A 144,179-nucleotide genomic window follows, 5' to 3' on the forward strand; every position below is an offset into this window, starting at 1 on the left:
TGAGAGTCTTCTTCTACTGAATGTTCAGGTGATGGATATGATTCTTGAACAATTGTTTTCCCTTTATCCTTTTTCTGTTTCTTGGTTTTATCTCCCTCTTCCTCTTCTTCTTGAGCAATTTCTTGAGTTTTTACTGTAGGAGGATCTTGGGCTGCAACATTTCTTTCTCTTCTCCTACTTCTTTTTGGGATTCTAGGGGAACTGCTAGAGGTTTCAGTCACCTCTTGGAAATGATTTCTGATTAGAAACTTTTCCCATGTATCCTTGTTATTCTTCAAGTGCTCTTCTATGAGTATTCTAATGAACCCGTGATGATATAAGTGGGGTTCAATATGGCCTACATTTTTCTGGACAGTGGAGCTCATTTTCTTTAGGCTTGCTAACAGAAAGTAGGGTAAATTGAGGGCATGGCCTTCCATGAAATTCATCATAATCTTTGCATGGTACATATACATAATGCCAAAGCGGCCCTCACATTTGATAAACTTTTGAACAAGTAATAACAATGCAGTCCATTCTTACTTAATTACATGCACAGGAATCCCTTTAGTGAATATTGAAGTGTCCATACCTGGTTTCTTAAGCATGTCTTTCCATCCCTGATCTTCCAGCCCTCTGTTCATAAACCATCTGTCTCCCTCTTGTGGTAAACTGGTTGCTGCTGCTATGGTGGCCTCTGTTATTGTGAATTTCAGGTCCCCTACTTCCACGGTGTGTCCATTGAAGGATCGAGCAAATGCTTTCGTTACCTCCTTATTATACCCTCTGAATTTTTGAATAAACTTCAACCACTTTGCTTTCTTTAATGCTTCCTTCGTCTGTGGATACCCTTCTAAATACTTCGGACCCTCAGGTTCAGCTCTAAGCAACTTCCCCATCTTCGGCTCTCAACTTCGGCTAAAGCTTTGACTGTGTGTGGATGCTCAAGGAGGATGCTCACGGGAAAAAAAAATAGGTGGATTACGGCTGTAAGTGGAGTAGCCGTAACGTAATGCAAGGCGTATTGCAGAACTGTAATCGGGGTTTGAATCAAAGCTGTGGAGTTTGCAGCGAAAATGAGAGTGGAAATAGTGTGAGTACAAGGGAGTAGAAGACAAACACAAGAAATGAGTTCAACGCATGCGGAAATGGAGTGATAAGTGGATGGAATAACGGCCGAATCCTTTAGAGTCGGGTGGCTTACGCACACGTCTCAGCGTTGGCTGCGGAAATGATGGTAAGGAGAGCCGTGGTACATTGGGTTACGTCACAGAGGTACAGCCAATAAATGAAAGCGCAGCCCCATTTCGAGTTTGAATTAAGAGTGATTATGGAACCGTTAGAAAGGTATGAGGTGGATGAAGCATTATCGTGGAGGAGGAGTGGGATGATCTTGCCGAATCATTGCATTTAGTGGCTCTTTCCACGATTTAATAACTATGCATAAAATGACATTAAATTATTGTTTGGAAAAGATTTTGATCATACCTTCATAAGTTTTCCATTTGTTGATTAAGGTTGCTGACCCATTATTGCTTTTTGATCTTGCAGATGCCTCATATCCTTGCTACCTTTGGTGATGATGATGCTAACCTTTGACTGTGATTTTCTTTTGAAAACAGAGTGTTGCTGTAGAGACAGAGTGTGCTGGCTGCGGAATCATTTCGAGCTGCGGAAACTGGTGCGAGCTGCGGAAACGGTTCCCAGCTGCGGAAACTGAGACAACACCCCTTTAACTGCACAAATTTAGTTAGAAAAAGGACTAACTGAATGAAATAGTCCTAAGAAGGATTTTTATTAATGGAATGGAATGAAATGGAAATGGAATGGAGTGAAGTGGAATGGAGATGAAGATGAGATGGAGGTGAAGATGGAAATGACAAGTGAAGTGGAGTGAAGATGGAGAGAAAGAGAGATTTTTTTTTTTGGAAAATATAGAGTGTCAGGTGTCCCTGATTTTCACTCCATATTTTCTGCATAAGACCGCCAACCTGGGATTGGTTTTCAGGCTTATACACATTTTTTTTCTTTTTTTCTTTTTTTTTTTCTTTTTTTTTTAATTCAGAAAGAAACAGAGACTAGGCTGATGGAGGAGAAGAATTCTTCTCCACCAGCCTCATTGCAGAATTCTCTTGAAAATTTTTGACAAAGTCCTCTTTTGAGAGTGGCTTATGATAAATTTTCAATCGGTGGCCATTCACAATGAGAGGAGTTTGAAACTCATCAATAGTCTTGACTTGAACTGCTCCATTGCTAAAGACTTCATCAATCTCATATGGTCCAAGCCAATGAGTTTGAAATTTTCCTTTGAAGTCTTTAAATTTTGAATCAAACAGTAACGCCCAATCTCCCTTTTGAAACTTCTTCTCTTTGATATATCTGTCATGCCACTTAGTTCTTTGGTGCTGAACTAGATCGGTCCTTAAAATTGCATCTTGTCTTATTTCATCTAGCTCATTCAGCTGCTCCATTCTGTGCTTTTGGGCTTTTGATAGATTCATCCCTAACTGAACTGCCATCTTGAAGGTCTTGACTTGGAACTCAATGGGGAGCAAGACTTCTTTCCCATAAACAAGTTCATAGGGAGAATGTCCTGTTGTGTTCCTCCATGTAGTTCTATAGGCCCATAAGGCTTCAGGAAGCCTTTCTGCCCAATCACTTCTATGAAGATGAACAGTCTTGGTGATGATGCTCTCAAGAACTTTGTTTGTGGATTCCACTTGACCATTTGCTTGCGGATGGTATGGAGTAGATTTTCTGTGCTTGATTTTGTATTCTTCCATCAACTTTTCCATCAAGTTAGATGTAAATTGACTTCCCTGATCTGTCACAATTTCTCTTGGGACACCAAAACGAGTAAAAATATCCTCAAAAGGAAATTGAACAACTGAATTTTCAGTGGTAGAAGGCAATGCCTTGGCTTCTACCCATTTAGTAACATAATCAGTGCAAACCAATATATACTTCTTTTGTTTAGATGGTGGATTAATAGGTCCAACAAAATCTAAAGCCCATTTCTCAAAGGGTTCGATGAGTACCTGTGGCTGTAATGGCATTTCATTTGAAAGAGTTGGTCTCCCAACTCTTTGGCAGTTGTCACACCTTCTAACATATTTTTTTGCATCTTTGAAGAGAGAAGGCCAATAATATCCTAAAGAAAGGATTTTATAGGCCGTCCTCTTGTCAGCAAAGTGTACGCCACACGGCTCATCATGACATGCCTTAAGGATGTCAGGCATTTCATCTTCCCGAACACATCTTTTGATCACACAATCTAGCCCTGTTTTGAACAATTCATTAGAAATCCATGAATACTTTGAACTCTCTTGAATGATTTTCCTTTTCTCATTAGGAAATAAGTGTGGAGGTAGCTTCCCTGTAACCAAATAGTTAGCAATATCTGCATACCAAGGAGTTTTAGTAGTTACTGCAAACAAATATTCATCTGGAAACTTATCCCCTACAGGAGAATCTTCGTTAGTATTTTGGATTCTAGACAAGAAATCAGCTACTGTATTTTGTTTTCTTGGTCTATCTAACACAGTAATATTGAATTCTTGTAAAAGTAAAATCCATCTTGTGACTCTGCCATTAGTAACAGGTTTTTTCATGAGATATCTAATTGCAGAATGATCAGTATGGACAAAAGTTTCATAGCCTGTTATATAATGTCTAAACTTGTTGATTGCATGAACAACAGCTAAGAACTCTTTTTCAGTCACAGTATAATTTAACTCAGTGGGAGTCAAACTTTTACTGGTGTAGTAAATGGCATAAGGAACTAAATCCTTTTGACCCAACACAGCTCCTAGAGCTGTATCTGAAGCATCTGTAGAAATATGGAAAGGAAGTTTCCAATTTGGCCCTCTCAAAATGGGTGCTTCAGATATTCTTGTTTTTAGAGTTTCAAATGCAGATTGACAGTCAGGATCCCAATTGAATTCACAGTCTTTTGTAAGTAATTTGAAGAGCGGAGATGCTATCTTGGTGAAGTTTTCAATAAATCTTCTATAATATCCAGTAAACCCAAGAAAACTTCTAACATCTTTTTGACAATTTGAAATAGGTAACTTGGAGATGACTTCAACTTTTGATTTATCAACTTTAATTCCATCTCCTGAAATATGATGTCCTAAAACAATCCCTTTAGTAAACATCATAAAACATTTTTCATGACTTAATGAAAGATTTGTTTCTTTACATCTTATAAGGACTTTTTCCAAATTTTCTAATGCCTCTTCAAATGAATTACCATAAACTGTAAAATCATCCATATAGACCTCTACACAATCATGAATTAGATCAGAAAAGATTCCTAGTACTGCCCTTTGAAATGTTGCAGGTGCATTACATAATCCAAAAGGAAGTACTCAGTAAGCAAAAGTTCCCCATGGACAGGTAAATGTGGTCTTGTCCTGATCTTCAGGTGCTACCTGAATTTGATTGTAACCACTAAAACCATCCAAAAATGAGAAATACTTTTTTCCTGCTAAAGTATCTAATACTTGATCAATAAAGGGTAAAGGAAAGTGATCCTTCAAATTTGCTTTGTTCAATTCCCTGTAATCAATGCAAACCCTCCATTTACCATTCTTTTTAGGTACTATAACCAAAGGGGAAACCCACCGGCTATCTGAAATGGGGTAAATGAAGTTTACATTAAGTAACTTTTGGAGCTCTTCTTTCACTATCTCCCTAAGGTTTGGATTCATCCTTCTTTGAGGTTGTCTGATTGGTCTACTGTTTTCCTCAATGTAGATGTGATGAATGCAAGTCTTAGGATCAATACCTTTCATATCGGTATACTCCCATGCAAATGCAGTAGAATGTTTTTGCAAGATTTTGGTTAGCTCCCCTTGTTGTGATTTTTCCAAGTTTCTATTGATATTCAATGTTTTTCCTGGAAAAACCTCAATGGCAGAACTACCAAACTCTTCCATAGAGAAAAGAGACATTTGTCTAGATGATAGACACTCAATATCAGAATCCAAATGAAATTGTGTGTGGTCATATTCTGAAGATGGTTCAAAGTTTTCTAATGTGTTCAGAATTTGACTATCTTCACTAATCTCAGAAATGGTAAAGACAGGTTGTATAGTATCTTCATCATCAACCCACTCATTATCCCCTATTTCTGTAATTGCTTTCTCTGGAGGATACAAATTGAACTTCTTTGTTGAATTACCATCAGAAATATACATATCCCCAGACCTACAACTTATGAAAGCATCAGTTGTGGCTAGCCAAGGTCTTCCTAAAATAAGAGGATGTCCTCCTAGATTACTCTTGGGAGTTAAAATCATAAAATCCACTGGATATTCCCAAGAGTCTAGGGAGACTGGAATGTCTTCTAATACACCATCTGGTTTAATAATTGATCGATCTGCCAATTGCAATAAAGTAGGTGTAAAAAGAAGATTAGGAAGTTTTAGATGTTCCATAGTCTGTCTACTCATGATGTTAATAGCAGCCCCTAAATCAATCAAAGTATTTGGTATTTCTACCCCATTGATATGTGTTTTGAAAATTGGACTACCGGGATCTACATATTTCTGCATAGTAATTTTTCCCATCATGATATCTGCAATTTTTCCTACCAGGTGGATCCTTCTGGTATCTCTTGGTTTCCTTCCTGGTCTTTTAAGGCTCAACTCCTTTATTGTTTTTGCTAGAATAGGAATTTCCTTAATGGCTTGTAACAAGGGAATCTTGATACAGCCATTCTTCAATTCATCTAGAAAATTATAGTCAGGCAACCAAATTTGTTTTTCCACTCCTTTGTCAATTTGTAATCTTTCAGGAAAAGGAGGTGTGGATAAAGATGCAGGTTGCTCAACTATGGGAGTTGTGGGGGTTAATTCTTTTTCTTTTTCTTTTTGAGTGTTTTGGTTTTGAAGAGATGCTTCAGAACCCTTATTGGCTTCAAGAGATTCTTCCTCAAAAATGCTTTGCTTTTGAGCATTTATAGAAGGCTTATCTAAGACTCTACCTGATCTGAGTTGTACTTCATTGAGAGGAACAATCATATAGGTAGGAAATGGTTGACCTTCCAACATGTAAGCATTTTGAGGATTTTTATTATTGGGGTTTGGCAATGGCTGAGAAGGAAGTTGATTTGACTTCTGTTGGAATGGAAGCAAGAGTTGAGAATTTGGATTCTGTTGAGAAGGTTGTTGTTGTTGTGGAAATGGCAATGATAGTTGTGGATTTTGGTTTGGAAGTTGTGGAGCTTGTTGATTTTCAAAAGATGGAGGATACTGGTAAAATTGAGCAAATCTCCCATAAGGATTTTGCATACCTTGTACCCATGATTGAAAAGGATTTTGAGGTTGGGACCAAGGTTGTTGCCAAGGATTCCAATTTGGTGGGGGTTGAAAATTCATAGAGTTGTTAAACCCTTGATTTTGTTGCCCCTGCCAAGGTCTCCTTGCAACAAAACAGAGAGATTCGAGTGTATTTGGATCTTCTTGAAAGACAGCTTTGAGCCCAGGGATTGAAGGACAATCCTTGGTCTCATGATTCTCTGAACAAATTACACATGTCTCTACAACTTTTGCATCCAAGGGACATTCCCTTAGAGCATGTTTCTTCCTACACTTTGGGCAAAAGATGGCCAAAGCCTCAGCTTCTGCTTTCTGCTTATTGTGAATCTTAAGAGTGTCTAGTTGCTCGCTAAGACTCCCTAAGATGTCAGTTTTAAATTCATCAAGCATATTGCCAATCTCAGCCCTACTTACTGATCCAGTTGCAGATTTGTTTGCTCTGATGAGGGAAGGATCTCTAGGCCCTTTTTGAGTTTTAGATTTCCCCCTTGAGAGATGGACACATAGTTCTGCTATATCATTGAGTGAAAGTTGAGATATATCTCCTTTCCCCATCATGTTCAAAATATCTATCCATTCATCTCTAATGGCTTTCAATAGAAGGGCTTTTAAGGTCTCCTCATCTAAGTTGTTCATTTTTTCTCTTTTCAAGTTGTATTGAAATATTTCAAGCAAATCCTCCAAATTTTCATCTTCTTTTTGCATCATTTTGAATACCTCATCCTTGTGATTGGTGGACATACAATAGTCCAGGTACCTATCCAAAAATGTTTGTTTCATATCATTCCAAGACCTAATGGATTGAGTGAGTAATCCCATGAACCACTTCAAGGCTGCTCCTTTCAATGTTGAAGGGAACAGTTTGAGTTTTTGAGAGTCTTCTAGATAATCATAAGTTCGACAAATGACTTCAAACTCAAATAGAAATGTTTCAGGGTCCTCATTCCTCATCCCATGGAAGTTTGGGAGGACAGATGGTGAGATGTTTTTCATTGTGGCTCGGGAGTCCTCATCGACTATAGGAAATCCGAATGAGTTATCTCCATCCCTATTTCCCCCAATGTTACCTCGACCTCCTCCATTGTTTCCTCCCCCTCCTCCTCCTCTACCTCTACCTCTAACAAATCCAAGTGCTCCTTCCTCTGTCATGGTAGTCTCCCCGGAGACTTCAGAGTTTTCCGGTTCCTCTACTAAGGGTGAACGAGAAGGAATTTCTCCCTCTTCTTCAGATGATTCTACTCCTTCAATTACAATTTGTCCTCCTATGGAAGGAAGAAAAGGGTCCCTTTCTGATTCAGATTCGATAGATGGTGTGGGAGAGTCAACTATTGCCTCTTGAATTCCAGGAATCCTAGGGCTAGGAGTGTAAGTTGGAGATGATGGAGGTGTCTCTTGTCTATTCCTTGAAGTAGATGGACTTGTAAAAATCGAACTCTTGGCTCTAGCTAAAAACCTTCCCCTAGAATCTCTTGCTCTATGCATGTCATTTTTTATTTTCCTTCAAGTCGGGGTAATAATTCTCTTTCTGATCTTCCAGATCACTCTAGGTGCAAGAAGAGAGCATACTCAAGAAACTATTAAACCAATAACTTTCTCTTTTCTGATCCTCCAGATCACATTAAGTGCAAGAGGAGAGCATACTTTGAGAGGTTATCAATTTTCCTTCCTTGAAATTTTCTTGCTGTTTTTTTTTTTTTTTTTTAAGAATTGGCTACCTAATTTCACTTCCCCGGCAATGGTGCCAAAATGTTTGGTCAATTTAGTGATGTCTAAATTGAAACTTTTAAATGTCAACCCGTGGCTCGTAAGCTGATGAAGTGAGGTGTACTATATGTACTTAGGTAACTGTTTTCTTAATCTTTTGTCGTTTTTATCTTTTTAGTTTGTTTTTGATTGTATCTTTCCTAATGTGTTGTGATGGAGATGTAATAAAGTGAGTGAATGTGGGTGATTGTGATGATTTCTAAGTGATTTCTTGAAACTTAAAGAGTATTCTGAAAGAAAACTTGAACAATAACTGAAATAAAATCAAAGCTTAAAATCAAATAAAGGACTAATGGCATCGGCCCAGTATCTCTGCGACTGATGAAAATGAAAATGAAATCTATATTAACTTCAATTAAAAGCAAGAACAACTACTTTACACTACTTTACACTATTTTAACTCTTCATTTAAATCTAATCAATGTGAAATTTAAGTGAGACAAATCACACTATTTTAACCTTTTCTTAATCATGTGAGAACAATTATGAACAGGTCAGTAATGTGAGTCTTAAAGAAAAATAAACCAAGCTGCACTAAGTGATATTTTGGCTCCAATAAAGTTAGTTGATTATAGAAAAAGAACCATCAATAAATGAACAACTTGATAACTACTGAGCAGAAAGTAAAATGCAAGTTAAAGAAATGATACTAATGAAAATCAAACTGCAGAAAAATAAAGGTCAGCAGCCTAGACAAGATGATCACACATGCCACTAGTTGTACAAAGAAAAGAAAGAAAACTGTCCGGGCTTGCCTAAGAAACTTGCATAACACACTGATCAGTCATGAACAAAAGTGAAGAAATGTAAATCAGCAGAATTCAAAGTTTATGTACAGCTATTATACATGTTGAAAACGCAGCAATTTAAAAGACATCTGTACAGCTATTATACATGAAATCAGAAAAAGAAATGCAAGAAATTAAAGATTACTATACAGGACTTCAGCAAACAGGAGCCCTCTGCCTACTTCAGCCAATCCAAAGAGCAGTTACACGCTTAGAAACAGAACAGTCTTCTCATGTATTAAACATCAAAATGTCAAGTACAGTGGGGAGTTTCAAACAAAATGATTACAACAGCGACTAACTATCCAACGTTCAAAGACGCTTTATTTATAACAGAGGAAAGCAAACTAACTTAACGAAAACTAAGCTATTCAAGCAGCTGTGTAAAAACACGTAATCTTGCTGCGTCCTCGGATTTAGGCAACGGTCGTTGTGGGCATTCAATCTGCTGTTGGATTCGTGTTTCCCACTGTCTTCGTGGCTGAGGAAGATGCCACCTGTTCTTCACGTGCTCCAAAACAGAACACGCAGAGCCGTGCCACCGCCAATGACTTCTATTGACCGTATTTGCCTCCTCGTTGACCACGGGTTTTTATGACCGGTTTGGGTGAGCTGGAAGGACACACACCATGTCCTTGGTTCCACGAACTTGACCATGTGGCTCTTCTTCCCGGAGGACACCTAGAACATATCATTTAATAAAACAACTGCGAAATCTGGGGTTGGCTGCGGAAACCGGGATCAACTGCAGAAACCCTGTGTGAGCTGTGGAAACGCAACACTTTGAACCAAAATTCTAAACCAACAACATTCATTAGCATAATTAGCAAACCATGTAAAAAGTCCTAAAATATAATGATTTGAGCAATTTGATGGAGGGAATGAGTGGCAAAAGAAGGAAATGAATAGGAAAAAGGAGCTGAGAGGATGTGTAAAGAAGTGCAGGTTTGAGGCTCAACAGGATCTCAACATGTTTTTACTTGTATATGAATGGATAATGTGTCTATGACCTAATAGAGGATAATGTAGTGAATGACATGGGGGGAAATGGTTTATAGCGATTCTCAAATAAGTATGAGATCCCTACACTTAATTTTGTTATTTACACTAGTAGGTTACATGTCGATGATATGTTTGACTAAATGCCTATCATGGCTAGTAGGGATCTGGTTAAGGTATTAATCAACTTATTTCTTTTGCATCATTGTTTCCTTGTAATTTTATGGATTTCAAGTTATCATTTCATTATGGGAAGTGGCCTGGACTTTGTGCTTGAAAAAGTGGCTTAAATCTTGCGGACAGGGGCACAAAACTGGCAACTTTAGTCCACAATCCCTTGTAGGATTTCCTGTGAGAGAGAATTTGGGTTTTTGGTCGCTCCCTTGCCCATAGCATGAGAGCGACTATGGTCTCGGAGATCCAAAATAGTAGTTGGACCCATGGGTAGGCTGTCTGAGTGGCTGACTTGTCTCCTGAGAGTTTTGTTGTTGATGTTGGATGACTATGTGTGTTTTTCCGTCAATTCCACTTCCTTAAGGTCACATAGGAGGTCGAATCTGATCATAGTAGTCACTCGTCTCATGTTTTACCCTGGTTGGCATGGTTAATTGGGTGAATGTGGGAGGAGGGTGTTACAGAGTTGTAACAGAGCATGGTTCAACTCTCGGACTGGATGGGTTGAATGTGTTGGTCATGCATGCATGTCAGTTGCATGTGTGTCTCTGACACTTATATACTTGTTGTAATTGTTTGATGTTGGATTAGGGTTGTAGTGCACTTATCATGGAGAATTTGATGTTGATTTCATGAAGAGTATTTGACATGAGTATGTGACTAACTGTATATGGTTATTTGTTGCTTACATGTTGATTTTATGGTTCCTACTTACATCCTTGTATGTTAGGTTACATTCTTGAATATTTGGATTACATGTATCAATCTTGTAGGTTGATTGCAAGAATTGATTATGCTTAACTACATGGGTTTATGCTTGTGTATTTGGTTATGAATTGCTCATGCATATTGTTGTTTGCACATAGCAATGTGTATAATGGAGTAATGGTTGTTTTCATGCATGAGCTCATAGCATGCATTTTTGATATGGACTTAAATTGATGACTAGATCCTAGTTAGGGTGATGTTTATGTGTTGATACATTTACTTGTGTATGTTGATATACTGTTATGATTATGTTATACATGTATCACGCTGATTTGGTGATGTTGTAGACAAGGTATCATCCTCGAGCATTGTGATTTGGTTTATCTGACACATCATGCATTGTAGGAAGAGAAATATCAAATGGCTAGCAAGATGGTTAACTACATAGACTCTCCCTATGAATCCAAAGAACAATATGGTGTTGGGAACTCTTCAGATTTGGTAGTTACATTGAGAAGTTTGAAGAAAGAGATAAGGAGTTGTAAGGTAAATAATGACCGAATAATACAAGAACAAGAGAAGCAGGTTAAGTTGAATGCTATACTTGTTCAAAGTTTGTCGGAATTACAGTGACAAGGGCTCCTTCAGATTAGCCATGGACATGAGGATAAAACTAATGGGGCATATGGTAGTATATCTCTTGGTAGACACAGGTCGAATAGGTCTGATACAGTGAGACATGGTAGGTTGTTAGACACTCCGGAAAGGAGGGACAATGAGTACAAGTATTGTTCAAGTTCTAGTTCTGATAGACATCATGATCGACATCACTATCATCCTTATAGGAGGAATGATAGGGGATACTTATCATATGAGTTCAAGAAATAAAACCACCTACTTTTGATGGAGATGTGAATAAGTCAAAAGATTTAGAGGCTTGGTTACTTGGGATGAACAAATTATTTGAGTTGCATGAATACACGAATAACACAAAGGCTACAATAGTTATCTTCAACTTGAAAGGTAAAGAAGACATCTAGTGGGAAGATGTTAAGTGGGTTAGAGACATCAGGATAGATGATTGAGCTAGCGGGAGTTCAAGAGACTTTTCAGGAAGAAGTACTTGTTAGAAAGGTACTATGAAAGTAAGGCAAAATAATTCTATGAGCTAAAGATGGGATCAATGATAGATGAAGAGTACATGACCTAGTTTCTTGAACTATTGAGGTATGTACTGTATCTTACTAATGAGAAGACTAAAGTTCAGATATTTGTCAGTGGTTTTCCATTAGCATTTAGAGATTAGATTGAGTATGATGATCCTTGACCACTTCAAGAATTTATTGGGAAAATCAAGCATTGCTATGAACAATCAAAGCATAAGAATGAATCTTAGCATGCATGGAAAGGAAAGGACAAAGCTAAAGCTAAATGGTAGCCTAAGAGGTTAAAGCCTTCGCATGAAAATGAGAAAGAGAATGTGTCACTACAAAAGAGATTTAATGTAGCTAGACAGGGACATGAGTCACAACAACAACATAGAGGTGTTGGTACTGGTCTATTAGAGTGTTGGACATGTAGCAAGGAACACCTTAAGATAGATTGTCCACAAAATTAGGGAGTTATGGCTCCAATATACAGTGCATAGGTGGCATAGACTTTTGTGGATGTTAGTCATAGTATTCCATGCATCTATGTAGCAGTGGACAACAGGTAGGCATAACACCATGCATCTATCATTGAGATGGATGGTAAGCTTCGTGATCAAGTTATTTCTATTTTGATTGAACCTGGATCTAATTATAGCTATGTTAGTCCTGACTTGGTTGATAAGTGTGGTTTGAATAAGGAATTTCATGAAGATTCTTGGTTAGTGTAGTTTGCTACAGGTACAAAGAAGTGAGTTCATCACTGGGTAAGAGCTTGCACATTTGGTTTGAATGGTATGCCTACAGTAGCACATTTGAATGTATTACTGTTGGGGTCATACAATATGTTATTAGGCATGGATTGATTGTATCTACATAGAACCAAGGTTGACTTCTATGACAAACTTATTGAGTGTGTTGATGACAATGGAGAACTAAGAGTCTTGCAAGGTAAGAAGTAAGCCACATTAGTTAGGGTGGTGACAATTATGCAAGCAAAGTGTAGCCACAAGAAAGGGTGCAAGCTATTTGTAGTACACATTTATAGTGATAAGGGTAAGGAGGTTGAGGATGTAGATGTGTTGAACATATATCCAATGTTGCAACAGTTTCATGATGTATTCCATGAGGACATTACAGAGTTTCCACCTCATAGGGAGGGAGACTTTTCTATTGAGTTAGTTCCAGGGGCAACTCCATCGTCGAAAGCACCTTACAGGATGAGCACACCTAAGTTGGTTGAATTAAAGTTGCAGTTGAAGGAAATGTTGGACAAGGGACACATTAGAGCAAGTGTATCACCATGGGGTGCATCGGTCTTCTTTGTGAGGAAGAAAGATGGTACTCTCAAATTATGCATTGACTACATGTAGTTGAACAAAGTGACTATCAAGAACATATATCCTTTGCCGAGGAGTGATGACTTGTTTGATCAGCTGAAGGGAGTAGCCGTGTTCTCGAAGATTGACTTGAGATCCGGATAACATCCCATACGCATCAAAGAGGAGAAAATTTACTGTTGAAAATAGCAACAACAAATGATAAAAATAGAATCTAGAAATTCCAGTTTAATTTTTCATTGAATTAAACTAAGAATTAAAATCAAATTCTATTCTCATAGCAATTTCTAATAGTTAACTAGAGTGAGTTGACTTAGTTAACTTAGGAATTTCAAGTTGGAAGTCTTTCTGAAGTCATGTATATGTTCTCCCTATATTATAAGGGTCTATGATGAGTTAAGTATGAGTTGTAATTAGTTAACTCAGTTTACTGAGTTAAGTCTAGTTAAATTAGTTCCAAGCTGTTTGAGGAACTAATAGTGAGTTAACAGTTAGTTGGTGCACTAATGCATTAACTAATGCTACTCTTGTTACCTGAATATTCCCTGATCAGAAACTCATGCATATCGATTCTAAGAAAGACCCAGTTGAGACTAGAGTGCAAGGACACTTTACTATCAGTTGTATAATTTTCTGAGTTGTACAGATGGTGCATGCAATCACAAACTGAACCTAGAAGGGATTGTGTAGTTTAGGATGCACTGAACTCCCATAAATATGGGCTAATTAGCCATAGGAATTGCGCAAGGAAATAGGGACTTGGAGAGCATGAGAATTGGATAAGTGTTCACCAAGAGTTTTCTTGTGAGTTGGAGATTGATTATACTGAATGTTGGGATTGTTCTTGTGAGAACCGACATTGTATTATCATCCTAGATTTCTAATTTAATGTGTTATCACTCAGAACATTTCCCTTGAAGTTTTTAGAAGAAGGAAAGGACCGAGGTAACCACAAACCAATATTTTAAGTATAGGCTCTATCCAACCTATGACTCAGAGAGGGTTCTCTCTATATGATTTAACTTTGTTTGCTGGGATTTTAGGCTAGTTCTTAAAGTTCGGGGGGTTTTGATTTGTATTGGATGTTGGATGGTGGAATCCTCAAAACATATGGGTTAACTGATGTCTTTGGACCATTGGTCTATGGAGTCAAAGGAGGGAACTAGAACTAGAATTAACTCATTAAACAGAGTGTTCAAAGGGGAAGCTAGTAGAGTAAAGTGCAAGTCCTTGGGCCGAATGGATCAAATGATCATAACCAAGGTGAGAGAGCACCTAAGAATTCTTAGACCAGGATTAAGATGAGGAATAGAGGTTAATCATGAGCAAAGGGAAATTAAGAATCCTTTACTATAGATCAGAGGGAAACTAGCTAGACTAAGGAGCAATCAAGAATTCCTTAACTTAGATAATTAGCAGAAATCATTAAAACACATAATAGTTAAAACAGAGTGCAGTGAAGAAAATTATGAGATATCATTCCATATTTTAGCATTCAGATTTTAGATACATTAAAGATCGTGGAAAAATTTTAAATAAAAATAAAAACACAAGAGAAAATACTTGTCTACACTTTCACTCTACACATGAATCTAGTGAAATGTCTTGTCTTTATTCATTAATCCAGCTTGCTAGTCCAAACAATGATACAATAGCTTATAGTATTTTGATCAAGAAAGTCTATGGAAATGTCTAAGAATCCACCCTACATACTTCGAATGGTGAAGTATTTATACAAAAAATATTACAAAATATCTCAAAACAAACTTGAGATTTATTCTAGGAAATACAAGTATCTTCTTGCAAGAAGATAGAGATAGTTTTTGTATTGTTTCATGATGTCCCTTTTATTGTGGTACTGCTGGCTTTTATGGTTGGATTTGTAGCCCTTTATGCTGGCTTGCAGTTGTGGTATTTTTACGTTGGAATATTCTTCAATTTTGATCTTTCACCTGATACTCTTTGACTATGCTTCCCTGTTTTCATCTGTTTACCTGGCTGCTCTCATTTTTACTGTGCAGTAACTTTTTGCTATAAATTTATCACAATAAATCAGTCATTGTCTCCCACCATTTTGCATCAGGTAATTTTACATTCAGCATCCTCCTATAGATCTCATCAGCTTTAGTATACTTGGAAAAATTGGGCTTGGTGAGGAATAAGTGTTTTATCTCCTGCTCCATAGGAAACAAGTCCAAAAATGTGTTGTACAAAACTTTTCCTGTTGGCAGTGCTTTTATGGATGAAGTAATAGCTTGTTCCTTAGCCAACTGTCTAAGTCTATTACCATAGTCCAACTGTGCCATGAGTTTATCATTAATAACTAATGGACTAGGCAATCCTTTCTCCCTCAAAATCTGGAATTTAGCCATGAACCTATCAATTGCTACCTACATGTTATGGCATTTTTCTTCTAAGTTTAGCATTATGTTTCTCTTGGAAAGGACCTTCCTTATTTCCAAGATGGTTTCAGTCATATCTTCTATATTGAGTTCATGGAGCTCATACCTATTCTTGTTGTTCAGGAAGTGGATGAGTCTATTGCCATTCTCAGGCTTATCTCCCAACTCTTCCTTTACTTTTTGGATAGCTTCTGTAGCCATCTTTATTAATTATGTTTGTTCAAAAATAACTTGAATTAATGGCCAAATATCATTGACAGAGTCAATGATATTGGCCCACAAGATTTCCTTGGTTTGCCCAAGGGATTTATCCAGTGTTAAATCTTTCCCTAAGACTTTCATTCTTCACTCATTCTTTGGGCCTTTTGTGCCTCTTCCTTTTGCTTAAGTTGGGCAAGTTTGTAGTCAGTTTCCAAACATGCCACCTTTTCTCTTAGCTTGTTCATTTCTATAGCCTGGATATAAATCTCTTCCATGGCTTTAACTAATTCTACTGCTTTCTCACCTGATGCACCTATTGTTGTAGATTCTGTTGTGAATGGCAATGTTGTGGCAGGTGGAACTGTAGATGCCAATGAAGTTGCAAGTGTAGAAGGGATTGTTTTGGATACTGTAGGGATGACATATTTAGAAGTTGTGGCCAAGTCTCTTTGATTCAATTGAATTAAAGCGTCCAACTCCTTTTCTGTCCCCTTTAATTGATCATTAAGCTTTAGGACAAAGTCTATCAACTTCTCATTTCTGGTTTGGCTCTCTAAGACTTCTAGAGTTTGAGGAAGTTGTAGTTGGCGTGTTTTTAATTGCCTCTTAAGTGCAGCAATATCATTGTTTTTCTTCTCAATAAGCTTCTCTGTAGCTTTAATATCCTTGGGATCATGTCCCAATTCAATCACTAAGTCCTCTAAGGACTTGATCCTGGTACCCTTGGCCTGTGAGGAGGCCTTCTCTAACTGAAATTATACTAAAATTTTGTTCAAAGAGTTTTGTAGTTGATGAGAAGCTATGGATTTACCTGTTAGGGTGGAGTATATCATCTCTCCAACATGTTTATGCAGTTAAATCTAGTCTATGAGATGAATATCCCTTGCCAACAATTCAAAGTCAACCCTTTTGAAATCAGATGTTGTCTTGGGCAGTTGTGTTGTAGGTTTGATAAAAGACATCTGTAACATTCCCTCTTTAATGTCAAAGGCTAACATTAGTCTTATTTGATTTGTGGGAGTAATATTTAGGTACTGGGCATATGTTTGGGCCTTAAGCCTCTCATTTCTCACTTTGATTTCCTTGTACCTATCTTTTATGTCCTAGTCTTTATCAACAAGTCTACTGAAGGATGACACTTCCACACTAAGCTGTCTTTCCAACATCTGAGTCTGTGATGTGGAAGGCTCCTATATGTCTTCAGATGGAGTAGTACGCCTACTTATTTCTACCTCTATGTTGGTAACCTGTGTTGATCCTTTTGTGTATTCCTGTTCAGAGGCTGGATTGAGTCTTTGCTTTCTTCTGTGACTTGTTTCCTGCTGTAGATCAGAGGTGCCCATTCCTGAAGTGGAAGCTCCCTCTTTGATTCTTTTTGGAACCTTCTCCTCATTCTGAGGAGTTTTCATTACTGGAAGGGTGCTCATGGCTCTTTCTTGTTCTTCTGGTTCCTGCAGGAAAGTGCTCTCATCAAGTTGCTTTTCCAAATCAATCAGAGCATTTTCTACATCTACCCTCATGTTGTCTCTATCTACTAAAATATTTTCCACCCATTCTGTTTGACTTGCATATGCCTCTATTTCTCGTATGGCGTGGTGGATGAAAGGTCTTAGCTTGACCTTTTGCCTTTTCATGGTAATTAATTCCAAAGGGTCATATCTCCATACAAAACTCCTTTGGAACTTCATTCTTTGTAGGATTAGGTATACCTCTTTCCCTGCCTCTCTGGAATTGCATATGAAGGGACCTAATTGGTTTCTGATTTTGAAATTGACCTTTTCCTTAGCATTGCCAAAGTTGACTTCATCTACATTGATGATCTGTCTATAATATTCTAAGGAAAACAACCTCATGGGGAGGTATCTTGGCAACTTATATGGTGCAAGTAGGCAACCATATATTCTGATTTCTGTGTGCTTTTGGTAAAGGTACTAATCACCGACTTTGTTTTTTTGGAAAGTTGGAGGACTCTCTTTATCTCTGAGCTTATACTAGGTGGAGGATTCGTAGTGAGCATAGTCATGATTGGATGCACAAAAGAGTCTATGAAGTCAGAGTATGTATAAGGTGATCTAAACTCATGGAAAAGTGGGGTCCAAAAGATGGTAGATCTAGGCTTGCCCCTGGTGTCAAGCTTCTAGAGAGTAAAGGGAAACTTCTCTTATTGATAATACGAAAATAGATGGTATGGAACAGAGGAGTATTTGAATGCTCTCTCATTTCCCATTCTTCTGAACTGCTCATGCATCCTATTAGCTATAAAATTGGCAAAGTCATATATGATTGCAGGAGGCTACCCTAGGGTATAGATGGACATGGAAGCAAGGATAATTTCATCAATTTACTCACTTGTGGTGTAACCTAACACACATGATATCATAGCTACAATGTTCTGGCCCCATGTAGAGAAAATAGTTGATACATATGGAGGGGGGTCCTTAGGGATGTGTTTTTCCTCCCTAATGAAGGTTTGGAACAACTGGGCCAATTTTGCAAGGCTAAGCTTCGGATACTGGTCCAATAGGTCTCCAATTGAGAGTGGAGTTAGGTTTGGCCCTGGTTGGAACTACAACATTTCATTAATGGACTCAGTTGTGATAGTGAAAAGAACCTTCTGGTCATGAGACATTATGGTTCTATGGCTGGGAACGTAGCATGTATAGCACATATGAACAATCTCTGGAAAGATGTGAACTTGGGAGAACTGGTATTTGGGAAAATTTGACTCCCAAAGGCCAATCACATCGGTATGGTTGAGGTATATGTCCCTACTTTGACAATGCGCTTTGAGTAGGGGCTCTAGGGCAGTGGTATATTTTATTTGGAAGTCCCTATCAGCCAGGGGAAGGTGGGCGAGGTCCAGATGGGGAGTGGTAATGGATCTTACAACCATGGCAATAGGGGTAGCCATAATTCAATTCTTGTGGTTTTGAATTATGCTCTGGGATTTTTAGCAAAGATTTTTGGGATTTTTCATAGGGTTTAGGTAAGAAATTTCTTTAGTTAACCATATTTCACTCAATTTCTTAATTTAAAATACTGCATAGGCCATAGGTTTTAAGATTTTGTAGGGCTAAGAGGTATTTCGTGTTGAAATACCTGGAATTGGGCAATTTGGCTCTGAAATTGCTGGTTCACGGTAGCTGCAGTGGTTGGCATTGTCCTGGTACAGTCTGAAAAGGTTTGTTGGCTGTTTGTAGTGTCTTCTGGAGCGGAATTGGAAGTCTATGGGTAAATTCTATGTTTACAGTGATCGCAATGTTTTACATAGTTTACAAAGAGAATGCATGAAATAAAAAGCAAAAGAGGGCTTCACAACTTTTATAGAAGAAAAGGTTAATTTTTGGCAGGTTCACCTTTGGATGAATAGTGATGGTTTTTCGGTCAAATGGGGGAAGTGGTTTTGGAGGGCCATCGCACCGCTTTTGTGGTGCGGGTGGTATCCCATGGCGGATGAAAATAAAGACGAGGGGGTAAGAGATCCTATCAAAAATTTTCTCGAAGAAGACCTCGAGCAACAAAGAAATGCGATGATGGACAACTTTTCCCAGATCCTTCAACAACTACGCAGGGGCAACGCATCGGCTTCCAACAGCTACTCTAGAAATGCCACACCATTTAAGGTACAATTTAATTTTGAAATCCCCATATTCAAGGGTTAGATAGACGCAGATTCCATCGATAAATGGTTAAATTTGCTAGAGGGTTATTTTTCTATTCATGAATTTTCTAGTCAGGAAAAGATTATTTTCGCTCTTCTCAAAGCAGCCCCCCACATCAAGGATTGGTGGGAAACCTACTATGAGTAGAAGGATGAAAGTACAGGCTCACTATTTTCATCCGTACCCACTTGGAATTCATTCTGGGATGCCATCAAGGAGCAGTACTATCCTGTCGGAAGCTATGAGGATCAATACATAAAGTGGACCATGCTACGGTAGGGAAGGGACCAAGACGTGCCAAAGTTTACCACTATTTTCCATACCCTTTGCATAAAGTTGGGTATTAAGGATACAGAGTAGCATTTGGTACTCAAATACCATGGCTACCTGCACAAGTACATCTAGGAAGAAATAGAATTCCTTAACTTCTCCTCGCTCAGCACAGCATATCGATACGCCGTTAAGGTCAAGCAAAAGTTTAAATAGAAGAAGCGGGAATTTGGATCTGTGAATCCAAAACAAGGGAAAGGTTCCCCCAAACCACAAAACAAAGGAGAAGGCCAAGGCAAGGTGACCCGAGACAACCCGCCAAAGTTGCAATCAAAGAACATCGTCACGAAGTCGAAAAAGGACATGGGAAAGTGGTGTGAGTTCCATACGAGCTCCACTCACAAAACAAGTGAGTGTTGGGCCAAGCAGTCACTGGTGGCCGAGCTAAAGGTTCAGAATTAGATGCATGTTTTGAATTTGAGTTAGAACCTGACAAGGGGAATGACAAAGGGAAGCAAATTATCGATGTGGAGCCCAACGCCATCGTTTCCACCACAAAGAGCCAGAAGGAAGAACCTGAAGATCCAAAGGAGGAGGAGCATCTCTTCCACTCCTAGATGTGGGTAAAGGGCTCCCTGCTACAGTTCATTGTTGACAGCGGGAGCCAAAAGAACCTCATTTTGGTAGAGGTTGTGAAGTGGCTAGGCTTACCGACCATAGCACATCCATAATCTACACCATTGGGTGGCTTCACCAAGGACAAGATCTCCGCGTGAGCCAGCAGTGTCACCTTCCATACAACATCAAGCCCTTCACGGATGAGGTATTGTGTGACATTTCTCCCCTTGAAGTTTGTGATGTGTTATTAGGGTAACCATACTTGTGGAAGCAACATGTTGTGTATGAATCAAGGCCCCGTGTTGTTATTGTTACTTTCGGAAATTAGTTGTACAATATACCAGAGGTAGCACCACCTATCGCCATCTCTTTGGTTACTACAAAACAATGCAGTAAGCTCATTTCCAAAACCAGGAAATTTTTTTTCTTGATGATATGCCCTCAAGGAAAGAAGAATATTGTGGCCACAACCTCTAGACAGGGCCCCTCTGCACAACAACTAAATATGGACAAGGTCGTGGAGGATTACGAGGACATCTTCACCTCCTTCGCGGGGGTTCCTCTTCACTGTCAGGTCAAGCACTCCATCAATTTGACCCTAAGTGCGCTGGTGCCCAATGGACCAATCTATCAGTGCTCCATTCTAGAGAATGATGAAATCAAGAGGCAAATTCAGGAGCTGCTGCGAAAAGGTCACATCCGTCCGAGTTCATCGCCCTGTGGGAGCCCGATCATGTTGGTACAAAAGAAGGATGGGACTTGGAGACTCTATCTTGACTATCGAGCGTTAAACAAGATCACTATCTGTAATAGGTACCCGATCCCATGGATTGATTACCTCTTGAACCAACTAAAGGGAGAAATATATTTCAACAAGATCAATTTGAAGTCAGGATATCACCAGGTACCAATCGAACCCTCTGATGTGTGGAAGACTACCTTCAAAGCCAAGGAGGGCCTTTTCGAATGGTTGGTTATGCCTTTTGGATTGACGAATGCTCCTACAACCTTCATGAGGCTAATGGATGACATCTTTCGGCCATTCACCAACTCATTTGCAGTGGTATACTTGGATGACATCCTGATCTTCAGCCAAAGTTGGGAAGAGAACCTCCACTACATCCAATAGGTTCTCCAAACATTGCGACAACACAATTTATGTGCCAATTTGGAGAAATGAACTTTTCGCATGGCCCAAGTTTAGTATCTGGGATACATTATTGATGAAAAGGGGGTGCATGTGGATCCAGCCAAGATCCAAGTCATTCAGTATTGGCCATCTCCAACCACTCTGACAGAGCTTCGCATCTTTCTAGGTATTGCCAATTTCTACCGCAAGTTCGTGTCGGGATTTTCTCATATCACTTGGCCCTTGAGTCAAGTCACAAGGGGAGGAGAGAAAGGAAAATTCATTTGGCCTGAATCTCAAGAGAAGGCATTCACAGAGTTGAAATATCGCCTCTGCATGACACCAGTGCTCGCATTACTAGACTTGCAACAACCATTTGAGGTCGAGACAAATGCCTCTGACTATGCTATTGGGGCAGTCCTTACTGAACATGGGCATCCAGTGGTATATCATAGTGAGACAGTTTCAGACATAGTCTGGAAGTATCCCACTTATGACAAAGAGATGTATTACATTGTGCAGGCCTGTCGACAATGGAAGCATTACATTTTGGGGAAGGAAACGGTCATCCACACAGACCACCGACCCCTGCAGTTCATACAAACCAAAGGGAAATTGCAAAATGGTTGCCATCAGAAGTGGTCCACATACCTACAACAATTCCATTCGAATATCAAGTATAAGAAGGGCAGCACGAATAATGTAGCAAATCGCCTCAGTTGACCACCGATCATGGCGTTAACCACCGTGCTCAACTCTTGTGGGCACGAGACTTCTGATTGGCCACTTCTCTACAAAAGCCACCCAGAATTCAGCCACACATACCAAACACTCTTGGAGGGTCAGCATGTTCCAGATTTTCACCTCCAGGATGCCCTGTTATGCCACCTAGGTCACCTTTGTGTTCCTTCAAGCGATCATGCCAAGATGATTTGGGAATCACACTACAGTCGAGTTGCTGGGCATTTTGGGGTCGAGAAAATGGTGGCAGTACTGTAGAAGTATTTCTATTAGCCGAATCTTCAACAAAATGTCAGGAAGTACATCAGATCATGCACTGCCTATGCCATTTCCAAACCGACCATCAAGAAGAAAGGCCTCTATACCCCGCTGCCTACCCCTAGTCAACCTTGAGAATCCATATCCATGGATTACATGTCAGGCCTTCCTTCCACTAAGCATGGAAATGACTGTGTTTTTGTCGTCGTCGACAGGTTCTTGAAAATGGCCATTATGGCAGCCTGCAAGAATAATATCATAGAAGAAGCCACTGCTAAGCTCTTCTTTGAACGAGTGCGGGTACACTTTGGGATCCCATACTCTATCATCTCAGGTCGAGATAGCAGGTTCCTCAGTACATTTTGGTCTAGCCTTTGGTCGATGCTGGACACCAAACTCACTAAGTCCACAACGTTCCATCCTCAAATTGATGGCCAGATAGAGGTTGTGAACGGGATGATCGTACACATTCTGCACATGTACAACTCAATGCATCCACGCACATGGGATGACAGCCTCCCTTATGTTCAGCACAGCTACAACCAAGCTCTCCACAACTCAACTGGCCACAACCCTTTTTAGGTGGGCTTGTGATTCCAACCACTATGTCCCATTGATGTGGCCATGCCATTTGCAGCTACTCACACAGATTTGGCTCATGTCCAGTCCGAAATAGATAAGGCAAATAGCTTCATTGAGCACATCCAACATATTCACCAGCAGGTCCATGACATTCTGGAGAAATAAAATTCTAAGTACAACCAGCGACATGATCAACATCGGGTGCCACACAAGTTTCAGGTGGGTGACAAATTCTGGTTGCATTTGCAAAAGGAATGCCTTATCGGAGCCTATCAGAAAATAAAACCACTCTGATATGGTCCTTACACCATTACCAAGGCTATGGGAGATAATGCATTTGAGTTTAGCATTCCCCCATTCCTTGGCCTGCACCCAGTGTTCAATGTGGACCGCCTTTAGCCATACTTTCCACCATTACTAGACACATCCGACATTGCAAAACAACTTACACCCACAAAGTTAAATAGAAATTGCATGAAACAAGCTACAACTAATTGGATCATGGACACACAGATCAAGCACACTTGCTAGCTAAAGAAATCCAACTGTATCGAGTTGTCAAAGCAGGGCAACTCCTTCACCAGGGCGCTCACCAAGGACCAAGTTCAGCAGAAGTTCTCTCATCTCATGGAGGAACTCAATGCAATGGGGACCATTGCTTCGTAAGGGGGGAGGAATGATCCAGGTGGATATTGGTGGCCACTTTCCAATTCCACTTGGACCCCCACCATTGCTTATTTCAGTTTTTGATTTTTCTTAATTGTAACACTGTTTACTATTTTTAGCAATTTTTCGAGTCCTAAACTTCTGAAGCCGTTTTGAGGCCCTAAATGACATTTTTTTGGAAATCTACGCCAGTGTTTTTCTATCTAAAATCATATTTTTCGTCGTAGTCCTCGAAGAGATCTTTCCAACGGGTTATCATGTGCATCAAACGAAGATAATATGACCAAGTCGCAACCCCGAGAAGTTGGCTTTCCAACTCACCCCAATGGGGCCCATAAACTCTTGGTGTTACATCTCCTTGGGTTAGGGTTTTGGTTGTTTAGGGTTTTCTCCTATTGTTCAATAATAAAAAGGCCCTTGAGCCTCATTGTAAGGCAGTTCAGAGGCATGTAGTTGCCACATATCTTCTCAGAGATAAGCTACCATCGCCCTAGCTAGTTTATTTCCATCCATGTTTGTAATCATATTTCAGTATTTTTCCATTTATGAAATGAAGTATTATTTCTGTTGCATCTTTTTGTTTATGGTTATCTCTATAATTTGTTGTGTTCCTATTTAAATCTAGATCAGGAAATGAGGGGAAATGAAGGGGGTTGAATTTTGATGAAGGGGATTCTGGCACTTAGCCCATAATTCATCAAGCCAAGGGTCTGGTCCCTCCAAAAGTCAAAGAAATGCTCTGAGCCCCTTTGATTTAAAGGATTTAAGCATTAGAACTTATTTATGGGAAATTAGTGAAGTAAAGGGGTGAAATGAATGAGGGGATGTTAAATAAACCATTGTGCTTGCTTTGTTTACTACTTATGCATATTTGAAGGATGCATTTGAAACAATGATATCAGTACTTTTGTTTAATCACATGATATTTTTGCAACCTTTCCACTACTTACACATTTACTCATCCTACCATTTTTTCTTCACTTTATTTAGGTGCATTTAGGCTAGAAAACCCTTATCAATCTTTTTATTTTCTTTACAAAGTAAACTATCTAATTCTAACCTTATATCATCCAAGGGCTTAAATTAAATTGATCAGCTCCTTTTATTTACTCTACCTATTTAATGATCTGCCAAGATTACACTGTTTGGTCAAATTTTATTCACTAACTATAAACATAAAATTCAAAGCATGGTATAATCAAGATTAAACAGTTTGATTACCATGGATTGTGGCATGAGTAACAAGCTGCACACAACCATTATTATGCATAAAAGTAAATAGCAGTGGCATTTTGACTTGCACACTTTCACGGTCTCTTTTTGTCTTTTGGGGTTCATATATCTTTCTTTTTTGACGTTTTCTTATTCTTTTGTCCTTTCATTATTCTTTTAGGACATACCCTCTTTACATTTCATTATTTTTTTTAAAATGGAAAACATTTGCAGAAAGCAAAGGTATGTACAATATTACAAGGTTTCACCTTAGTCATTCAAAATTATGACTCCTATTGGTATAGGAACCTAACGATCATTCCACTTGGGGATGGAATTTTCTAGTCAAATGTCAAGAACTTTCTAGATCAATAGCCTCTAAATTGTTATTGATATTTCCTTGCAAAATTTTCCTCTATGCCTTTGAATTATTGATACTTATGACAACAAATCCTTAAAGCTTAGGGCCTTCTCTTCGGGCTTCAACTTCAAAAATCACCATCCAATCCAATCTAAACTTTTGAAAATAGAATATGTACAAATGCGAAATGAAAAATTAGTAACTAGGCTCAAAGTAATGTTTTAACATTCGACCATTCACTGGCCCACCTTCTACTTCTGTAGCATCAAGTTCTCTGAGGAAGAAAGAATTATTACCTCTAAAAGCATAAATGACATATGGGCCTTTCCGTAGGAAATTAAATTTCCCATGTTTACCTTTGTCTCCCCTCCTTGAATCCCACTTGAGCACCTTGTCACCAAGGTAGAAATATTCAGCCTTGGTTCTTTTATCAAAAATCTTTTTTACCCTTTCCTGCACAACTAGAGACCTGATATAGACTTCCTCCCTAGTTTTTTGAAGATGAATAGTTTGGTTGGTTCTTCTTTGGATACTATTTGGTTCAACCTGCAATTATTGAAGCATCTTCATTACTGGTACTCCCAAAGAAGATGGAAAGATAGCTTCCATCCCATAAACTAGTTGATAGGGAGAAGTACCAATTGATTTCTTAGTGGTCAATATGTCTGCCCACAAGGCATTGACTAGCTTTTATTCCAAGTTTTCTTATTGTCCTCTAGTAACTTCTTGATGATGTTTCCAGGATTTTGCTTGAGGATTCTGCCAGTCCATTTCCTTGAGGGTAATAAGTTGTAGAATGGCCTAGGGTAATATGATACTTTTTATAGAAATATATCATTCTTTTGGATTTAAAGGCTACTGCATTATCAGTAATGAGCTTAGTTTGACATCCAAATCTTGACAGAATATTGGTTTCCAGGAAGGTTATGATAACAGTATCTATGGCTTGACTTGAAGGTATGGCCTCTATCCATTTTGTGAAATTGTTTGTGGCTGTGAGGATCAATTTGTGTTGGGCAGAGGGTGGCTGAATTTCACCAATGAAGTCTAAAACCCATTGTTGAAAAGGTATTTCAGTAGAGATTGGCTTGAGGGGTAAAGGTAAAATATTTTTCTTTCCCTAAAAAATTTAACATTTGTGATAGGAGGTCACATATTTCTTGACATCAGAAAATAAGGTAGGCTAGTAGAAACCAGCTCTAAGGGTTTTATCTACAGTGTTCTTTTGGTAAATGTGTCATCCACAATCACCTGCATGAAAATCTTGTAACACTCTGTCAGATTCATCTTTTAACAAGAAATTTAGAAGAATACCTTCATGATCTCTCCAAAACAAAGCATTGTTTAATATACAAAATTTCAAGGATTTCATCTTTAAAAACCTGCTTTTAGTCCTAGATAATTTGGGTGGAGCTTGTAAGTTCTGTAAAACATAAATAATATCAACATACCAAGGTGATTTAATAAAGGCTTGGCTGATTAGTGAATTCACCATCTCCTCTCCATCATCTATTACTACAATAAAGTTTATATCCAAGGCTTGACAGTTCGATTCAGCCTTGAGTTTGACTAAACCTTGGCCCTTGATTAACTTATTTGGTTTGATTTCTATATCGTACTCTAAAATAGTAGCAATCCACTTTCCCCTCTTTCCATCTGGACCTTTCTGAGATAGAATGTCTTTGAATACTGAATTTGGAATGTAGGCCACTATATGAGAATATAAAATGTATACCCTGAAATCCTTAATGGCTTTGACTAAAGCCAATGCTTGTTTTTCCATCATATTGTATTTTAAGGGGGCATCTCTCAGGGCTTTGCTAAAGAAAGCAATATGTTGTTCATAGCCCTGGTCATTTTTCTGCAATAGAATTGTAGCTATTGTGTTCTCAGAAGAAAAGAAAAATAAGATGAAATCTCTGTCAAATTTTGGACTGATTAACACATGTTTTAGTTAAGGCTAGCTTAATGTCTTCAAAAGATTTTTTAGCCTCAACATTCCATTTTATGGTCAAATCCTTTCTCAACATATTGTTAAGTGATTTAATTAATTCTTCTAGATTAGAAATAAATCTTCTAAGAAAGTTAATTTTTCCTAAAAAAAGCTTGTAATTCTCTAATTTTCCTTGGGTGTTGTATTTGCAAGATGACTTGTATTCTTGCAGGGTCTATTTTTTTGCCATCTTTTGAGATAATGTGACCTAACAACTTTCCTTCTTCTAACCCAAACAAAGATTTCTTGTAGTTTAAGGAGATGCCATATTTCCTGCATCTAATAAAAACTTACCTTAGATGATCCAAATGTTGATTGTCACATTTTGAAAAAACAGTAATGCCATCTAGGTATATCACAAGGAAATCATGAATTTCCTTTGAAAAGGCTATATCCATAGCCCTCTAGAAAGTTTCTCCTACATTCATTAGCGTAAAAGGCATTTTAACATACATAAATGTGCCCCAAGGAGTAGTGAGGGCGGTCTTGGGTTGGTCATCTGGATGAACCAAAATTTGATTGTAACCAGAAAACCCATCCAATAATGAGATTCTGGTTACTCCAACTACTCTCTGCAAAATGTGGTCCATTTTGGGGAGAGGATAATTGTCTTTTAGTGACACTTTGTTGAGGTTTCTGAGATCCACACAAAGTTGGATCTCACCAGTTTTCTTCCTAGTTGGCACCAAGTTTGAGACCCAGTCAGAAAATCTAATTGGTGCAATTATTTTGGCACCATACATCCTCTAAATTTGTTTTTCAATTGAAGGTAATAAGATAGGATAGATCCTTCTAAGATTTTGCTTGAAAGGCTTTTGATTTTCTTTAATAGGGATTGTGTGCTCGATGATGTTGGTGTCATAGGATTTGAGGTCCTCATAACTCCAAGAAAAAACATCCTGAAATTATTTCAACAACTCAATGTATTTTACTTTTTCAGTGGGAGGTAATGATTTTGAATGTTTGATTAGTTTAGGATTTTCACTGGTGCCTATATTACGCTCCTCTATATCAGACCTTACTGGTTCCATTTTAGGTTTCCTAGGAACATTATTTGACTCAAATAAATCTTCCATAGGGGTTAATCCCTTTGGTAAGAAGTTATCCTTCATATTAATTACTTCATTTTCTTCACTTATTATTTCATCAATCTAAATTCGCTCTAAGTTATCTACATCCGATTTAGTAAATTTAGTTGGGTTAAATCTATTTAGTTCTTCACCATCTATCTCATTTATTTCTAACTTATCCTTAGAGTTAGGATCTATGGATGTATCAGTGTCTATGTTGTGATTTGCAAACACTTCTTCTAAATTTAAAAAGTTATTTATCTATTTATCATTAGGAAATACTTTCCAATTCTTCAAATTATTTGGAATTGCAGGTTTATGTCTAACTTCAGCAGTATATTGATGGTTAGGTTGGAAGGGTAACTTGCAAGTGCTGGCAAACATTGCTAAACTATGGGCTTGCATATTGTGTTTTATGGGGATTACTGCAAGCTTGGTTTCTAAGGTAATATTAAGTATTTCTACAATAGTTCCTCTATAACAACCTAATCTAGGGTACTTTGTCATATATACAACATAAAACTATTTTATAACTAGTTCAGAGTCTCCCATGATAAAAACTATTTTAGCTCCAAGATTCCTAACTAATTTAAGACCTAAAATTAATGCTTCATACTCAGCCATATTGTTAGTACATTTAAAATTCAGTTTGTATGCATGGCCTTCTGAGTGATTATTCTCCAAATTATATATCCACACTCCTGCTCCTGCTCCAAGCTTACTGACTGACCCATCAAATTCAAGATTCCATAATATCTCATGCTCATAATTTTCCTCATCTGGTGCAACAAACTTTTCCTCATTTAAAGAAATTTGGCCACCTTGTTTATTGGAAAGTTCTAAAGTTTGGTTAGTTTCATTTTGAATAGAAACTACAATTTCTATTGGTTCTATATCAAGACTATCTAAAAGAGTTTCTTGTGTTTGATCAACGTTATACAGGATAAAGGAATCAATGTATGAAAGTACGAAGTAGATAGGAAAATTTTGACGGTGATCCTGGCTACTTACCATGTATTTCATTAAAGTTTCTTGATATAGCTTCTTAGGTTGTCCAAAAATAGAAATTGTTGCATATGACATATCTAGTTGTAAAGATCCTTGAAGTTTGGCTACCCATGATCTGGATAACAGCATTCCATACTTTGGTGGGTTGTCAGCATCTACAATATCCATAAGGATGATCTTGGCAGGATATTGGACTAGAGTAACACACAAATCTTTAATCAATCCTAGACACTTTACTTCACTTGAGTCAAATGAGAATAAGTCCTTGTAAGTTCTTGTAATGTCTAGGTTTAATTTCTCCATTCCTGATTTGGGAATTAAGTTGTGAGAGGCCCTAGAACCCAACATTGCATTGTGTAGAATTTTCTCATGGATGCTAAGGCTAATGTAGAAAGGTGCTACTCCTCCTTCTAGTGGTTTCCCATTAACATTGGACCAAATATAATTTCTGGTTGGTCATCAAACAGGTTGACTGAATCGTCATTTTCAACAATGTTTAAAGTCTGGTTTATCTACGACTTGTAGGTTTTGTTCTTGATTCGTTCTGTTAAAGGGACTGAAATTTTTAGCTTAGCTACCTCTGCTCGCAGATTAAATGGCAAAGAGGCTTTCTATATTTGACAGTTTTGAATTTTCACAGTAGGGTTTTGAGTAGGATGGTCTTCTTTTCCTTTATTGGGGACCTCTTTATGTGGGTTTTCAAATCTGGTGTTTTGAGGTTTATCCACTAGTTCTTTAGGGGAATTGAAGTGGATGGATGATCATCAGAAGGTTGATTAGGGGTTATATCTACAATGGTCGGGCCAGAAGGATTCTGGTTCTGTCTGGGGAGCATCTGGAGGATTTTAGAAACCAGGGCTTCTTTGATTTTCTTGGTTTGATTTGGCACTATTTTCTTGGTTTGTTCAGGGACATCAGTATTCTTTCTGCTTCTTAGATTATACTATTTATGCACTTCAAAGATGGTAGAATCATAACCTTGTTTATAATCAAATGACTCTCCAGACTGGATTTGCAATTTCTACAGCACATGCAAATCCTGCTCATCTTGAGTTAGAAAAATAGTATCCTCATCATCTAATCCCATTAAATTGATCTGTGTGTCTTGTTTTGGGTCTTCAGGATGGGATGTTTCTGCATAATTTTCATGAAAAGGAGGCCTAATATTCTGATCCGATCCATTTTTCCCAATGTTTTGGTTTTGGTTTTTTCTAAAATTTGGGTTTTTAACTGGAGGTACCTATTGGTTATCCCATTGGGGTTTCCTTTCTATGTTATCTATTCTATCCATTAGTCTCTCCATACTTTTGGCTAAACTATCTATTTTAATGTCCGATGGTGGAGCTTCATCTTTAGTAGTTCCCCTCTTTTCATTTCTAACTCTAGCTCTTTTAGCTAACAAATTAGCTTCATCACTAATAGCTAATAGCTACACTTTGCATTTCTTCTAATGTTGGGGGGTTTCTTTCCCTAAGTTGGAATGCCATATCTGTGTCAAAACCATCAAGGAACTTTATTAAGGCTAAGTCAGGTGGGGGTCTAAGATTAACTGGGATTGCATTATATATACTGTTAAATCTAGTGCAGTAATCTTGAACAGTTTCATTAGGTCCCCTTCTAATATTTTCATATTCTGAAAGGATTTGTAGGGGATTTTTCTTCTTTTCCCATCTGTTCAAAAATTGCTAATGAAATGCTTCTAAACTATCAATACTATTATCAGGCAATGCTCTAAACCATTTCCTAACATCACCAGCTAAAGTCTGAGAAAATAGTCTCATTTGAACATCCACAATATCAATTTCATGTAGTTCAAAGTAATCTGTCATCTTATTGACATGGTGTTGTGCAGTGTAGTGTCATGTGCCATCAAATTGAACAATTTTTCTCTGGTAGTCTGCTAGCATAGCACCAAGTGGGGCAGGTAAAACAAGAGGAGCATATCTGTTTGCCATGGTTGTAGGCTGGGAGGGGTTAAGATGTGGATGAAGAGTGGATGAAGAACCAGGACTAGTAGGTGGTGAATGGGATATGATAGGTTGGTGAGGAAGAGTAGGTACAAATGGTGGTGAAGAATGGACTTCAGAAGGTATTATTGATGAAGTTGATGGAAACAATGGTGAACTTAAAGTGATGGAAGATTGTTCAAAAAGCTCATGGGTTGTGGAAGTATTAAAAGATGACTATGCAGATTTCAGAATGTACTCATCAATGGATTTGTTGGCCTGTTGAACTTCAAGGTCTGCAATGAATTCAGGATCTAGAACAATTTCACTGAGTGCACTTTTAGATTTTGTTCTAAATAACAAAAGATCAAATGACTCATCAAATTCAAGTTCTTCTAGAAATAACCATTCATCAGGGCATGAATTAGCTTTAACTAAAGGTGTCTAATTAACTGAACTTTCTTCTTTTTTTGGATTTTCTTGAAATTAGGTTGGGATTATCAAATACTGGGGCAAGATTTGAGTTTGGATTAGACCTAGTAAAATGAGCCTTCCTGGAAGCTAGAATTTCAAACTTTTTAATTTTTTTTGTGAGATTTTTTTGAAAGGACTTCTAACAAATGACTTTAAGAGGCTTAAAATAAAAATTTAGGATTTTATTAAAGCTTTATTAAGACTGAGGATTCAAAGTCCCTAGTATAGTCACCACTGTGTTATTAGTCAGAACGTTTCACTAGAAGATTTTAAAAGTAGGAAAGGACCGAGGTAACCACAAACCAATCTTTTAAGTATAGGCTCTAGCCAACCTATGACTCAGATAGGGATCTCTCTATATGATTTAGCTTTGTTTTCTCAGATTTTAGGCTAATTATTAAAGTTTAGGGGATTTTGATTTGTATTGGATGTTAGATGGTGGAATCCTTAAAACATATGGATAAATTGATGTCTTTGGACCATAGGGCTATGGAGTCAAAGGAGGGCAACAAAACTAGAATTAACTCATTAAAGGGAGTGTTCAAAGGGCAAGCTAGTAGAGTAAAGTGCATGTCTTTTGGCCAAATGGATGAAATGATCTTAACCAGGGTGAGAGAGCACCTAAGAATTCTCAGACCGGGATTAAGATGAGGAATAGAGGTTAATCATGAGAAAAGGGAAATTAAGAATCCTTTACTATAGATCAGAGGGAAACTACCTAGACTAAGGAGCAATCAAGAATTCCTCAACTTAGATAATTAGAAGAAAACATTAAAATGCATAATAGTTAAAACAAAGTGCAGTGAAGCAAATTTTGAGATATCATTCCATATTATAGAATTCAGATTTTAGATACATTAAAGATCGTGGAAAACTTTTAAAGAAAAATAACAACACAATAGAAAATACTTTGTTTAGATGTCTGCAATTTCACTCTACACATGAATCCAGTGAAATGTCTTGTCTTTATTCATAAATCCAACTTGCTGATCCAAACAGTGATACAATAGCTTACAGTCTTTTGATCAATAAAGTCTATAGAAATGTCTAGGAATCCAACCTACATACTTCGAATGGTGAAGTATTTATACAAAACTATTACAAAATATCTCAAAACAAACTTGAGATTTATTATAGGAAATACAAGTATCTTCTTGCAAGAATATAGAGATAGCTATTGAATTGTTACATGCTATCCCTTTTATTATGGTACTGCTGGATTTTATGGTTGGATTTGTAGCCCTTTATGCTGGCTTGCAATTATGGTCTTTTTACACTGGAATCTTCTTCAATTTTGATCTTTCACCTGATACTCTTTGACTATGTTGCCCTGTTTTCATCTGTTTACGTGGCTGCTCTCATTTTTACTATGCAGTAACCTTTTGCTATAAATTTATCACAGTAAATCAGTCATTGTCTCCCACCATTCTGCATCAGGTAATTTTACATTCGTCGTCCTCCTATAGATCTTATCAGCTTCAGTATACTTGGAAAAATTGGGCTTGGTGAGGAATAAGTGTTTTATCTCATGCTCTAAAAAAACAAGTTCTCAAATGTGTTGTACAAAACTTTGCCTGTTGGCAGTGCATTTATGGATGAAGTACTAGCTTGTTCGTTAGCCAATTTTCTAAGTCTGTTACCATAATCCAACTATTTAATGGACTAGGAAACCATTTATCCCTCAAAATCTATAATTTAGCCATGAACCTATCAATGGCTACTTCCATGTTATCACATTTTTCTTCTAAGTTCAGCATTAGGTTTCTCTTGGAAAGGACCTTCCTTATTTCCAAGATGGTTTTAGTCATCTCTTTTATATTGAGTTCATGGATCTCATACCTATTTTTGTTGTTGAGGAAGTGGATGAGTCTATTGGCATCCTCAGGCTTATCCCCAACTCCTCCTTTACTTTCTGGATAGCTTCTATGGCTATCTTTATTAATTCTATTTGTTCAAAAATAACTTGAATTGATGACTAAATATCATTGAAAGAGTCAATGATATTGGCCCACAACATTTCCTTGGTTTTCCCAAGGGATTTATCCAGTGTTAAATATTTCTCTAAGACTTTGATTCTTTCACTCATTCTTTGAGCCTTTTGTGCCTCTTCCTTTTGCTTTTGTTTGGCAAGTTTGTAGTTAGTTTCCAAACTTGACACCTCTTCTCTTAGCCTGGTCATTTTTGTAGCCTAGATAGTCATCTCTTCCATAGCTTTCACTAATTCTGCTGCTTTCTCACCTGATGCACATGTTGTTGTAGATTTTTCTGTGACTGGAAATGCTATGGCAAGTGTAACTATAGGTGCCAATGAAGCTGCCAGTGTAGAAGGGATTGTTGTGGATATTGTAGGGATGACATCTTTAGAAGTTATGGCCAAGTCGCTTTGCTTCAATTGAATTAAAGCATCCAACTCCTTTTCTGTCTCCTTTAATTGATAATTAAGCTTTGGGACCAATTCCATCAACTCCTCATGTCTGGTTTCTCTCTCTAAGACTTCTAGAATTTGAGGAAGTTGCAGCTGGGGTATTTCTAATTGCCTCTTGAGTGCATCAATATCATCGTTTTGTTTCTTTATAAGCTGCTTTGTAGCTTTAATATCCTTGGGATCGTGTCCCAATTCAATCACTAAGTCCTCTAAGGACTTGATCCTGGTATCCTTGGCCTGTGAGGAGGCCTTATCTAACTGAAATTGTGTGGAAATGTTGTTTAAAGAGTTTTATAGTTGGTTAGTAGCTATGAATTTACCTGTTAGGGTGGAGTATATCATCTCTGCAGCCTGTTTATGCAGTTCAATCTGGATTATGGGATGAATATCCCTTGCAAACACTTCAAAGTCAACCCTTTTGAAATTAGATGATGTCCTTGGCTGCTGTGTTGTAGGTTTCATAAAAGACATCTGCAGCTTTCCCTCTTTAATGTCAAAAGTTGACATTAGTCTTGTTTGATTTGTGGGAGTGATAATTAGGTACTAGGCATATGTTTGGGCCTTAAGCCTCTCATTTCTCACTTTCATTTCTTTGTACCTGTCTTTTATGTCCTAGTCTTTATTAGTAGGCCTACTGAAGGATGACACTTCCACACTAAGATGCCTTTCCAACATCTGTGTCTGTGATGTGGAAGGCTCCTGTATGTCTTCAAATGGAGCAGTAGGCCCACTTCTTTCTAACTTTGTGTTGGTAACCTATGCTGATCCTTGTGTGTATTCTTGTTCAAAGGCTAGATTGAGCCTTTGCTTTTTGTTGTGACTTGTTTCCTGCTATAGATCAGATGTGCCCATTCCTGAAGTGGAAGCTCCCTCTCTTTTTCTTTTTGGAACCTTCTCTTCATTCTATTGAGTTTGCATGACTTGAGGGGTGCTCATGACTCTTTCTTGTTCTTCTGGTACCTATAGGAAAGTGCTCTCATCCAGCTACTTTTCCTAATCAATTAGAGCATTTTCTACATCTACCCTTGTGCTGTCTCTGTCTGCTAATGTATTTTCCACCCATTCTGTTTGATTTGCATATGCCTGTATTTTTGGTATGGGGTGGAGGATGAAAGGTCCTACCTTGACCTTTTTTCTTTCCTTGGTAATGAATTCCAAAGGGTCATATCTCCATACAAAACTCCTTTGGAATTTCATTCTCTATAGGATTAGGTATGCCTCTTTCCCTGCCTCTCTGGAATTGCATATGAAGGGACCTAATTGGTCTTTGATTTGAAATTGGCCTTCTTCTTGGCATTGACAAGGTTGACCTCATCTGCATTGATGATCTGTCTGTAATATTCTAAAGCAAACAACCTCATGGGGAGGTACCTTGGCAACTTATATGGTGCATGTAGGCAACCATATATCTGATTTCTATGTGGTTTTGGTAAAGGTACCAATCACCCACTTTGGTTTGCTTGGAAAGCTGGAGGACTCTCTTTATCTTTGGGCTTATCTTAGATGGTGGATTCCCAGTGAGCATAGTCATGATTGGATGCAAAAAAGAGTATGAAGTTAGAGTATGTATAAGGTGATCAAAACTCACAGAAAAGTGGGGTCCAAAAGATGACAAATATGGGATGGCCCCTGGTGTCAAGCTTCTAGAGAGTAAAGGGAAACTTCTCTTATTGATAATACAAAAATAGATGGTATAGAATAGAGGAGTATTTGAATACTCTCTCATTTCCCATTCTTGTGAACTACTCATGCATCTTATCAGCTATGAAACTGGCAAATTCATATATGATTGCAGGAGGCTACCCTAGGGTATAGTTGGACATGAAAGCAAGGATAATTTCATCAATGTACTCACTTGTGTTGTAACCTAACAAACATGATATCATAGCTACAATGTTCTGGCCCCATCGAGAGAAAATCGTTGATACATATGGAGGGGGTTTCTTAGGGATGTGTTTTTCCTCCCTAATGAAGGTTTGGAACAACTGGGCCAATTTTGTAGGGCTAAGCTTTGGATACTGGTCCAACAGGTCTCTAACTGAGAGTGGAGTTAGGTTTGGCCCTGGTTGGAAATGCAGTATTTCATTAATGGACTCAGCTGTGATAGTGAAAAGAACCTTCTGGTCATAAGACATTATGGTTCTATGGCCGGGAACGTAGCATGTATAACACATATGGAAAACCTCTGGAAATATGTGAACTTGGGGGAACTGGTATTTGGGAAAATTTGACTCCCAAAGGCTAATCTCATCAGCATGGTTGAGGTATCTGTCCCTACTTTGACAATGCACTTTGAGCAGGGGTTCTAGGGTAATGGTATCTTTTATTTGGAAGTCCCTGTTAGCCAGGGGAAGGTGGTCGAGGTCCAAATTGGGACTGGTAATAAGTCTTACGTCCATGGTGATAGGGGCAGCCATCATTCAGTTCTTGTGGTTTTGAATTATGCTCTGGGAGTTTCAACAAAGGTTTTTGGGATTTTTCAAAGGTTTAGGCAAGCAATTTTTTTAATTGATAGTATTTTTACTCAGTTTCTTAATTTAAAATACTGCACAGGCCATAGGTTTTAAGATTTTGTAGGGGTAAGAGGTATTTCGTGGTGAAATAACTGGAATTAGGAAATTTGGCTCTGAAATTGTTGGTTCACTGTAGCTGTAGTGGTTGGCATAATCCTCGTATGGTCTAAAAGGGTTGGTTGGCTGTCTGTAGTGTCTTCTGGAGTGGAATTGGAAGTCTGTTGGTAAATTCTATGTTTACAATGGTCGCAATGGTTTACATAGCTTACAAAGAGAATGCGTGAAAAAAAACAAACAAATGAGGGCTTCCTGGCGTTTATAGAAAAAAAAAATTAATTTTTGGTGGGTTCACCTTCGGATGAATAGTGACGGTTTTTTGGTTAAATGGGGGGAAGCGGTTTTGGAGGGCCATCACACCACTTTTTTGGTGTGGGCGGTATTCGAGAGGGGTCGCCCAATTCCATACATCTTTCGACACATAGCATCGGGGTTCAAGAGTAAAACCACTTTATCGGGCGGCTATTGTTCAGTCATCGGATGTGGTCGATATGCTTATGCACCGTTGGATGTGGGGGAGGAATGATCAACGGTAGTCGAGAGATGAAGCTACATGGGGTAAAATGATGGGGGTTGATGGGGGGTCCAGGGATTTAGTTATGGTGGTTTCGAGATTAGTTTACAGACTAATCCAGGGTTAAGTGATCAAGTCAAGCTTTAATGAGGGATTAGGGAGTCAAGTAAGGCTGATGAGGGATTAACTTAAGTTTTAGCGAGGTTAGGTAAATTAAGTGAATTTATATCAGGATAAGGGGTAGTTTATATTAGTTTTTATTAAAACTAAGGGGTTGGGATATTTTACATAGGGTTTTAATTTAATACGGGCTTAATGGTTTTCGAGGAATTTATATAATAAAGTTAGTTTAATTAATATGAAAGTGATGGTGGAGTGGGTTTGCTTGAGGAAAATGGGTTAAGTGTATGCGATTGCACATTTTGATTTATGCTTAGGATAAAAACTTTTGGTGGGTTTTTGTGTGAAAGGGTTTTTACAAGGGGGTTCCCACTTTTCCTAGGTAAATGATGTCAACCATAGGAAAGTGTGATTTTATTAGGGAAATGAGGGGAAATGAAGGGGGGTGAATTTTGATGAAGGGGATTCTAGCACTTATGCCCATAAGTCATTAAGTCGAGGGTTCGGTCCCTCCAAAGGTCAGATAAATGCTCTGAACCCCTTTGACTTAAAGGATTTTAAGCATTAGAACTTATTTATGGAAAATTAGTGAAGTAAAGGGGTGAAATGAATGAGGGGATGTTAAATAAACCATTGTGCTTGCTTTGTTTACTGCTTATGCATATTTGAAAGATGCATTTGAAACAATGACATAAGTAATTTTGTGTAATCACATGGTATTTCTAAAACCTTTCTACTACTTACCCATTTACTCATCCTACCATTTTTTCTTCACTTTATTTGGGTGCATTTAGGCTAGCAAACCCTTATCAATCTTTTTCTTCTCTTTACAAAGTAAACTATCTAATGCTAAACTTATATCATCCAAGGGCTTAGACTAAATTGATGAGCTCCTTTTATTTACTCTACCTATTTAATGATCTACCAAGATTACACTGTTTGGTCATATTTTATTCACTAACTATAAACATAAAATTCAAAGCATGGTATAATCAAGATTAAACATTTTGATTACCATGGATTGTGGCACGAGTAACAAGATGCACACAATCATTGTTATGCATAAAAGTAAGTAGCAGTGGCATTTTGACTTGCACACTTTCATGGTCTCTTTTTGTCTTTTGGGGTTTATCTATCTTTCTTTTTTGACATTTTCTTATTCTTTTGTCCTTTTATGATTCTTCTAGGACATACCCTCTTTACATTTCTTTGTTTTTTTTTTAATATGGAAAACATTTGCAGAAAGCAAAGGTATGTATAATATTACAAGGTTTCACCTTAGTCATTCAAAATTATGACTCCTATTGGTATAGGAACCTAAAATAATGCAATACATATAGTGGGGTTTTTATTTGTGGCTTTCACTAGATACTTATTATGTTATGTGATATTGATTTGTCTTCCTCTTTTTTATTATTGTTTTCTTTGATCTATTGGCTTCCGTTGGTTGATAGTAGAGTAGATTCTTATCTCTTGTTTTAGTAGATTACATGAGCTTGTGAATCTACAGGAAAATTGTACATGGTATGAGATAGATTTGTAGAAATTTTCTACACCATATCAGAGCTGAGAATAGTATACTAGAGGATATTTCAAATTTTGCAGTTTTGGGTTACAGGTGAAATTCAAATTTGCAATACATACTTCAGGATAGATAGAGGACATTCTACAATTTGTGGCTCAAGTATGCCTTGGATGGTAGCTCGAATTATATATCCTAGAAGGACAGGATGGAGGTCGTGTTGGAAGGAAATGGCTTGAAGGAATTCATTCATTGGGACATTCCTAAGACACCAGCATCAGATGCTTAGAATCTGGCCGAATGGAAGAAGTGTGTTGAAAGGGTGAGGTGGATAATCCTTGAGGGAGTTCGAGACCACATTGTCTTGAGTCTCCAAGGGAAGGAAACTCTACATGCTATGTGGAAAGAATTGAAGGACCTTTTCTAGAACAATAATGACCAAAAGAAGTTGGCACTGAAAGATAAACTTCGAAAAATCAAGATGGAGGCAGGTGACTCAATTCAAAATTACTTGACCAAGTTCACTCAATGTCGTGATAAACTTGTAAGTGTTTGAATCATTGTTGTTGAGGATGATATGGTGAGTCTTTCTCTTCTCGGACTCCCAAAGAGTTGGCATAGTTATCAGGAATTTGTTAATGGTCGGGAGAAGATACCAGATTGGGAATGATTGTGGCCAGATTTGATGCAGGAGGAGATCAGGAGGAACATTAGAGATGGCTCTTCCAAGGAAGTGGAAGAGGATTTTTCCTTAGCGAGTAAGGAAAATATGGCAAAGGGAAAGATTTACCAAGGAAAGGAGGGAAAAATTAAGATGGACTTAACAAAATTCAAGTGTTTTCACTATCATGATCATGGGCACTATGCCAAGAACTGCCCACAGAGGAAACCAAGCAAGAAGGAGCCAATAGTAGCAATAGCAGGTGAAGCTCTAGCTTCACAATTTGAACTTGATTTCACTCTCATTACATGCATGGAGGGCAGTTCCATGGGAGGCATGTGGTACCTTGACAATGGTGCCTCATTCCATATGATGGGGAATAAAGATCTCTCTAGTGATTTTGAGGAGAAAGACCTCAAGCAGAGCATAGATTTTGGAGATGACGAGAGGTATAGAGCTACCAGGATCGGTACAGTTACCTTTCAGAGGGAGTCTAGTTTCCCTCTCAAGATCACAAATGTGATGTATGTTACAAGACTAAAGAAGAATCTTGTTTCAATCGTAGTATTGGAATACTGTGGCTATGATGTGGTTTCTAGCAAGGGAAAGTTTTTCCTTATACACATAACCATGGGATAGGTGAAACAGATAGGTTCACGGGTCAAGAACCTGTATGCTCTTGAGGTTCAAGATACATGCAAATCCTTGAGGAGAAAGGAAAAGGTTATAGATTTGGTTGTTGAAAGAGAGAGTAAATTACCTCTTAACATGTAACCCCAAAAGAAGCCTTTGAAGCAACCTCAATAATTTGTGGAGCAGCCACAACTAGAGAAGTTGAGAGGAGACTAAGTGGAGAGATCCACTCAAGCAAAGAAGAAGCATTCTCAGGTAATTGTGGAGTAGCAACAATTGGAGAAACTGATAGGAGACCGAGTGGAAAAATCCACTCATGCAGAGACCTCTAGTAGGGGGAATTTTGAGCCAAGTGGGTAGAGGGACCACATGAAACCATACCTCCAAGTGTGAGGTGGGGGGATGTGAAGTGATAGCCCCAAGGGGGCTAAAATTAGGAAGGGTCCATTGAGAGATTTTATCTCATGGTTCATACCTTGCTATGGCATCCCAAAGTACATAGTAGCAAGGGAAATCAATGGGATTGACGTAGTCAAAGATCAAAGTGACAAAGGCTAGAGAAATCAGATAAAGAAGAAGCGTAGAGAAGGGTCAAAACTACAGAAAGGCAGAGTCAATAGAAGCATGTAATTGTCGGTCGACAGAGGCAATAACAGTCAGAGAGTTTGATGATAGAGGTAGCATTCTGATTTAGGTTGGATGGTTTTCTGTTTCTAGAGTTGTGGTGCAGGTAAATTTTTAGTGTGGACACAAACAATTCCTCTAGCCCGAGAGAGCGGGTCTAGCCCCAAACAAACAATCTATGGAATATCTCCTTAAGCTAGAATCAAATAAGAGGGACTACCTCTTAGAATTCTATTCCTCTTGGTGATGATCCTGCTTCCTTAGCCCATCTACTTTCTATTTCCTTCCTTCGAATACCTGAAACAAGCAAACAAACAACAATAACAAATGTAATAGCATAAAAATTACATTCAACCTACTTAACAGGTCAAGAAACATTAAGCCATGAAATGTAAGATAACACTTTAATGTAGGAAATCAATCAATAGTTGTATTCATATAAGTTCAGAAAGAGATTACAACCAATGCCTTGACGTTTTTGGTCTCCTCCGACATATATGGGTTCCCACACTTCTACTAGAATCTCATGGATAGCCCCAACAATGGAATTTTTAAGGCTTCTTCCCTTTAGTTTCAAACCAAACCAAACACATTATTCTCCCTCAAACATAAACTAGAGAGCTACAAGCTATAATATCTTTTTGGTTATTCAAGCTCCAAAAATATTAAGACTGAAACTACATCCAAAAAACTAGTTCAGCTTGGGAAAGGAGGGGCTTATATAGCTTTGATGGATGGGAGATGGTTCCTCTTATCATAGGATAGGCCTTATCTCTTGGGTTTTTTTCCATCCTACTAGGGGAAAGGAACTCAAACTGACTTCCTTAGCTCCATCCAGCTCAACCATTTACCGGATTTCCATTACGAAGCTCCTAGACCTGGAAGCTTCGACTCCATATTTAAAAAACTTGGCAAAAGAGGATCGGCGTGACTGAGACAAGGCTCAATAGAGTTGATCAGCACTAGTCCCAGTGTTAAAATCTACATATTGGTGCGGGGGATGAACTGGTCATTAGCATTAGTCTTGTAAACTAGGGTAAAAGTAAGATTCTTGGGAAATGATGCAAAAGTGAAATGTTTTGCTCATGAAGAGGGACATAATAGGAGTTTCTTCATGATGGGAAAACACATGAGGGTCACTATAGAGGTCCTATGGGATTTTTGAATGGGGAGTACAGGGAAAATGACAAAATGTTGTGTAACAAATGCCCCCTAAAGCGTGAAGGCCGAACTAGAGTGAGGGGTGAAATGCTTTACAAGTAGATGCGGAGAACAGGAGTCTGTCGTCGGAAAACCTGTAAGCAAGCATACATGTACATATATGAAATCTAATAGTCATGCTTGATAAACATGAGAGGCATATAACAATACATGAATCCATGTTATAGGCATAGCTGTCCATCAAGAAAAAGGTCATGTACATGGATCCTCGACATGGACGTAGCCATCTGACTAGAGGGATCATATGAAATAAATCCATGGCATGGGTGTAGCCATACATTCTAAACAATCATGAATGACTCATTACTCCTCAAAACCTATACTTTTGTAATCTAAGCCTAGGGTCTTGCACTCCAACATGACCCTCTCAAAGTACAAATTCTAATATGTGAATAAATGTGTTGAAGTCGAACATGTTAGAAAGTCGCTTGATTACCGATCAATGATGTGCACCATTAAAAAGCACGAGAGAAACCACCAATAATGATAATGGTTCTCAAGGTACCAATAACACAATTCATGAGGTGTGAATACGGAACTAAAGTTGAACACCCATGAAATCATTCGACCGAAGTCCAATGATGAGCACCTATCATTGAGTGCGAAGGACTTGCCATGAGGCATGCAAGCTCTAAGGTACTACAAAGGATTTTCTAGATCAACTTCCTGGATAATAAGCTGAAGCCAATAGGAAGCGATCTACCAAAGGAAGTTCATAATGAATCCTTCATCATCGACATGAAATAGGAAAACAATGAATGAGAGTAATCTAAGGTGATTAGAAAATGTACAGATAGGAAGACTTCTCTTGAACATATGGATGACACGACTCAGGAGTTTGGCAGCATTTGAAATCATAGGATCAAAGGGCATGGTGAAGTGGTAGAGATCATATGAGAGGTTTAAAATGGATAACCCAAAACCCAGGGAGGAAAGTGATAGACTGAGAATGTTCCAAAATCTGACACAAATAGTAGATGAGTGTCAATGTTCAAGAGCGATAGACTGCCTCAAGTGAATACAACTGATGAAATACTTCCAATTTTCCCTCACCATTTCTGGTGAGTACCCCAATTATTTTTACACAAGCTTGATGGGGATAGCATATTATAGTAATATAAGTCCATCCTTCAGATGAATCTGACCTAGTAAGATTAATGAGCCCTAGGAAGGAGAATCTCATGTCCATCATGGTGATGAATCTGATGTCGCTTAATGTTTTAATGATTCTGAAAAAGGTGTAACTCAGTATCTTTTTCATGTTTAGAGAGTTTGAAAAAGATGGAAAAGAAAACTCTACATGGTCCCTTTTCATACATTTGTGTTTCTTGAGCCCGAAAAGGTAGAAAACGATACTTGAGAGAACCGCTTGACCGTTTTAGTCAAGGAGTACCTTTCTCGTAAATAGTTCATCCCATCCTGAAAAAAGGGGTAAATGTATAATGGTTAAATGACGTTTCACATCCTTTAACGAGTTCAAAAATGACAAGACCTCGACAATATTTTTGTGTTTTAAGAATCATAAAAGAGCTGAAAGAAGAACCCCCGTTTTTATTCTCTTTAACGAGTCAAGAAAGGGAAAATATACTCGACAATCTTTTCATATTTTACGAGTCAGAAAAGAGCTTAAAGGTGACTCCTCTTGGAGGAACAAGTGCTATAAAGGGTAGCAACTGGTTTCGGTAATGGAGGAACTACTCAAAACATGTAATGGTAAAGAGGCTAGCTAATAAAACCACTCATTACTGTGGCTCCCTAGGAAAGGAAAAAACAACCAAGTGAAAGCATATGATTGGCCAAAGAGATGGTGGCGATGGAATAAAACAACCAAGGCTCATCTCGTAGAAATCAGTTGATTAAAACGACAATCACGAGATGTAAATCGAGCATGGGTTCATTTTTACACAATCTTGAACCATGGAGAACTCTGCTTGGATTTAGTTTCATGTTTACACAAGCTTGAAACGAAAAAATATGCTTGAGATAAGTTTGGATGCCCTTAGCATAATGACTCAATTCGAGGTACATGCCCCCTAAACTTCATTTCATCCAACTAGGTGAATGGAATGAAGGTTCACTTTCGAGATCCAAGAAAGACTCGATTGGATTTTATGAGATCTTAATCAAGGACTCGATTTGGAAAAGTGAGGTGCTTCATTTTTTAATGAGGTTTACATAGTAAAAGAACTATCCTCAAGACCCTTGTTTCATTTTTTAAGGAGCTTGACACAAGACAAGGAACAATGTTCGCACTCCTTGATTCATTTTTTAATGATGTTGTCACAAGACAAGGAACCATCCTCATGACTCCTTGCTTTATTTTTTAATGAGGTTGACACATGACCAGGAACTATCCTCACAATGTTTGTTCATTACCCATAAGAGAACATGGCTCCCAAGAGGTCTTCACTAGATGGAAGAACCACACTCTGGGAGGAATACATGTCACTTGGTACTAAAGATAGATTGGGTTCCAATGCCCCCAAAACATAATGTACAATACCATCTATGTGATCACCAGTAGATGTGGAGACAGAACAGGTAGCCAAATAATTGACCTATGGTAAGTAAGGTACTTATTGCAAACAAAAGTCGATAGGGGACGATGGTTGAAAAGGAGGCTCCTAGTGACCAATGAATGAAAGTTTATCAATGGTCACAATTCTCCCATCGTGTGGAAAAGAAACCACATAGAAAAGTGAAGAAATAAGAGCTCTCATCACATAAACATAGTCACGTCCAAGGAGAGGATTTAAATCTAAGGGGCCTTGGACTAACATACATCTATATGGATAGTCTTTCCTCCCAAAGTGATAGGGAACTTTAGAAGGATCCCTAAGGGTTGACTAGTTCCTCCGTTGAATGCCAACATATTCTGGGTGATAGGCACAAGCTGTGGGTAACCCAAATTTTTCCAAGTAGTAAAACACATGATGCTAAGAGACACACCTTCATCTAATATAGTGCCATGTACTACCATATTATAGGCTTGTACTATGATATGGAAAGGCACATAAGACGGGAGGCAGAAAGCAGTCAATTGAATCCAATCAAAAGAAATGATAGAACTACTTGGGGGTATCATATGATTACCCCTGTGTCCTTTAGAAGAAGAAGAAGGACTCTCCTAAACAACTGGGATGAAACGGTCACTCTTCATTTCATGATAATCTGAGGAGACGAGAAGAACATGAGCAATATGATCACTACGCTCTTCGGGAACAGAGTGAACAACTGAAGGCAGAGCCAAGTCAACACTCTTTTCAACCAATGGCTGGTCAAGAATAGACATAAGAGATTCATGGTCAGGAAGAGCAGGATGGGCAAGAGATGAATCCAACTCAATCTCTCTATCAACTAGGAGAGTGTTAGAAGAAAGCCTCTGATAAGCAACAGGAACTTGGGGTTGAGGAGTTGTAAGGTTTTCCAAAAATTTGGAAGCTTTACCCATAAAAGGACAAAGGTGAAGAAGATTCTCTCCTTCACATAACCTATAGGGGAATATAATCGTTCCCTTCTTCTTACCATCACTAGTTGAGGGTGTAGCATCGACATGATCTCTAAAGGTTAATGGGGATCATCAATCCAAATTTTGAGACAATACCTCTAAGACTCTAGGAATGCCAAGAGAGTCTCGAAGGAGATGGTCACCCTTACATAACTTACAAGGGAATCTGACCTTCTGTGGAGGATCGGAAGGCTTTTCGATGTAGGTTTTAACCCCATACAGAAATTACCTGCATACGAATTCTAAAACACATAAAATAAACAATGTGAGAGCATAACACATAAAACACATATACACAGAGATTTCCCCTGGTTCCCAAAACTGGGACCACAAGCTTGATTTTTCATTATGATCCTTTCAATGTTATAATACATATTTATACATGTCGAAGCATAGAATACCATGGACCGAAAAACCATCGAGTCCAAAACCATGGACCAAAAACCATCGCGTCCAAAAACATGTGCGAAAATCATGCACAAAACCATAGGTGGGTCTGCCCAACCTAACATAGGGTCCAAAACCAAAATTTTTTGGGGTGCTGCCCTAGACCCCATAAAGTGGGGTTGCGAGTATCCCTCAAACCCCTTGTGACCCCCCCCCCCCCCTCTAACCCCCACTTAACTATGTGGGCTAGTCGTGGAAAGAATATAACACAACTCAACATTCTCCCACTTGTTGTTTTCCTTCCACAGGGGGCCACAAGAGAGGTTAGTCATTTATCTAGCCCTGCAATGCCCATTATTTCTCTACACCAAGAGAACTTCTCAGAGCTCACAGATTTTTTCAATGCATCTGGAGTATTCTTCAAAGTGTTCACATTTACCAGAAACACCTTTTTGTCTTCTATCATATCCCTCACAAAGTGATACTGAACATGAATGTGCTTTGCCTTTGAATGATATGTGGGGTTCTTTGCCAAGAAAATTGCACTTTGACTGTCACAGTCTATCCTTATAGCTCCCTGTACTAACCCCATACTTGAACACAATCTCTGCAACTAGACTGCTTCCTTGCTTGCATGAGTGGTTGCCATGTATTATGCCTCTATAGTTGATAGTGTCACTATAGATTGTTTCTTACTCATCCAACTGACTCCACCTCTAAATAGGTTAAACACATGCCCACTTGTAGACCTTCTCTGATCCAGATCTCTAGCCCAGTCTGCATCAACAAAAAGCCATGAATATCCAACATTCTGTCCAATCTTGATCTTCCTTTGTAGCACAAACCATAATCACAAGTGCCACGCAAATACCTGAAAACCCACTTCACTGATGTCTAGTGCTCCTTCCCTAGTTTTGACATAAACCTGCTCAATACTCCCACTGCATGTGCAATGTCTGGTCTAGTACAAAACATTGCATACATCAGGTGACTGACTACACTTGCATATAGAACATGGGACATGTCCTCTTCCTCTTCTTGTGTCTTGGGACACTGTTCAGCAGATAACCTCACACCCACAGGAATAGGAACCTTCACCGGTTTACTATCCTGCATATTAAACCTCTGCAGTATTGTCTTGACATACTTCCTCTAGCTTAACCAGAGGTTCCTCTTTGCCCAAGCTCTTTTAATTTCCATGCCAAAAATATAGTTTGCAGCACCAAGATCTTTCATGTTGAATTTGGAGGACAACTGGGTCTTCAAATCCTGGATAATTTCTTTGTCATTTCCAACCAGTAGCATATCATCCACATAAAAGACCAGATAAATAACATGGTCACCAATTAATTTAAAATACACACAGTGATCTTCTTTGCTTCTGGTGAAGCCGAGTCCATGTATAAATGTATCAAATTTCTGATACCACATCCTTGGTGATTGTTTTAACCCATACAGAGACTTCTTTAACTTGCATACCAATTCTTTCTTACCCTTCACCGCAAAGCCTTCAGGTTTCTTCATGTATATTTCCTCTTCTAGATCCCCGTGAAGAAATGCTATCTTCACATCCATATGTTTTACCGCAAAATCAAAAGCAGCAGCAACAAATAAAAGTAATCTAATAGAAGTTACCTTGGCAACAGGAGAAAAAATATCACCAAAATCAATTCCCAGCACTTGGGAATAACCTTTTGCTACCAACCGAGCTTTGTATTTCTCTACCTTTCCTTCTGCATTTGTCTTCTTCTTGAACACCCATTTGCTGACAATGGGTTTCCTTCCAGCCAGCAAATCCACTAGATCCCAAGCCTCATTTTTGTGCAAAGATGCCATTTCATCAACCATGGCCTCTTTCCAGAGTTTGCCACCCTTTGAATCTACTGCTTCCTTCACAGTTCTGGGATCATCGTTAGTAATAAATAAAGAAAAGTTTGAATAGAAAGCAGATGGAATATACCTTTCTGGCTACCTTCTTTCCCGAACTAATCTTCTCACACCCAGAGTTTGTGGCTCTTCATCTTCTGATTCCTCCTCTGCTATAGAGTCTGATTCTTCCTCTTTAAGCTCAAACTCTATCTTCTCAGGTTCCTTTGGTTGGACTTCATATTTAATAACATATTTTACCTCTTTCGACACCACATCTTGGTTGTACACAACCTTCCGTGTGACTGGGTTCCAAAGCTTATAACCCTTTAAACCATCCTTATACCCAATAAAGATGCACTTTTCAGATTTACTATCCAACTTCCTTCGTTTATCCTTTGGAACATGTACATATGCATCACATCCAAATTCCCTCAGATGTGAAAGAGAGGGTTTCTTACTAGTCCATACCTCTTGTGGATTCCCATCCTCCAATGCTGACGAAGGTGACTTATTGACCAGGTAACATGTAGTATCCACCGCCTCTACCCAGAATTCCTGTCCTAGCCCAACACCACTAAGCATGCTTCTTGCCCTTTCCATCAACGTCTTATTCATTCTTTTTGCAACTCCATTTTGCTGAGGTGTCTATGGAGTATTATTCTGCCATGCTATACCACACTTCTTACACAATTCTTCAAATTCCTTACAGTAAAACTATCCACCATGATTTGTCCTCAAAACCGTTATCTTCTTCTCTATCTAGTTTTCCACCAGAGCCTTAAATTTTTTAAACCTATCAAAGACTTTAGATTTCTTCTTAAGGAAATATATCCATGTATTCATTGAGAAGTCATCTATAAATAATACATAGTACACAGACTTACCTAGTGATGGAAACTTCACAGGTCTAAACACATCACTATGCACAAGCTCTAATATATGTTTCGCCCTCTTACTACCAGAGGTGAAACTCACCCGATTCTTCTTCCCATATACACAATTTTCATAGAAATCAAAATCCAGAGAGTTATTACTCATACCTTTACCATGAAGTATTCAAAGGTCCTTCTCTCCAATATGTCCAAGCCTTTGATGCCACAACATGGTCTTCTCACCAGAGACCACTAGATTTTCTCCTCCACTTTCAGGAACCACAGAACTGTTGCACCCATCAACAACCGTGCTACCTTGCAGCTTGTACATAGTTCTAATCCGAACTCCCCACATCAATACCAATTCTCCCCAAACCATCTTGCAAGTATCCTTCTCGAACACTATTTTTACACCTGCATGATCCAGCTTGCTAACAGAAATCATAATTCTGGCTAATGCAGGAATATGCAGAATACCAGGTTGTGTTCTAACCCTTCCACCTTGCATCTTCAACTTTAATTTTCCATGCCCAATGATTCTATCCTTCCTGTCATCTTCCAAGAAGACATCACCACCATCATATTTCTCATACCCGTAGAACCACTCTCTATGGGGAGTGAAGTGAAAGGATGCACCTGAGTTAATCAACCATGCCTCATGATCTACATATGTACTTGGAGAAGCCAAGTACACATCCCCACCTTCATCTGAGGTGGTTTTTGCCTCTGTAGAAGGAGCATCATCAGATCCCTTTCCTTTATTAGGAGCTTTAGATTTACAATCCCTTTTGTAGTGCTCTTCCTTTCCGCATTTCCAGCACACCGCCTTTACAGGTTTTCCTGGAGATTTAGATCTCCCTCTAGATTTAGATCTCCCACTCGATGACTTATTTTTGTTTCTGTTTTGGGACTCTCCTCATATAGATAAGGCATCACCATTCTGGCTCTCCATATTTTTCTGTCTCATCTCCTCCATCAGCAAGGATGAGACTATTTCATCAAAATGCAAGGCAGTTGCATTGCTACCTATTGCAATAACCAGACTATCCCACGAATCTGGTAGAGAACACAACAAATTGATGCACTTATCTTCATCTAAAATTTTAATATCAATAGATGCTAACTGACTTACCATAGTATTAAATGCGTTTAGATGCTCTGTCACTAAGTTTCCATCTTTCATCCTCACGTTATATAGCTTTTTCCACAAGAATAGTTTATTCACTAGAGACTTAGATTGGTACAAAGTCCCTAACTTGTCCCACAAATCCTTCGTTGTAGCCTCCCCTAATACATTCAGCAATACTGAATCTAAGACACATAATTGTATTGTGCTTTTTTCCTTCTGATCCAACTTCTTCCATTCTTCATCGGACACTCCCGTTGGTTTAGTACCCAGATCCACCGCGATCCACTCATATTTATCCACCAGCAAATCCTCCATCTTGAGCTTCCACAACTCAAAACTCTGACCATTAAATTTCTCGATCTCTATCTTTCCACTACTCGCCATATTCTTTCACCACTAGAATAGATCTTGTAGATCTCCCACTGAACAGGGTTTACCATAGGCCTGAGCAAAACCCCTCAGCAACAAAGGCATCCCCTTGAAGCCAAAATAGCTTTAATACCAAATGTAGGTTTTAACCCCGTACAGAAATTACCTACATACGAATTCTAAAACACATAAAATAAAAAATGAGAGAGAATAACACATATACATAGAGATTTTCCCCTGGATCCTAAAACCGGGACTACTAGCTTGATTTTTCATTATGTTCCTTTCAGTGTTATAATACATATTTATATGTGCCGAAGCATAGAATACCATGGATCAAAAAATCATCGCGTCCAAAACCATGGACCGAAAACCATCGCGTCCAAAAACATGTGCGAAAATCATGCACAAAACCATAGGTGGGTCCACCCAACCTAACATAGGGTCCAAAACCAAAATTTTCCCAGGCACTGGCCTGGACCCCATAAAGTGGGGTTATAGGTAGCCCTCAAACCCCCTGTGACCCCCCCCCCCCCTCTAACCCCCGGTTAACTACGTGGGCTAGTCATGGAAAGAATATAACACAACTCAACATTCGACAGGAAGTGCATTTATAGAAACAACTACACGGTTGGCCTCTCGCTTATCAGACTTCTTCTTTGACTTCTTCTTCTTCTTCTTAACGTCCTGGTTACTGGATTTTAGACTTTCACCAAGCAAAGTACGAGAGGAGGGTGAGTAAATAGGGGAAGAAGGTGAGGGTTCAACCTTAGAATCATCGTGATGGGATTTGAACAAAGGATATGTTTGGATAGGAGTCGGGACACTCGGGACCACCGAGGTCGAAAACAACGACACAAGTAGACCAATGGTTAACCCAAAAAGGGACAACGTCGCCATATAAGGTGCTCCAAAACTTCCAAAACAAGGAAAAGGACCAAGATTCCCATCCGAGGGGAATCCTTGATCGGTAGTCTCCAGAAATGTTTCCATTGGAATCGACCCTAAGGAATCACTAAGGAAGATAACTTTATGAGGAACATTTCGTGGGAAGTTAATTTTAAAAAACTGAAACAAAACTTTGCCTTTTCATGTTTTAAGAGTCAAGAAAAGGGAAAAATGTGACTCTATCACCTTCGGTTTTAAACGATCTCAAAAGGACAAGCACTCGAATGATATTTTATATTTGGGGAGTCAAAAATATCAAAATGACTACTCATGATAATCTAGGCAAAAGAGATTACCAGGTAACTGTGAACTACAAAATACCTCCTGGCGAACCAGGAAGTACAGGCAGAAAATCTACCTGAATGTTGTGTTCGGTGTATCATGTTTAAAAGGTGGCAAACTCGACTTCCTACAGATAAAGGATTGACAACCTAGTGGGGTCTCCCTTTATATACATGGTAGTACAGGGAACACAAGTCCGTACTAGCGCTATCTAATGCCGAAGTGAATGACAACTGCTAGGTTTTAAGATGTCAAAAAACATCTTTAGCCTAGACCTCTAAATATGAGCATTAAGTTTCAATGCTTCCTTAGGTTAATTCAATAGATTTTAATAGTTGATATTGAATTTGGTTTCAATTACAAGGCCCTACCGCTGTCATATGAAAAAACTCCTACATGCAGCTATATGAAAAAAGAAATCTTTGTCTTCGATGAAAGCTAACACTAATTGACAGATAGAGAACACACAATCAATGAAACAATCAAAGAATGAAATATTTCACTAATAAACCTCCTAAATGCACTAAATATTCCTATCGAATGCACCTCAACTAGTCCTTTCAATAGTAAAGAGAATTCATTTCTTTTCAAATGCAAATGATGATGCAACTCTAGTCTTCAATGATGCTAGCTAATATAACATATTGATTCAGCAAACTAGAATTATGTATTTTCATTGGAATGATAAAATGAATTTTCACAAACACTTTAATGAAAAACTTTCAAAGCAATCATCATCAATCAAATGGAAAGCACGAAAAGAGGAATCCTTCTAAACCAATGATGCAATGAATCAATTAAGAACAAGACGAGAAATGTGATCTATGCCTGAAAAGAGATGCTTAATCAAGAGAATAACAAACGAAACTTTTCAAACTTGTTTAATTGAAATCAAAGCAATAAAAGGACTAAAAACTAAAATCCAAAGGAGAATCTCACCAACAACTTGACTTGTTGAGCACACAAAAAGCTAAATGGACGATGACCTAGATGCCCTAGGGCCACAAACCATCCAAAGGCTTAAAAAATCAAATAAAGAGAAGGTAAACCAAACAAGCACACAAACCAAGCTAATGGAGCTTTCTAGTCAGGGAGAACACAGTCAAAAACAAGCTAAGAGAGAGAAATCAGAAGGGCAAGACACACTGGTTATGATCTAGGGGAAACCCCGATCTTCACCTACAGGAATCGATGCGACTGCCTAACTAACAACAAGAACCAAAAGGGGGTCAGTGCAACTATTTTTTAGAAACTCGCACTGATCAGTGCGACTGTCAAAAAAACAAACGCGCTGACCGAGGATTCAAGGAAAAAAATAAAAAATTTCAAAGGCTAAAACCATACTTTCCACTGTAAATTTCAAACTCATAGCAGTAATCCAAGCAAGGTAGATAAACCTAAAGGGAAATGGTGACACTATAAAAGTTCACACAAAACCATAAAATGACAATCAATCAAACAAAACGATTGGTCTCCCTAGTGGAGTCACCAATTTGTGGTGCAGATAAATTCTCAGTGTGGACAGAAACAATTTCTCTAGCCCAAGAGAGCGGGTCTAGCCACAAACAAACAATCTACGGAAAATCTCCTTAAGCTAGAATCAAATAAGAGGGCCTATCTCTTGGAATGCTATTCCGCTTGGTGATGATCCTTCTTCCTTACCCCAACTACCTTCTGTTTCCTTCCTTCGAATACCTGAAACAAACAAACAAACAACAACAACAAACGTGATAGCATACAAATTGCATTCAACCTACTTTACACGTCAAGGAACATTAAGCCATCAAATGTAAGATAACACTTTAATGTAGGAAATCAATCAATAGTTGTATTCATATAAGTTCAGAAAGATATTACAACCAATGCCCTGACGTTGTTGGTCTCCTCCGACGTATTCGAGTTCCCACACTTTTGCTAGCATCGCATGGACAACCCCAACAATGGAATTTTTAAGGATTCTTCCCTATAGTCTCAAACCAAACCAAACACACTATTCCCCCTCAAACATAAATGAGCTACAACCTATAACATCTTGCTGGTTATTCAAGATCCAAAAATATTAAGACTGAAACTACATCCAAAAAACTAGTTCATCTTTGGAAAGGAGGGGCTTATATAGCTTTGATGGAGGGGAGATGATTCCTCTTATCATGGGAGAGGACTTATCTCTTGGGTTTGTTCCATCCTAACATGGGAAAGAAACTCAAATTGACTTCTTCAGCTCCATCCATCCCAACCATTGTTACAAAACCATTTGGGCACATCAATTCCATCATCTAGATCAATGTTTTGGGGCTCATCAAACCCTAATTTCAGTTATTACATGCCTAAACAAGTCACCCATTTGAATGCCTCCTTCCCAAAGAGTTTCATGACTTGAAGGCATCTAGAAATAGCCTCTAGAGGGACCAGCGCAAGTAATCCCTTGTAAGGGTACGCTGCAAAATAGTTGAGTCCATGCCAGGGTGCTCTGCAGAGCACTTAAGCATCCTTTCACCTGCGTTGGGCAAGATTGAGTGTAATTCACATAGGGTTTGGGGAATATTGTTAGCGTTTGGAGTCATCTAGAAGGTTACCTCACTTATCAATTCTTATGAGCTCTAAAATGGATGAGGAATGAGTTAAGGTGCATCCTATCCTATCATCCCTTCCTCCATGGAACTAATTTTAAGTATGGAAGGCCATTCAATGCCACCATTTATGACAAAACCTCCTTTATCTTCCTATAAATTAACCACTCATCTAAGTGATCAGGGGCTGGGTTATGTTGAATTGTAAGGAGATAATGTTGTTATGAGATTTGGCTTTAAAGCAAGTATTGTAATGCTACAAGTTTGTCATGCTTTTGATGTGATGTGGATGGGATCCAAGCTGGAGGAAGGGCTTTGAATCAGACATCAATGGTTGTATTTCCTTCTTCTATTCAATAAAGTGTTTGAACCTTTCTCCCATATGTTTGTATTGTTTCATAATGCTTATATGTGTGAATTGTATCTGATTCCTTCCACTTATATTCAATAGATTGTGTGCTTTAACCAATTCTTTGTTTTCTGTTGTGTTTACAGGTACATCTCAAGCGTATTAAGTATGGGAAGGAGTGATAGGATCGATACAAGGGAGATGAGAGGAAAACAAAGCTACAAGTAGGTCTTCTCATCTTATCTATTGCTTATAGGAAAAGATTAAAACACTTTAAACTGTTGTTCTAGATACATCTACTTATCTAGGGAATTAGTATTTATCCGTAGATACCAAATTCTCCAAAAAAAATGGCGACTCCACTTGGGAATATCCTCTTTCCTAGTAGCTTATCCACCTCCTAAGACATTCTTGTAGACCTAATTTGTGTTCATAGATTGCAATTCATCTCTTTTCATTGAAAAATTGGTCAAAATGGTGTCAAATTGCCTCTTGAAATGGCTCACAGTCACCAGCGCAGGCTTGTGAGGGATAAAGTGCACTGTAGAGCACCCTTGGCTTAGGGACAATGCTCTGAAGCACACTGTCTCTCATTTAGGGCTAAGTTGATCCTCCTAGGGTCAATTTCCCACCTTTGGAAAGTGTTTTTGCCAACTTTTCTCTATTTGTTTGTTTGTTGATCGATCATTGAATGTTATGTCTCAGAGAACAAGTTTCTATCTCTTTGTCTAGCCCAACTTTGATTTGATTGATTAATGTTTCTTTAATGTTTGCTTTGTCATTATCAATATATAGTCAAATTTAAAATATATTTTATTAATCTTCATTCGAAAGAAAGTGTCGTAAAGTCTTCTCTTCCTTCAAATTAGAACTGTCATAAAATTCTTCATTCTTATGAAAGATTGATTAATTGTATGTGCATATTTCCTTTTGTTCATATTCACATTAAAGAAATTGAAAAGAAATACATGCACGTTGCATTGAAAAAGTTTGTGTGTGATCATAGGAATAGTGTAGGGAAGTTGCATTAGATTGTGCTCTTTGCTCTTTGATCAAAAGAAATATGATTGTTCTATCCCTAAGTAGCTAGGATTTTCATTGTTAAATTGGGAAATATTTCTTATCATTGGTGGGCTCCAGTATTGTAGCAATTATGCTGCAACTCCTGGGACTCACTTCTTTACTTTTATCAACCCAGTTGTTCGTAACAAACTTGGAAGCGACGGTGCTATATGCACAAGTACTAGCTCTTGCTGCAGGCTGTCACTTGATCAGCTGGCACAAGTCCACTAGGAGCTTAAGCAAACTTCTATGAGCTCTTAGAAGAAGCTTTTAACTATGATGGATGAAAGCTAACTCAAAAGAGACTAGTCTACTTGCAGAAAGAAGCTGAAAGCTGAAAAGAAATGCAAACCCTAGCAAACCCTAGTTTTACCAACTAACCCTACTGGTGCAAGAAAAGAGATTAAAGTTGTGGAAATTGATGCCATTGACTATTGGAAAGGTAAAATGCATGTGACTAAGCTACTTCTGAAGTAAAATATGGAAAAAGCATCTTTTTGTATTTTTGAGTAATCTTGCATAATTATTATGCATGTGTTTTAACTATCTTTGACTGTGCAGAGGTTGATTGGAGAAAGGAAATGGAGTGGGTGATTGCAAGAGGTTGGGAAGGTGAGAAGGGGACCTAAGGGGTCCCTAGCATCCTTCCAGAGAGTTTCACAGTGGTCAGATCTCGAAAAATTGCTCACATGAACTTCTACAAGCAGTCTGTAGGGGTTCTGCAGGAAGTTCTATAGGAAGAGCTGAAAGAGGATTTTAAAGGGTTGATGGTGGAAAAAATGGTGGGAAAGTGGAAACGAAGGATGGATGAGGATGTGAAGGGGTCTAGGACCTGGTCAATGAAGCTAAGGAGTGATGAAGGTGGTTGGATTTGTTCAAGGATGGAGGGAGCAATGCTACACAAGAATGTAGAAATTAGGGCAAATTGAAAAAGTGTGGCAAATGAAGGGGAGGAATCTTAGATTAGGGGTTGGAGCAGGTTATATGATGGAGAAAGGATAGGCAGGGATGTATTACAGGTGCTTTGCACACTATTTTCCAAAACTGATTGAACAAGGACTAGAAAAGCCAGAGATCTATCTATTTTGACCTAATCTGACCTAAAAGCTAGAAACATGATGAACAAAAGTTTATAGACAGGAAATCATGCAAGATAACTATGAAAACTAAAAAATAATAGATCTAACCATGCAAGTACAACTGGTAGCAACTCTTCCAACTAAAAATCTAACACTAGTAATTGCATTGAAAGGCAAAAACAATGTTTTTGTGGCAGCAAGTATGCCTTGGTCTTAGCTCATGGTCCCAAGGAGGGAGAGGTGAGATCAAGGATTGCTTGATGGAATTTTTGTAGATATTTTTCTTTTCAAACTGTCAAATCAACCTGAAGCATGAAAAGCTACTTTAATCATAAAAAAAAACCTAAGTAACCAAGAAAAATCTTAACCTAAATGACAAAAATTATTCTATGAATGCAAGGAAAACACATAAAAGTACACAAAGGAGGTACTAGAACTTTGGTTGGGCCCAACCCCAAGAGATACAGCCTCCTGAGAAAGCTCAGAGTTGGTGCAAAGAGAAATTTATCTCCATTACTCAAAAAATAACCATGTCAAAAAATTGTTTACAGCAAGAGCTCAAAATTGAGTTGAAATGTAGAGCTCCACTAAAGTGCGAAAAAAAATTGTTCAATAGCTAAACTACCAAGGATTGAAGCCTTCATAATTATGCACCACGAGGACTCCCAACAACCCTCCTTAACTGTAGAATCTTAGCTGCTCAAAAATGCAGTTAATTAGCCACTTCACAAAATCTGCTCGGCTGCCCCTTGAAATCATCGTTGGTGGGCTGTTGAACTCCGAGATGATGTCGGAGAACACGAAGAAAGGTCATTTAGTGTAGGAGACACCCTTCCTACAAATCCTCAGCCTTGTTCCTTCATATTTGGCTGTCAACTTGCTCATAAATGCTTGACCTTGGTCCAAAAGATGTCCAAAAATCTGCAATAAGCACATATTAGACTTTGTGGTCAAGTGACTATTCTCATTCATTCAATTAACATAAATATATTCAAAAGCATGCATAAAAATATGAAGAATAATGGATTAATTGAGAATAATAGGCAAAATGAGCCCAATAAGTAACCCATTTTTGGGGCTCAGCATCACCCCCGTGCTGAATGTGTTGCTCATCCTCTGAGCAACTAATCTAGCTCATCATCTTTGATTGATTTGACTGCCTCTCTGACATCCCAGGCTTCTGAGATGAGGTCCTCTTCTTGGTCATGAAGCCCTGCCTTTCTCTCTACTTCCTCCCATTGCCTATGTTCTTCTTCTTCTTTGACCCCTTGCAGCAGTCCTAAAAGCAATGGAGGACTAAACTTTAGGCCAATCCAGTTGGCCTGCAGATTTTGTATTGACTGTTTATAAAGTGGTACTTTTGCCAAGGCCTCCCTCATCCTTGTTCCGAAGTGGTACTCTCTTATTTTCAGACTGTGGGACAATGTGTTCCATCTCCTTGTGCAAGCATGGATGCAGTTATCCCCAGGTAGTCTTTCCATGTCTTCAAAGTGAGCAATGGTCTGAGCTTGCCTTTCAATGTAGTTTGGGAGAACCTGGGGGTTGTTGGCAAGGAGCTGATGGGCATTTATTAAAGCTGAGGGATCATTTGGCTCTGCCCTAATCATGAGTGGCTCACTTAGCTCTCTGTCCATAACTTTCCAAATTTCTGCTGCCCTCTTTTCCTCACGATTTAACCAAGAGGCCATGGCCATGAGTTGCACATCTCCCAATGCAGCATTGGGGTCCCATAGATTCATGTTTGGAAGTGCCAAGTTGTGTAAATAGAATTCTGCTAACTTGGACCTATCTTCAGCTGAGCTACTGTCACACAAATACATAAACTAATTGTAATTCTGGAATGGAATGGTGCCCCTTTGGGCCAATGTGTTAATTTGAAATTGCAACCATTGATATTTAAGATATAATGCATATGACTTAGCAGGTTGCCTACATTATAAGGCCTCCACTGCCCAGCTGGCCATGCAGGCCATTTGGGCTTCTTTCCCTTGCACTTCTTGTTTTAAAGCCTATATTTCTTTTGTTGCCTGTGACTCCTTTTCCTGTAGCAGTTTTGTCAGCATCTCAACATCAGCTTGTAGCTTTTCCTCTCTCTATTGTTCCTCAGTTGTTTCCTTGTCTACTGGAGGTCATTCTTGCTGCTGCTACCCTCCCAAAATTGATGGCTTATCTTCCTTATGACCTTCCTATAGCTACAACTGTTGTTTCAGCAGCTCATTCTCTTCCTGTAATTTGGCTCTTTGACTGCTTTCCATTTGCCTCACCATGGCCAACTCTTTTCTTGATTCTTTTAGTTGTTCTTCTAGGTGGCCTATGTCTGCAACACCCTTGGATTTGGAAATCCTCATCCAAGTGTGAGTCCTAACCCGTTCTTGTTCCAATGCAAAGAAAAGTGGCACAAAAAAATTCTGTGGGATGATCTTCCCACCCTCTAACAGGTTGTAATATGAGCCCAAGCTAGGCTGAGGGATTGGTTCCAATATCTCCTCGGTCTTTTCTTCTCCCTATGATTGTTTAGCTACCTTCTCCTCCAATTTCTCAGTCTCTTTTAACTTTGCTAGAGTTTCCTATAGAGATGTTTCAGCTTCCTGTAGAGCTGCCTTTGAGTGCATCATCCTAATTATCTCTCTCCAGGTGGAGGTTTTTGGGCTTCCTCTTTCATAGGTGATAGATATCTTTGAAGGAGACTCTTCTTTTGGTTTAGTGGTCTTGTCCTCTATGACAATTGGTTCCTTTGATTGTGGCTGGGGCTTGCCCACTTTGATCCTTGTGCTTCTCTTGGCTTTAAAGTACATGGAGGTTTGCCTCCTTCTCTTTCCTTTTTGTTTTGTAGGTTTGCTTAAAGTAGCAAGCACAACTTCTGCCTCCCTTGCCAACGTCTCAAGGGACTTCTATTTCTTCTATCCTTTTTCTTTGCTTCCTATAGAAATCTCTGTGTCCACTATTTTTGTCTATGTTGTTGATATCTCAAGCTGTGTCTTTCCCTTTTCTTTCTGGGTGCCTGTTTTGGTTGTGGCAGCCTTCATTTGGGCATTCTCAGCCTTTTCCTTTCTACTTTGCATCCTCTTTTCCCTTATTGTTTTTGCTGTTGTTTCTTCCTCTGTTTTAGGCTCAGCAGTCTTGAGAAATTCTTCTTTTTCTTTCTGTTCTTCCTCTATTTTTCCCTATTCTTGAATGTACTATGCTCCCTCATCATTTTCCTTCTCAATTTATTCAGTTTGCTCCCCGTCCTCACTGCTAGATGGGGTGATGTTCTCAGCCAAATTTCTAATGTTATCATCCCTGGACATATTTCTGAAGGTTTCCCAAGATATGGGGACAATATAGGTGTGTAAAGCATCCTCCACCAACAATTTGATGAGCCCATGATGGGCCAACTGATCTAGGATCCCTTCATTTAGATTTGTACCACATTCAATTAAGGACTAAAGAAGGAAATATGGGATGCTCAGTTTCTTGGCTGGAGGCAAGTCAATCCCATGCCTTAATTCACACAAAAACCTGAAATGATATCCATAGATGATGCTAAACCTCCCTTCACATGTGATATACTTCATAATTTGATAACTAACTTCACTCCAGAGAGGAGGCAAGCTTGTCCTTCTAACTCTATTTTTGTATTCTATAGGATATTCCTCGGGCAGAAAAAATGTTTTCTTAGCAACTTGGCCCAAGGATCTCTCTTCAGAGCGATCAGCTACTACAGGATTCCTATAGGATGTCCTGCAGCTGCTTCTCCTCCTGGAATGAAAGCTAGAATGAGCAGGGCTATACTGCTGACAAGGGTCACAACTGGTGAGGAGTCTAGATGGAGGGTAATAGGTATGGTGAGCGAAAAATTATTGCTTGATTTGTCATTAAAACGTTTTTGCTGGCAGTATGAAGAAAACAGGATTTCTGTGTGTGACTGTGCAGGAACAATAGAAAAATGAGTGCAATGGAGGTGTATGCAGATGAAAAAAGGTAACATATGGTGATGGATGGAAACAGGGAGTTTTACAAGCCTCATAGATAGATTCCCAACCTTCGGGTCCTCTTTTGAGATTGATTTTGTCTTGTTTATCGGTTCTACAGGATCTTCCTGTAGAAGACACAGAACTTCCTGTAGAAGGTGAAATCTTAGCCTGAATGAGACCAAATCTTAGGAAAGGGTAGTGGTCATGGAGCAATAGATTGTGAGGGTTGCTTGCAGCCTGGTGCTGACCTTTGTCTTTGTCTTGTGTGATCCTCCTAACCTGCAATGTCCTTCCTGCAACCTCCAAGTATTCAATAGAAATTAGGTTTATTTTCTTTTTCTTTTTTCTTTTTTCCTTTTTCTTTTCTTTTTTTTAGTCTGAGATAGCTGGGGTGCCTCCAGGAGGTTTTCACCCTCATTATCTGCCCTAGGCACCTCCATGAGGTTTTCACCCAAGGATCTTTTATTCTTTTTCTTTTTTCCTGTTTTTTTTTTTTTTTTGGGTGCTCTAGGTGTGGGTGGAGTGGAGACAGGGGCCTGCTCCACTACCAACATTGATTTATCCAGAGTTTCAATGAACTCCTGCTTAAAAAGGGGCTTCCTGTAGATTTTCAATCGATTCCCATTGACCAGCATGGGGATGGCTTCTTCATCAATGGTCCTGATAAGGACTGAACCATTGTCGTTGCATTTCTCCACTATATATGGTCCCAGCCATCTTATCCTCAGCTTTCCTTTGAAATCCTTGTATCTTAAATCATATAACAGTGCCCAATCTCCTGGATGAAATTTCTTTTCTTTAAGGTGTTGGTCATGCCATATCTTTCATTGAAGTTGGACCACCTCTAAGTGGAGAAGGGCTTACATTCTCTGTTCATCTAGTCTATTCAGCTAAAGTAATCTTTCCTACTATGCATGGCTGAGATCCAGGTCCGGCTGAGATCCAGGTCCGGCTGAGATCCATGTCCGGCTGAGCTGTCAACCTCAATGTGTTATATTCAAATTCGATGTATAGCAAAGCCTTCTTCCGTAGACCAACTCATAAGGTGTGAAACCTGTTGTAGTTTTCCAAGTAGTGTTATAGGACTAGGTGGTCTCAACCAAGCGATCTGCCCAATCTTTTCTATTGTTTCTCACCACTTTTGTCAAAATCTCTTCCAAAGCTCTGTTAGTGACTTCCACCTATCCATTTTCTTGTGGATGATAAGGGGTGGAAGTTCTGTGCTTAATCTTGTGATGAGCGAGCAGGTCTTCAATCAGGTTAGAGGTAAACTGACTTCCTCGATCTGTGACTAATTCTCTTGGTTAGCCAAACTTGTAGAAGATATTTTCCCTCAAAAACTCAACCACTTTTTCTTTGGTTGCTACCTTTATTGCCTTTGTTTCTACCCACTTTGTCAGGTAGTCCGTGCACACAATGATGTAAGACTTCTGTTTTGAAGGAGGGTTGATAGGACCCACAAAGTCCATGCCCCACTTCTCAAATGGCTCGAAAGTCACTTGAGGTTGGAGGGGCATTTCATCCCTTGGAGTCGGTTTCCCCATCCTTTGACATCGGTCACATTAGCTGATGTATTTCCTAACATCTTGATGAAGAGTGGGCCAATAGTAACCTACCTGTAGAATTTTGAAAGCAGTTCTTTGTGCTGCAAAGTGGCCTCCACAGGGCCCATCATGATAGGTTAGGTGGATGTCAAAAACTTCCTCCTCCCTGACACAACGCCTCAAAATCTGATCCAGGCCAAGTTTAAACAGGTTTCCCCCAATCCATGTGAATGGGGCACTTTTCCTCACGATCATGCTCTTCTCTTTTGAGGATAGGTGTGGTGGAAAATGTGTTGAAACCAAGTAATTTGCTATATCAACAAACCATAGAGAGAGTACTGAAATAGCAAATAAGTGTTCATCTAGCATTTGATCGTCCACCATCCCAACAACAACATTTTCCTTACCGGGCTTATCAACAATGGTCAAATCAAATTGCTGCAATAAAAGTAACCATCTAATGATACGAGCATTTACATCATGTTTATTCATCAAATACCTAATTTCAGCATGATCAGTGTGTACGAATGTTTGATAACCAGTGATGTAGTGTCTGAACTTGTTTAGGGAATGGACTATAGCTAGGAGCTCTTTCTCAGTTATGGTATAGTTTAACTTTGCCTTGGACAGGTTTTTACTGAAAAAATATATGGCACAAGGTAGCTTCTCTTCAACTTGTCCTAAGGCTGCTCCTATGGCTTTGTTCGAGGCATCTGTGTGAATATGGAAAGGTAGGGCACAGTTTGGACCTCTCAAGATTGGGGCAGTTACCAACTTACCTTTCAATGCATCCAGAGCCTCTTGATAGTTGTCAGTCCATATAAACTCAACATCTTTCTCTAAAAGACCAAACAATGGAGAGGCTAGCTTACTAAAATCTTTAATGAATCTTCTATAATATCCTGCTAAGCCTAAAAAGATCCAAACATCTCTTACCTTTTGAGGAGGTGGAACCCTTTGGATGATAGCAATCTTTTTGGGGTCCACCTGTAATCCTTGCTGAGAAATTGTATGACCTAGCACAGTCCCTTCAGTCATCAGGAATTCACATTTTTCAGGACTGAGGGACGGGTTCATTTCAATACACTTGGTTAAAACTTTTCCTAGGTTAGTCAATGCTTCTTGGAAGTTGGACCCATAAGGAGTAAAGTCATCCAAATAGATTTCCACCGAATCATGAACCAGCTCAGTAAATATGCTCAGTACTACTCTTTGGAAAGTGGCAGGAGCGTTGCATAACCCAAAGGGAAGGATCTGGTAGGCAAAGGTACCTCATGGACAAGTGAAAGTGGTCTTATCTTGGTCTTCCAGGCTGATTTGGATCTGATTATACCCGCTAAACCCATCTAGGAAGGAAAAGAACTTCTTCTATGCAAGTCCATCTAACACTTGATCTATGAAAGGTAAAGGGAAATGGTCCTTCTTGGCGGCTTTGTTAAGTTCTCGATAATCGACACAGATTCTCCACTTCCTATTTTTCTTGGGCACAAGCACCAGAGGAGAAACCCACTCGCTGTCAAAGTTGGGGTAGATGAATCCTGCATCCAACAACTTTTGTAGTTCTTCTTTGACAATGTCCTTAAGGGCTGGATTCATTCTCCTCTGAGGCTGCCTGACTTGTTTACAATCCTCTTTAATGTAAATGTGATGGGTACAAACTGAAGGGTGGACTCCTTTCATTTCCTTATAGCTCCAAGCAAAAGCATCCAAATGGCAGTTCAATAAGCTACACAGCTCCTTCTCCTAATAGGGGAATAGGGATGACTTGATCTTCAAGGTTCTTTCAGGGCCAAATTCCACATTCTTAACTCGGGGAGAGGTCAGATCAGCCACATAGAGATCCACTAAAGCACTGGATTGGGTGTCTTCTACCAACTCTTCTAATGGCAACACACTAGAAGGTGGATTCTGAATCAAATTCTCAATAAGTTCATCCTCAGTTTGAGGACCTCCCCTGGTGGCTTCCACTGTGCACAATGGTGCAGAGTAGACTTCATTCTCATCTTCCTCCTCCAACCAGAGAGGTAAGTCATGTTCTAGTAGAGGTTGGGCAGGAGGATATAGGACTAGCTGTTTGGATATAGGCCCATTCTTGATGGTCATGCTCCCATCTCGACCACTGATGTAAGCATCTGCAGTAGCTAACCAATGCCTTCCCAAAATGAGGGGGTATCCAGTGAGTTTTTCCTTTGGCTGAAGGACCGAGAAGTCCACAGGGTACTCCCAAGAATCAACGGAGACCATGACATCTTCCACAATCCCTTTGGGGCTCACGGTGGAGTGGTCTACTAACTGAAGTACTATCGAGCTCTTTCTTATGGAACTCTGAAGGTTGAGTTTGAGCATAGTGTCCCTAGTCATCACATTAATGGCAGCCCCCAGATCAATCAGGGTGTGGGGGATTATGGTGCCATTGATGTGGAAATCAACTACAGGACTCCCAGGGTCTAGATATTTTGGACAGATTACTTGTCCTAACATTAGGTCGGACAGTTTTCCTATGACATTGATAGTTGAGGCATCTCTCTTGTGCCTGCTTGGGTGCCTGAAACACTTCTCTTTGATCAATTTGTTGTAGATTGGTACATCTCTTATGGCTGGAGAAGTGGTATTTTCACACATCATTGTTTAAGCTCACCCAGAAGTTCAGTCTCTTCTGGGTTTGGTTGCGTGGTTCTAGTTAGTCTCTCAGGAAAGGGTGGAATGGATTTGGGTTCACTTTCCTATTTCTCTTCTTCATCCTCCTGAGGAGGAGGTTTTCTATCTCAGAGGACCTTCCCAGATCGTAGGTTGATCTCCTAAATCTCCATAGCATAGGTAGGGCATGTTTTCTCTCGAGTATATACCTGTTGGGCCTGTTTGTTATTGGGGTTCTGGTTCGGTTGAGCAGGCATCTGGGGTTGTCTCAGAGGAGCAGGAGGTAATGGTTGTGGTTGAGCAAGCGGTGGAGGAAAAATAGCGGGAGGAGAGTTGTATTGGGGCCTCCACCCCTGTTGAGGTGTATTCCACTGAGGTTGTGGTTGAACATGAGAATGAACCAAATGAGCAGCAGGTTGAGTATGGTATTGAGATGGATTTGACCAAGGAGCGGGGGTGGACCAGAAAGGATGAGCAGGGGGACCCCAAGAAGGTATGTGAGTGGATTGGTTGGGGTTGTAATAAGTCTGGGATGTCCCTTGCATCCCCTACTGGTAAGGTCTGGATCCATGTGGCCTCCTCTGGTTTAGGAAGTAGAGTGGTTCAGTGGCTCCTTCAGCCCCTTGGTACATAGCTTTAAGTCAGGGTAAGGTTGGTACAGGTTTGTAGGGTGGTCTTCCTCACAAACGAAACATATCTCTACTGAGTGCAATGGACACTCGTTCTGAGGATGCCTCCTTCTACATCTGGGAAAAAAGATGGCCAAAGCCCTCTTAGCTTCCTCTTTCTTGTATTGGATTTGGAAAGTATCCAATTACATGGCACTGGTCTGTCTCATCTCACTTTTAAGGTCTTCCATCTGATTTGAAAACTCATGTTTAGAGATGGTGGCACTGGCTGAAAGTTGATTCCCCCTACCTCTCTTCCGGGCTACCCTAGAATGGTTTCTAAACACAGTCTTTAAGTCATCATAAGGTAGTTGGTAGATGTCTCCCCCAGCCAGTAAATGGAGAGTATCTAGAAGGTCTTCAGGGACTCCTTGGAGCAGAACCAGCTTCATAGATTCGAGGTCAAGTGTGCACCTGGCCCTTTTATAACTGACTTGGAACCTTTCTTCATAGTCTTTTAAAGATTTATCACTTCCCATGGTCATCCGAAAGATTTTTCCCTTTGTTCCCTTTGACCTACAGTAATCCTGGTATTTGTTGTTAAAGGCTTGTTGCATCTGAGCCAAATTTGTGATATTGTTTCCAGGTAACCCCATGAACCAGCATAGTGCTGCATCCTTGAGGGTAGAGGGAAAGAGTTTTAACTTTTTCTCGTCTTCTGCATAGTCATACGTTCAACAAAGGACAACAAACTCAAACAAGAATGTATTGGGGTCTTCAGTGGTCAATCCATGGAAGTGAGGTAAGGCTGAGGGACTTATGTTTTTCATTTTTGTGTCCCCATTGGTCTCTCAGATGGGAAAGGCACCTTCTATTCTCTCCTCATCTCCTGTATTGTTTCTGTGTTTAGCCATGGTTTCAAGAGGAATCTTTTCTTGCTCTTCTTCTGTTAGAGGATCTTCGTATATCTCTCGAGTTTCACTGCCATCGAAGAAGAGCAAAGGGTGACTCAGTGATGTGGTGGGGGTGTTGGGTAGGAATTTTCCTTAATTGTCTTTGTTCCTACGAGGCATGAAATGAAATATTTTTGGTTGATTTTTGTGTTTTTCTCTACTTGTACCTGCAAAACTGAAATTGATTGAACAACAAATTGCAACTAACTACAATAAACCTTGCTGGAATGAAAATTGTAGAATTGAAAGGAAAGCAGGAAATGACTAATCTATGCTGCTGAAATGAAATTACAGAAATGAAATGCTAAGCTACGCTTGCAGAATTGAAATTGTGGAATTGAAATGCGAATCTACGCTTGTAGAATTGAAATGCTAGTCTAGGAAAGCAGGAAATGTCTAATCTACTTTTGTAGAAATGAAATTGCAGAATAGAAATGAAACAACTATTCTACTCTTGCTGAAATAAACTACTTAGCAGAAAGTTGCAGTAGAAAATAGAAGAAAAGAAATAATCACAAATACTCTGACTCTTCCCCAGCAATGACACCAAAAATATGGTCAGATCTAGTATTGCAACAATGATGCTGCAACTCCTAGGACTCCCTTCATTACTTTTATCAATCGGTTGTTCATAACAAACTTGGAAGTGACGATGCTATATGCACAAGTACTAGCTCTTGCCGCAAGCTGTCACTTGATCAGCTGGAACAAGTCTGCTAGGAGCTTAATCCAACTTCTATGAGCTCTTAGAAGAATCTTTTAACTGTGATGGATGAAATCTAACTCAAAAGAGGCTAGTCTACTTGCAGAAAGAAGCTAAAAGTTGAAAAGAAATGCAAACCCTAGCAAACCCTAGTTTTATCGACTAACCCTACTGGTGCAAGAAAAGAGATGAAAGTTGTGGAAATGGATGCCATTGACTCTTGGAAAGGTAAAATTCATGTGACTAAGCTACTTCTGAAGTAAAATCTGGAAAAATCATCCTTTTTTATTTTTGAGTAATCTTGCAGAATTATTATGCATGTGTTTTAACTATCTTTGACTGTGCAGAGATTGATTGGCAAAAGGAAATGGAGTGGGCATTTGCAGGAGGTTGGGAAGGTGAGAAGGGAACCTAAGGGGTCCCTAGAATCCTTCCAGAGAGTTTCACAGTGATCATATCTCGAAAAGCTCCTCACGTGAACTTCTACAGGAAGTTTGCAGGGGTTCTACAGGATGTTCTACAGGAAGTTCTACAGGAAGAGCAGAAAGAGGATTTTAGAGGGTTGATGGTGCAAAAAATGGTGGGAAAGTGGAAATGGAGGATGGATGAGGATGTGAAGGGCTCTAGGACCTGGTCAATGAAGCTAAGAAGTGATGAATGTGGTTGGATTTGTTCAAGGATGGAGGGAGCAATGCTACACAGGAATGTAGAAATTAGGGAAAATTGAAAAAGTGTGGAAAATGAAGGGAAGGTATCTTAGATTAGGGGCTGGAGCAGGTTGTATGATGGAGGAAGGATAGTTAGGGATGTATTACAGGTGCTCTGTACACTATTTTCTAAAACTAATCGAACAAGGACTAGAAAAACCAGAGATCTATCTATTTTGACCTAATCTGACCTAAAAACCAGAAACATGATGAACAGAAGTTTATAGATAGGAAATCATGCAAGATAACTATGAAAAATAAGCAAGAATAGATCTAACCATGCAAGTACAACTGGTAGCAACTCTTCCAACTAAAAATCTAACACTAGCAATTGCATTGAAAGGAAAAAACAGTGTTTTGTGGCAGCAAGTATGCCTTGGTCTCAGCTCATGGTCCCAAGGAGGGAGAGGTGAGATCAAGGATTACTTGATGGCCTTTTTGCACATCTTTTTCTGTTACCAAACTTTCAAATCGACCTGAAGCATGAAAATCTATCTTAATCATCAAAAACAACCTAAGTAACAAAGCAAGATCTTAACCTAAATGAAAGAAATTATTCTATGAATGCAAGGAAAACACATAAAAGTACACAAAGGAGGTACTGGCACTTGGGTTTGGCCCAACCCCAAGAGCTATAGCCTCCTGAGAAAGCTTAGAGCTGGTGCAAAGGGAAATTTATCTCCATTACTCAAAAAATAACCATGTCACAAAACTGTTTACAGCAAGAGCTCGAAAATGAGCTGAAATGCAGAGCTTCACTAAAGTGCAGAAAACAACTGTTCAATAGCTAAACTATCAAGGCTTGAAGCCTTCCTACTTATGCACCACGAGGACTCCCAGCAGCCCTCCTAAATTGTAGGAGCTTGGCTACTCAAAACTGCAGTTAATCAGCCACTTCATAAAATCTGCTCGGCTGCCCCTTGAAATCATCTTTGGTGGGCTGTTGAACTCCGAGCTGATGGTGGAGAACTCGAGGAAGGGGTCATTTAGTGCAGGAGACACCCTTCCTACAAATCCTCAGCCTTGTTCCTTCATATTTGGTTGTCAACTTGCTCATAAATGCTTGACCTTGGTCCAAAAGATGTCCAAAAATCTGCAATAAGCACGTATTAGACTTTGTGGTCAAGGGACTATTCTCATTCATTTAATTAACATAAATATATTCAAAAGCATGCATAAAACTATGAAGAATGGTGGATTAATCGAGAATAATAGGCAAAATGAGCCCAATAAGTTACCCATTTTTGGGGTTCATCAATCATGATAGTTGCATTCCTAGGAATTTCATAATACATCACGTGGTGAACTTGAAAGGAAAATTCCTAAGCAAGATGAACTTAAAATTTATCTGAATTTACCTAATGGAGCATTGTTAGCTAACAAAAAACATTTAAAGGTCTAGGCTAGAGATGTGTTCTGGCATCGTAAAACATAACAGTTGTTGCTAACTTGTCTGTAATACATTCCAAGTGTGATAGCTCAGTCCACGTACATGAGTATATTGTAGCTCATCCATGTACCTTCAGGTATATAGGGTGATGTTACAGTATGTAAAGTATATGGGAATGCTCTCACTATGCGGTTTTGCATTAGACAACGCTAATATGGATTGGGCCTAGTCCACGTACTTTTGGGTATATATGGGAGGACAACACTAGGTTGCTATCCATCCTTAGGTAACTGAGTCAGCCACCTTGGACACTGTGATACACTAAACACAACATTCGGGGAGATTGCCTGTCCGTACTTCTCAGTTTGCCAGGAGGTATTCTGAAGTTCACAGTTGCTTGGTAAACCTTTTGCCTAGATTATCCTTTTTTTGTTATGTTACTTTGATTAAAATAAAATTAATTGACCGTGGATAACATCCTCCACGCTTGCTCCTTAGTTAATCTTAGGTTGAAACATATGGCGACAAATACAGAGTCCACCGATCAAGGAATTCCTTTTGATGGGAATCCTATTCCTTTTCCTCCTTTAAGAAATATTGGTGCTCCTTATGTGGCTACATTTTCCCTTCTGGGATTTACCATTGGCTTGCTAGTATGGTTGTTTTCAACCTCCTTGGTTCAAAATGTCGTGATTTCTCTGCAATCAATTACACCTCCAACTTGACAAAATCAACCTCCAGTTGATCCTAAAGTTGACCCTTTGCCATCTTCCTCGATTTTTTCTTCCTCCCCTTCTTCCTCTTCGCTTGGTGAAAGTATTGGTACTAGTAACCAGGTGGCTAAGAAGAAGAAGAAGCAAATTCAGCAGAGGGACAACCAAGCAGCCATTGATTTGAATGAAAAATCTATTGAGAAATAGTCCATAAAGCCTCATAAAGTTCGATATCCATGAAAACTTTGTGCGGGAGACCATGTTCTTCAAAATTATCCTGATATTCCTCAGATCTTAGAAGAATGGTCTTCTCATTCACATCAACTTGTGTCATCAACTTCTAGAGATCATGCTAGTGACAAACCATCAACTAGTGGTAGTAAAGTTCATGGAAAGAAGGGTAAAGTTAAGTTTCCCTGGAGGTTATGTGAAGGGAATCACCCCATTCACCTTTGTCCCTATCTAGATGAAGCCCAAAAAGTGTTAGATAACCGTCTTGCTTCACCGTAGTGACTTCCATCTGGTTACAAGAAACTATCCGTTAATCCTTCACTAGTTGATGAATTGACTGACCAAAATCAACCATCAGTCAAACCCACTCTCTCTGAAAGTGAATCCTATGAGTCTATACCTGACCCAAATCAATAGGTCGAGGAAACAGTTGACCCGATTTCACCTTCAGTTAATCATACCTTTCCTGAAGAGAGTGAATATGATACCACTCAGGTTGTTTTTGTTTCTTCAGATTCCAATGAGCTTGGGGGAAATCCTCTTGTTCCATTAAGATAGGAGGAAAATCCTCCCATTCTCGTAACTCAAGGGGATAATTCTCCCGTTCTTATGGCACCCCCTCCAAGTAGTCTAGTCACTTCCTTTGATTGGAATCGACTGGCATGATTTCGTCTTCTTTCTTATGTGCCTTTCCAGATCACATTACAGGTTTGTCATATGATTATATTTGGCACTATTATAGATGAAAGTGCATCTATGAGTATCCTTTCCTCAACTACTTGGCAAGCGCTCGATTCGCCACTGCTTGTGCCAGTTACCTAGAATCTATTGGCTTTTAATAAAGGAACCAGTCAACCATTAGGGATCCTTCCTTAGTTGCCTATTACTTTGGGAGGAAAAATCGTTTATTTGAACGTGATGGTAGTCCCAGGCCCTTTAGATTACAATTTACTTCTTGGGCATGACTATGCTTATGACATGGGAGCTATTGTTTCAACACTCTTTCGAGTGATTTGTTTCCTCCAAGAAGGAAAAATTGTCACCGTTGACCAGCGTTCATTTCCCGGTCCAAATATGGCTTCTAGTTAGCCATCTTCCCTAAATGGTATTTTTGTACCAATGGTATAATCCCTGCCATGAGTTAATTATGTGGCAACCTATTCCATTCCTACATCAATTGACGATTAATTCCGTGATGTAGTAAATTATGTACTAAGGGCATTGGAACCAAATCTTGGTTTCCTTGATACAGATCTCTTCCAGAGCATTGTTCTCCCATCATATGAGAACCTGTTGGAAGTCATGACCTCGTATGGGTCGTGATCAGGGAATATGAGGATAGTTCCTTGTCTTGTGTCAACCTCGTTAAAAAATGAAACAAGGAGTATGAGCATAGTTCCTTGTCTTGTGTCAAGCTCATTAAAAAATTAAACACGAAATATGAGGATAGTTCTTTTACTGTGTCAACCTCATTAAAAAATGAAACAGCTCCTACGGGCATAGTTCCTTGTCTTGTGTCAAGCTCGTTAAAAAATGAAACAAGGAATATGAGTAGAGTTCCTTTTCTTGTATCAAGCTCATTAAAAAAATGAAACAAGGTCCTCTGGAGCAAAGTTCCAAGACGAGTCTTTGAGTAGATCTCTTAAAATCCCATTTGAGTCTTTGACTTGACCTTGTAAATGAACCTTCATTCCATCCACCTGATAGCCACGAGTAGTCTACTTAGGTTAATGTAATGAAGCTTGGGGGGCATGCACCTAGTGGTAAAGTTAAGTTTCCCTGTAGGTTATGTGAAGGGAATCACCCCATTCACCTTTGTCCCTATCCAGACGAAGCCAAATAGGTGTTGGATAACCGTCCTACTTCACCGCAGTGACTTCCATCTAATTATAGGAAAATCTCCCTTTCATCATGCTAGGGGCATGTAAACCAATCTCAAGTATAGTTCTTCGTTTCAAGCTTGTCTAAAAATGAAATTGGATCCAAGCATAGTTTTTCATTTCAAGCTTGTGTAAAAATGAAACCAGTTTCAAGCAAAGCTTTTTCTTGTTTCAACCTTGTGTAAAAATGAAACTAGTTCCAAGCATAGTTCCCTATGGTTCAAGCTTGTGTAAAAATGAACCCATCTCCATTTTAACCCTCGCGATTGCCATTTTATTAGCCTTTTCCATCAAATGACCCTTGGTTTTTTCTCTTTCCATCGTCACTATCTGCTTGGTTGATCATATGCTTTCACTTGGTTGTTTTACCCTTTTTGAGAAATAGTTGCAATGAGTGGTCTTATTAGCCAGCCTCTTCAAATAAATCAACATGTTTTGAGAAGTTCAAACATCACCAGAACCAGTTTCTACCCTAGACACCATTCATTCCTCAAACTTGAGTCCTCTTTAAGATCTTTTCAGACTCTCTAAACATGAAAAGATTTCCAAGCGCTTGTCCTTTCCATCTCGTTAGCGGATTGGAAACGATATCTCTCTTGTATTATTTTACACATTTTCGAGCTTGAGAGATCAATTTATGAAAAAGAACTTGTGGAGTTTTCTTTTTTTCCCTTTTCAAACTCTCTAAACATGAAAAGGACCAAGTTATCTTTGTCGTTAAACTCGTTAAGACATCAAATAGCGACAAACTTGTCCATTTAGACAAGACTGAGTTTCACCTTCACTAGACTTGTTAAAGCATCACATAGCGATGGATTCACCCAAAGGGTGGAATTATACAAAAAGCATATGTTATCCTCCTCAACATTGATAAAAATAAAGAGGTACTAGTTAGCAATGACTGGGGAAAATGGGAAAAAAGGGAAAACCACTTTATGGTAGCAGGTCGCTCTTGAACATGACACTTACACTCCATCATCGTGCCTATCTGGGTTGGGTTATTAGCTTGATGGTTATCACACCATTGGTCTATCATACCATCCATAACTTTGTTTTGGGTCAATGCTACCAATTCATTTTTGTGTCGCTGACATGTTCAAGAGAAGTCATTTAGTCAAAATTCATCCTTTGCAACACCATAAACCTTCATTTTCATGACCGCCATTCTTGAATCTTGTGTCATCAGTCAAATTCCATCTCAAAACTCACTACACTCGTTTTGTGTCATTGATTTGGGATACATCAAGGCCCACCTGCGACGAGTTTCTTCTTTCCGACATCAACACATTATCCAATAAGTTGACTTAGAAACACCCTTCCAGTACCTTGAGGCTTGTATGCATCAATGGTAGGTTTCTCGATTTCGGAAATAGGTCAATGACCTTTGACCGAAAGACTTTTTATGGTTTTCGACATCAAATCATCCATTCACACCATGCAGAATGTACTGCAATACCTTGAGGATTATTATCATTATCAGTTATTTCTCTCGCATCTATTAACAGCTTACATCATTGGTTGGTAATTAGATGGTGTCTTCCCATGTTTGACTTCAGATCACATATTCACATGGTTAGACTCATACTTGAGAGAACAATTGAACGAGATAGAAGACCCTGGATCTAGTTTCATCCATCAAGGCTGCGATTTCAGGAGTACTAAATCATATGTACAATGGATTTACATTGATGGTCATTTTGATCATGGTTCTATATTTGTAGACGACTGTTTATGTACATGTAATGAAAGTTTGTAAGCTGAGCATGGGTATGCCTTCCCTCAGTAATTCATGTAAAGTAAAATATCATGATATATGTATTGTAATTGATGCAGGTCACCTTCCACTTTGATACCTCCTCATCACATCGTAAAGCATTTCATTCGACATTGGCATTTTTTTGACTTCATGCTTTAGGGGGAAGTTGTTACAAATCCATTTGGGCACATCAATCCCATCATCCATATCATTGTTTTAGGGCTCATCAAACCCTAATTTCAGTTGCTACATGCCCTAAACAAGTCACCCTTATGGATGCCTCCTTCCCAGACAGTTTCATGACTTAAATACATCCAGAAATAGCCTCTAGAGGGACCAGCGCATGTAAGCTCTTGTAAGGTTGCATTGCAGAGCAAGTGAGTCCATGCCAGGGTGCTCTGCAGAGCACTTAGGCTTCCTTTCACTTGCGTTGGGTGAGATTGAGTGAAATTCACATAAGGTTTGGGGAATATTCTTATCTTTTGGAGCCATCTAGAAGGTTCCCTCACTTATCAACTCCTATTAGCTCGAAAATGGATGAGGAATGAGTTAAGGTGCATCCTATCCTCTCATCCCATCCTCGATGGAACTAATTCTAAGTATGGAAGGCCATTCAATTCCACCATTTATGACAAAACCTCCTTCATCTTCCTATAAATTGACCACTCATCTAAGTGATTAGGGGCTAGATTAGCTTGAATTGTAAGGAGATAATGTTGCTATGAGATTTGGCTTTGAAGCAAGTATTGTAATGCTAAAAGTTTTTCATAATTTTGATGTGATGTGGATGGGATCCAAGATGGAGGAATGGCTTTGAATCAGACACCAATGGTTGTAATTCCTTCTTTTATTCAATAAAGAGCTTGAACCTTTCTCCCATATGTTTGTATTATTTCATAATGCTTATATGTGTGAATTGTATCTGATTCCTTTCACTTATATTCAATAGATTGTGTGCTCTGATCGATTCTTTGTTTTCTATTGTGTTTACAGGTACTTCTCAAGTGCATTAAGTATAGGAAGGAGCGACAAGATCGATATAAGGGAGATGAGAGGAAATCGGAACTACAGGTAGGTCTTCTCATCTTCTCATCTTATTTATTGCTTATAGGAAAAGACTAAAAAACTTTAAACTATTGTTCTAGATACAACTACTTATCTAGGGAATTAGTATTTATCCGTAGACACCAAATTCTCCAAAAAACCATTTACCATACTTCCGTTACAAAGCTTCTAGACCTGGAATCTTTGACTCCATATTTAAAAAACTTTTGAAAAGAGGATCGGCGCGACTGAGACAAGGATCAATAGCACTTATCGACACTAGTCTCAGTGTTAAACTCTACAAATCAGCATGGGGGGTGAACTAGTCATTAGCATTAGTCTTGTAAACTAGGGTAAAAGGAAGATTCTTGGGAAATGATGCAAAAGGGAAATTTTCTTCTTGTGAATAGGGACATAATGGGAGTTTCTTCATGATGGGAAAACACATGAGGGTAATTGTAGAGGTCCTCTGGGATCGTGGAATGGGGAGTACAAGGACAGTCACAAAATGTTGTGTAACAGGAGTTGTTGTAGCAACAACACTAGAGAGAAGCGTTGCATGAAAAAAATTCCAAAGGTTTAGGATTGGGATTGAGTTGAATTTCTTTATTCTTAAGAGGGAGTTTTGAAAACAGGAACAAGAAATGATAAAAATAGAATCCACAAATTCCAGTTTAATTTTTCCTTGAATTAAACTGAGAATTAAAATCGAATTCTATTCTCATAAAAACTTGTAATATTTAACTAGAGTGATTTGACTTAGTTAACTTAAGAATTTCGAGTTGGAATTCTTTCTTAAGTCCAGTTAAATTAGTTCCAAACTATTTGAAGAATTAATATTGAGTTAACAGTCAATTGGCATACTAATTCATTAAATTCTACTACTCCAGTTAATTGAAGATTTCCTCATCAGAAACTCATGCATGTTGATTCTAAGAAATACCCAGTTGAGGCTAGAGTGCAGGGATAATGTACGATCAATTGTATAATTTTCATAGTTGTACAAATGGTGCATGCAATCAAGAACTGAACCTAGAAGGGATTGCACAATTTTGGATGCATTGAACTCCAATAAATATGGATTGATCATCAATAAGAATTGTGTAAGGAAATAGGGACTTGGAGAGCAAGAGAATTGGCTATGTGTTGGCCAAGAGTTTTCTTGTGAGTTGGAGATTGATTATATTAAGTGTTGGGATTGTTCTTGTGAGAACAAGCACTGTTGTATCGTCTTGGATTTTTTATTTAATGCAATACAAATGTGGGGTTTTGAGATGTGGCTTTCCCTAGATACTTATTGAGTTATGTGCCATTGATTTTTCTTCCACTTGTCTATTATTGTTTTCATCGATCTACTGGCTTTCGCTAGTTGATAGTAGAAATAGATTCTTGTCTCTTGTTTTAGTAGACTACATGAGCTTGTGAATCTACAAGAAAATTCTACATTTACAACACTGTGTTCAAGACCAAGTACTAGAATTATGAGTTTGTTGTTGTTCCATTTGGCTTAACTAATGCTCTAGCTACATTCATGTGTTTGATGAATAGTGTGTTGTGTCCATATTTAGATACGTTTTTTATTGTGTTCATTAATGATATATTGGGATATTCTAAAAATGAGGAAGAGCATGTTGAGCCTTTAGCAGCAGTGTTGAGGTTGTTGGGAGAGCATCAGTTGTATGCTAAGCTTAGCAAGTGTAGCTTCTTTGAAACTAAGGTACATAAAATAGGGAATTATTTTGCCACGGAGGGCATTGCAGTAGATTGAGAGAAGATAAGAGATATCATGGAGTGGGTAGCTCCTAAGAATGTGGACGAGGTGAAATATTTCATGGGTTTGGTAGGCTATTATTGAAGGTTCATCAAGAAATTCCTGCAGATCGCTTATCCTATTAGATCATTCCAAATGAAAGGTAAGAAGTTTGAATTGACAGAGGATTGCAAATGCTGGGCTGTGTTATATTCTTTCCACGACTAGCCCCAGTAGTTAAGTTGGGGGTTAGAGGAGGGATGGTCAGCTCTCCATTTATTGCGTCGGGCACAACAGTGGGGTCACAGGGCGGTAGTGCCACTCGATCGGGTTCGGGGTAGCACACCAGGAATATTTTTTTTGGACCCTATATTAGGTGGGTGGATGTACCTATGGTTTTGTAAATGGATTTCGTACATGGTTTTGGACGCGATGGTTTTCGGTCCATGGTATCGAAATTCATAAAAATGATTCATAACTTCTGATTTAACACCATATGGAAAACATCATATATATAAACTGTAATAGAAAATTATTCAAAATCACTCATATTTTCTTACACACCATCGGAATTCACAACTTTAGATGAATGATTGGATGTAGATGAAGATGTTTCATATTCTTCTCTTTCATCAACTAGTGCCCCATCTAAGTCCACATGCATGCCCACCATTTCAGGTTTCAAAATTATTTTGGATCTACGACTGGTTTCAATAGACTCCCATCTCAATATTGTTCCTTCTGGTAACAACCTTTCCAGAATCTCTATCGTCTTGAAGTGAAGAGTTCCTCTCTTTGTTAAATTGAAGTCATAAACAAGTATGTCAGTATCCTCCAATTTTAAGAGGTCTGTGCAATGACGATTTATATTTGTACCCTTTCTTTTTCTCTTTCCACCAATTTTTTTATCAACTACCATCTCTGGCTTATACACACCATTGAATGGGTGTGTATTTGTGGCATACAATGTACTTCAACACCTGTAACATCTTCATTTTCTGTAATGATCGTTATAACCTTAGCAACCCAGAATGGATAGCCATTGGGATCTCCATATGCTAGCACTGTGATCATCCAACCCTCCTTAATATCCTGTATTGAACCTCTGTAAAGGTTTTTCATGGCTTCACATTGTGCACGAGATCTTCTGGAACCAATAAGCATCTCTCTTTCCTCTACCTGTGAAGAATTAATAATACCTTGAGATTGTTGTTGTTCAACAATGTTTTTTTCCTCATGTTCATTTGACACATTTTGTGGCCAAATAAATGGATTTTTGGAAGGTATATCTTCATTTGTTGTTCTTGAAATGATATCACTTTGATTATTGAAAAAATACTCCCACCAAATTGAATCATCAATATCAAAGTCCTCATATGTACATCTAACACATTTTTAATTTCTTCTAGGCAATCAGAATAATTTATATCTCTATTATGTCTGCATGCATTATGAACGTTAGCAACTGATTGTAATAACAATATATTTGATGCAAATATTGGATGATCTAGAATGAACTTCAAGAATTCCAAACCTAATGACGGTGCCCATTCTACTGTATTTGAATACTTCTTGCCCCATATTAGTGTTTTTCCATCAATTTTTTTGATACGAAATTTATGTTGGAAGCTAATGTCATTAATTTGTTCAATGCAATTCTCCTCACCATGTGATCTGAGAATAAACCTTCGCATGTCAAAAGTTTCTTCCAACACATCAAAAGTAGGCTCTGGCATGTATGATTTCTTAATACATTCAATTAATTATATCAAGCTCCCAACTTCCTTCCTCTTCAATGTGACTGAAAAAAAACTGAACATCTGATCAATATGGTCATGAGTGTGCCCAAAAAGAAGGAAACCAACCTTTACTTTCTGAAAATTTCTCAATTCAAGAAGCATGTTTAGATATCCAAAAACAATCTGATTTTTGTTTTCATGGAAAGTGTTGTCCAATTGTAGATACAAAAATTCAAGAAGATTACCAAACCAATGATAAAGCACATCATGAATTATGGTTATTGTCAAATTTGCATCATTATGAATATTTGGAGCTATGAAGTACACCCTTGGCAACATTTTCCCATTGAAGGCCATACAACTGACCAAGTGATACTGAATAAAATTTGTCTCCTCTAAATTTTTGGGTGTGCGAACAAAATGTGGTAAAAGTGTTTTCTTCTGGTCCATACCATCAATTATCAAAACCCAAATATCTATTTGAATTATCATAACACTTCTTTTGATGCTTGTACAAATTTTTCCTTTCACTTGTTTGTTGTTCATGATGTTCCTTAAGATCTTCGACAATGGAATCTACACAACATAAGAGAAAGTCATTAAGAAATGCATTTTCATAGTTGATGACAATACAATTTTAAAAGTTAAAGTTATGAATGCTTACCTCTTTCTGACCCTTCACAGTTATCCCTTTTTTATTTAAGAGAAGCACATGTACTGTAAATCCCCATCCTTGTCTTCTTAGGCATATGGACATTGTTGAATTCTTTCTTCCATACCTTCACAAAATATTGATATGTAATAAATCAACCATGTCCCATAGCACCTTCTACATATTCTTTGAATAAGTTATAGATTTATCATCTACATAAATTATCTAGAATATGTATTGTCTCTCTATTTGGCATACACTCTCCATACTTTGAAATAAATCTTTCATCCATGACATTGCAGTATTTGATAATGGCCCAAACTATCGTTTATGGCGCACTTCTAAATAAAATGTGGTGATCATATTCGAAATTTTCTTAGATTCTTAAGAGATGAAAATTACCCACTTGTTGACAGTGCTGGACCTACCAACATGTCAACGGGATATCCCCAGTAAGAAGTCCCAATTAGACCTCTGACTATTTGGTGTAGGAGTCCCAGCAGTGGGTCATAAGGTAATGCCTTGACCGCGATGTCGCGTAGAGGCAAGTAGGATAACTCTGTCAGCGGCAATGGTGTGGCTGATGGAGTGAGTCAAGGAAGGTGTGTGAGAGGTTCCAACACTTCAAAAGGGGAAGGAGTTGAAGGTGAGTTCTAGGTTGAAAGGGATCAGTCCCAACTCGGCTAGGAACAGACAACACAAAGGACATGCACAGCATCTGGCGGGCCAGTCTGCTCAGATGCGGCAGTCACATCATATGAGGTAAGATAACACATACAACACTCACGAATCATTCCAAGACGAGTTTGATGGTCGTTATAGCAAGTTTCAAGTGAAAGGTCTGTCTGATGTCTGGTAGAGAAATCGACATGGACGATGACAACATTAACAAAATATGCAACACATTAACAGCAAGATTCATATAATTGCATGTGAATCAGTTCATACACAATTAAGTAATTTAAAAAACATATATCATTAAGGAAACTCGAGCAGTCCAACTACAATAAAAAAATATGCATGAAAATGTGCTGGCTCTTATTATATAAAGAAGTGTAAGTTGCAATCATACAATACAACATGTAAACATGCTAGCCCCAATAGTGGATTGTTATAGCCACATCTGCCTGCTCCTCCAAAGAGATGTACTAGCTCCATGTAGTGGAGAAGCCAAGGTGCATTACAATATTGTCCAAGCCTTATTCAAAATAATCTTAGTAGAAGCTTGGCTGACCAAAAACCTATACAATGAGTTATGAGGGACTATTTATAGCAAAGGGTGGGGTGACCCTTGACATTCCTCTTTGTGAAGGTCCAACTACCCTCATGACTCTTCACCTACTCTATGACTGTTACATCCAACTGTTGACGCTTGGCTTACACTTGACATGACTCAACATTACAATGCACATATACTCATGTGAGACAACATGGCTTGAGCAAGCCTTGCAAGACATCACTAACACCCGGTCTACTGTGGCGAGACCAACTCTTTGACATGCTTGTGATGGTGAAGCTAGTGATTTGATGCCAAGCTTGGTCATTTGTGATGGTGTGCATGCACCTCATGGTGACATCTTGTTGAAGCTAATTCTTGCTTTCATTGGAACCGGTGCATTGGTTCAACCCCTTCATATAATTCATCTCGTAACATGCACATGGTCTTCTTGGGTGCGGATAAAATGGTAGCACACTGATGCATAGTGTCAGTGATGATCTTCAAGTGTGTGTTGGTGGTCATGCACATCAACTTGCCTAAGTACCCATTTTTCTCTAGTTGGACTTGCTTCTTGTCTTCACCTTGGTAAGTGTGTTGAATAGGTTGGATTGCATGCGTGTGCACAATGACATGCATGCTGCTAAATCCCTTTCATGTGATCAACCACACTGCTCACCATGTCTGCTTTGTGTTAGCTGCTGGGATGGATCTTTAACTTGTCTAAGCGTAGTTTCATCCATGAGCACAGGTTGCGCCCACTTCTATTCTTGATCCTGCTGCAACTCATTCATCTATCTACCCAGCTTCATGTTCTTCCTGAGTTGTTGCTTCAACACATGCAACTTCTTCTTTGTTACATCTTTTGCCTTCATGTGATCTTCATGTCACCCCATCACTCCATAGCCAGAGTCTCCAAAGTTTCTTTCATCATTAATGGACATGCTTGAGCTTGCAACCTTGTTCCGCCTCCGTGTTGTCAATAACCCTCCTCTTGCATTCATTGGATTTGGTATGCTGTCTTCAACTGTTGTTCATGATGCTTCTCATTGTGATGTTACCACTTGATGTCCTTATATATGAATAGCTTGATGTCTTCATGATTAGGAAAGCTCATAGACACTTGATCGATTTCATCCTGAGGCATGCTATGAACGATGTCCTCGCCTCTGCTCTCCTGGAAACCATTGTACATGTACTATTGAGAGGCAGATGAACACCTGTGATACCTGGAGACATGGTAACACTCATAGCAAGAAATCTGTCAGTCCAAAACCAAAATGAACATGAGAACTGACTTGCAACATACCTGGGTGAATGATCATGAAGGTTGCACAATTTTGTCCGGGAGGTTGGGAGACCGACTACCAAGATTGCTCAAGGCACAATCTGGGCTACTGGGAGACTGGATGACTATTGGAACTACATAATGCATAATCTAGTCTAGCTGCTAACTGACGGGATTTCACAATGCGCAATTCCAACTGGGAAGGACTGCTAGCCCAAGGATAGATTTGCGCAATTTTTTGGCCCAGCAAGAATGCATAAATCTCGAGAGGAGGGCAAGCCTTCCTTTCCTAGATTGTGCAATGCAACTGTTATCACAAAATCACAACTGAAGGGCTGCTGATCAGGCAGACTCTGTGTAACTATTTCAGACCAAGCTTTTAACTAAGGATTAGCCTCCCTAGCCTGAGAGGGCTCTCTCAAGAAAAGGTTATTGATTTTGAATGTTGATAAGAGGGCTAACTCTTGTACAATAAATTTAATGTAAGCATAACTGGTTGGAAACACACCAAAAGATATCTCATTGGGCTATGGAGTCTATAATATCAAGCAAACAAGAAAACACAGTGAACTCATAGAAATCAAGGCTCTTAGCATTACAAGTCAAACATATTCCACCACACATAGCTTGCTGTATACACAGGAAGTCAGAGCATATAAGTATGAATTCTGAGTGATTGCATACAACAAAACCATAAAATAACATAAGGTATAACACATCATCACTTCATTTGACCATGGCAATCCTTCGAGAATCTTGAGAAGAGTATAACTCTGTTTTACTATTACTGTCAAAAAAGATCTTACAGTGGCCCAAAACAACACACTTTTTCTATTAAGTATCCAACCTTTTTTACATCTAAGTTATTCCTATATATAGCCTATCAAAACACTGCTGTACGAGACTCCTCATCAAGCATGAAGGGAGCTCGGGCTTTTGACATAAATGACCTTAACAATAACATAAACGAACTAATTTATTACAAGAGATATGATGCTACGAAAACAGAGGATTCCATCATATTGGCACTTTAAGTCTTCTTCCTTGTATACCCTGATGTGTCCTTTGAGCTTGCCACCTGTAGTACTGCAATAATAACCATATCCAAGCTTAAAACAGATTCAATGTACATACAGCTCCGGATACTTGATGCATAGATGACTTCAACAACCGAAAAGAAAATGAAGCCTATATTCTTGGTTGCTGCCTCCCCTCGGTGTTCATATATTAATGATCCATCTTTAAGCCATTTAAACCTTGGATAGTCCCGTGTGACTGAAGAAAACTCATAACCCAGCCATCCCACAACTGGACAAGTGTATCATTTAACACCTCAGCAGCTCTATCCAAACCCTAAAATTTCGGAGATAAAGTGACTTTTAGGCAAAAGACAAAACTTCGACTTTTTCTTTGAACATTTACACCTGACCTCCTTTTCAAAATTTCTGACTGATCTTCTATAGTCTACATGCTGACATTAAACCATCTCTTTGAATATATGCTGATCTCAGCATTCCAACTCAAGCTTTAAAACTAACCAGTCATCTACAGCAGTTTCGTAGCGCGCTACGAAACTGCTGTAGGTCATCAAAATTAAATATATGAACCTTAAAACAGCAATATTTCAAATCTATGATTCCTTTAGTCTTTCCATACAGGTGTGAAGACACAAAAAAGTCTCAAAAACTTTTAAAAAGACAATGGCCTAACATATATCAAAATTTGAGAAAACACATTCCTCCTTGAATCATTTAGCTGGCTTGTCTAGCTTTTCTTTTAGGCTGATGATTTCCTCCTTCAACTTCTTGTTCTGTGCTCTTAGACTTGCATTCATTTGTTTCATAGTTTTTGCCTGTTTTAGAGCTGGTATTGTCCATACATAGGCGTCAGATACCGAACTAGCTTGACTGATCAAACTTGTTTTACCTTTCATCACAGCTTTCTTATAACTAGTATATCTCACTGCCTTCTCTTTAAAGATATTATGAACCTGAGGTATCTCCTTACTTGCTCCAGTTTGTTTTGTAATGGCAACCACATTTCCACTTTGACTGATAACCACCTTATTGTCCTTATTCTTGTTTTTAACTGCTTGGACTATTCCAGAGAAGATTTCAAGTGCCTCTGTCCTAGGCTTGTCTGAAGGGACTTTCTCTTTTTGAGCCTTTTCTGCTTCCTTTATTTGCCTCCTAGTCATTGGTCTGCGAGGTTTAAAGGCATACTCTTTACCTGGTTCTTCAAACTTTAACCTTTTGGAAGCCTTTGACTTCTTAGAACTCTCAGGTGAAGATTTTGTTAGATCAATATGCATAGGTGCCCCCAATTGATCTGGTTCTATTTCAAGCGGTTCAACTTGGATTGGATGTTCTTGTTCTAATTCAATGGCTTCCAGCAAATCATTTAGATTACCCTTAGAAACAGGACTCTCTTCCACATGAGCAGATTTTCCTTTTTCTTTGTTCAGCTGGCCTCTAGTTCTTGCTCTTGAAACTCTTTCAACTTCACTAGACTTAATTTCATCTTTTCTTTTGTGAGTCTTCTGTTTAGATGATTCTGGTGTTTCCTTAAGCGGCAACTTAGAGGCTTCTTTTTCAGACACTTTGGATGATTTCGAAGTTTTGACTATTGATGCCTCAGGAGTTTCTTTGGCTGCTAACTTAGGAGTCTTCTTTGTTGATGCTTCAGGTGTTTCTTTGACTGTTACAGACCTCTCTGGCTTCTTTGTTTTAGCTTTGGGCTTCTTATGGTCTGTTATTTCTTTCCTAATCTCAGCCAAAGTAGTATCCTCACTCCTATCTTCTCTTTCTCTTACAGGTAATGGAGTGAGGCCCGTTTTACTAGGGAAACCGGCCATGAATACAAACGAATCCCAGTCTTTACCAATTTTATGTAGGCTATTCAACACCAATAATTTAACCAGACCATGATGAAAAAGAGATGTTTCATAAGCTTCCTTTTTCAACTGAATCTTGTCACACATCTTAGAAATACTCCTGAATAAGTAAAAAGGGATGTCTATTGAGCTCTTACCAGTGAAGTGTAGTAGCAGCTTGAAATGATATGAATAGACTTTGTTGTACCGACCTTCACATGTCAAGTACTTCTGGATGCATGTCAATAATGTAGCATAATTCTCCTTAAGATAGCTCCTTGGGACAGCTTTAGTAAGATCTTCGTCTACATATGGTGCCTTTAAGAACTCCTTACACGGACCCATATCAAACTTGAAATTCTTGAACCATTCTTGGCCACCTCTTGGGATTTCTGTAACTGTAGAAATGACTTCAGGGGAAACCGGAAACTCCAGCATGGCCACCTTTGAATTTAATCCCGTGAAGTTCACTGCAAATGCCTTGGTCACTTCTGCATGTCCACCTTTGAGTTTTTCACAGAACTGCCAACAACCAGCAGCTCTGAACGCCTTTGCTACTTCCTCATCACTGAGGGTTACATCTAATCCCTCCGGCTCTGTTCTCACACATCTACCCGAACGGTGCTCCTTTCTCTCCATGTTTCTTTGCACAATTCTACACAAGGAAATGCCGGTGGTTTGCAGCACGATAACACTCCTTGGCTGTAGAACTCAGGCTCGCTTGCAGTAGTCTGATTAGAATAAAGCTCACGCTTTTCATAGAGTAGAAGACATTCATATGTTATGAAAAACACATTATGGAATGACCACTTCCTATAACGTCCTCCAAACTGACACATAACTCAATGAAATCAGACCTGATGGCAAAGTAATGGCTAATCATGACACGTAAATGGTGTGAGGAAACAATCATAACCGGACTCGTGACTCACCACTTCTCGGATTAGACATTTCAGAAAAAAAAAAAAAAAAAACTAGACAACAGCCCGAAACCCCGATTTCGTAGCGCGGGCAGTTCAAATTTAAAGGAATGCGCTACGAAATCGCTGGCAAACGGGCCGCTACGAAAACACGCAAACATTATTTAGCGACAGAACTGACCAATCACACTCGCGCTACGAAACTGCGCAAGTACCTAAGAGATCATACCCGTGCTGCGAAACTGCGCAAGTACTAATGACATGACATGACATAACTAACCATGATGGAAGATGACTAATGCCCTTGCCTTTACACGAATTTCATTCATAACTCTTGAATTTCAAAATTTGAAATTGACATAAGTTAACAAACTTATTTACAAGACCTCAAGACTTTATAAAAACTTATGGATAATTAACATATACATGAACTATAGATTCTAGTGATAACAGCGGCTCCACTAGGGATAGTGTGCCCCTGTGGTACACTAAGAACACGTAGTACCAGTGCTTTATCCATTTATTACACTCACATCTGGCTGACAAGCATTCCTCTCAAACTTTGTGGGCCTTCTCCTCGGGCTAAAATCTGCTAGTTCAGCTTGTCACTTATTGCTAACACAAACACTTCAAAAGCAATGATTATTTACAATGATCATGAACTTCTTGGCGGACTTCTCACTGATAATAATGCTTTAAGAACCTGCCATTGACAGGCCCACCAGCATACTGTGATCCATCAACTTCTTGCAAAATGTAAGTATTGTTTCCATGGAAGGTAGATATCAAATATGGCCCCTTCCATAAATTCTCAAACTTACCATGTTTGCCCTTTTCCTCAATTTTGGCTTCCCATTTCAAAACCTTGTCATTAATTTGAAAGGTCACATCTTTAATCTTCTTGTCAAAAGCCCTTTTGACTCTATTCTGACTTTGTTGATAATCTTCAACCACTTCATTCCTTTTTTCTTGTAATGCAATCAATTGATTAATCCTCCTCTGTATGGCATTGGGCTCTTCTTCAAGTCCTTGAATTAATTTCATAACTAGGACACCAAGAGATGTTGGAAAAATAGCTTCTGCTCCGTACACAAGTTCATAAGGAGATGTTCCAATAGATCTTTTAGTGCAAATGCGATCAGCCCATAATGCATACTTCAGTTTCAAATGCCAAGTTTTCTTGTTTTCCTCCAGCAATTTCTTGATAATCCTCACAAGACTCTTATTTGAACTTTCAGCTAGACCATTGCCTTGTGGATAATAAGCTGTTGAATGACCAAGAGTAATATGATATTGATGGCAAAAGTTTATCATTCTCTTAGACTTAAATGCTTGAGCATTATCTGTGATAAGCTTGAGTGGACATCCAAACCTTGATAAAATATTGTTCTCTAAGAAAGAAATAATGACTGCATCATTAGCTTGTCTAGTTGGTACTGCCTCTATCCACTTTGTGAAATAATCTGTGGCTGTAAGTATCCACCGATGTTGGCCTGATGAAGAGGGATGTATCTCACCTATAAAATCTAGCCCCCACTGCTGAAAAGGCGCCTCTACATAAATAGGAACAAGAGGCATAGGCATGAGCTTTCTTTTACCTTCAAACAACTGACATTCATGACAAGCTGCAACCTTTTTATAAATATCTTTGAACATGGTGGGCCAAAAATACCCAGCTCTCAATATTTTGTTAGCTGTAGCCTTCCAATAATGGTGACCTCCACAGTCTCCTTTGTGAAATTCTTCAATTACTCTATCAGCCTCCTCTTCAATTAAGCAACTTAGTAGAATCCCTCCAGCATCCTTCCAAAACAAACTCTGTTCATAAACAAAATATTTAAGAGATTTCAGTTTGATGAAACGGGCTCTAGACTTGGGAAGATTGTCAGGGGCTCTGTTGTGCTGTAGTACAAATGAGACATCCTTATACCATTCAGATATCAGAAATTTTTCATTGATTTGAACCAATTCTTCCTCTTCTTCAAAAATTTCTGATATTTCTGCATTAAAATTAATATCAGTGCAGTCTAGATTTGAATGAGTTAGCAACTCTGCTAACCCTTGGCCTTTCACCAATTTAGTTGGCCTAATTTCAATATCATATTCCAACAATTTGGCTATCCATTTCCCTCTTTTACCATCCGGGTCTGCTTGTGTGAGAATTTCTTTAATAACAGCACTTGGCACAAATGCAATAATATGAGAATGAAGCACATAGATTCTAAAGTCTTTGATTGCCTTAACCAAAGCATATGCTTGCTTTTCTAAAATGTTATACTTTAATTCAGCATTTGCCAATGTTTTACTAAAGAATGAAATAGGCTGCTCAGTACCTTGATCCCCTTTCTGCAAAAGAACTCCAGCGATTGTATCTTCAGAGGCATAAGTGAATATTAAAAATTCCTTGGAGAAATCAGGACTAATAAGCACCGGTGCTTGAGTGAGTGCTTTTTTAATTTCTTCAAAAGACTTTCTTGCCTCAGCTGTCCACCTAAAGTCTGCTCCCTTCTTTAGCATTTTTGTGATGTGCTTAACCACCTCTGCAAAGTTAGGAATGAACCTCCTAACAAAATTGACTTTACCAAGAAAAGACTGAACTTCTTTCTTACTCCTTGGCAAATCCAGCCTTGAAATAGCACTAACTCTATTTGGATCTATTTTAATGCCTTCTTGAGAAATGATATGCCCAAGCAACTTACCAGAAGTCAAAGCAAAGATACTTTTAGTTGGATTCAAAGAAATGCCGAACCTTCTACACTTCAATAATATCTTTTCTAGATGCTTTAAATGATCTTCCTCTCTCTTTGAAAATACTGTGATATCATCAAGGTATACCACAACTGATTTATCTCTCTCCTCTGCAAAAGCAATGTCCATAGCCCTTTGGAAAGTCGCCCCTGCATTCATGAGGCCAAAGGGCATCTTGGCATACATAAATGTGCCCCATGGTGTAGTAAAGGATGTCTTCTCCTGATCCTCTGGATGAACAAGGATTTGATTGTATCCTGAAAAGCCGTCTAACATTGACATTCTTTGAGAACCTACAATATTCTGCAACATGAGATCCATTTTAGGAAGAGGATAATTGTCCTTGAGTGAAGCCTTGTTCAAATTCCTAAAGTCTATGCAAATCCTTATTTCTCCGTTCTTTTTCCTCACTGGAACCAAGTTGGCTAACCAATTTGAAAATCTGATAGGAACAATAATCTTCGCATCATACAACTTCTTAACCTCCTTCTCAATTAATGGCATCAGCAGAGGATTTATTCTTCTCAATTTTTGCTTAAAAGGTTTCTCATTTGGCTTGATGGGGATTGTATGCTGTATAACTGAGGAATCATATTGTTTGAGATCAGTATAATTCCAAGCAAACACATCAATAAACTTCTTCATCAGATCAATGTACTTAACCTTTAAATCAGCTGATAAAAATTTTGAAATTTTGATCAATTTAGGCGCTACTAAATCACCTAGATTGCAGCTTTCTATCTCTTCTTCATTTGCCTGCAACCTTGGCGCCTTAAAAACATCATTCTGATCAAAAAGTTTCTCAAGTGGAATCAGACCTTTAGGAATGAGGTTATTTTGCAGCTGCAACACCTCAGACTTTTCTTTTGTTTCCACTAACATGTTTTGCTGGTCAATTTGACAATTCTCAAATTCTCCTTTCAATTCTAAGAAACTTTTCACCTGCTGGTCATCTTCAAATACTTGCCAATTTAGGATATTGTCAGGGATCACTGGCCTATGGCGGACTTTGACTGCATAACTGTCAGAATCATGTTTAGGAATGACAAAAAGACTAGCTACTACAGCAAGAGAATCTGCCATGGAATTCTGCTCTCTGGTTATGACATTGAAAGTGTATGATTGAAACTTTTCCAACAATTCTAATACCAAATTCCTATAAGCTCTCATTCTTGCATCTTTTGTTTGATAAACACCTTGAACTTGCTTTATAACTAGCTCAGAGTCCCCATAAACAACAATGTTTTTTGCCTTGAAATCAATCAAATTTTCTAGGCCTAAAACCAAGGACTCATACTCGGCCATGTTATTTGTGCAATCAAAATTGAGCTTATAAGACAAAAACTTACTCTCATCAGCTGGACTCATGATCCAAATTCCAGCGCCAGCTCCTTCTTTCCCTGCTGCTCCATCAAAATACAAAGACCAGCAACCAGAAATGTCTTCTTCATTACTTTGCTGCAACTCTTCACACTGATTTTCTGCTTTTTCTTTCTGTGATTCCTCTCCCACTGATTCATTAAACAGAATGGCTGATCCCAAGCCTGTATCACAAGAATAGATAGGAAAATTCTGTGGTTTATCCTTACTACTCACCATATATGCCATCCTTGTCTCCCGGTATAACCTTCTCTGCTCCCCAAATACTGGAATAGTAGCATAAGTCAAATCCATTTGCATAGTACCCTTAATTTTAGCTGCCCATGATCTTGAAAGTAATATTCCAAATTTAGGTGGAACATCAGCCACAACAATATCCATGACAGTGGTTTTGGCTGGAATTTGTGTAAGAGCCACAACAACATCCTTAATTAACCCAATACAATGCACCCTCTTAGAATCAAAAGAAAATAAATCTTTATAAGGTCTGGTCACTTCCAATCCTAACCTTTCCATAATGACTTTGGGCATAAGGTTATGAGATGCTCCTGAGTCCAACATGGCATTATGAAGAGTCATTTCATGTATATTGATGCTTATATAAAAAGGAGGAAATTCATCATTCTGCTCATCTTCCAGCCTTGGGCCCAAACAAATGATAGGACTGTCTTCTTGCAAATTTAAAATATCAGCTCCTCCCGGGGGAGAATTAAGCATTTCCACAATCTTGCTTCTATACTTGTTTACTTCAAAAGTTCATTAAATGGGACTGATATTTTAATTTTAGAAATCTCATTTTCTATATTGAATCCTGGAGTAGACTTCTCAACTTCCTTAGGAAGAACAAGAGCTTGATTCTCTTTCTTTTCACTAAGAGCATCACCTTTTTCTTCAGCTTGTTTTGGCTTTTCTTTTTTGTCTTCCACTGCTTTTGGAATATTCTTCTTAGGCTGACCCTTATTTGCTGTAATGGGGACATCTCGATTTCTGAGGTTATATTGCTTCTGAATTTCAAATATGGCATGCTGATAACCCTTTAGGAAATCTGAAGGTTCTTTTTCAACCTTTTGTTGACTAGACTCATCATGTTCTTCTTTTGTTAAAAAGATTTCTGAATCTTCTTCGCCAAGACAATGAATAGCTTCTTCAGGTTCCTCAGTCTCTTCCTCACCATCTACCATATTTTGCTGAAATGGAGGTCTTACAGGAGGATCAACTGGCTGATTTCTATTTTCCCTTGGCCTTTGTTGATTTTGTGGCCTTCTAAACTGGGGATTTCTGAACCGAGGTTCTTGTTGTGCTTGAGGAGCAGCAGTATTCCCAAGTGCTAATTGGTCCATTAACTTTTCCATAGTCTTCATCATGGTTTCAAATCTTTCATCTTGAGCTGAAGTAGAGGGCCTCTCCTCTTCCTTAATTTTGGTCTTAGCCATCTTAGACTTTTTAGCAGCAAGTATATTTACTTCAACTTTGATAGCATCATTTTGCATATCAGCCAATGTAGCAGACTCTCTCTCTCTGAGTAAGAGAGAAAAATCAGATTCAAAGGACTCAGCATATCTTAGTTGGGCCAGGGCTCCAGGAGGTTTTAAGTGAGCTGGAATGGAATTGTAAATCTTATTGAACCTCTTAGAAAAGTTCTAAATAGTCTCATCTGGGGCTCTTCTCAAATTATTATACTCAGTGAGGGCCTGTACTGGATTAGTCCTATTTCCCCATTTTCTCAAAAAACTATCTTCAAACTCAATCCAACTGTGAATACTACCAGCTCCCAAGGCTTTGAACCATTTCCTAACTTCCCCAATAAAGGACTGAGCAAATAATCTCAATTTGACATCTTCATCATCTACTTCATACCTATCAATAAAGTCATTGAATCTATCTACATGCTCTTCAGCTGTAATGTCTTCATCCCCTCCCCAGGTTGGAATCTTAGAAGCATATTTGTTTGGTAAGTCATGCAAAACAGCAGGGAGGGCCAAAGGCGCATACCTTGCAGGTACAGCCATGATGAAAGGAGGAACAGCAACAATAGGTATGCTATGACCAAGACTAGTATGAGATGTGAGTTGAGGACTGTTTGGACTTACGGAAGCTGAGGACAAAATATGAGTACGAAAAGGACTATTAGGACTTTGTAACCCACCAACAAAAGAGCTCCAATTTGGGAGAGGTAACCCAAGGTTTGAGTTAAGCAGAATTTCAAAAGGATCAAGCTCCTTGAGCTGTCTTAAATCTTCTTTTTCTAACAAAAGCTCAGAAGAAACAATTTCCCAAAACTCCTCTTTATCTTTTTGTGAAATTAAAGAAGAGGTATCAATACCTCTTTTCTGTAAATCCAAGATAATGCCTATTACTTCTTCTTCATTTTCAGACCTTAATATGACCTCTTGAACCTTATCATCCACAAGTTTGTTCTCAAGACTTCTAGAAAACTCAGTAAATAACGACTTTGAAATACTTGAAGTACCTGGTATGTCAGAGAATCTTTGTTTACTTCTTGAGATGATATTCGGATTTTCCACAGGACTAAGTGGATTTGGATCAGGGTTACTCCTTGTGTACCTTCCTTTCGAAGCCACCTTTAAACTTTAAAATAACAAATGGAGTCACCAAGGTAGAATGCAGCCTCGAAAATCATTTGAACTCCTGCTACCTTCAGAAATTCAATCTTAAGCTCCCGGCAGACGCACCAAAATGTTATCACAAAATCACAACTGAAGGGCTGCTGATCAGGCAGACTCTGTGTAACTATTTCAGACCAAGCTTTTAACTAAGGATTAGCCTCCCTAGCCTGAGAGGGCTCTCTCAAGAAAAGGTTATTGATTTTGAATGTTGATAAGAGGGCTAACTCTTGTACAATAAATTTAATGTAAGCATAACTGGTTGGAAACACACCAAAAGATATCTCATTGGGCTATGGAGTCTATAATATCAAGCAAACAAGAAAACACAGTGAACTCATAGAAATCAAGGCTCTTAGCATTACAAGTCAAACATATTCCACCACACATAGCTTGCTGTATACACAGGAAGTCAGAGCATATAAGTATGAATTCTGAGTGATTGCATACAACAAAACCATAAAATAACATAAGGTATAACACATCATCACTTCATTTGACCATGGCAATCCTTCGAGAATCTTGAGAAGAGTATAACTCTGTTTTACTATTACTGTCAAAAAAGATCTTACAGTGGCCCAAAACAACACACTTTTTCTATTAAGTATCCAACCTTTTTTACATCTAAGTTATTCCTATATATAGCCTATCAAAACACTGCTGTACGAGACTCCTCATCAAGCATGAAGGGAGCTCGGGCTTTTGACATAAATGACCTTAACAATAACATAAACGAACTAATTTATTACAAGAGATATGATGCTACGAAAACAGAGGATTCCATCATATTGGCACTTTAAGTCTTCTTCCTTGTATACCCTGATGTGTCCTTTGAGCTTGCCACCTGTAGTACTGCAATAATAACCATATCCAAGCTTAAAACAGATTCAATGTACATACAGCTCCGGATACTTGATGCATAGATGACTTCAACAACCGAAAAGAAAATGAAGCCTATATTCTTGGTTGCTGCCTCCCCTCGGTGTTCATATATTAATGATCCATCTTTAAGCCATTTAAACCTTGGATAGTCCCGTGTGACTGAAGAAAACTCATAACCCAGCCATCCCACAACTGGACAAGTGTATCATTTAACACCTCAGCAGCTCTATCCAAACCCTAAAATTTCGGAGATAAAGTGACTTTTAGGCAAAAGACAAAACTTCGACTTTTTCTTTGAATATTTACACCTGACCTCCTTTTCAAAATTTCTGACTGATCTTCTATAGTCTACATGCTGACATTAAACCATCTCTTTGAATATATGCTGATCTCAGCATTCCAACTCAAGCTTTAAAACTAACCAGTCATCTACAGCAGTTTCGTAGCGCGCTACGAAACTGCTGTAGGTCATCAAAATTAAATATATGAACCTTAAAACAGCAATATTTCAAATCTATGATTCCTTTAGTCTTTCCATACAGGTGTGAAGACACAAAAAAGTCTCAAAAACTTTTAAAAAGACAATGGCCTAACATATATCAAAATTTGAGAAAACACATTCCTCCTTGAATCATTTAGCTAGCTTGTCTAGCTTTTCTTTTAGGCTGATGATTTCCTCCTTCAACTTCTTGTTCTGTGCTCTTAGACTTGCATTCATTTGTTTCATAGTTTTTGCCTGTTTTAGAGCTGGTATTGTCCATACATAGGCGTCAGATACCGAACTAGCTTGACTGATCAAACTTGTTTTACCTTTCATCACAGCTTTCTTATAACTAGTATATCTCACTGCCTTCTCTTTAAAGATATTATGAACCTGAGGTATCTCCTTACTTGCTCCAGTTGTTTTGTAATGGCAACCACATTTCCACTTTGACTGATAACCACCTTATTGTCCTTATTCTTGTTTTTAACTGCTTGGACTATTCCAGAGAAGATTTCAAGTGCCTCTGTCCTAGGCTTGTCTGAAGGGACTTTCTCTTTTTGAGCCTTTTCTGCTTCCTTTATTTGCCTCCTAGTCATTGGTCTGCGAGGTTTAAAGGCATACTCTTTACCTGGTTCTTCAAACTTTAACCTTTTGGAAGCCTTTGACTTCTTAGAACTCTCAGGTGAAGATTTTGTTAGATCAATATGCATAGGTGCCCCCAATTGATCTGGTTCTATTTCAAGCGGTTCAACTTGGATTGGATGTTCTTGTTCTAATTCAATGGCTTCCAGCAAATCATTTAGATTACCCTTAGAAACAGGACTCTCTTCCACATGAGCAGATTTTCCTTTTTCTTTGTTCAGCTGGCCTCTAGTTCTTGCTCTTGAAACTCTTTCAACTTCACTAGACTTAATTTCATCTTTTCTTTTGTGAGTCTTCTGTTTAGATGATTCTGGTGTTTCCTTAAGCGGCAACTTAGAGGCTTCTTTTTCAGACACTTTGGATGATTTCGAAGTTTTGACTATTGATGCCTCAGGAGTTTCTTTGGCTGCTAACTTAGGAGTCTTCTTTGTTGATGCTTCAGGTGTTTCTTTGACTGTTACAGACCTCTCTGGCTTCTTTGTTTTAGCTTTGGGCTTCTTATGGTCTGTTATTTCTTTCCTAATCTCAGCCAAAGTAGTATCCTCACTCCTATCTTCTCTTTCTCTTACAGGTAATGGAGTGAGGCCCGTTTTACTAGGGAAACCGGCCATGAATACAAACGAATCCCAGTCTTTACCAATTTTATGTAGGCTATTCAACACCAATAATTTAACCAGACCATGATGAAAAAGAGATGTTTCATAAGCTTCCTTTTTCAACTGAATCTTGTCACACATCTTAGAAATACTCCTGAATAAGTAAAAAGGGATGTCTATTGAGCTCTTACCAGTGAAGTGTAGTAGCAGCTTGAAATGATATGAATAGACTTTGTTGTACCGACCTTCACATGTCAAGTACTTCTGGATGCATGTCAATAATGTAGCATAATTCTCCTTAAGATAGCTCCTTGGGACAGCTTTAGTAAGATCTTCGTCTACATATGGTGCCTTTAAGAACTCCTTACACGGACCCATATCAAACTTGAAATTCTTGAACCATTCTTGGCCACCTCTTGGGATTTCTGTAACTGTAGAAATGACTTCAGGGGAAACCGGAAACTCCAGCATGGCCACCTTTGAATTTAATCCCGTGAAGTTCACTGCAAATGCCTTGGTCACTTCTGCATGTCCACCTTTGAGTTTTTCACAGAACTGCCAACAACCAGCAGCTCTGAACGCCTTTGCTACTTCCTCATCACTGAGGGTTACATCTAATCCCTCCGGCTCTGTTCTCACACATCTACCCGAACGGTGCTCCTTTCTCTCCATGTTTCTTTGCACAATTCTACACAAGGAAATGCCGATGGTTTGCAGCACGATAACACTCCTTGGCTGTAGAACTCAGGCTCGCTTGCAGTAGTCTGATTAGAATAAAGCTCACGCTTTTCATAGAGTAGAAGACATTCATATGTTATGAAAAACACATTATGGAATGACCACTTCCTATAACGTCCTCCAAACTGACACATAACTCAATGAAATCAGACCTGATGGCAAAGTAATGGCTAATCATGACACGTAAATGGTGTGAGGAAACAATCATAACCGGACTCGTGACTCACCACTTCTCGGATTAGACATTTCAGAAAAAAAAAAAAAAAAAAACTAGACAACAGCCCGAAACCCCGATTTCGTAGCGCGGGCAGTTCAAATTTAAAGGAATGCGCTACGAAATCGCTGGCAAACGGGCCGCTACGAAAACACGCAAACATTATTTAGCGACAGAACTGACCAATCACACTCGCGCTACGAAACTGCGCAAGTACCTAAGAGATCATACCCGTGCTGCGAAACTGCGCAAGTACTAATGACATGACATGACATAACTAACCATGATGGAAGATGACTAATGCCCTTGCCTTTACACGAATTTCATTCATAACTCTTGAATTTCAAAATTTGAAATTGACATAAGTTAACAAACTTATTTACAAGACCTCAAGACTTTATAAAAACTTATGGATAATTAACATATACATGAACTATAGATTCTAGTGATAACAGCGGCTCCACTAGGGATAGTGTGCCCCTGTGGTACACTAAGAACACGTAGTACCAGTGCTTTATCCATTTATTACACTCACATCTGGCTGACAAGCATTCCTCTCAAACTTTGTGGGCCTTCTCCTCGGGCTAAAATCTGCTAGTTCAGCTTGTCACTTATTGCTAACACAAACACTTCAAAAGCAATGATTATTTACAATGATCATGAACTTCTTGGCGGACTTCTCACTGATAATAATGCTTTAAGAACCTGCCATTGACAGGCCCACCAGCATACTGTGATCCATCAACTTCTTGCAAAATGTAAGTATTGTTTCCATGGAAGGTAGATATCAAATATGGCCCCTTCCATAAATTCTCAAACTTACCATGTTTGCCCTTTTCCTCAATTTTGGCTTCCCATTTCAAAACCTTGTCATTAATTTGAAAGGTCACATCTTTAATCTTCTTGTCAAAAGCCCTTTTGACTCTATTCTGACTTTGTTGATAATCTTCAACCACTTCATTCCTTTTTTCTTGTAATGCAATCAATTGATTAATCCTCCTCTGTATGGCATTGGGCTCTTCTTCAAGTCCTTGAATTAATTTCATAACTGGGACACCAAGAGATGTTGGAAAAATAGCTTATGCTCCGTACACAAGTTCATAAGGAGATGTTCCAATAGATCTTTTAGTGCAAATGCGATCAGCCCATAATGCATACTTCAGTTTCAAATGCCAAGTTTTCTTGTTTTCCTCCAGCAATTTCTTGATAATCCTCACAAGACTCTTATTTGAACTTTCAGCTAGACCATTGCCTTGTGGATAATAAGCTGTTGAATGACCAAGAGTAATATGATATTGATGGCAAAAGTTTATCATTCTCTTAGACTTAAATGCTTGAGCATTATCTGTGATAAGCTTGAGTGGACATCCAAACCTTGATAAAATATTGTTCTCTAAGAAAGAAATAATGACTGCATCATTAGCTTGTCTAGTTGGTACTGCCTCTATCCACTTTGTGAAATAATCTGTGGCTGTAAGTATCCACCGATGTTGGCCTGATGAAGAGGGATGTATCTCACCTATAAAATCTAGCCCCCACTGCTGAAAAGGCGCCTCTACATAAATAGGAACAAGAGGCATAGGCATGAGCTTTCTTTTACCTTCAAACAACTGACATTCATGACAAGCTGCAACCTTTTTATAAATATCTTTGAACATGGTGGGCCAAAAATACCCAGCTCTCAATATTTTGTTAGCTGTAGCCTTCCAATAATGGTGACCTCCACAGTCTCCTTTGTGAAATTCTTCAATTACTCTATCAGCCTCCTCTTCAATTAAGCAACTTAGTAGAATCCCTCCAGCATCCTTCCAAAACAAACTCTGTTCATAAACAAAATATTTAAGAGATTTCAGCTTGATGAAACGGGCTCTAGACTTGGGAAGATTGTCAGGGGCTCTGTTGTGCTGTAGTACAAATGAGACATCCTTATACCATTCAGATATCAGAAATTTTTCATTGATTTGAACCAATTCTTCCTCTTCTTCAAAAATTTCTGATATTTCTGCATTAAAATTAATATCAGTGCAGTCTAGATTTGAATGAGTTAGCAACTCTGCTAACCCTTGGCCTTTCACCAATTTAGTTGGCCTAATTTCAATATCATATTCCAACAATTTGGCTATCCATTTCCCTCTTTTACCATCCGGGTCTGCTTGTGTGAGAATTTCTTTAATAACAGCACTTGGCACAAATGCAATAATATGAGAATGAAGCACATAGATTCTAAAGTCTTTGATTGCCTTAACCAAAGCATATGCTTGCTTTTCTAAAATGTTATACTTTAATTCAGCATTTGCCAATGTTTTACTAAAGAATGAAATAGGCTGCTCAGTACCTTGATCCCCTTTCTGCAAAAGAACTCCAGCGATTGTATCTTCAGAGGCATAAGTGAATATTAAAAATTCCTTGGAGAAATCAGGACTAATAAGCACCGGTGCTTGAGTGAGTGCTTTTTTAATTTCTTCAAAAGACTTTCTTGCCTCAGCTGTCCACCTAAAGTCTGCTCCCTTCTTTAGCATTTTTGTGATGTGCTTAACCACCTCTGCAAAGTTAGGAATGAACCTCCTAACAAAATTGACTTTACCAAGAAAAGACTGAACTTCTTTCTTACTCCTTGGCAAATCCAGCCTTGAAATAGCACTAACTCTATTTGGATCTATTTTAATGCCTTCTTGAGAAATGATATGCCCAAGCAACTTACCAGAAGTCAAAGCAAAGATACTTTTAGTTGGATTCAAAGAAATGCCGAACCTTCTACACTTCAATAATATCTTTTCTAGATGCTTTAAATGATCTTCCTCTCTCTTTGAAAATACTGTGATATCATCAAGGTATACCACAACTGATTTATCTCTCTCCTCTGCAAAAGCAATGTCCATAGCCCTTTGGAAAGTCGCCCCTGCATTCATGAGGCCAAAGGGCATCTTGGCATACATAAATGTGCCCCATGGTGTAGTAAAGGCTGTCTTCTCCTGATCCTCTGGATGAACAAGGATTTGATTGTATCCTGAAAAGCCGTCTAACATTGACATTCTTTGAGAACCTACAATATTCTGCAACATGAGATCCATTTTAGGAAGAGGATAATTGTCCTTGAGTGAAGCCTTGTTCAAATTCCTAAAGTCTATGCAAATCCTTATTTCTCCGTTCTTTTTCCTCACTGGAACCAAGTTGGCTAACCAATTTGAAAATCTGATAGGAACAATAATCTTCGCATCATACAACTTCTTAACCTCCTTCTCAATTAATGGCATCAGCAGAGGATTTATTCTTCTCAATTTTTGCTTAAAAGGTTTCTCATTTGGCTTGATGGGGATTGTATGCTGTATAACTGAGGAATCATATTGTTTGAGATCAGTATAATTCCAAGCAAACACATCAATAAACTTCTTCATCAGATCAATGTACTTAACCTTTAAATCAGCTGATAAAAATTTTGAAATTTTGATCAATTTAGGCGCTACTAAATCACCTAGATTGCAGCTTTCTATCTCTTCTTCATTTGCCTGCAACCTTGGCGCCTTAAAAACATCATTCTGATCAAAAAGTTTCTCAAGTGGAATCAGACCTTTAGGAATGAGGTTATTTTGCAGCTGCAACACCTCAGACTTTTCTTTTGTTTCCACTAACATGTTTTGCTGGTCAATTTGACAATTCTCAAATTCTCCTTTCAATTCTAAGAAACTTTTCACCTGCTGGTCATCTTCAAATACTTGCCAATTTAGGATATTGTCAGGGATCACTGGCCTATGGCGGACTTTGACTGCATAACTGTCAGAATCATGTTTAGGAATGACAAAAAGACTAGCTGCTACAGCAAGAGAATCTGCCATGGAATTCTGCTCTCTGGTTATGACATTGAAAGTGTATGATTGAAACTTTTCCAACAATTCTAATACCAAATTCCTATAAGCTCTCATTCTTGCATCTTTTGTTTGATAAACACCTTGAACTTGCTTTATAACTAGCTCAGAGTCCCCATAAACAACAATGTTTTTTGCCTTGAATCAATCAAATTTTCTAGGCCTAAAACCAAGGACTCATACTCGGCCATGTTATTTGTGCAATCAAAATTGAGCTTATAAGACAAAAACTTACTCTCATCAGCTGGACTCATGATCCAAATTCCAGCGCCAGCTCCTTCTTTCCCTGCTGCTCCATCAAAATACAAAGACCAGCAACCAGAAATGTCTTCTTCATTACTTTGCTGCAACTCTTCACACTGATTTTCTGCTTTTTCTTTCTGTGATTCCTCTCCCACTGATTCATTAAACAGAATGGCTGATCCCAAGCCTGTATCACAAGAATAGATAGGAAAATTCTGTGGTTTATCCTTACTACTCACCATATATGCCATCCTTGTCTCCCGGTATAACCTTCTCTGCTCCCCAAATACTGGAATAGTAGCATAAGTCAAATCCATTTGCATAGTACCCTTAATTTTAGCTGCCCATGATCTTGAAAGTAATATTCCAAATTTAGGTGGAACATCAGCCACAACAATATCCATGACAGTGGTTTTGGCTGGAATTTGTGTAAGAGCCACAACAACATCCTTAATTAACCCAATACAATGCACCCTCTTAGAATCAAAAGAAAATAAATCTTTATAAGGTCTGGTCACTTCCAATCCTAACCTTTCCATAATGACTTTGGGCATAAGGTTATGAGATGCTCCTGAGTCCAACATGGCATTATGAAGAGTCATTTCATGTATATTGATGCTTATATAAAAAGGAGGAAATTCATCATTCTGCTCATCTTCCAGCCTTGGGCCCAAACAAATGATAGGACTGTCTTCTTGCAAATTTAAAATATCAGCTCCTCCCGGGGGAGAATTAAGCATTTCCACAATCTTGCTTCTATACTTGTTTACCTTCAAAAGTTCATTAAATGGGACTGATATTTTAATTTTAGAAATCTCATTTTCTATATTGAATCCTGGAGTAGACTTCTCAACTTCCTTAGGAAGAACAAGAGCTTGATTCTCTTTCTTTTCACTAAGAGCATCACCTTTTTCTTCAGCTTGTTTTGGCTTTTCTTTTTTGTCTTCCACTGCTTTTGGAATATTCTTCTTAGGCTGACCCTTATTTGCTGTAATGGGGACATCTCGATTTCTGAGGTTATATTGCTTCTGAATTTCAAATATGGCATGCTGATAACCCTTTAGGAAATCTGAAGGTTCTTTTTCAACCTTTTGTTGACTAGACTCATCATGTTCTTCTTTTGTTAAAAAGATTTCTGAATCTTCTTCGCCAAGACAATGAATAGCTTCTTCAGGTTCCTCAGTCTCTTCCTCACCATCTACCATATTTTGCTGAAATGGAGGTCTTACAGGAGGATCAACTGGCTGATTTCTATTTTCCCTTGGCCTTTGTTGATTTTGTGGCCTTCTAAACTGGGGATTTCTGAACCAAGGTTCTTGTTGTGCTTGAGGAGCAGCAGTATTCCCAAGTGCTAATTGGTCCATTAACTTTTCCATAGTCTTCATCATGGTTTCAAATCTTTCATCTTGAGCTGAAGTAGAGGGCCTCTCCTCTTCCTTAACTTTGGTCTTAGCCATCTTAGACTTTTTAGCAGCAAGTATATTTACTTCAACTTTGATAGCATCATTTTGCATATCAGCCAATGTAGCAGACTCTCTCTCTCTGAGTAAGAGAGAAAAATCAGATTCAAAGGACTCAGCATATCTTAGTTGGGCCAGGGCTCCAGGAGGTTTTAAGTGAGCTGGAATGGAATTGTAAATCTTATTGAACCTCTTAGAAAAGTTCTAAATAGTCTCATCTGGGGCTCTTCTCAAATTATTATACTCAGTGAGGGCCTGTACTGGATTAGTCCTATTTCCCCATTTTCTCAAAAAACTATCTTCAAACTCAATCCAACTGTGAATACTACCAGCTCCCAAGGCTTTGAACCATTTCCTAACTTCCCCAATAAAGGACTGAGCAAATAATCTCAATTTGACATCTTCATCATCTACTTCATACCTATCAATAAAGTCATTGAATCTATCTACATGCTCTTCAGCTGTAATGTCTTCATCCCCTCCCCAGGTTGGAATCTTAGAAGCATATTTGTTTGGTAAGTCATGCAAAACAGCAGGGAGGGCCAAAGGCGCATACCTTGCAGGTACAGCCATGATGAAAGGAGGAACAGCAACAATAGGTATGCTATGACCAAGACTAGTATGAGATGTGAGTTGAGGACTGTTTGGACTTACGGAAGCTGAGGACAAAATATGAGTACGAAAAGGACTATTAGGACTTTGTAACCCACCAACAAAAGAGCTCCAATTTGGGAGAGGTAACCCAAGGTTTGAGTTAAGCAGAATTTCAAAAGGATCAAGCTCCTTGAGCTGTCTTAAATCTTCTTTTTCTAACAAAAGCTCAGAAGAAACAATTCCCAAAACTCCTCTTTATCTTTTTGTGAAATTAAAGAAGAGGTATCAATACCTCTTTTCTGTAAATCCAAGATAATGCCTATTACTTCTTCTTCATTTTCAGACCTTAATATGACCTCTTGAACCTTATCATCCACAAGTTTGTTCTCAAGACTTCTAGAAAACTCAGTAAATAACGACTTTGAAATACTTGAAGTACCTGGTATGTCAGAGAATCTTTGTTTACTTCTTGAGATGATATTCGGATTTTCCACAGGACTAAGTGGATTTGGATCAGGGTTACTCCTTGTGTACCTTCCTTTCGAAGCCACCTTTAAACTTTAAAATAACAAATGGAGTCACCAAGGTAGAATGCAGCCTCGAAAATCATTTGAACTCCTGCTACCTTCAGAAATTCAATCTTAAGCTCCCGGCAGACGCACCAAAATGTTATCACAAAATCACAACTGAAGGGCTGCTGATCAGGCAGACTCTGTGTAACTATTTCAGACCAAGCTTTTAACTAAGGATTAGCCTCCCTAGCCTGAGAGGGCTCTCTCAAGAAAAGGTTATTGATTTTGAATGTTGATAAGAGGGCTAACTCTTGTACAATAAATTTAATGTAAGCATAACTGGTTGGAAACACACCAAAAGATATCTCATTGGGCTATGGAGTCTATAATATCAAGCAAACAAGAAAACACAGTGAACTCATAGAAATCAAGGCTCTTAGCATTACAAGTCAAACATATTCCACCACACATAGCTTGCTGTATACACAGGAAGTCAGAGCATATAAGTATGAATTCTGAGTGATTGCATACAACAAAACCATAAAATAACATAAGGTATAACACATCATCACTTCATTTGACCATGGCAATCCTTCGAGAATCTTGAGAAGAGTATAACTCTGTTTTACTATTACTGTCAAAAAAGATCTTACAGTGGCCCAAAACAACACACTTTTTCTATTAAGTATCCAACCTTTTTTACATCTAAGTTATTCCTATATATAGCCTATCAAAACACTGCTGTACGAGACTCCTCATCAAGCATGAAGGGAGCTCGGGCTTTTGACATAAATGACCTTAACAATAACATAAACGAACTAATTTATTACAAGAGATATGATGCTACGAAAACAGAGGATTCCATCATATTGGCACTTTAAGTCTTCTTCCTTGTATACCCTGATGTGTCCTTTGAGCTTGCCACCTGTAGTACTGCAATAATAACCATATCCAAGCTTAAAACAGATTCAATGTACATACAGCTCCGGATACTTGATGCATAGATGACTTCAACAACCGAAAAGAAAATGAAGCCTATATTCTTGGTTGCTGCCTCCCCTCGGTGTTCATATATTAATGATCCATCTTTAAGCCATTTAAACCTTGGATAGTCCCGTGTGACTGAAGAAAACTCATAACCCAGCCATCCCACAACTGGACAAGTGTATCATTTAACACCTCAGCAGCTCTATCCAAACCCTAAAATTTCGGAGATAAAGTGACTTTTAGGCAAAAGACAAAACTTCGACTTTTTCTTTGAACATTTACACCTGACCTCCTTTTCAAAATTTCTGACTGATCTTCTATAGTCTACATGCTGACATTAAACCATCTCTTTGAATATATGCTGATCTCAGCATTCCAACTCAAGCTTTAAAACTAACCAGTCATCTACAGCAGTTTCGTAGCGCGCTACGAAACTGCTGTAGGTCATCAAAATTAAATATATGAACCTTAAAACAGCAATATTTCAAATCTATGATTCCTTTAGTCTTTCCATACAGGTGTGAAGACACAAAAAAGTCTCAAAAACTTTTAAAAAGACAATGGCCTAACATATATCAAAATTTGAGAAAACACATTCCTCCTTGAATCATTTAGCTGGCTTGTCTAGCTTTTCTTTTAGGCTGATGATTTCCTCCTTCAACTTCTTGTTCTGTGCTCTTAGACTTGCATTCATTTGTTTCATAGTTTTTGCCTGTTTTAGAGCTGGTATTGTCCATACATAGGCGTCAGATACCGAACTAGCTTGACTGATCAAACTTGTTTTACCTTTCATCACAGCTTTCTTATAACTAGTATATCTCACTGCCTTCTCTTTAAAGATATTATGAACCTGAGGTATCTCCTTACTTGCTCCAGTTTGTTTTGTAATGGCAACCACATTTCCACTTTGACTGATAACCACCTTATTGTCCTTATTCTTGTTTTTAACTGCTTGGACTATTCCAGAGAAGATTTCAAGTGCCTCTGTCCTAGGCTTGTCTGAAGGGACTTTCTCTTTTTGAGCCTTTTCTGCTTCCTTTATTTGCCTCCTAGTCATTGGTCTGCGAGGTTTAAAGGCATACTCTTTACCTGGTTCTTCAAACTTTAACCTTTTGGAAGCCTTTGACTTCTTAGAACTCTCAGGTGAAGATTTTGTTAGATCAATATGCATAGGTGCCCCCAATTGATCTGGTTCTATTTCAAGCGGTTCAACTTGGATTGGATGTTCTTGTTCTAATTCAATGGCTTCCAGCAAATCATTTAGATTACCCTTAGAAACAGGACTCTCTTCCACATGAGCAGATTTTCCTTTTTCTTTGTTCAGCTGGCCTCTAGTTCTTGCTCTTGAAACTCTTTCAACTTCACTAGACTTAATTTCATCTTTTCTTTTGTGAGTCTTCTGTTTAGATGATTCTGGTGTTTCCTTAAGCGGCAACTTAGAGGCTTCTTTTTCAGACACTTTGGATGATTTCGAAGTTTTGACTATTGATGCCTCAGGAGTTTCTTTGGCTGCTAACTTAGGAGTCTTCTTTGTTGATGCTTCAGGTGTTTCTTTGACTGTTACAGACCTCTCTGGCTTCTTTGTTTTAGCTTTGGGCTTCTTATGGTCTGTTATTTCTTTCCTAATCTCAGCCAAAGTAGTATCCTCACTCCTATCTTCTCTTTCTCTTACAGGTAATGGAGTGAGGCCCGTTTTACTAGGGAAACCGGCCATGAATACAAACGAATCCCAGTCTTTACCAATTTTATGTAGGCTATTCAACACCAATAATTTAACCAGACCATGATGAAAAAGAGATGTTTCATAAGCTTCCTTTTTCAACTGAATCTTGTCACACATCTTAGAAATACTCCTGAATAAGTAAAAAGGGATGTCTATTGAGCTCTTACCAGTGAAGTGTAGTAGCAGCTTGAAATGATATGAATAGACTTTGTTGTACCGACCTTCACATGTCAAGTACTTCTGGATGCATGTCAATAATGTAGCATAATTCTCCTTAAGATAGCTCCTTGGGACAGCTTTAGTAAGATCTTCGTCTACATATGGTGCCTTTAAGAACTCCTTACACGGACCCATATCAAACTTGAAATTCTTGAACCATTCTTGGCCACCTCTTGGGATTTCTGTAACTGTAGAAATGACTTCAGGGGAAACCGGAAACTCCAGCATGGCCACCTTTGAATTTAATCCCGTGAAGTTCACTGCAAATGCCTTGGTCACTTCTGCATGTCCACCTTTGAGTTTTTCACAGAACTGCCAACAACCAGCAGCTCTGAACGCCTTTGCTACTTCCTCATCACTGAGGGTTACATCTAATCCCTCCGGCTCTGTTCTCACACATCTACCCGAACGGTGCTCCTTTCTCTCCATGTTTCTTTGCACAATTCTACACAAGGAAATGCCGGTGGTTTGCAGCACGATAACACTCCTTGGCTGTAGAACTCAGGCTCGCTTGCAGTAGTCTGATTAGAATAAAGCTCACGCTTTTCATAGAGTAGAAGACATTCATATGTTATGAAAAACACATTATGGAATGACCACTTCCTATAACGTCCTCCAAACTGACACATAACTCAATGAAATCAGACCTGATGGCAAAGTAATGGCTAATCATGACACGTAAATGGTGTGAGGAAACAATCATAACCGGACTCGTGACTCACCACTTCTCGGATTAGACATTTCAGAAAAAAAAAAAAAAAAAACTAGACAACAGCCCGAAACCCCGATTTCGTAGCGCGGGCAGTTCAAATTTAAAGGAATGCGCTACGAAATCGCTGGCAAACGGGCCGCTACGAAAACACGCAAACATTATTTAGCGACAGAACTGACCAATCACACTCGCGCTACGAAACTGCGCAAGTACCTAAGAGATCATACCCGTGCTGCGAAACTGCGCAAGTACTAATGACATGACATGACATAACTAACCATGATGGAAGATGACTAATGCCCTTGCCTTTACACGAATTTCATTCATAACTCTTGAATTTCAAAATTTGAAATTGACATAAGTTAACAAACTTATTTACAAGACCTCAAGACTTTATAAAAACTTATGGATAATTAACATATACATGAACTATAGATTCTAGTGATAACAGCAACCTTGGTGAAGGTAGAGCCCAGGCCAAGGTTGGCCTGACTCGCTGATAGGCGACTGAAAGAAAGTAAGTCAGTGAATGCATGGTGAGACTAAGTGATAGCAGAAGTGGTTGACAGTGCATGCAAAATATGAATGAAAGATTCAGCAAAAAAGATCAACATGCATGTGGGTGAGGTAGTTCACGTATTGGGCAAACATCCATGCAAAACAATTTCATGCATGTGACAGTAGTGAGATAGCAATGAAAACTAAAACAGAGCTACGAAAAGCTAGTATATATATAAACAACAGCAAGCATTCAAAGAAATCAAGCAAACAATACTCCTACAAGCGAAAACACAAAAAGCGACAGAAATGCAGCACAAGGCATGCGAAACGGGCTTACCCAAAATAGCTGAGTTGAATGTGCTGACTACTCCTAGATGTGATGTGTGTTGTGAGAGTTGTGGGGTTGATGTGGGGAATGAGCTTTGCAACATACGGTTGAATATTTTTTATAACATCAAGGTTGTGACGTGCATGCCACAAATCTAGGGGAAGCGACACTTGGTGGGATGTTTCGGAATTTCTCCTTCCATGTAACCTGCAACTACTAAACATAGATCCCTGAAACAATGGATGCCTTTGCATGCTACCTTGGGAGAAGCAGCCCATGCATGCAAGTTTGTTTTCTTAGTCCTGGAGGGAACCGGTCAACTCAGCTGCACATGCAAGAGACTGCTCGAATGTTGGAGAAAAATGTGCATTTCTAGTTGGGAACTAGGTTGGCTGCCCAGGAGATTTGCACAATTTCTGGGCAGAGCAGCTGACTACTACATAGATTTGCACAAATCCTAGACTGAATAGCCTGTTGTTGGGAAAAGTTGTGCAAATCTTGTTGGGAGGGTTGACTGGCAGGATTGTGCAATCCTAGAGCCCAGCAGGCTGTCAGAGAGGATTTTGCAATTCCTAGAGGGAAGGTTGGTTTTCCTCTATGAATCTGCAATTTTCAAGTGGAAGCTGCTCAGCCTGTAGCTAGACCAAGTCCTAGTGAGTGGCCTGTGAGGGGAATGGATCAACTGTGATTGACAGGTCGCCTTTGTGCGAGGAAAACTCATGAAGCTTGAGTACTTGACAAAGCAAAACAAAGTGTTGTGAAAGGATGGTAAGGAAGCTCCAAAACATGCTAAGGAAAAATTTTGGAGGGTGGTTGTAGCTGCTACAAGACTTGGTGACACACGGGTAGAACTCTAGCTCTCTGAATGGACCTTGTTCATGAAAAGCAAGTCTAACACCTCTGGAAGTATTTTTCAGCTCTCAGCTCATCTTTGCTTCATACTAGCTTGATGTAAGGTGTAGCATCTGCTCGACTCTTGTTCGATTGACACACATTACAAGCCAAGTCAACACAAATGTTTCAATTTGGGTTGAGGGGTATATATGTGCACAAGCAATATAGTTGTCAGAGTCTTAGTTTCATCTCTGGTGTTGCTCCACTACCAGCAGGCCTGGACAGTACCCTGATGGAGTCACATAGGAACACAAGCATGGCTCCACTACCAGTGAGCCTGGTCAGTACCCCAGCAGAGTTACTTGCATCACCTCCCTGCGTAAGAAGCCTTTATCTTCTTTTTCCTTATTCATTTTTCATTTTGAATTTTTTTGACTTTTCATTTTTTTCATTTTTCACTGTGCATAGCACTTATTCATTTTAGAGGTGGAAGAGGGATATCGACTTATTGAGAGCAGAAGAGGTTGTTCCAATAGATAAGTAGTTTATTGTATCTCTGACATGATTGTTAAGGTTTCCCCCCTCACCTTACTCTACTTGACTGAGCTGACAAGGGCTAACCCAAAAACAATTGACTAGATAAGGTGACACTAGTTAGTGTGCAAGCATTGTGTTTACACCAAGGTTCAGTTCGAATGGTATGTATTTTCCTTTGACGTATCATGGACTAAAAGTAACAAGCTCATCATACAGAGGCAAGATGACAGATAACCAAGTAGTGATAACTGTACAAGCCCTCTTGTACTTTACCCATCTTTCTTCAAGAGTCATACATGGTTTCATGCAAAACTAACCTATGAACGAAAGAAGTGAAGGAACTAACAATCAACAAAGAAAATAAAGAGCAGAATAAAAAAATGAAAGCAAAGCAAGTAAACAAACAAACAAGGAAATAAAGCATGTAAGGACACAAGCATGCAAGCAAACAACTGAAAGAAAACACTACTCCTACTCCTACATTAATGGTACATGGGCCTGATCACGTGAAGTAATGCTTCCAATGCAACCATTGACGCATTGGTAGACCCATGTTGGTGAAGGCTTGTTTTGCGAGCAATCCAGTTGTGTGAACCAGCAAGCAAGAAAGATATAACAATGAAGGCAACCACACTTCGTGATTCAAAGTGCCCATGGGACATAAGTGAGTGCATGTGCATGACGGGGAGTCTGCAGACTTATCATGGTGTTGTGACACTACGTGCAACTTTTAAGCATAAGCACACTCTTGAATGTGACATGCAAGAAAACAGAAGAACAAAGATAATTTGCACTGTGCACAAGTGCTTGGAGTGTAAGACTCCTCCAATGCATGAGCAATGGGATCATTTAGTTCAAGTGGAGGAAGTAAAATCTGAGTGTTAGATTGATCTTGAGTGCATAATGATGAGTGATGTGGAGCCTTGAGTGTTTGAAAAATTTCCTAATTGGAAGCAAAAGCAATGTCAGGACAGCGAGGACCTGACATAACCATCAGCTCAGGCTGAAATGCCTTGACAATCTGTGGGGTTTCAACTTCATTGATAGATGGATCATCGTAGACCAGTGGCTTATACAGATTAACAATGAGTGAATCAACATCGTGATCAGATGATGAGGTAAAGAGATCATGACAACCAAGATTAGAAAATTTAGGATGTTGTTCGGCATCCCCATGGTTTGATTAATCACACAAAGGACTAGATGAGGAGCGAACAAACTCATCCTCTTTGTTTCCGCAAAAATACAAATGAAGGATCAAGTGGATTTTCAACGAGTAACTTATCCTCTCTATTGTCGAATGATGGACTAACATCTTATGAGTCCTGCGAGTGATCAATAATGGGTGCATCTGTGGATGAAGGTACACATGCAAAATCATGGATGGCAGGTTCACCAAAGAGGTTAGGAAAGAATGGAGGGGACTCGGATAGAAGGGAGATATCCTTTGCCAAGTGTTTATGTTCAAGCTCCCACACATACTCTTCATGAATGACAATGCATGTTGGTTGTGCAACACCAGCGCTATAAGTGGGTTCTTCCTCGTCCACAACAAGTGAAGAGTCTGGAATGGACGAACAAAAGACAACATCATCTGGAGGAACACCTGAGTGCAAAGACGAAGGTCAAAGAAGAGAATGCATATGATAACTCGAAGGACTCACAACCAAATCTACACGAAAATCGAGTGGAGTGATGTTGGAAGAGTGTGAAGTATGAACAGGTGTGTGAGCACGATACTCAACATCACTGGGCAGTGGTGGAGCTGCTGAATGAGAGGGAGGTGGAAAGTCAGTTGAGATAGTGCCTACTCCCACATGAGATTGTACAGTTCCATCAATGAATAATGTTGAGCAAGGCTTGATATCGAGCTTCCTCTTGGGATGGGCAGATTTCTTAAGGCAATACTCGAACCGGCCCCAAAGATAAGAAAATTTCATCTACCTCTTCAATGCTTGAAACTGTAAGTCATGGAAACACTGCCACAAATCAACAACAGATTCATGTGGAGCCCTTTGTTGTTGTAACAATTTCTGGTCAAAATAGTATGGATCAAAATGATAGAACGTGTCTTCAATAAGATCACTGAAGTGCTCAAATGAGTCCACAATTTCAACTAGTAGGCTGAGCACCCAAAGAAATGGAGATTCATGAAGTGTGTATGTGAGCAGCAAACTGGACTGTTCATCAGAAAACTCATCTTCATCATAAATGATGAAAAGAAAGTTATATAAGCTCTCAGGCTAGGCCACTTCGCCTTCACCATCATATGTGTGAGTGGAAAAGAGATCGAAAATCTTCCTCGAGATGGAGACATCTTCATGATTTGAAAAACACCTCAGGGGAAGAAGAGTGGAAGACTCCATGAAAGATATGCAAAGGTTCAAAACTAGATGAGAGGACACAACTTGTCATTAGATCCTCCTTCTAGCACCAGAAATGTTGACAGTGCTAGACCCACCAACATGTCAAGGGGATCTCCCTGGTAAGAAGTCCCAATTAGACCTCAAACTGTTTGGTGTAAGATTCCCAGCATTGGGTTGTAAGGTAATGCATTGACTGCGATGTCGCACAAAGGAAAGTAGGATAACACTGTCAGCAACAAAGGTGTGACTAATGTAGTGAGTCAAGGAAGGTGTATGAGAGGTTCCAATATTTCAAAAGGGGAAGGAGGTGAAGGTCAGTTCTAGGTTCAAAGGGATCAATCCCAACTCGTCTAGGGACACACAACAAAAAGGACATGCACATATTTTGGTAGAGCAATCCACTCAGATGCGACAATCACATCATACGAGCTAAGATAACACGTATAGCACTCATGGACATAGAAAATTTTAGGGGTGAGGGGTGAATGTTCGCCCTTTGGCGAAATTAAGAGGTTTTAAATTTTTAGTGGGTGAATATTTTGTATCATAGCACATTTTTACAAATCACCTCAAATAGCCCACCTTATTTTAAGGGAGAGGGTAAAAAAGGTAAATTTAGCCTTTGAAACTAGGAGTTACAACCTTCTGTTCGCCCATTTTCAAGAATAGGATTTATTTAAGTGAATCCATTCGCCCATTTTCAAGAATAGGTTTTATTTAAGTGAATCCTATGGGCCAAATACCATATTTATAAAAGAGGTATGGTAAATTAATAAAAATATAAATAAATGAGAGGTATGGTAAATAAATAAAATATTTTCTATAGTTACTCCATAAGTCACCTTATATACATGCAAGGGTGTAAACAAATAAAAATATAAGTAAAGTGGAGGTATGGTAAATAAATAAAACGTCTTTTTATACTTACTCAAAAGGTATGGTAAATAAATAAAAATATAAATAAACTAGACGTATGGTAAATAAATAAAACCTCTTTTTATATTTAGTCCATAACCCTCGTTCTATTTATGAAGGCTCAAGAAAGAGGTTTTATTTAAGTGAGTCCTATGGGCCAAATACCATATTTGTAAAAGAGGTATGGTAAATTAATAAAAATATAAATAAACGAGAGGTATGGTAAACAAATAAAACATTTTTTTATATTTACTCCATAAGTCACCTTATATTTACGAACACTCAAAAATTGCATTATATTTAGGTGAAACCTATGGGCAAAATACTATGGGACAAATACCATGGACTAGATTGTTATTAATACCATGAAAAAAAACATTATTAACCCTAATATTAGTATTAATAAAAATAAAAATGGCACATGGTATTGACCCATGGTATTCACCAAAATGGCACATGGTATTCACCTGGAATGTAGCCTATTTAAATAGGGGAATTAAACCAGCATAGATCCATCTTTACTCTGGATCTACTAACCCCCGAGAGGTATCAAATATCATGATATGTAAACTAGCATAGAGTGAAAAAATATTTGATCCCTCTTGGGGCTTGGTGGATCAAGAGTAAAAATGGATGTTGTAATTTAATGTATGTTAAACATTTTAGCTTGGTTAAAATAAAAAATAAAATAAAATTCAACTATTAATTTTTATAAATTACTAATAGTAATTTTTAAGCTCCAGGTTTATGATAACCCATGGTATTGACCCATGGTAATACCATGGTATTCATGTGAGCTTAGACTATTTAAAGGGGAAATTATATCATCTTAGATCCATCTTAATTCTGGGTCTACCAAGTGCTCAGTGCGATAAATATATTTCATCCCCCTAAGAGTGGTAGATGTGGAGTTAAGATGGATATAGGTTGGTATTCTATCATCTTAGATCCATCTTAATTCTGGGTCTACCAAGTGCTCAGTTCGATAAATATATTTCATCCCCCTAAGAGTGGTAGATGTGGAGTTAAGATGGATATAGGTTGGTTTTTATGATAATGAAAATATTAAAGACTTAGGAAATTATATTGTAAAAACATCTTAAGGTGAATGGTTAAAGCATAGACATTGGACAAGTATATTTGTATACTTCTGCTTTAAACTGAAACAAATCCAGGGCTAAAAGGAATGGATTGATTGCACTAGTCATCCTTCTATAACTTTCCAACATATGCTGGAGTAAACAGATTGTAATTTGGGTAATTTTTCTAACTGAAAACAGGAACATACTTGTGTATTGGCAGGGTGGTTACAAGGTCCCTAGAAGTGATAAATTTGAATTTTTCTTGGTTTTATATATAGTATTAGGTTTTTTCTCATGCTTTCTGTGAATGACACAGGTGAATTTTATCCTACACCCACTAGGTTATCGATATGTAATTTCAGTAATTTTGATTTCAAAAGATATTTTACAATATTCTAATGGATTTTTGCATTTGTGGTTTACCTATATAGATTCCATGGAGAAGTGTTAGTGGTGTGACATCAATTGTCCTCAAGCAGAGGCTTTAATTTTACTCTTTTTGGAAGAAAATACTTTCTTCCAACATTTTTGAGTTCCATGAAAAATTTGAAAGTCCTAATAGTATTCAATTATGGGTTCAAGAGAGACATAGTATTCAATTATGGGTTAAAGAGATCCACACTGAATGATCTATTCACTTAGTTTAAGACTATTCACTTAGCTTAAGACTATTCACTTGGAGAGCCTGCATGTGCCCCCACTTCAAGAGCATAATAAAGTCATGTAGAACTTAGAGAAGCTATCTTTAAGCTTTTAGTGAAGAATGGAAAAATGTATGGGTTCAATAACAACCAGTCGAGCATTAAGCTTCCAATAATGCTAGATTTTAACCTGGAGCACTTTTGTGAAATGGAGGAGATGCCCCCTCGTATTACTAACTGTCATTTCCTTCGAAAGTTACCTGATGACTTAAGGAACCCCAACCCTTTAAGAATGTTAAGGAAGGAAAGAAAGTACATTATGCTAAGTTCTCTTATGCTTTTCAGGTTTTTCTTAGATATCTACAACGTTTCAGGTAGGAAAGTAAATTATGTTAATGAAAATTTGTCTTGATAGAAAGGCCCAATTTCAAATTCTGATGCTTTCAAAAAACATTATATAACTGTAATGTTTCTAAAAGGAAAGCATATGTTTTCAATTTAAGTCTCATGATCCCATATTCCAACTTATTTTTCAGTAACCCATTAGGCTTTGTAGCTTTGAATAAATCCATGTCTTTTGATAAGATCCTCTTCCAAATTAGAACGCAGTTTCCTTTTGGCAATAACCATATACAATGTCTTGATTTTGCTATTGAGAAAATAGAGGTTGTGAAACAAGCTTGTGCCATACAAGGACTTGATTCATTGATTATGTATCAATTATGGCTCTTGATGTAACAATGTCTTGATTTTGTTGCTTGAAAATAGAGGTTACGCTTTACTATTTCACAGAATTTCTTACAATATTTCCATAAGTATTGATTTGTAATCTCAGTCACTGAAGGATGATAGTAATGACAAAGGTAATATTCCATGGTTTGAAGTTACCCTCTTACTAAATATTTAAATATATCACCACAATTTAACTGTTAGTTAAAGGAATTGTATTTGATTTGTAAACAATTCATTACTTGATTTATAGATTTTGATTTTTTCACTTTTTTATTTATTTCTCAGATTTGGTATGAGATATCTTCCAATATTTGGGTTCCCTAGTTTCCCCACAATAGCTATGAGGTTCATATGCTATCATTAAATATTCTCAGAACATTACAACTTTTCTAGTAAGTGTACTTTGAAACATTGTTGTTGCTTTTCCATGGTGTTAATGTAAATAAGCACTACAACTAGTGCCATTATTTAGATTAAGTGCCGAAATCTAGGTGGTCTTGTAATGATGAAGTGATTGTTTTCTAGCTACTAAGGCCATATGCATTTTTATCTCTTATGTTGTCCTGAGATATTCAAATTCAGAATAAGAATTGAGGTCTTGTTTCCACTGTAGATTGCAGTCAGTTTCTTGAACATAATATATAGTATATTATATTTTACTAATCAACTGTGGATGTGATCCCTCACAGGAAAGGAAATTCAAAGTGACTTTGATTTCACATTGATTTGTCAAAACATCCACACAGGAAAGGAGATTCAAAGTGACACCGATTTCACACTGATTTGTCAAAATGGAGGCAACAGAAAAGGAAACTTTGTATTCAACAATGCTCTCAATTTCATATGTACATGCACAGACATATTAGTAGAAAATATTGAAGGGTTGCCTAAGTAATATTTTCCATTCCACTACATTCTTTACAACTTGTAAATAAATAACTCGGAACAATTCATTACACTACTTTTTATTCTTTATTAATCAGTGGTTAAGATTTTGATATTGAACTGGCTAAGATTTTTCTTCCTTCTGTGAAATTGTGTGTTCTATAATGCTTCTTTTCCATTCACTATGTATAGCATATAAAGTGTGTCTAATGGAGTAGGAAGATTGGAAAGTCTTGTGATCCTTGAACTATGTTACAAGGTAGAAACCCAACGGGGCAGGGTAGGTGCATCCCCACAAAGGGGTCACAAATACCAAAGTTGGTATTGGCTAGTGCCTTGAGCTAGAAAATTTCCTTTACCCTTGTATTAATAGTGAATCCGGAGAGGATTCTAATATTATCTTTATAAGATTTATATTATTTAAGATTGATGAATAAAATTCATGAGACATGAGCTAGGATGTCCTTGCAAGGTGGTTGTTGATTATTGGAAGCTATGATGGCCATTATGTCAGGCTAGGTGGTCACACTCCCTTGATCATGAGCACGATTGTGATCAAGATGGAAGACTTCATAGTCTGGATTGATTGTTTAGCAGTGATAATTAGTGGGCTCATTCACAAAAGCTTCTATTTCACTAATCCTTTTTATAGAGTTGTCAGATTCAATTTCCAAAGGTTTTAATTACACTATAGAGTTGAGTTCTGAGAGAGTTGTGATTCACAGTGTTAAGTATAGCAGCTATGAAACTTGAATGAATACAAGCATAGTAGATGTATCAGACTCTGTTATAAGCTTACCTGCATATTATAAGGGACTTGGTTGGCTTTTTTATAATTCTATAAACAAGTTCCATTTCATGGAAATGTGAAAAAAACAGTGATATTGCCACCATGTGGCTCTTGTCATATATGGTTTTATACTTTTTCAAAAAATTCTTTAAGAGTTCACAATGCTAAGATTCACTAGGACCTTACAAAGTTTTATTATTTAGTGAAAGACTCACCAAGATCTTACAAGATTTTATAATTGAGTAAAATATTCGCCATGCCTGGTGAGAGATTAGCCAAAAAATTATATATACGTATTATATTATTGATAAAATCGCCTTCCATTTTTCCTATATACCATGGAGATTCGCCCATTTATTATACATATAAATTTAGGGGGGGTTCTTAAAATTTTCCCTGCTCGCGGATCAGTCTGAGATGAGTGCGATGATTCTTATAGCAAGGTTAACTGAAAGGTCTGTCTAATGTCTGGCAAAGCAGTCAACATGGATGGTGACAACATTCACCACATATGCAACACATTAACAATAAGATTCATATAATTGCATGTAAATCAATTCATACACTAAGTTAAACAACATATATCATTAAGGCAACCGGAGCAGTCCAACTACAATAAAAACATATGCATGAAAATGTGTTGTCTCTTATTATATAAAGAAGTGTAAGTCACAATCATATAATACACCATGTAAACCTACTAGCCCCAACAGTGGAACATTACAACCACATCCGCCTGCTCCTCCAAAGAGATGTACTAGCTCCATGCAGTGGAGAAGCCAAGGCGTGTCACAATACTATCCAAGCCTTCTTCAAAATAGTCTTAGTAGAAGCTTGGCTGACCAAAATCCTACACAATGAGTTATGAGGGACTATTTATAGCAAAGGGTGGGGTGACCCTTGACATTTCCCTTTGTGACAGTTCAACTACCCTCATGACTCTTCACCTAGTCTATGATTGTTACATCCAACTATTGACACTTGACTTACACTTGACATGACTCAATATTAAAATGCACATTAACTCATCTGAGATAAAATGGCTTGAGAAAGCCTTGCAAGACATCACTGGCACTCAGTCCATGTGGTGAGACCAACTCTTTGACATGCTTGTGATGATGAAGGTTGGGAGCTGATGCTAAGCTTGGTCGTCCGTGATGGTGTGCATGCACCTCATGGTGACATCTTGCTGAAGTGAACTCTTGCTTTTGTTGCAAGCAGTGCATTGGTTTATCCCCTTCATCCAACTTGACTGCTAGAATGTGCATGGTCTTCTTAGGTGTGACTAAACCGAAAACACACTGATGCATAGTGTCTGTGTTGATCTTCAAGTGTGTGCTGGTGGTCATGAACACCAAATTTCCGAAGTACCTGTTCGGCTCTAGTTGGACTTGCTTCTTATCTTCACCTTGGTGAGTGTGTTGAATGGGTTGGATTGCATGCATGCACAAAATGACATGCATGTTGTTGAATCCCTTGCATGTGATCAACAAGACTTCTTACCATGTCTTCTCTGTGTTAGCTACTAGCATGGATCTTTAACTTGTCTGGGCATAGTTTCATCTATCAATGCACGTTGCACCCACTGTTGTTCCTGATCATGCTATAACTCATTTGTCTGTCTGCGCAGCTTCATGTTCTACCTAAATTGTTGCTTCAGCACATGCAACTCCTTCTTTGTTAAGTCTTTTGCCCTCGCGCGATCTTCATGTCATGTTGTCACTCCATTTTCGGAGTCTCCAAAGTTTCTTTCATCATCAACGGACTTGCTTAAGCTTGCAACCTTGTTCCGCCTCCGTGATGTCAACAACCCTCCTCTTGCATTCGTTGCATTTGGTATGATGTCTTCAGCTGTTGTTCATGATGTTTCTCATTGTGATGATGTCGCTTGATGTCCTTATCTATGTACAACTTGATGTCTTCATGAGTAGGCAAGCTCATAAACACTTGATCAACTGCATCCCCGGGCATGGTCTGAATGGTGTCCTCGCCTCTGCACTCCTAGACACCATTGTACCTATATTGCTGAGAGGAAAATGAACACCAACGATACCTGGAGACATGGAAACACTCATAGCAAGCAATTTGTTAGTCGAAAACCAAAATGAACATGAGAACTGACTTGCAACATACTTGGGTGGATGATCATGAAGGTTGCGCAATTTTAGATGGGAGGTCGGGAGACTGACTGCTAAGATTTCTCAAGGCATATTCTGGGTTCTAGGAGAGTGGCTAACTACTGGAACTATGTAATGCACAGTCCATTCTAGTTGTTGACTGTTGGGATTGCGCAATGTGCAATTCCAGCTGGGAAGGATTGTTGACCCAGGGACAGATTTGTGCAATCTCTTGGGCCAAGCAGCTATTGTCCTCCAAAAATGTGCAAAACAGTCCTGGAGGCTGGTACCAGGAAGGAATGAGCAAATTTGGAGAGGAAGGTGAGCCTTCCTTTCCCAGATTGTGCAATGCAGCCTCGGTGAAGGGACAACTCGGGCCAAGGTTGGCCCGACTCACCGACGAGCAACTGAAAGCAAGTAAGTCACTGAATGCATGGTGACACTAAGTGATAGCAGAAGTGATTGACATTTCATGCAAAACATGAATGAAACATTCAACAAAGATATCAACATGCGTGTGGGTGAGGTAGTTCTTCAGTTGGGCGAACATCCGTGCAAAACAGTTTCACGCATGCGACAAGAGTGAGATACCAATGAAAATTGAAACAGATCTAGGACAATTTAATATATATGTAAACGACAGCAAACATTCAAAGAAATCAAGAAAACAATACTCCTACAAGCGTAAACACAAAAAGTGACAAAAATGCAGAACAAGGCATGGGAAACGGGCTTACCCAAAACAACTGAGTTGAATTTGCCAACTGTTCCTAAATGTGATGTGGGCTGCTAGAACTGCAAGTTTTATGTGAGGAATGATCTCTGCAACATCCGGTTGATGAGTTTTGGTAACATCGAGGTTGTGAAACTCATGCCACGGATCTAGGGGAAGCGACACTTGGTGGGAGGTTTCGTAATTACTCCTTGCATGTAACCTCCAACTGCTAAAAATATATCCCTGAAACAAGGGAGGCCTTTGCATGTTACGCAACGAAGATGTTGATGCTTCATAAAGAGAAACTTCACTATCAGAAGAATCCATGCCTTTCAAACAGAAGAGGTTGAATGATACAAATGCAGACTCTCCTAATGATAATATATAGCTTAAAGAATGAAAATTTCCCTCCAAAGTTTCCCTCCAAAAATTTCGTTTCATCTATTGCCCTCCATAATTTTCTTCTACAATTTATTGAAAAATTTTAACTAAAATTTTCTTATGAAATAAATCTTTTAAATTAAAATTGTAAACTAAATGTTTTACCTAAATTAATTTATTACTTAAACTATATAATATTTACTAGCCAATTGAATATTTTTTAATTTTTACTGTACCTTCTAAAACAAATTAATCCCATATTCATTGTGTTGTAAAACAATTCATTAATGTTCACTTTATCATAGTTCCCTATATTGCCATAACAAAATTTACATGTTAAAGTTTTTATAAAAACAAATTAGTCCCACATTAACCGTACGTTAAAACAATTCCGTAATTTCCACTATATAATAGATTTCATTCATTATTCCTCACATCACATCAATGTATTTCGAGGTTTGTTAAAAGACTTGGAGAAAATTTGTGGAGCAGCTATATTGCTATCAACAACATATTCAAAGGAGGATTATCGCATTTGAAAGGTTAGTTTATTTTTTTGTTGTGTGCAAGTTCTAAAATTAAATAAGTTTAATGAAATTTACTTTTTTTTTAGAAATTAAAAACTTAAATGATACATATTTACCCACTACATCCGCAGTGGGCGTGGTGGGCCCTATCATGCTCCCGGCAGACAAACGGCCCCTTGGGAGAGGGGTAGAGGGGTTGGCTTCCCAGCCCCCCCCCCCCCCACCTCAATGGCCCAATGATCGGTTGGGGTGGGGCAGTGGGGTTAGGAGCCAACCCCCACCCCACCCTAGCAACCCAACAGCTGGTCGGGGCGGCAGGCCGTTGGGCCGCCAGGGTGAGGCTGATTCCAGGAATTGGCCTGCCACCCCAGCCGGTCGTTAGGCCACCGGGATGGGGTGGGGTGCCAGACGCCAGCCCTCCCACCCGACCCCGACAGCCCAATGGTCAACTAAGTTGGAGGGCCATTGCACCACCAGGGTGGGGTGGGGGACAACCGTTGGGCTGCCGGAGTGGGGTAGAGGGGCTGGCACCTGGGCCCCCTCTGCAATCCAGTGGCCCAACGGCTGGCCCGGGTGGTAGGCCGACTCCTGGGGTGGGGCGGAAGAGAGCTGTATTTTTAAATTTCTTATTTATTTTATTTATTTTTTAGTTGTTATGTTTTACAAAATTAATTATCATTTATCATTTTGTTTGTTAATTTAAGCTATAATTTATTTTTTATTGATTTATATATGTGTCTTTTTTTGCAGGAAAATGGCATCAAAGAAGATTTCTATGAATCTTTATGGACGAAATATTGTTAAAGGTGAATCCTCAAAAAGCACTTTTGAACGAAAACCTCAACTGATAGCTACAAATATTTCAAGTGCCTCAAACGATAAGAAGACGATTTCATACTGGTAGAAATCAAAATAAGTGAAACTTCTAGAAAATGTATTGTATGTGAAAGAAAGAGAAAGCAGAGATGCACAAATATATCTATATGTTGATATACCTAATGATAGTGTAATTTATGAGGTGGTGGGAAAGGTCATAGACATGTGTTCGGTACCGGACAGTGAAGTTGTTTATATACTTACAAAACCACCCAAGTCACATGAAAGGATTGAATATCAGTTATTATATTCATTGTATGACACAAGAGAGGTATCTACAAAGTTGTGTAAACAAATCGTAAATGAGATTACACAAAATATCATATGTATTGTTATTTATATTTGTGTTTTGCGTTATTGTAACTATTTCGTTATATTTTTATAACTTAGTTTTATTGACATATGATATTTTGCTTCACGGAATTTTGTTCAAAGTGTTTCAATTATGTTGGGAGACATTAATTTCATAGAGAATGATATTATGAATGTTGTCAGCAATTTCTACTTAGTGTCAGAAGAAGATATGGAAAACAACAAAAAGGTAGTAATTCATGATGCTACAAAACTACATCCAAGGGATCAGAAAAAAATGCCTCTAGTGGATAAATCTAGAAAAGGTAGACATGTTATGTTTTAGGATGAGGAAGTTGAAATTGACACTGAAGAATATGGTGTCATTACTGAGGATGACATTGGAACTGATGTTAGAAAGGAGAAGAGCCATAAAATACCAAAAGTAATAATGTCCAAGAAATAAATATGTTCTTCTTAATGATGAGAATGTTATGAGGAAGAAAAGTAAAGTTGAACATTCTCAAGTAGTCATTACCAATAGTGAAGATCCTAGTGGAACTTCAAAAGAAAGCAAAGAAATCATTACACCAAGAGCTGATTTAGAGGATGGCTTTATTAAAACAAAACAAAATGTCATTCGACATAACTTAACAAAGAGAATCTTAATTAAGGGTGGTCGTAAATTTTAGCTTAATGTGAGACAAATATATAAGGCAAGTGAAGGATAATGTAAATATCAAATCAGAAAGCCACACCACCTGCATGTTCACAACTTCAAGACATTGATGAGGTACAATCCATATGCTCATGTGATTAATTATGTGCTTCTTGTTGATCCAGTTCAAGTTCCCTACAAAGAAGAATTTGATATGTCAAAATGTTTTGAATACAATTATTATGTGCTTGGGGGGAACCATTATTTAGAAGCTCAAAGACAATTGATGGAGGAATATCCCAATAACCCACGTTTTGAAACAATGAAGTTTATCATTTATGTTGGTTTATTAGATAGAGAAGAAAAGTTAGTGGCATGGGATCATAATTCAGATAATGAATATAGGATGTCTATGACTTTCATCTAAAGGGTTACATTTATTCATAATGAATTTGAAGAAAAATATGGTGGGGATAAGATAAATGTTACTGTAGATTTCCGAAAGGAATGTTGTATGGAAATAGGCTATCAAATTGAGGAGAAAATCAATTCAAAAGGTGGCAGATAAATACTGATTTATTCAGAGGTATTGATAACATTTTTGAAATGGAATTTATAATTGGAGAGATATGGGAATTGATTAATTAGATTTTTAGCATGTGGGAGAACATTGGCATTAAAAACCAGAAGACAAAAAGTTCTAAACCATTGATATGTAGCAACAGTAAATCAGGTCCTAAAATGAAGCAGCTTCCAGAAGATATGACTATCGCACCTTGGAGAACATTGTGAGTAAATGATGAAAAACTTTTCAAAGCAATATTATCTCGTGTGAGGTCAAGGGAATTATCATTGGAGGAAATGTTTGAGGAATTTCAAAAGTAATTTTGTTGAATAATTTTTACTTATTTCTAGATTATAATTTTCTATTAAATAGAACATATTGTTCTTGGTAGTACTTGTTATACATATCATTATATTAACATTTTTTTACTTTATCTATGCAATCACAAATTTTACATGAAAATATAAGAACAAATGGTTAAATTGTTGAATGAAGATAGTTGGCATGATGTTGTACACAATTATCCAGATTCAAGTTCTACATCAACACTAATTTTTCTTTTATCTTGCATTTAAAAAGCTATGTTGATTTATACATTCATTTTTATTCATCGGTATACTATTTTTATTTTATAACTTATACATATATTTTTTTATTTTATTAAAGATAAGGAAGGATGCAAATGGAGCACCAGATAGTTTTAGAACCTTTATTGAAAAAATTAAGATTGAAAGACTGAAGAAGCAATGTCTTAGGAATGTTCAACTTGATCCAACTCTTACTCATTTGATTTGGAATGGGCTTGACAATATTCAATATCAAGTAATACAAGGCAACTATGAAGACATTGCTAAACTCATACCTAAAAGGGATTATGCCCTAGTTATTGCAGATATTCCCCATGGTTTCAATATCCCAAACATTGACTATGATAGTGACCCTTATACTTATCAAGCTCTTAGTAAAGTGGTTGCAGGATTTCTAGAAGTCACATCATCACCATTATGGAGGTTTGTGACGTTTAATTCAGACACACAATTGGCAATGTTATTATCAAGCTTCAAGGGGAAAACAAACTTAAGGATGCAACTTAAATGGCAAGACATAGAAAATGTATATTTGTTAATTTTAAAAAATTCATTTATGTACAAGTTAATTGAACTTATACTATTTCATGTTAAGGAAAGAGTCAAATCTTCTTAACCATGAAGATCAACCATTTATAAATGATTTTGAGTTCATCCATATTGATAGTTGGGCAAAATACAATAGTTATATGTCTATGCTTTTAAATCAGGTAGATGGAAAGAGTCATAGCCAAGTACTGGCTTATGATGTTGTTGTGAGAAAACTAACATATGAAGACAAAGAAGCAAAAGGAGATATAATTAACATTTATCAAAATCCACAGTTATTGATTAACTATCTTATAGACATATGTTCAAATGAAGGAGATTGGGTTCTGGATTTATTTTTTGGCTCAGGTAAGTTTTATTATGTGAAATTGAATTTCAATCTCTTCTTTCTTATTTTATATGACATTATACTAATTTACTTCATTATTTCTTATGTGCTTGATAATTAAGTACAACACTAGCATGTTGCCTTCAAAAAGGAAGAAATTGCATTGCCATTGAAAAAGATCTAGTACAGTGCAATTTTATTCAGCAAAGAATTAATGCTCTTCAATTTATTCCAAATGCAATGCAAGAAATTGGGTTGAATAAAGAGGATTTTAGTGAATCACGTGTGGGAAAAAGGCAAAGGAACCTCAACCACCATTACATGGAATGATTGGAAAGGCATACATTGGGAGATTTGCAAACATCAAAGATCCATTAGAAGAGGAAAATGAGCAAAATGAAGCACAAAATATTGTGGAAGAAGACAATGATGAAACTCTAGAGGATGAAGAGTTTGAATTACATAATATTGTTGATTAAATTTAAGTTATGCTTGGAAATTAGTTATACTAATAATGTTATGACTTTGACATTTTATGAGAAGAATAAGCATTCAATTAATGTTGTTATGTGCTCAATATTTTTATTGTGATTTTCGCATTAATTTTTATGTTAATCATTATTTTTTGAAAAAAACAGTGACTATTATTATTTTCTTGACATGAAATTCATTAAAAAAATTATTAGTTAACCATTTTTGGTTAAATTTTTCCTATAAAAGTTGTGATTTTGACATGTCATTTCTAGCAAAGAATTATCAAAATGTGTAATTTTTTAGTTATATTTATCTTGAAAATGGTTATTTTTATGTCAATTGTTAAGAATTATTGTTTTCTAGACACATTTATTTGATGTGCATTGAAAAATTAATTAACGATGTATAAATATGTAGAATATCAAAACTTTAAAATATTGACCTTCTTCTTTAGATATGCAAAGCAATAAAAACCTCACTAAAAAAAAAAATGAATAAAAACAAGAAAATATGAAGAAGAAGACCACTTCAAAAATTGTTAAATTTAGAAAATAATTATTTACATTTCATACATTTTAAAATTTAAAGTCAAAAAATAGGTCTCTTAAAAAAAGGGCCTGATGCAGAATCACCACCTTTTTAAATCAAAATGAAAATCACTAACATTCTAAAAAGTAATGTACATAAAATAATTAAAGTGCCAAAAAATATTCTAAAAAAAATATGTGTATTCTAAATCGCCCCTTTTCAAAATCGGGTCACTTTTTTGCTACCTCTACGAAATGGATAGTCGTATCAATTCCCATTTCAAAGTTGACATTATTCAATATTGCAGAGGTTTAATATGCAGGATAATAAACGGTGAAGGTTCCTATTCATGTAGGTGTAAATTTATCTACTGAATATTGTACCAAGACACAAGAAGAGGAAGAGGACATGTCCCATGTTCCATATGCAAGTGTATTCAGTAGCCTGATGTATGTGATGTTCTGTACTAGACCACACATTGCACATGCAGTGGGAGTATTGAGCAGGTTTATGTCAAAACTAGTGAAGGAGCATTGGACAGCAGTGAATCATGTTTTCAGGTATTTGCGTGGCACTAGTGATTATGGTTTGTGATACCAAGGAAGATCGGGATTGGACAGAGTTTTGGACATCTGTAACTTTGTTCATGCAGACTGGGTTGGAGATCTGGATCAAAGAATATCTACAAGTGGATATGTGTTTAACCTATTTGGAGGTGCAGTCAGTTGGATGAGTAAGAGACAATCTATAGTGGCACTTTCAACTACAGAGGCAACATACACGGCAGCCACTCATGCAAGAAAGGAAGCATTTTGGTTGTAGAGATTGTGTTCAAGTATGGGGTTAATACAATGAGCTATAAGGATATACTATGACAGCCAAAGCACAATTTTCTTGGCAAAGAACCCTGCTTATCATTCAAAGACAAAGCACATTGATGTTCAGTATCACTTTGTGAGGGATATGGCACAAGACAAAAAGGTGTTGCTGATAAAGATAGACACTTTGAAGAATACTTCAGATGCATTGACAAAGTCTGTGAGCATTGAGAAGTTCCCTTGGTGTAGAGAAACAATGGGTGTTATAGGGATAGATCAATGACTAAGCTTTATTGTTGCCCCCTGTGGAAATAAAATAACAAGTGGGAGAATTTTGGGTTGTGTTATATTCTTTCCATGACTATCCCTAGTAGTTAAGTCGGGGGGTTATAGGGGGGTGGTCAGCTCACCCTTCGTTGCATCAGGCGTAGCGGGGGTATCACAGGGGCGCAACAACCCACCCTATCGAGGGATTTGAGGGGGGTTGTAGTGCCCCTCTATGGGGTCGGAGGCAGCAACCCAAGAATTTTTTTTTTGGACCCTATATTAGGTGGAAATACCTACCTATGGTTTTGTGCATGGATTTCGCACATGGTTTTGGGCACGATGGTTTTCGGTCCATGGCATTTTGTAGATCCGATCAAGGGAAATACAGTTATGTTCTAATCCAGGGTTAATGGATTGGGGTTTATGGATGCTTCAGCATGTATATATATGTATTGTAAAATTGAAATGAACATAATGAAAAATCAATCTGGTAGTACCAGTTTTGGGATCTAGGGGAAAATCTTTGTGTATATTTGTCTTATATGTTATGCTATCGCCATTGTTTATTTTTTATTTTTAGAATTCATATGCAGGTAATTTTTGTATGGGGTTAAAACCTACAGCAAAGCTAGCTTTTAGCATCTTAAACATTTGTTGACACATGCACTAGTGCTACATATTGCAGATTCAGACAAATATTTTGTGGTATGCACAGATGCTTGCAAGAGAGGGCTTGGTGGTTTCTGCATGCGGGATGGATAGGTGGTATTCTATAAGTCCAAAAAACTAAATGAGCACAAGAAGAACTACTTGACATCAATTAATTTAAAATACACCCCATATAAATGTATCAAATTTTTGATACCACACCCATGGTGATTGTTTTAACCCATACAGAGACTTGTTTAACTTGCATACCAATTCTTTCTTACCCTTCACTACAAAGCCTTCAAGTTTTTTCATGTAGATATCTTCTTCTAGATCCCCATGAAGAAATGTTATCTTCACATCCATCTATTCTACCTAAAAGTCAAAAGCAATAGCAACAGATAAAAGTAATATAATAAAATATACCTTGGCAATAAGAGAAAAAATATCACCAAAATCAATTCCTGGCACTTGGGAATAACATTTTTCTACCAATCGAGCTTTGTATTTCTCCACCTTTCCTTCTGCATTCATCTTATTCTTGAACACCCATTTGCTGCCAATGGGTTTCCTTCCAACCAGAAACTCCACAAGATCCCAAGCCTCATTTTTGTGCAAAGATGCCATTTCATCAACCATGGCCTCTTTCCAGAGTTTTCCATCCTCTAAATCTATTGCTTCCTTCACAATTCTAGGATCATCATCAGTAATAGATAAAGAAAAATTTGAATAGAAAGCATATGGACTATACATTTTTGGCTGCCTTCTTTCTCGAACTGATCTTCTAAAAACCGGAGTTTGTGGCTCTTCATCTTCTGATTCCTCTTCTGCTGTAGAGTCTGATTCTTCTTCCTTTAGCTCAAACTCTATCTTCTATGTTTCCTTTGGTAGGAATTCATGTTTAATAATATCTTTCACCTCTCTAAACACCACATCTTAGATATACACAACCTTCCTTGTTACTGGGTTCCAAAGCTTATAACCTTCTAAACCATTCTTATACCCAATAAAGATGCACTTTTCAGATTTACTATCTAACTTTATTCTTTTCAACTTTGGAACATGTACATATGAATCACATCCAAATACCCTCAGATGTGAAAGAGAAGGTTTCTTACTAGTCCATACCTCTTGTGGAGTCTTATCCTCCAACACTGATGAAGGTGATTTGTTGACCAGCTAACATGCAGTCTCCACCGCCTTTGTCCATAATTCCTATCCTAACCCAGCACCATTGAGCATGCTTCTTGCCCTTTCCTTCAACATCTTACTCATTCTTTCTACAACTCCATTTTTCTCAGGTGTGTATGGAGTAGTCTTCTGCTATGCTATACCACACTTCTTACAGAACTCTTCAAATTCCTTCTTGCAAAACTCTCCACCATTATATGTCCTCAAAACATTTATCTTATTCTTTGTTTGGTTTTCCACAAGATCCTTAAGTTATTTAAACCTGTCAAAGACATCAAATTTATTCTTGAGGAAATATATCCATGTATTCCTTGAGAAGTCATATATAAATGATACATAGTACACAGACTTACCCAGTGATGGAACCGACACAGGTCCAAACACATCACTGTGCACAATCTCTAATATTTGTTTTGCCTTCTTACCACCCAAGTGGAATCTCCCCTGATTCCACTTCCCATATACACAATTTTCACAGAAATCAAAATTCAGAGAGCTATTATATATACCTTATACCATACCTTTACCATGAAGTATTCAAAGGCCCTTCTCTCCAATATGTTCAAGCCTTTGATGCCATAGCATGGTCTTTTCTCCAGAGACCACTAGATGTTCTACTCCGCTTTAAAGAACCACAAAACTATTGCACCCATTAATAACAGTGCTACCTTGCAGCTTGTACAGAGTTCCAATCTAAACTCCCCACATCAATACCAATTCTCCCTTAACCATCTTGTAGTTATCTTTCTCGAGCACTCTTTTTACACCTGCATCATCCAGCTTGCTTTAAGAAATTAGATTTCTAGCTAATGCAGGAATATGCAGAACACCTGGAAGTGTTTTAATCCTTCAACCTTGCAACTTTAACTTGACTTTTCCGGGACCAATGATTCTAGCCTTCCTATCATCCCCTAAGAAAACATCACCACCATCATAATTCTCATACTCATAGAACCACTCTCTATGGGGAGTGAAGTGAAATGATGCCCCTGAGTCAGTCAACCATGGCTCATGATCTACATGTGTACTTGAAGAAGGAGCCAAGTACACATCCCCATCTTCATCTGAGGTGGTTTTCACCTTTGCAGAAGGAGCATCATCAAATCCCTTTCCTTTTTCAGGTGCTTTAGATTTTCAATCCTTTTTGTAGTGCCCTTCACTTCCGCATTTCCAGCACACCTTTACAGGTTTTCTTGGATATTTAGATCTCCCTTTAGATTTACATCTCCCACTCGAGGACTTATTTTTGTTTCTGTTCTAGGACCATCCTCATACAAACAAGGAATCATCATTCTGGCTCTCCATATTTTTCCATCTCATCTCTTCCATCAGAAAGGATGGGACTATTTCATCAAATTTCAAGGCAGTTGCATTTCTACCTATTAAACAACCAGAATGTCCCATGAATCCGGTAGAGAACACAAAAAACTGATGCATTTATCTTCATCTAAAATTTTAATACTAACAGATAATAACTAGCTTACCACAGTATTAAATGCATTCAGATGCTCTATCATTGAGTCTCCATCTTTCATCCTTAGGTTATACAACTTTTTCTGTAGGAATAGTTTATCCACCAGAGACTTGATTGGTACAAATTCCCTAACTTTTCCCACAAAGACTTCACCATAGCTTCCCCTAATACATTAAGAAATATTGAATCTGAGACACACAATCATATTATGATTTTTTCCTTCCAACCCAATTTCTTTAATTCTTCATCAGACACTGTCGTTGGTTTAGTACCTAGATCTACCACGATCCATTGATCTTTATCCACCAGCAAATCCTCCATCTTGAGTTTCCATAACTCAAAACTCTGACCATTAAATTTCTCGATCTCTATCTTTCCATTTCTCGCCATCTTCTTTCACCACAAGAATCGATCCCATAGATCTCCCACTGAACAAGTTCCACCTCAGGCTCGAGAAAAACCCCTCAATAGAAAAAGCGTCACCTTGAAGCCAAAACAACTGTGATACCAACTGTAGGTTTTAACCCCGTATAAAGGTAAAGACAACGGGCTGGAAGATGATCTTAGTAGATGGGTATAGGTAAATCACTTGGTAGATGTGAGCTCCTATGGGACAAACTTACAAGATAGGATCTTTCAGGAAGGACAATAGGATGTAATGTATATGGAAATTGTGCACAGGTTGCAACAGGGTGATAGTACAAGTATAGGTACAGATCATGGTACATGTATAGGTGCAGGTATAAGTGCATGTATAGGTACAGGTGCAGGTACACAGGGCATGGACTATTGTCGTACAACAGATGGATTTGTCAGGTTCTAAGATAGGATATATGTACTAGATAGGAGTGAGCTCAAGAAGAAGATCTTGAGGGAATATCATGCGAAACCATATTCAGGTCACCCAGGTTATCAAAAGACACTAATAGCAGTGAAGAGGTATTACTATTGGCCAAATTTGAAGATTAATGTAGCAAAGTTTATGGAGAGGTGTTTCTATTTTCAGCGAGTGAAAGCAGAGTGTAAACATCCAGGTGGGCTGCTACAGGCGATCGTGATTCTCAAGTGACAATGGGATGCTATTTCTATGGATTTCATCACAGGGTTTCTAAGAACAGTGAAGCAACATGATTCCATCATGGTCATTATGGACAGGTTAACAAAGGTTGCACAATTCATTCCGGTGAAGTCTACGTTCCCAACTAGTGATGTGGCACAGATATTCATTAGAGATGTGGTTAGACTACATGGTGTTCCAAAGAAGATTGTGTCAAATAGGGATACGAAGTTCAATTCCAAGTTTTGGAAGGATTTATTTGCAGGTTCGAGCATAAAGTTGGCCTTCATCACAGCTTATCATCTATAGACAAATGGATAGACAGAGAGGGTCAATAGGATATTAGATGATATGTTTAGGATGTGTGTGATGCATCAGTAGAGGAATTGGTTAGAGTAAATCCCTTTGGTAGAGTTCGCATACAACAATGGTTATATAGAGTCATTGAGGATGAGTCCTTTTAAGGCATTGTATGGGTGGAGTTGTAACATCCCATTAGTTGGAGTGATCCGATTAGCAAAGTATTGATTGGACCAGATATGTTGGCAGACATGCAATTATAGGAGATGCAAGTGATCAAGAAGAATCTCAAGACAGCACAAGATAGGAAGAAGAGTTATGTAGATAGGAACAAGTTGATCAAGGATATTCAGGTTGGAGAACGGGTGTACTTGGGCATCAAACTGAAGAAGAGCTCCTTGCGGATTGAATCATGTGCCCAGCTAGCACCATGGTTTTGTGGACCCTTCATCATCATTGAGAGGATTGGACTAGTAGCCTATCGACTTGCACTAAATCCCACAGTGAAAGTCCACGATGTTTTCCATGTAACTTTTCTTAAGAAGTATGTTAAGGATGTTGATCATGTGATTGATTGGCTTGTATTACAAGTGGAAACAAATGGAGAAATCTAATCGGAGCCTTAGTGTATATTGCAGAAAAGGGTTCTCATGCTCCATAACTGAGCAATCGAGCAAGTTAAAGTGTAATGGAAGCACTTTGTGCCTGATGAAGCTACATGGGAGATGGAAGATTAGATGCATGCCATGTATACTTCCTTGTTTTCTAGTTGAGGCAAAGCAGCTTGACATGGTGGTTTGGTATTTTCTTATAGAGGTTTGGTATTTTCTTATGGTGGTTTGGCATTTTCTTATGGTGGTTTGGTATTTTCTTTATGATGGTTTTGTATTTTCTTTATGGTGGTTGATATATGATTTATGACAGTTTGATATATGCTATATGATGTTTTGATATATGCTTAGAAATGGTATTTAGTATATGTTTTGATATATGATTTGGTATATGATTTGGCATATGTTTTGGTATCTATATTTTTTATGATGTTGTTATATGTACACCTGTGTATGGATGTAAATAATGTAATGAGCTATGTTATAAAGCTCCACTATGTGGTATGCGTGTCATGTTATTATGCTATCATGTGGTTATGTTATTATCATGTTATGATGTCATGTGGATTGGCACTCAACAGCATGATCATTGTAAATACCATAATGAGTTGTGATATAAAGCTCCACTATGTGGTATGTTCTCATGTTCTCATGATGTTCTTCTCTTAAGCAGATATTTCATTGTAAATATTGTATCGAGCTGTGTTAAACTACATGAGAAGTATGCCATCTTTTAGTGTGTTGCTAAGGTATATGTGTGGTTGAACACCAAGGATGGTGTCCCCTAAGGGAGAGGGTTCTGTAACAACCCTCGTGAAAAATTCATGTAATAAGAGTTAAAAACAATAACCACGAATGAACGGGACACTTATTCCAAGCTAAATATTAGGAAAGACATCATAGGGGGTGTTCATTTGGTTGTTTATGGCTAAGGAAATTGGTAAAGGAAATGGCTAAGGATTTGGAAAGGAAAAATGGAATTTTTAGCACAATTGTTTATGAAAATAATGAAAAATAGGAGAAAGGGGAGGTGAAAGGTCACATGTTGCATGTGAGGAGGAAAATGAAGGAAAATAATAGAAAATGAAGAAAATAGAGGTCTCATTCATAAAAAGGCTTATGAGGATCAATTGGTAACCTTTTGTTAGTTCATTTTTGGAGTACTCTCATTATTCTCTCTCTCTCTCCTACTCTTGGCTACTTAGAGTTTTCTTGGAGCACTTTGGCATTGGAGCAAGAAAGGCAAAGAAGGCAAGAGGAAGCAAATATCAAGTAGGGAAAGGTAGGATAAACCAGCTATAGTAGGATTCATTGTAGGTATCAACTTGCATGTGTATTTTTATTGCTAGATTTGGCATGCATGGTATTGCATGTGGTATTTTTCTATCATGGGATGGGTTTTGCCAGGTGTGATAGTGTTTTCAACCTAGCCTTCCCATTTCCAAATAACCATGGTGTGATGGGGTTCTTAGGTTTTGGTTGATCTGGATTGCTGGATGGATTCGAAGCTGAGTGGGCTAGATCTATGAATGATAGAGTAGATGGCCTAGTGGTCCCTGAACCAGATTGTGGATCACGGTAAAACCAATGGCCTAGTGACCCCTGAGCTAGACTACAGGTTGTGGTAAAGCCTGGAATGTGTTGCCTCAGTGGGCATAGGAATCCTTGACGGTGAATGGTAGGATATACGATAAAGCCAAAAGGTAGTTTTATCTCCATTGGGCATATTTATCCCAAGTTTGGGATACGCAGTAAATCTTGTAGAGTGGTCTCAGTTTAGGGCCTAGTGGTCCAGGTTTGGATTGCAGTAAAGCCTAAGAGACTAGGAGACAGGAAAATTCCTCACAGTGTAGGTGGAGAAATCTAGTGGCATCCATGCTTGTTTTTCCTAGTGATCAGGTGGAGATCACGATAAATATTGTTATGATGTGTTCATTATGTTGGCCTAGTTATCCAGGATGAATTACAGTAAAACCTGATTTCTATTGATGAGGGTAAGGTGGTTTAACCTCGGTATGGCCTGGTTGAGTTCTTTTGGTTTATGTCCCATATTCACGATTGGAATATGGAATGGGGGTGAATGGTTGAAGAGAGATTTGGCTCAGCCATTCTATGGTCAGGTGGAATGTGGTAGTCCCATCTCTGGTTGGTTTATTGCATCCATTAATGAGAAATTCATTCCCTTGATTTTCATGTGATAATGTACTGATGTATATATGGATTTTGATGGTTGATATGTTTATTGTATTTTTGTTCCTAATATGCTAGTTATATGCACATTTTATGATAGAAGCTATGCATGTCTCTCTAAATTTTTTTACTTGTATAGGAATGGATAATGTGGCTATGACCTAATAGAGGATAATGCAACAAATGGCATGAGGGGACAATGGTTTATAGAGATTCTCAGATAATTATAATATCCCTACACTTAATTATCATGTTTACACATGTAGGTTACATGTCGATGATATGTTTGACTAAATTCCAGTGATGGCTAGTAGGCGTTTGGTTAAGGTCTTGATCAACTTATTTCTTTTGCATCATTGTTTCCCTGTACATTTATGATTTTCAATTATCATTTCATTATGGGTAGTGCCCTGGGCTCTAGTCTTGAAAAAGTTGCTTAAATCTCGGGGTCACTGGCACAGAACTGGAAACTTTAGTTCATATTCACTAGCAAAAAGGCCTATGAGAGTAATTTGGGTTTCTGGTTGCTCCCTTGCCCACAGCATGAGAGTGACTATGGCCTCAAAGGTCCAAAACAGTAGTGGGACCCAGGGATAGGTTGTCTGAGTGGATGACTTGTCTCCTGAGAGTTATGTTGTTGATGTTGGATAACTGTGTGTGATGTTTCGTCGATTCCACTTCCTTAAGGTCACCTAGGTGGTCAAATATGATCATAGTAGCCTCTCGTATCATGTTTTACCCCGGTTGGCATGGCTACTTGGGTGGATGTGGGAGGAGGGTGTTACAGTAATAGAGATAGTTTATGGGTGTCATATGTATATCCATAAGTGCGACACAAGATATCAAATTCAAATAGAAAATCATTTGGGTCCTCAATTGACATACCAAAAAATTTTAGAAGAGTATATGGTGGTATATTCTTCATTTTCACCTCTGTACCAAAATTTATAGGTGTATCATAAATAGGAAATTTTAAAGTGACTTCATTTTTTTCTTCTTGTGCTTTAGATCCTTCTCCTCTTTCATTGTTTCTTTCTCTTACTACTCCAACATCAAATTGATTTTCATCATGTTCTACTTTTGGCTTCCTTTCTCTTTCTTATCTTCCTCTTTCTCTTGCTAAGGAAACTTCCATATTGAGTTCTCTTTCATGTTCTGCTTTTTATCTTCCCATAGGGACAAAAAATATTTCTTCCAATTCTCAGAACTATCCTCTAATGTATTGCTAGATGAATTTGTTTGTATTTTTCCTTCTCTTGTTTTCTCCTCAACCAGTGATTCTTCTTTTTGTTCTTTTATTTTTCATTCTCATGATGATTGTTTGCATACCACCTCAATTCTTTGAGTTAAATTAGTAATCGAGGTTTTTTCTTTAGTTATTGTGATTCCTTTCCTTTACAAATCAACTTTTACTATCTCCATATATAATTAGCTTATGCAACTATAAACATGACAAGGGTTTGTGAAGGCTCACTAAAGTGAATATGTAGGTTCTTACCTCTCATCTTACCATCTTCATTCCTCTTTGTCCTAAATGTTTATATTAGAAAGAAAAAAAATATACAAAAAATTGATCAAACTAAAGCTAATTCTAGTTTCAATTCCCCTACAACATTGCAAAACATGTCAAGTTAATTTCCTTGCATAAATTAAGACATCATTACATCAATATGATATTCATAAACTTATGAAGTACACTCATGGTATATGAATTAATTATATCAGTACTTCCCTGAGATACTACTTAATAAATAATACAAACTATAAATAGGTTTAAACTAAGAATGAAATTCAAGTTAATAACTATAATTAAAAGAAATAGGAATGAAAATTAAAATATTTCAGTGTAAAAATAGAAATTATAACTTCATATCATAAGCAACACAAATGATATTTATACTTAAATTGTCGTAATGTAAGATAAAAATCCTAAATTGGTAATGTAACTTTCAAAGTGAAACAATAACTAACCTTTCCAATCTAAATGTTGAAAATGCAGCACGAAAAACTTAGTTTGACTTTTCCTTGGTCAAACTAGAGAAACTGAATTTCTATTTCAACAAAAATCTTGGAGGTAGTTAACTAAGGTGACATGGAACTTGTCACTCAATTAACTTAGTTAATTCGAGTTGGGAAAGATTGATTTCAATTCAGTATGATTGATTTCTAATTTGTACCAATCTATTTCAGTTTATTTGAGTTATTGTTAGTTAAACTAGTTCTAACTTTCAAAAGAGCTAGTGGAAGTCAAGTTGTGGAAGTGGAACTTCAACCACACTTAGTGATCAACCAATGCAAAATAATTGTTGCATGCAAAGAATTTGAGTTACCTAGTTGAGATGAAGATTCCAAAGAAATTTACTATTAGTTGTAGAGTATTCCAATGTGTAAAGGTGGTGCATGCAGTCAGATGAAGGACCTAGAGGAATTGCTCAATTCAATAGTGGGAAATTCCTAAATAATAGGGGCTAATTTCATGGAGGAAAAACACAAGGAAATAGGAGCTTCAAGGACTCGAAAGTTAGATAAGTGTTAGCAAGAGTTAGTGAGTTAGGTAGAGAGATAGATTATACACTTGTAGGGTGTGTTCAGTATTAAGCAAGCATATGTATTTCATCTCTATTCTCTGACTAATGCAATACAAATAGGAAGGGGTTTTTGGTAATTTCTTTCCCCTAGATAAATCTATGTGCGTGTGTGATGTTTCCTTTTTGCATGTCTATGATTTGCATTCTATTTGGTGAATTAACTTCCACATATTAGTAGAGTAGCTTTGAGTCTTGTGAATCAGTAAACTTCATGAGCAGTTTCGAATCAACACATTAATTTCTACATGGTATCAGAGCTGCCATCATTGTAGAGCAAATATTTCGAAGTTTTCATTATATGAGGTTTGAATTTGAAGATCAGTGTTGTACGTTTTCATCAGGACTGAGAAGATGGATTTCAATGGACTAAGGCTAGAGTATGCCTTGGAAGGCACCTCAAACTTTGTTGCGTGGAAGGACTGCATGGAGGCAATATTGAATGACAATGGGTTGCTAGAATACATCAAGACAGATGTTGCAAAGCCTCAAGCATCTGATGCCAAGAATCTTGCGTGGAAGGAAGATGTGGCCAATTCGAGAAGAATCATATTGGAGGGAGTACAGAATCATATTGTCTCGAATATCCACAGAAAATAAATTTTGTTCACGATGTGGAAATCACTGACATAATTTTTCGAGAACAATAGTGACCACATGAAGATGGCACTCAAGGACAAACTTCGAAGTATCAAGATGAAGAAGAATGACACAATTCCACAGTATCTGAGCAAGTTTACATAGTGTCGTGATGAACTTGGTGGGGTAGGTGTTAATGTCCCTGAAGAAGACTTAGTAGCTCTAGCCCTTCTAGGTCTTCCCAAGAGCTTGCATAGCTATCAAGATTTGGTGAATGGGGGGGAAAACTACCGAGTTGGGAGCACTTATAGTCTAACCTAGTACAGGATTAAATAAGGTGGAATACCAGAGACGGGACTTCGTTCAAGGGAGAGGATGAGGAGAATTGTGCCTTGGCTAGAAATGAAAATAAGGGAAAGGAAAGAAATCCCAATCTAAAGTAGAATCTAGTCAAGGGGGATAAGAAGAAAGACTTGTCCAGAATCATTAGGGGAATTTTGAGGTCTGAAATGGGCCTCTTAAGGAAAATGTACAACCAAAATAAACTTTATAAGAACCAATAGGATTCAATATGATGATGTCAATGATGGGGGATGATTCACCATTTTTGGAGTAAAAAAGTAAAAAGATTAGAAAATAATAAAATAATAAAAATACTTTTTCAACTCATATCTTCAACTTATCTCTCTAAGGTTTTACTCAAATTTCAAGTGGTAGTACTAGTTGGATGAAAACTTTAATTCCTCATCCAAGGAGAACCAATGTTGCATTCTTTCGATGGACCCCGCTACATGAAAAATGAGAAATACATGAAAAAATGTGATTGTAATCATGTTTTTCATGTATTTCTCACTTTTTGTATAGTAGGATCCATAAAAGTATGCAACATGGGTACTCTTTGGATTAGTAATCAAATTTTTCATCCAACAAGTGTTTCCACTTGAAATTTGAGTAAACCCATAGGGAGATAAGTTGAAAATATGAGTTGAAAAAATAGTTTTTCCTTTCTTCCTTCTAAAATTTGATGATGTAATCTAATCTTATTTTATTATTTCCATTATTATTTTATAATTTCCTTAGGAGGCCCATTTTAGGCCTCAAACCCTAATGCAAGTGCTTTCACTATCATGAATTTAGGCACCATGCCATGAAGTGTCCACACAAGAAGACAAGCAAGAATACCTCAAGAGGAGTAGCAGGTGAAACTTTGGCTTCACAATTCAAGCTTGATTTACTCTCATCGCATGCATGGACAACATAATGATGGGGAGTTTTTGTTACTTGGACAGCAGTGCCTTGTTCAATATGACGAGGAATAGAGATTTTTTTCAGTGATTTGAACGAGAAAGATCTCCATATTCACATTAAGATGGGTGATGATGGAAGGTATAGCGCAACCAAGACTGGTATAGTCACCTTTCATAGGGAGTCGTGCTCCCCTCTCAGACTCAAGGATGTGATATTTGTTCTAGGTATAAAGAAGAATCTTTTCTTTGTTGCAGTTTTGGAAGATCCTAGTTATGATGTGATTTTGAGCAAAGGAAAAGCATTCCTGAGACAAATTTCCATGGGACATATGGAGTTGATTGGGGTTCATGTGAAGAACCTCTAAAAGCTAGATGTGGAGGATTTTGTTACATTGAGCACAAATTCAAAGAAGGTGAAGGGTCGTGATGTCAGTGAACTTTGGCATAGAAGAGTTGGCCATTTACATAATGGATCTTTGAAGTTCATGCAACAGATAACCACAGGCCTCCCCAAAGGAGCACTAGAGAAGTAAGACACATGCAAAGGGTGTACCTTGGGGAAGTACACAAAATCCACTTTCCATGATATGGATAACAGAGCACATGCAGTCCTTAAAAGGATCCACTCTAATTTTTTTCGACCTTTCTCAACAACCTCCATTTCCAGACACAAATATTTTTTATCTTTATTGATTAATTCTCATGGAAGTGTTAGATCTTCTTCATGCAGAATAAGGATGAGACTTTATCCAATTTCTTGGAGTTCAAAGCATTGGTCAAGAAATATATGGGAAAGAAGGTGAAGGATCTCAATATCGATAGTGGAGGTGAGTACGTGTCAAATGAGTTTACAAATATTTGTGCAAAAGAAGGCATTCGAGGAGAGTTAAAAACACCCAACAACCCACACTAGAATGGGGTGATTAAGAGGAAGAATTGCAACATTGTGGGAGCAGCAAGGGTAATGTTGCATGACCAAATCCTTCCTATGCACTTGTGAGATAAAGCATGCAACACATCAGTCTATTTGCAAAACAAGATTCCTCATTAGATTCTTGGCATGATTACATTGGAGGAGGATTTCTCAGGGAGGAAGCCAGATGTGTTGCACTTCAGGATTTTTGGAGCTTCTATTTACTACCAGGTCTCCAAAGAATCAAGAAAGAAACTATATTTGATAGCAGAGTTGGTGGTATTTGTAGGTTACACAGAAACTCCCCCACAACTACCATGTGCACTTTTCATCCCTCAAAATGACATTTGTGTGAAGGGATGTAAAATTTGATGAAGTCAAAGCCATGTGGTTCTCTCTTGAGATGGAGCATAAGATCCCACCAGAGGAGGAGACTTTAGCTTGAAAGGAGGAGGCTCATGATGTTGTGGAGTAGCAACAAGTTGAGGAGAAGAGAGTGGAGACATCCACTTAAGAAGAACCATCCAAAGAAGGCAAGAAGAAAACCAAGGCAGTTGAGAGACTTGCGCAAGATGTGAGGGAAAATGTGGGTGCTCCTTCAAAGTAACATAAGAAGAGAACATCACCAAATTGATACACTGGATATATGGCTCTGATGACTGAGCTAGTAGATATTGAGCCATCTTCTTTTGAGGAAGCAGTAGAGAAACCAATATGGGTTGATGCAATGGTGGAGGAGTATGAATTCATTGTGAAAAATAGTGTTTGGGAAGTGGTCCCAAGACCAACAGACAAATCAATTGTGGGTTCGAGATGGATCTTCAATGTGAAGCATGCAACGGGCAAAAGCATAGAAAAGTACAAGGATAGATTTGTGGCTTAGAGGTACTCTCAAGTTGAGGGGATTGACTATGAGGAGGCCTTTTCTCCCGTATCAAGGTACTCATCCATCAAATCAATCCTTTCTTTGGTTTCAAAGATGGGGTGGAATATCCACCATATGGATTTGTAAACAACATTCCTCAATGGAGTTATTGAGGATGAGGTGTATATCGAGTAACTAGAAGGCTTTGAGACTTTTGATTGAGAGTCTCATGTGTGTAGAATCAAGTGAGTTTTGTATGATCTTAAGCAAGCACCCCATGCTTGGTACACTAGGATCGATAGTTATCTCACCGGTTTGGGATTCACCAAAGTGAGGAAGGTGCAAACCTCTATCATATTTTGGTAGAAGGTAAATTGTTAATTATTGTCTTATATGTTGTTGACCTGATTTTTACTAGTGATGAGAAGCTTATTAGATATTGAAAGGAGGACCTTGCAAGAGATTTCGAGATGAAGGATGACCACTGCTTCCTTGGATTGGAAGTATGGCAAGGTGATGAGTAATTGTTTGTCTCTCAGGGCAAGTATGCCAATGAGATACTTCAAAAGTTTTGCATGGACAGGTGGAAACCCATGGAGACTCCTCTAGTGACCAATTGGAGGAAATAGGATGCCACTTCAAGTGAGGAAGTGGATGCTACTATTTACGAGTTGTTGGTGGTTTCACTCATGTATCTTGTGAACGCATGACCATATATGTGCTTTGTAGTCAACTAGCCAAGCTAAGCTATGGTTGGCTAGCCAAACTATTTTGGAGGGCATATAAGCATGTTTTACGGTACCTCAAAGGAACTACCTAGTTTGGAATTTGATACAGATGGACAAAGGGAGTGAATCTATGTGGCTTCATGTAGAAATTCCCTATAGATTCAAACTTCTTATGTAATTTTCTATAAAAAAAGACTTGAATCTACTCTATTCATCATCAGAAATAATTAATTGATCGAGACATCCTGAATCATACAAGAGAAAGAATTCAATCAACACATTACACAATTATTTCCTGGGGAAATCCATAGCTAAAAATCCCTATTATATGTATATTGCATTATTCAGAAAATATGAGTAGATTACAATGCTTTTCTCAAGAATTCACAACCTCTACACTATCTCTTTCTGTCTCACAACTTCCTAGACAAGCCTTGGCCAATACTTAACCAATTTTATGCTTTTTGAAGTCTCTATTTTGTTTCACTATTCAATGAGGAATTAGGCCCCTATTTAATAGGAATTTTCCTCCATTGCATTACACAGTTCCTTTAGGCTCTTCCTCTGACTACATGCACTATATGTACAATTTGGATGATTATACAACTGATATCACATTTCCATTGAACTCCAATCTCAATTGGGTAACTCTTATATCTGACGTGCATGAGTTATTTATGAGTGAATCATCAGTTAATTGGTTGATCACTATAGGTAGCACCACACTATTAGAACACCCACTAGTTCCTCCAACAGTTGGAACTAGCTTAACTGACTTTAACTCAGTTAAATTGAATTAATTAATTTCAACTCAAAATAAACTCAACCAGGTCTCATATAAAGTAGGATACACTCTACATTACTCAAGTTAGACCCACAACTCGAGTTAACTGAACCAACTAATTCAAATTAACTTTGTTAACTTCTACAAGTTGTCTTGTGATGTGGAATTACAATTTTATTCCTAATTTAATTCAAGGAAAAAATTAATTTAGGAGTTTCTTGTTGCATTTTCAACACTCCCTCTCAGTAAGAAATGAATTCACATATACCCTAGTCCATCACATTTGGAATGTAATACATGCAACAATTCTCATTGTTGTTGTTTCTACTACAAAATATGCAACTAAAAAGAATCCAAAAATAAATAGCAAGTAATCACTGGATCAATCTGCAACTGCCTATCAAGAAAATTGTGTTGTTGTTGACTCTACTACTGAGCCTCCTTCCCTACTTTCAACTTTACTATGCATTCCTCAGAATCTGACTAACATGGATCCTCCTGATACTGAACACTATGGGACCCTGTAGCAAGGTAATGATCCATTAGATAAAAAAAACCTCAATGGACGTTTGCCCAAATTTCTGTAACACTTGGGACTATTTCTTCACATAGCCGCACCTCATACCTGGAGGTATGGTTTCATATTCTCCCTCTACCCACTTAGCTCGAACTCTCATCCTACTAGAGGTCTATAATTGGTCCTCTTCATTATCATCCTCTTGGTCATCCCAACTACCAACTGGCTCAAGCTTCCTCTTGAGAGCTAAATCATGCTCCCTCTCAACCACATCATCTCTAGTCCCTCCCTTGCTCCTAAATGTTTTTCATGCATCTTCCTCTAATGTGTAGAGGCTCTCGACCCTAAAACTAAATTGCTTGATTTGACATGAAGAAAGATTCTTAAGGTAGGCCTTCCCATCTTTGAAGACTACCTCATACCCATTGTCTTCAATCCTTAATTTCTTCATCAATTCAAATTTCTTGGCTTCATGGCTATTACCAAATAGCTCATTGAGATTCTTCCACATTGAAAAGGGAGTCTCCTTCCCATGTAGTTTCAAGAATGTGTGATCTCTCACACCCTCCGGGATGATCCTCCTGGCTATTTCTACACACTTCTTCCACTTTACTAGATATTTAGCATTAGATGTTGGAGGCTTTGGGATATCATGATCTATGAATTCCTTCAATTATTTATCTTCCAACACTACCTCTATCATGTCCTTCCAAGCAATATAATTTGAACTACCCTCAAGGGCATATTCGAGTCTCAATCCGTGGAAGGACATCCTGCTAGCTCTGAAGAATGATTTTGAAAATTCTATTCATCTACAAGGACAACTTTGAATTCTTCTCTTATATCGTGATTTTAGCTCTAATATCATGTAGAAATTCCTTGTAGATTAAAATTTCTTACGTAATTTTATAAAACAAAAGACTTGAATCTACTCTACTCATCAATAGAAACAATTAATCGATCAATAAATCTCGAATCATATAAGAGAAAGAATTCAATCAACACATTACATAATGATTTCCTGGGGAAATCCATAGCTAAAATCCCCTGCTATCTGTATATTTCATTAGTCAAAAAATATGAGAATATTACAATGCTTTGCTCATATCCAAGCAACCTCTGCACTATCTCTATCTGTCTCATAGCTTCCTAGACAATACTTGGAAAATACTTAACCAATTTTCTTCTTGCTCAAGTCCCTATTTTCTTGTACTCTTCAATGAGGAATTAGGCCCCCATTTAATAGGAATTTTCCTCCATTAGGTTGCACAGTTCCTTTAGGATCTTCCTCTGACTGCATGCACCATCTGTACAATTTGGATGATTATACAGCTAATAGTACAATGCCCTTGAACTCCGATATCAAATGGGTAGCTCTCAAATATGTCATGCCTGAGTTATTTATGAGTGAATCATCAGTTATCTGGTTGATCACTTCAGGGAGCACCACACTACTAGACCTCCCACTAGTTCCTCTAACAGTTGGAACTAGTTTAACTGACTTTAACTCAGTTAAACTGAATTAATTAATTTCAACTCAAAATAAACTTGACCAAGGCTCCTATAAAGTAGGAGACACTCTACATGACTGAAGTTAGATGCACAACTTGAATTTACTGAACCAACCAAGTCAAATTATCATAGTTAACTCTTACAAGATGTCTTGTGATATGGAATTACAATTTTATTCCTAATTTAATTCAAGGACAAAATTAATTTAGGAATTTCTTGCTGCATTTTCAACACTTCATAGATGCAGATTAGGTGAGAACTCCATTAGACTAGAAGAGTACATCAGGTGGAATTTTCAGTGTTGGGTCCGCAGTGGTAGGTTTGGTACAAGAGGAAACATAGATTTGTGGCACTTAACTCAGAAAAATCATAATACATGGTTGCAAGTCAAGCAGAATGTGAGGCAATTTGGATGAGAAAGATACTTTTTGGCCTATTTAGGCAGATGATGGATCCAACTGTGATTTAATTTAATAATCAGAGTTGCATCAAACTCTCTGAAAATCTTGTTTTTCATAATCGATCCAAGCATATTGATATCTGGTATCACCATCTACAGGATTTTGTATAGAGTTGGATTATGTTGTTGCATTACATTCCGACAGAGGAACAAGATGTTGATATTTTGACAAAGGCCTTGTCAAGAAGGAAGTTTGAGTTACATAGGTTCACGATAGGGGTGGTTGATAATCCATTTCTTTTTGAGAGGGAATGTTGAAAATAAAGCAAGAAAATATCAGTTTGACTTTGCTTTGGTCAAACTAGAGAAATTCAAATTTATATTTCAACAGAAATCTTGGAGGTAGTTAACTGAGGTGATATGGAAGTTGTCACTCATTTAACTCAGTTAATTCGATTCGGGGAAGCTTAATTTCAATTCATCATTATTGATTTCTAATTTGTAGCAATCTATTTTAGTTAATTTGAGTTATTGTCAGTTAAACTAGTTCTAACTGTCAGAAGAATTAATGGAGGTCAATTTGTGGAAGTGGAACTTCAACCACACTCAGTGATCAACTAGTGAACTGATCAATTAGCCCGAAATAATTATTGAATGGAGAGAATTCAAGTTACCCTATTGAGATGGAGATTCCAAGGAAGTATACTATCTGTTGTAGCATATTCCAATGTGTACAGGTGGTGCATGCAGTCAGAGGAAGGACCTAGAGGAATTACGCAATTTAATAGTGGGAAACTCCTAAATAATAGGGCCTAATTTCTTGGAGGAACAACGCAAGGAAATAGGAGCTTGGAGGGTTTGAAAATTGGTTAAGTGTTGGTGAGCATCATTTAGTCAAGCAGAGGGATAGACTATACACTTGCAGGGTGTGCTCAGGGTTAACCAAGCATATGTATTTCATCTCTATTCTCTGACTAATGCAATACATATTGGAAGGGGTTTTGAGTAGTTTATTTCCCCTAGATAAATCTCTTTGCATATATGATGTTTCCTTTTTTGCATGTCTATGATTTGTATACTATTTGGTGAACTAACTTCCGTAGATCATTAAAGTAGCTTCGAGTCTTATGAATTAGTAAATTTCATGAGCAGTTTCGAATCTACACATTAATTTCTACACTAAGACTATCATAGCTTTCATAGGTACAAAAAATAGGTTGTGATATATCAATGCCTTAAGTAGCTCTCACAATAGTACTTCGTTCACTTATGGAGTTTAATGATTAAGAAAACATTATAACATTGATGCATCAAATAAAGAATCTTTATCTAAATCAAATGGAAAGTAGTGTGGTCAAGTATAATTTGTTGATTAACATCCATTGAGGTCCATATGGGTATAAAAATAGGTTATATTGTAGCTATTCAATTGTATGGTTGAAAGAGGCTTGTAGCAATACTCTATGGACCACTCCATTCCTTGCTCAGACGAAAGTCTAGAATTGGTTAGAAATAAAATTATACTTAATCAAATGAAATCTCTACTACAATTTAAGAAACAAATATATATATATAT

The sequence above is a fragment of the Pinus tabuliformis genome, chromosome 8, assembly GCF_031772625.1.
Source record: "Pinus tabuliformis cultivar Carrire ecotype Pingquan chromosome 8, CPIR1, whole genome shotgun sequence".
NCBI lineage: Eukaryota > Viridiplantae > Streptophyta > Pinopsida > Pinales > Pinaceae > Pinus > Pinus tabuliformis.